The following is a 144,179-nucleotide window of genomic DNA, read 5'->3' as shown; positions in this document are numbered from 1 at the left end:
AGTAACCTCTGGCAAATGATCTGAAACATATCATTAAAAGTAACAGGAGGCAGAACCATCGACAGTCTGGATTCAGCAGATAGATGTTGAGTATCAAGCCTGAGATTAGTCTTCAGACTTTTCTTTTTTGTTTGGAAGAGCTTATAATTAAGCTTCAATAATATGCTTCAAATGTGACCCTGAGTCATGCTGCACCAGCGACCTCCAGCAGTACCCTGGGGGCTCATCAGAAATTGTGTAATAATAGTAGAAGGGGGGCCGGAATAGAGGCCAAAGTATGATGCTACACCCCTGAGCTTGCACAATGTGTTTTAAAAAGTGTTCCAGCCAACAGGCTAGATTATTAATAACAGCTCAAAATGTTGAAATTTATATCTTTGTTATAAATGTGAAATGTCTTATTTGATATTAATGGTGCAGACAGCTTTAAGAAAAATTTACAAGTCTCTTCATTTAGCACCCTAATGGAGTGTTTACGGCTTGTTTCAGACGAACAGTTCTGTGGGGGGAGGATGACAAAAGCCCAGGGAGAGATCAAGACACCCAACTGGCCCGACAAAAAATACGAACCAGGAACAAGCTGCTCCTGGCTGATCACTGTGGAGCCCAATATGGTCAGTGGCAAGCTGACTCGCAGTGTGCAGCCACTGTATAGTCCAAAGTTCCTTACTTTGATTAATTGAATCTTTATACTTGTGTCTCTTTGGATACCAGGTGATCCACGTGAATTTTGATAAGTTTGCCTTGGAGGATGACGCTTATTGTCGCTTTGACTATGTGGCATTCTTTAATGGCGGAGAGAGGGATGACTCACGTCTGATTGGAAAATACTGTGGCGATCAGGTCCCAGAGTGAGTGACAGAAATTTCTGAAGCCTTTAAAGTCGTTTTAAAATAGCCATTTCTAATTTTACACCTCATCCTTTTTCCTGTCTCGTTCCTAGACCTATTGTTACCAGCGGAAATGTGCTACTGGTCCAGTTTGTGTCAGACCTCAGTGTGACGTCTGATGGGTTCCTCGCCCACTTTACCAGCATCGCACGTGGTTCTCAGATACCAACAGTCAACTCAGGACAGACTACAAGATACAGTCCTCCAGTACCTTCTGTCAAACCTGCACATCCTTCTACCCCGATAGAAACAACCACCAAATATGTGCCAGCTCCTGTCCCTAGGTCCACTCCGAGCCCCAAACCAGTCAAGCCCACTAGAAACCGTAATGCAAAGCCAAATGGAAAGAGGCCTGGTAGGTAAATGTACAAAATAAAAATAAAAAAGTTAACAACTAGTATCACTAAAAACATATTATTTCTTTTTCACTATTTTCTTATTAGTGCCTCAAAATCCACTCTGTGCCAAAGCCTGTAAAAGAAATGGAACAATCAAGACTAGTTTCTGTGCCAGTGAATTTGGTAAGTTTCCTGCTGTTGACATATATACACACACATGCATTATCAATCAGATGTTGCGTTCTGACTGACCCCACCTTTTTTCCAGTATTAACCGGGAAGGTGACCTCTGTGGCCCCGAGGCCCCGAGGTGCTATTCAGATTACTGTGTCCCTCATCAAGGCCTACAAAGCAGGCCGGCTAACCATAACACAAGTTGGAGAGACCATGTCAGTTAAGCTGATGTCGCAGTGCAAGAAGTGCCCGCTGTTCCGCAAAGGTGGGTTGTTGCTTATTTTTTAATTCTTATTATCCAGGTGCCGGAGATCAGCAGTATCGTCTTTAACTCAACAAACATAACCTCATTTAATCTTAATGTTTGTGGGGTTTTTTGGGTTTCGTTTTTTTTTTCATTCTCACAGGTGTCAACTACATCATCATGGGTCAGGTGAATGAACAGGGACAAGGTACCCTGGAACCCGGTGCATTCACAGCTCTCTACAAAGCCCCACACCACAAATTGTTAATGAATATCAGCCAACAACCCTGTTAACCTCAAATACCCGTCCAGACCAGAAAATGGAAACACAAATCTAGACATTTTAATGTGAAATGCAGCTCTTTCAAAGCACTATATATATGTTATACAGGAATACATAACTTCAGTGTTGTACCGCAAAATAATTAAAAGGAAGGCAATTGTAATGTCTTATTCAAAACTCTGCCAAACCTTATGTTTGTAATTTATAACTGAATAAAGGTTTTATATCTCTTTCATTTTATCTGACTGGCTACTTTGTGTGTGTGTATCAACTGTGACACTTAATATTAGAATGATATCTCTGACTCCACCTTGTGGATTTAAAAAGTAAGAGCAACCTGCACATTATGAATCGGATAATCATGGCTCTAGATGAAGAAAATGTATTGTCATTCATAAACACAGAGACCAGTTTACCTTCATTTTTTTTTCAATATTTTTTTATTCGAAGATTCTGAAGCCAGGAATGACAAAGTCAATTTTCGAAAGATATATCAAGAAATTCCTCAATTTTATTAACAAAGGAAATGGAATTGCTCACTTTTTCTCTGCCATTTTTGTAGCTTGCAAAACCATCTGAACCACTGAATACTTCTAGGGCCAGGGTCTGGCAGACTGACCTTATATTTGAGATCCGTGGTTCCTATTAAAAATCTCAAGAGGTGATAAAGTCTAAAGTCTTTGGTCAAAGAGTCTAAATCAAGATGTCACGTTTTTCAAAAAGGTTTCTACAAATTCCTGTTCTGACCTCATATAACTAGAGTGCAACCAAAAAATGTTCTGTACTTTTAGTACGGAATTATAATTGGAAACCTTGCTTTTTTAATTATTACTGAAGTTTATTAGTATAAATGTGTTTCACACGGCTATACCAGGGCATCACAAGTTGTAGAAATAACAGAAAGAAAAATAACAGAGTACTCCTACCATCAGTCACACAGCAGGGATGTGGCTTTTTATGTCTAAGTGAGAAGTCCAGTGTAACAGACTCACCTGTGAAAAAGCTGACATCCCCATATGCCCTCTTTGCTTTCCAGCAGCTTGTTATGTGGGTTGTTGATGGCAGTTTGTCCATTAGATCTACTACCCAGTCTTCTCCTCATTCTTCAATTTTATCTTCAGTTTCATCCCTAGCATCCTCTTCTGCCACACCAACACTCTGCATGTCCTCCTTCACCATGTTCAGCATTTGGCCCACATTTGTAATTTTCTTTGGGCTACCTTTGGCTTTGACTAATGAGGCTGAGATGCAGTCTAGCTGCCTCAACTAAGCCACGGGTCTACCTTATGACCCCAGACACGTGCCGTATCCTAAGTCAGTCTCAGGTCATACCCTTTGAGCCACATCTGGCCCATGCTATATTTTATGTAGCTCGTGTCATGAGTTTTTCCTGCATCTGGCCAAAAGTATATGTCACTGAGTTAACTGAGCTATCAGGGCAGGTTTTCTTTTGTGTAAAAAAAAAAAAAAAGCTGAGTGACACTTTATTTTTTTAAAAAATAACTTTACTGTATAAAAGAAAAGAAAAGAAATTAAATACATTGAAACTGTATTCAAAACGCAATTGTGACTCTTAAACAATGAATATGAATGATTAAATGTGATGGATTTTTACAATGGCTACAGAAAAAGGACATATAAAAGTAGATTTCGTTATAAAGCAGGAAACTTGATAATATAATCATATATAATCCTCCTCTCCACTCCTCTCATCTACACCCAGATGCTACCCTTCCCCTGTCTCTCCATTGCATCCTGTTGACTAAAGCAGCTCCCCGGACCTTGCTTCTGATTGCGTTGGGTGGGCAGGTTCTTGTACACAGCCCGGCTGTAGGGGATGAAGCACAGGCCCAGCTGGAGGTGTCGGGCCAGACGGCAGTAAGCCGCCAGCGCCAAGACCAGCAGAGGGGTGAGCAGCAGAAAGCCCACCACCAGCAGGGCTATGCAGGCTGTGTCGTCCAGCAGGTCTGAACAGTATAGTGATGTTCCATGGGGCTGCACCTGAAGGAGAAGGGATGAGCAGCACATCATCAGCACTAACTCTAAGAAGTGTTTGTGTATTTAAGGTGCTCACACTAGTGATGTACAACACGGTCAGCATGCAGTGTGCTGTTTGTGAGGGCCTAAGTCTCACAGTGACCTAGAGCAGCTTAGTAAATGAGCTCTGGGAGGCTCCAGAAACAGCTGAGAAAACAGCGTCAAATCTCCGGAAATAAAGGAATTCCTTTCTTTTCTTTGGCATTCCAACATAAGAGTTTGATTAAAAATCGACATCAGGAGGTGCAACTCCAGTGGTTGGTTTGATAAACTGTGATTACCAGCAGAATCTAGTTTTAACCCCTTTCTTTCAATCTTTTAAAACAGCATTTTCTTTCATTAAATCCAAGATAATTATATAAATATATATATGTATTTACTGTGGAGTGGCAGAGAAAGCCGAATACGATCATGGTCAGCGCAGGGGTGAGGATGATGCCGAACAAGATGCTGGCCAGACTGAAATTGATCAGAGCGATGATCATATTCTGTGCAGTGACCAGCACGGAGCACGCCCAGCAGTCCAGAGAGCCCCTCAACTCCACAGGGGGGTCAGCGGCTTCGCTCCCTCTGTGAGAGTAAGGAGGCGGCACCACGACCCCTGACCCCAATCTGGAGGAGAACCGTGCTTCGGAGCGGGCTTGCTCAGACATTGTCTTCTCCAGCGTCCCGGTCCGTGAGAGGCTCATCTTCTTTGTGGTCTTTTCTGCATAAAAAAACCACACACGAGTCATTCATGCAGCTAGACAATCCACAAAACAACCTGGATCAGCATGACTTTGTTATCGATCTCATCTTGGGTCTTTGATTGTCTGTTAAAAACCTTCCCTCTCCCTGCATGCTCTGATTCTGATTCAGTCTGACCGCTACAAAGATGGAAAGTTACAGAATGTTAAACCATATTATGCAATAGGTCCCTGAAATATTATGGCGAAAGATATGGAAAGTCACCATGAGATAACTGCACAGTTGTAAGTGCAAGGAAATTAACTTCCCTGACTCCACCTCCAACCCCCTCCCAAAACAATGAGCCAGGAGCATCTGGAAAAGTTTGAAAAAATTCCACTACTCACCGAAGTGTCAGAACAATGTCACAATTTTATTCATGAAATGCTGGGTGTGAGCTTTTAATTCCTACATTTCAATTCATTCAAGTGTTTCCACGCGATAAAGAGGAGCACTAACACTACTTCCCTCTGATCTGTGCTGCACTGACAGCTGCTGGTATTCACCAGTGTGAAATCTTTCACTTTGGCATTTCAACCTCACCCTCCAATCGACTGTCCAGTTAGGTGTTAAGATCATTAAAAAATATCTCTTCTAAAACTAGATTATTGTGCATTATATGGAAGTCAAAGAGTACAACTTGAGTAACAACTATCACATAGATTAAAAGGGCTTTTTGAGTATTAAAAAAACATATTAACGGCTTACACAACATTTTAACAGTTCCTTCGATCTGGGATGGCCTTTTGGAGACACTGGAGAAAATAGGCTGTTTGCTTCCAGATCAAAATGAACCCTACTGAATGGCACTGATTTAGTGTGTACACATTCAAATAAAATGAGCTGTTTTGTTTATTTTTGAAAAAAAGAAAAAAGAAAGGAAAGCAAAAGTAAAGGATGGATCCTGTCATACTTACTTGCGTTATAAACCTGATGACCTTCCCCGGTGCAGCTCAGTAGTGGCACCAGCAGATGAAGAGAATTTCAAGAATTTCCTCCTGATGTGCGTCTTCTCCGACTAAAAATCCAGATTTCGAACGTATATCCAAGTAAAGGTGGAGTTTCTACCTCTCGGCTAAGTCTTCTTCTGTGCTCAGGGCTAATTATACAAGCTAATAATAATAATAATAAGAAGAAGAATCAGGAATCTGTCAGCAGTTTGGACTTTAGAGATGTCACAGAGGCGGGGAGAAAAAAGCTCTACAGGCTGGTGGCAAATTGTGCTTTCCTACTGGCTTCCTTCCCTGACATGCTTTTCCTTCCCTTTTTAAGATTTTCACTCTGACTCCAGTTTTGAGATCCGAGCCAGTGAGCCTGTATCCTGTGTTGCCTCGAATGCACAGAAAGAAGGCTGGGCTGTGTTAAAGGCTGATGTTAGGTTTGTTGGGCAGAGGTGCAGTGGAGGGGTTTATATATGATAACCCCTGAGAGGAAGGGGGAGGGAGGAAGAGTGTTTATTTGGATGGATTAGAGGAGTTATATGCAGCCCAGTCTGCAACACTTTACACCTTCACTGAGCTTTTTCTTCACTGTCAAGTCCCGATAAGGTCCTGTTCAAAATCCAAAACAGCTCATTTTGTATCGCTTTTCAAGCCAAAAGAGAAAAAATAAATAAATTTGAACCCATTCTGGGAGAAGTCAAACTGAGAGTCTGACAGAAGACTTGCTATATTTACATTTTCACTGAGAGCTCAATTCAACCACTTGGCAATATAGCCTGAAGTAAGATGTTTAAGGCACAGACAGACTTACATAAGGTTTCTTCCCAGTGCGGGAGTGACAGGGGTTTGGCCTTTGACCCTGTGATGAAAAACAGATCTGCTCTTTCAGAAAACATAAGGAAACGAGGAAGCGGGGGAACACTTGCTAATTTAGAGGTGGGGAAAGAGGCTATCATGGGACTGATAAGAAGCCAGAGGGGCTCAGATCAAAGGGTGAAATTAGTATTTTGATATGAAGTCTAATTTTATTATCTTTTTTTTAAAAAGCTCACCGTAGACATCTTTGTTTATTTCTTTTTTAACAAGGGGCAGATCTGTAAATTACCCAAAGAGAATGAGACTGATCAAAGAACTCTTGGCGTTTAATCTGTGGGTTTAAAATAGAAAGAGGGGATGAGGAACAGAGAAGGTGACGGGGGTCAACCAGTGTTTTTGCCATTAGCAGTGCCACAGTGTGTGTTGTTTGCATGTGCATGTGAGTGTATGAGAGGGCTGGTAGAGGAAGACCAGTCTTCCTGTCCTTGGATCCGGGATATCCGCTGCTGTGTCCACGCTCGACACTGTGATGTGCACAGGTCTGGCAATCTCATACCCGTGAGACAGAAAGAATGACACTCTCATTGCGTGTGGCGCCTGTTTTCAAACAGTTTCATGCAAGTCTACATCTGTTATATTATTTTGGTTCATTATCATTGTATAAGCAATATGTAGCGTTACTTCTTTTGGTCACTTTAGGCACTGACTTCATTGTTTTACTGTATGACTTAGTTGACTTATTGCTACATTTGAATTACTTTCCTGCTGAACTCGAGAGCAGCTGCAGCTTGTAGCTTTGACAAGATGGTATCAGGAAAGTGTTGGAGGGAAAAATAAACGAGCTGTGTGCTCGCCTCCCTCAGCATCAACTCTGAGGGAAGCACAGTGTCCAGTGGAGCCACTCAGTGGCCATAAGCAGACTGACAGAAGTGCAGCTGGCACATTTAAACGCTGGATCAGATCCTTCAGGACCACAAGACCTCATTGTTGCACAGATATGCCTTCAAAAGTGAAACAATTTTGTGAACTTGGAAAACTAAAATGAAAATAAAAAATATTATCCTTTGTTTCAGCATTTGTTAGTTTGGCTTGATAGCTAACACTTTTTAATTAATACTGAGTTTGACAGGAATGATAGTGGAATTTAGTAATTAATGGATAATGGATGGTGCATAGTGAGATTATTTGAATTTTTAGAAAATGGAAATTTTGATGTACTGGTTCTAGAAAAAAAGGGGGAATTGCATCACCAATAACACGAGGTTTTATTCTCCTGTAAAACTAATTTTTATTCAAATTAATAAAAGATTCAGACAGAAGCAAGTTGCATGCAGTTCAGTCTCACTTTCTTAGAAAACGATACCATATAAAATAAGTCGTGTTTTTAAATGCTTATAAACTTCTGTACCTCCACACTAGAATGGAGTTGGGTTGCAAAGCAGCTTGCCGAGCCATCTACAACTGTGGGCGGGCAAAGCTCTTTTTAAGATTTTCTCATAGAATGCAAATAGAGGCTGTAGCTTACCCATCAGGTAAAAGACATCCGCTCATATTGAGCTAATCTCAAAGAGAGCAGAGAGGGTTAGCCAGTTAAGACTGAAGAAGGTACTCGATGGGACTCCAAAAAAGAAATGAAACGTCGGAAAAAATCATTGTGGGATAATTTATCAAAACATTTTATTTTCTTGCACAACCATACAATATGTCACAGAAAAATCACAGAGGGATTTAAGACAGGTCTGGCTCAGGTTTTTTCTTCTATGTGAGTTCTTTTTCAAACAGTAAGTGCAGCATAAATCAAACAAGTCAAGAGGGGGAAAAAAGAAGCATTATTACACCCTCCAAATAATCCCAATAATGAAGACAAGACACGAAAAACCTCGACGCCATTAAAAGTCACATCCCTAAAAGTCTCTGCAAAAGTGTCAAGAGTTACAACTACTGCTAATGCTCATCATAAAATCACTAATGCCTCACAAGATTATGAATTTCATACAATGGAAAAAAAATGTTAAAAAAGATCTCGTATTTATCTGTTAGATACAGTACAAAGACATCATTCCATTTCTGTTACCAGTAAACTGTGTTGAAATGGTTCTGAGCACCAAATGGTTGGTTTGAGTTGTATCACTGACTTATGTTCATATATCATTATATGCTGTTTAATGAGGGGGCACTGAGGCAAGGAGGGGTCTAGCACCATGAAAATTAAACCACCCCCCTGATTGCACTTCCCCTATCAACACATTATGACCATACTACATTTTTAAAATACCTTGTAGCCCCTTGTCAAGTGACGTATCCTTTGATATGCAATAAATATATACGAAAACGACAATGTACAGTATAAATAATGTCACAATTTACAATTTTCCATTTTCTCTGTGATCCAAAAAACCGAAACTGACAACAAAAAAAAGAGGTATAAAAGCGGGAAAGATTTCCCATTGCAGTTATTTAAACTACAGTGAAACAAGATATTTTTAGGGTGTATTTTAATATAGCAACAACAGAAACAAATGACTAAGGTGGACAAGTCCGACCAAAGACGAGTTAAAATTTCTGATTGAGAACAAATCTACAGTCTTCTAGCAAACCTGAAAACAGATACATTATGTACATTGAATGGTGTGCACAGACTAATGAGGGGCAGAGGTATGATGTGGAAGATGTCATTCGTGGGCATTCTATTATAATGGTTATACGACAGTGAGGTTGAACCGCCATCCAAATTCATAAAAACAGACCCGAGCTTGTGGAGCGAGCACGAAAGACAACGGCAGGAAGAAAAGCTGCTGAATGTACTTGAAGCAGCGCTAGGCGCATACAGCATGGTAACCAGCCTCCCAGCGTCACACTACATTACAGAGCACGCGTGAGATTTTTAGCTTGTAGCTTAGAATTTTTTTTAAAAAAGTATCTGTGACAAAATTAGTTGTGTTTATAAACAAAAAACAACATCATCATAGATTGCATTAATATGTGACTTAAAATCTCAACATGTGAAGCTACATCAACTTTGGCACATTTTGTAGCCAAGTAAAAGTGAACGCAAAATAAAAGTAGGTCATATGAACAATAAATGCGCCATTACTAATATAAGCAATAAAATGAATTAATGACAATGAAAATCATTTGATGTGCTGTTAAACAAAGAAATCTGGGTCTTTCCTGTCATATTTACATTCAGCCGCTCTTGAACATGCAATACTGTTCAAAAGTTTTGGTGCACTTTTTTTTTTAGAATAAAAAAGTAATTTGTTTTTGGAAAAAAATTGAAATTACTTAGTAATCATTAGTTTAAATTAGACACATTGTAAATGATGATCAGTGACCACCGGAATCGTTAACTATACATCATTAGTAACTATTTTAATGGAGGGCTGTTTTCAGGAAGCATCGTGTGTTCCTGTGGTACACTGTTACCTGATACAAGTTTATTAAGTTAGAAGGCTAAGTGATCATGCTCGGAAGCTGCAGAATTGGCCTTTGTTTGACTGATTGCAGCTGCTTCATCAAGAAGGTTTATGTTCTAAATAATGAAGCTCTTCAAAAATATTTAATAAAACAGCGTATATGATAGCTTTCTCTGAACCAGCACAATCTGCTTATAACCAAGAGAAGTCGGAGGTCCTTGTGTGCAGCCAATAAAGTATCCAAGTACATCTGAGTCTCCAGTTTGAACAATAGATGCCACATGGCGTCTTCTCTGGCAGCTTCAACAGCGCCCATAAAATGCCTGTCTGAACATCTGCAGTAAAGAGGCGTCTAAGCAGTGTCACAAAGGAAAAAAGCCACAAGACGGGCAGAAGACCGAACAGCAAAATATGGCTTTTTCCTCACAACTTTGCTTGAAGACCAGAATCCTGGAGTCACCTCTTCACTGCCAACACTGAGACGGACGTTATGTAGCTGCTGTTCACTGAAGATGCCAGGTGAGGACCTGTGAGGTACCTGTTTCTCAAACCAGTCTTTAGTCAGTAATGGACTTTTCCTCTTCCTCAGCTGTGCACCAGCCTCTCCAAAATCTCTTTCCATCCTGATTAGAACTAGTTTGTCAATTTCTTTTTGGCTACAACTGAACGAGCCAAATTTACTGCTTCCGTTACTTCAAAAAACATTTTCACATGTACTCATTTAATTTACAAAAACACTCTTCTGACGACCACATAGCCTTTTAGCACGATAAAGCTGTAACAGGAAACACCGCAGAACACAGAAGTGATGGTTCTCTTCGAAGCAATGACGACTTTGTCCATTAATCAGAAATTGTTTTGTAGCATGTGGCATGTCTGATCAGCACTATGCCTCATTAGACAAAAAACAAATATGCTTCTATTTCAGAAACAAAAAATCTTCCGAAACCAACCCAAACTTCTGAGCAGCAGCGCACCGAGCTGGACCCTTCAGGACTGACGATACTGACGCGGCCTGCAGTCTGACCTCACTGGTTTTTGCATTATAACATGATTGTGTGTCCCTCCGGACGTTTCACTTCACGAGCACTTCACTGACATAAACCCGAACGGCGACCCCTGCTCTCTCGCACCCCATCTATGCACACCACTGCGTATCCTATAAATTTATTCACAATTTACAATTATTTATCTTCTCTGTCATCTAGAAACAAGAATATTGAAACAAAAGAGGTATAAAACTGGGACTGTTTGCCCATTCCAATAATGAAAAAAGAGAAAAGAAAAAGACATCACAATGCCTTTTTTCCTCCATGTGTCATAGAACCACACCTAACACCATTTAGACCTGTGAAGAAGCCAAAAACAAATAAGACAAGTTCGTTTTTCTTTCTGCACACTTCATTTTCAAATAAGAACAAAACTGTTTTAGTCCTCTGCTAAACCCGTATTTTAGAGACACTGATAAAAATTTGTGTTTTTTTCTTTTTAATGCTTACATAAAACCTTTGTGTGTGTTTAATCTTCTAATTATCTCTCCTCTAAAGTTCACAAGGCCAATGTGGTGTACTTCTAGGCTGGTAAAACTTTTTTTAAGCATCTAACGAGCATAAATAAGATTGGAATAGCACCTCAGAGAGTTTACAGACAGGAGTTACAAATGTCAGAGCTTTTACCTGAATATGAAAAAAAAACCAAAAAAAAACCCCAACAACAAATAACCAGAAACAGAAACCAGTACAATGCCAAATGTGACAATCAGCTACTTCTCTTATGAAGCGTTTCCCCTGCTGGTACATTAGAATCACAGCAAATTCATGGACACATAGAATAACTAGATTGGTGTAAAAAAGTTCTACTGAATTTGCATAAAAGTACCTGAATCAATACACAGAACTGGCTACTTGACGCTTTTGAATCACAGCAGTGTCCGTTGAAAATACATCACCTGATTTTCAGTGCTAGCAGTGCTCACATTGTGTTTTTTTTCTCCTGTCCTTATCTAAAATGCTTCTTGTGAAAAGTACCAGTCTAGTCATTCTATTTCAAAACACATGTCCAATCAGCAGCTGGTATGGGGAAGACGGTGAGCTATATAGTTGGACTGGCTGAGTATCCATACCTTACAGTGTGATGTAAACAATACTGAGTAAACGTGATTGGCTGATTGAGACAGTGTTTGCAGGAACAGATTGCCTTGAAGGCAACATTTGTGCTGCCATTAGAGTTTTGGTTATGGCTGAAAGACACTGTGGAGGAGTCCTCACTTTGAGAAGGGAGTTGGAGTCTGAAGGATGAGGGGAGAAAAAAAAGAGGAAGAGAGACAGTTCAGCTGGGGGTTTGGAAAGAGCTGTTATCAAATACTCACTGCATTACTGCGGACTATTTTTCAAAGCAGACAACTAGTATCTGCAATAAGGATGTTGTTTATTTAAAAGCACCAGGACAGGGAACCTAGCAGACTCCCTTACTGCAGCAAGAAATCATAATGTGAACCCCAATTTTACAAAATGGCCAAAAGTAATATAAATTTTAGCCAAATAACACATGACTTATTTGATATGTATAATGGTAGATGAGAGCAGTTCTAGGGAAGGTTAACCAAAGCCAATAAAAAACAAAAAAAAGAGAAATCGAGAGAAATAAACTCTCATTCACACATTTCTAAAGGGAGAAACTCTAAAGGCTGGATTAACATAATAGCGTCACATCAGCCACCAGTAAACAGCACTTCATCCAACCCAGTGTGCTTTTTGAGAATGATGACTATTCTCTGTTTAAATGACAAATACATGATTTGGAAGCAAGATGATATCACTTTGTAAAGTGAAGCAATGTAGCTGTTTGGAAAAAAATAAAAGTTACAGGGAAATTCTGATTTTCTTTTTTGGTTGTGAACTTCACAAATTTGCTAGCTCAGCCTGTTAAAAAGAAAACGTAGGAAGGTAATTTCGCTAAAACAACACCATGAAAAAGTATTTGACCCCTTCCTGATTTCTTAGCTTTTTGCATATTTGTCACACTTACATGATTCAGATCATCAAACAAATGGTAATACTAGACTAAGATAATCTGAGTAAATACAGAATTTTATCTAGACCTACCAAGTGAAAATGTGAAAAAGTAAACCTGGTAACTTCTTGTGTCATCCTTGGCAGCAAGAACTGCAATTAAGCATTTGTGATAATTGGAAGTGAGTCTTTCACATCGCTGTGGAGGAATTGTGGCTCACTCTTCTTTAGAGAATTTGTTTTAAGTGAGCCACATTGGAGGGTTTTGGGGGGATTTAAATCTGGACTTTGGGCACTCCAAAAACCTTAATTCTGTTTTTTTGAACCATTTAGAGGACTTGCTGATGTGTTTTGAATCACTGACCTGCTGCATAAGCAAAGTGTGCTTAAATTTAAGGGCATGAACTAACGGCAGGACATCCTCATTCAGGATTTTCTGGTAGAGAACAGAACTGATGGTTGTACCAATTATGACAAGTCGCTCAGACCCTGAAGCAGCAAAACAGCCCCAGACAATCACAGATCCACCACCATGTTTGACTGCTGGTGTGATGTTCTTTTTATGACATGCTCTGTTCCCGTTACATGATGCAAAAAAAATAAATAAATAATTATAAATCAACTTTTGTCCAGTTAGTCCACAGAATATTTTCTTGAGGATCATCGAGATGTTTTTTGGCAAACATGAGATGAGCCTTCGTCTCTTTCTTACTGTTGAATCATGAGTGGGTTCCTTAGATGTTGTTCTGGGTTCTTTTATAACCTACTGGATGAGTTGTTAAAAGCTTTATGGAGTAATTTTGGTAGGCCGGCCATTAAAGTTTTCTCCATTTGTGGATAATAGCTCACTGTGGTTTGCTGGAGTCCCAACGCCTTAGAAATGGCTTTATAACGCTTTCTTTCAGCGACTTTGTTTCTCAGTTGTTTCATGATAATGATGTGTTGCTTTTTCAGATCTTTTAGCCTGCTCCACTTTGTCAGACAGCTTTTTTAAAGTGGTTTCTTGATTAGACATGTGTTGCAGGCCTGCTCACAGTCCATGAAATTGAACTCATTTAAAAACTACAGTTTGTATTTACTTGGGTTATTTTTGTCAAATATTTTTATGATCTGAAACATGTAATTATGACAAATATGTGGGGAAAAAAAAATCAAGAACGGGGGAAATACTTGTTCACAGCACCGTAGCTCCAAATGCATGACAGAGATGCCATCAAAAACAAAAAACAGTCTGAATAAATAAATTTAATTCATTCCAGATGCCAGATTAAAAAGTCACCATTAGAGATTATAAAATCATACTAACCAGCACAAAACCGTCATAGATTTTCATCAGCTCCTCTGTCCGATACTGTTCCAGCACCACTACTCCTGTCAGCGACGGGCTCTTAGCTCTGGCACAGTCCTCACAGTGCACCACGTAGGTCGTCTTACTACTGTTCTCACTGGTCACAAACAGCAAGTTAAACACCTCCACCTGCACAAACACAGTGTAGTCAGCACCACTTTAGTCAAGCATTAGTTCATATTTAGTGGTATGACTCTGTTGGGGAACCTTCCAGACCCTTCTATATGCAGACATAGGGAGAGCCAAAGCAAAGCCCCAACACAGGACAAAGCAGGTATCAGCGACTGCAGATATAACATTGCTTATGCCATAAACAGCATGAAAAGGAGCAGCTACAGCAGAGGAGGGTTACAAAGCAGCTTGCAGGTATGCAGCACTGAGGGAAAGCTAAAGCAGCACAAACAGCATCTTCTAGGATGGATTTGCCAATTGGATGTGTAAAAGGGTGTCAGCTGAGCGACCTCATAGCCTGATTAAACTAACACCGCGCTCGACTTTTGAAAGTGGGACTCGTATCATGCTTTCACTTCTTTCACACAACAGAAGAGTCACTCACATCACACTCGTTGCAGTAGTAGGCTGGCTCGTCTTTCACGCGGCTCTGGTAACAGATTTTCTTCCCTGCAGCCACCAGCTGGTCTCTCAGAATCTGGATGTGCTTGATGGACTGCAACAGGCAGTGTCTGAGTGTTTGAGAGAGAGGGAGACAGAGAGGGAGGGGAAGACAGTGAAAGATGTAAACTAACGCCCCCTCACATACACACATGTATTCTGTAGATGCAAACACACATCTTACTTGATCATCTTGAAGGTATCCTGATCTGTGATTTTAATTGTGCGAGCCACATTCCAGGAAACGTGGATCATGGGAACGATTGACTTAACCTTCTTCACCTCGTTCCACTCAAAGCGCTCCAGGGCGAGTTGATATTGGTATGCTGGAGGAGTGAAAAAAAAGCAAACACAAAACAGTGGCTGACAAAAGGCAACAGCATATTTAAGTAGTAACTTTAGACAAAGAGGTTTGAAGCTGCTGCTTTTGGCTTATTTTATTTTTGTCCTTGTAACTCACAGTTGAGTGGTCCCACATTCCAGGCAATGTTGTTGCACCAGCCCACAGCTTGGACCCAGTGCACAGTCCCTGCATTAATCCACACCAGGTCGCCTGGCCTCTGGATGAAGCGGTACACAGGGATGTTGGAACTGTAGAGATCCTCTAGAACTGGCCACCAGGAGCCTGTAAGGTAGTCTACTCCATGCCTGAAGGAAAGACCAAAGCAATTCAGGCTACAGTAACATCTTTTGTATCATTTTTGTTTCAACTGAATAAGTTCTTAACTCACTTTTCACATAAATTATTAATAAGTTCCCAGTAGTGCTCATGGACTGCAAACCACTCGCAGTCACCAGGCCCGATGTTGATGTTAACTGAGCAGAAGTTGTTGTTCTCTTGATGACCTGATGAGAAACACAAGCAGTCCTTTTAATTTGAAAAGCAAAGTGTGTAAAGTGTGCATGTTAGTCCCCATAGGGAAATAGTTCCTCTGCATTTAACCCATTCACCCAGTGAAGCAGTGGGCAGCCGCCAGTGCAGCGCCCGGGGAGCAGTGTGTAGGGACGGTACCTTGCTCAGGGGTACCTCAAGGTAGCCGTTCAGTGGAGTCGAACCCCTGACCTTCCGATCATGGGGCTACCACTCTACCTACTGAGCTATCCCTCATTTGAAACATTAAAAAACACCCTCCTGAGTCAAGACACGCACTTACCTGGTGTACGGCTGCCCGGCACCTTCATGTAAAGCTGGACAGTGTTCATGCCCAGGATGGTGTGACCGACGTGACTCAGCATGTTGTTACTGGATTCCACTCGCATGAAAGCTGGCAGCTTCAGCAGCTCCTGCAGCTGGGGCTTCCACCTTGAAAAAAAAAAAAAGTCATAAAAAAAGAAGGTAATGTGAGAGATTGTGGATCCTCGATTAGGTAAGTTTAACATGATCTTACCTTTTAGGATCAGACAGATCTATGTTGGTCCCGAATTTAATGATCTTTCCAACAGGTTTTTGCTCTGAGCTGGGGAGAGACACAAGCCTAACATGAATATGCTTCGCTGTAATACTGTGACCTTTTACACGAACAGATCACAGTTTTTCACTAACCTCAGAGAGCTGTTGGCATGAGGAGGCTGAGCTTTGCTCAAGATGGATGCAGAACTGGCTTTTGAGGTATGATTGCCTTTACTGTTGGATAGTGTCAGAGCGGCTTTTGTGGCTGCCGATTGGTTTGGAGTCTGTTCCTCATCTTCCTCATTCTCACTCTCCTTCTCCTCCTATAATACATCTGCATGAGCTTAGCTTATAACTGATAACAAATGCATGATTACATAAATTCAAGGTTAGTTTTGGACAGAAACATCTGTGAAGTCAATCACGTTTTTGCCTGCATGTGTTGATTTCCTCACTTCAGACACTTAAATTGTTAAACACAAACTACTACACATCTGCTTACTAACCTACAACCTTCATTTAATGTATTTTATTCAAATAACCTTTGAACAAAATACCTTAAAATACTGTTAGTGTCCCCCTAATGCTTTAAACGATGGACAGACCTGCATCAAAAGTAAATACAAGTCTAAGAATATAAAACAATTCTGAATTATCATTCACAGTGGAACACATAACACATGTATGCTTATTTACAGAAGCATGGATTCTTTCTTGAAAAATATACATCTCACACATCTGAGATGACAAAAAAGAAGCTAATCTCCAGTTTGCAAAACATTAGTTTTCATACAACTTTAAAAATGTTTTTAACACACTGCAAATCACTGTTGTTTATTCAAGTAAACCAACATTTAAGTTCTAGTTCATGGACCCCACTTCAACCTAATTCCAGTCTATAGCATAGCGGTTAACACATTTGTCTAACACAGAAAAGATCACCACATTTTTTCATGATAAATAAGGTTCTCTTAACTACGGGACAGGACTTTTAGCTTTGAGATAGCTTTGCCTTTCTCAGACAGAAACATGAACTTTGCGATCCTTGGATGCTTTGTTTTATACTGTTATCAGATGAACACATTAATAACGTGCCTATAACTGCACCCAACAACCTTCTGTTTCATTCAGACATTTAAAAACAACACTCCCAAAATGTTCCCGCTTGTCTTATATTCAGACCTATGATTACATTCATTCATGACCTCTTTTTTTGTTTGTTTGGTTTTTTTCTGTGCTGATACATGGAAGAGCTAGCAGCCTTTATTCTTCAAGAAGCATAGCAGTAGGAAATGGACGGCTCAGATTTCTGTCCCTGGTAATATATGCAAGACGATCCAAAACACTGCCTTCATATTCAAATCACAGCTGTAATCTGTTTCTTTTTTTCAACACCAAAGATAGTGCTTATTTGTTTTGCATGTGTAGCTTCCTCCATATCGGTCACAAAACAGGTGTGGTAAGAAAGCCTGCATTGATGCGCACTTCTTGTTGGGAGGGATTTATAATGCACTCTGACTAAAAGCCAGTTGGTTTAAAATGGAGCTTAATGCAGTGGACTGTGCAAATGGGCAGACAGACTGTAATGATATAGGAGCCTTTTGGAACTGGGTCACATACTGTTGCCCATGTCCTCTACTGGTCAATCCCCTTTCCTCTTTAACAGACAGAAGAAATGACCTGAAGCCACCTGGCCATACACCCTATTTTGAACTTTTTTTGTTTGCTTTATTAAAATACCCTGGTCTAGCAAATGCTGCTGAACTTCCAACCTGAAGTGTCCGTTAAAAAATGATATTCAGGGGTGAAAAGACACCAGCAGGCAAACAACAAATTTAGCAATGTCAGCAATCACATTAGAACATGTGATACAATATTTCTTTAAAATCTATTTAGCCATGAGCTGAAATAAAAGCTGGTGCAACTCAATTATTCAGTCAGTTATTTCATTACCCAACATTAATTGCCATAAAAGTAACATGAGAGTATGCCTACCTGCAGGCTCTCCTGAAAGGTGGAGGCCTGGTACTGGGCGTATTTGGCAATGGTGGTGTGTGAGCGGCTGCTCTCGCAGGGCCATGTCTGACTCGCGCCACTTGCATCCCAGTTCTCATCAGCAGGCTGCTGAACCTGAGTCCTCACTTCCACTGCATGGTCCGAATTGGCCTCCACCAGAGATTTGGTTGAGAACAGACCAAGATCTGCGATGGAGAAAGAAACAGAGAAAGATAATTACCAGATAATTACAAAAACAAAATTTTTTTCCCCTGTTCAATTGCTGAGACCGGTGTTGCCATGCAAATGAATTCAAAGCGGCAATCATAGAAGAGTGGTTGCCAAGCCATCAATCGCAGTTGAGAATACATGTTTTGCATTTAAATGTGAAAGATGAAGCAGGAAGTGTTAGATTAGATTAGATTAGATAGAACTTTATTAATCCCTCGGGTGGGTTCCTCTGGGAAATTCGATTGTGTTATGTGGCTAACAAAATTTAAATGGGTTATATAGCAAGATACAGCACTATTAAAATATCCACTACTTCTATGACAAACCAGTTTTTTTTAATCTGAACAATCTGTGCCTAATTTGACCTTTCCTGCTTCTTGTGTGATGATTTGAACAAAACAATAAAGTAAAATTATTTTTTTTAACAGTAATTAAACTTACTAAGGCGGAGGGAGCCAGCGAGGCCTCTGATGACCGTAACAGCGTTTTTGGGATCAGTGCAGAACTGAAGCAGAACCGGAGAAAAGGCATCCCTCTTGCTCTCCAACTGTGAAAACAGCACGGGGTAAACCATGATGAGATCTGAATGCAGTGTTGGAGAACATTTCTCTGGAAACCAGGGGAAAAGTCCTCACAGTAGGTTTGAAATTTGCAGATTTCTCAAACAAGGTGTGTTAGGATAGCTCTCGCTTGCTAACCAATAAACAGGCCAAGAAATAGAACTGAGCTAAATGTTAACATGGGGATTTGTTGTATATCCATAAAAACTAATTGAACTGCAATCCATCCAGTTTTTTTTAAATTTCCAAGAGATTTCATTCTTAACCTTTCAAAAGTTGAGAATGGCTAAGCTAGGCTAGAAAGGTTAGCAGGTTTTTGAGTTTAGGCTAACTGACCAGCTTAGCCTGAGAACATGATCCGCAGAACCAGCCTGTTAGCGTGGCTAAAAACAAGATTACTTTTGAAGTCTGGTTACTTGAGCTCCATTAATTAGCACATACTCACATAGATGCTTGGTGTAGGAGGATTCAGCTTATCACGAGGAATGGGGGTCTCCACTGCAATGTTGGGTTTAACCGAGAATGCGGGAGGCAAGTACGACTCCTTGAATTTCCCTTTCAGACTTGCCCCCCTAGGAAAAAAAATGATACCAGAGCATTAATACTCATTAAGAGAGGTGAATAACACTCAGTGAGCTGGTAGCACATTTGTCAGCTTTATACTCACCTGCATGCTCTGATCACATCAGCGGCTGTGTTTGTGATGTTGATCTTGGAAAGTGGGATTGGGATTCTGGGCTCCTGCACTTCTGATATATTGAATGTCTGCCTTCCGCCGCTCTCCACTTTAACCAAGAGGATCTTCAGCTCCTTAGACAAGCCCATGGACAGCGCTTTCAGTTTCAGTGGGTCCACTTTACTTGCTGGTGCAGGACGGTCTAATTTGGTTGGACTTGTTGATACAGCTGATGTTGAATTTGAGGTGGTAACGTCTGTATTTCCGACTACACAGGCAGTCTCATTAACGAACCCTTTCTTCTCATCTGTTGTTGCATTTGAATTCCCAGTGTCCACTTTTTGTCTTTTGATATCTTTACCATTTGGGGTTTGATTTTCCTGAGGAGTCTGGCCCTTCATGCTGTCTTTGACCAGTCTGGCTGAGTATGAAATAACTGGCACTGAAGATAAAGCATTGCTGTCTTTTACATCGGGTACTCTACTTGTTTTAATTTTACAGCTGATGACCTTATTTTCTTCTCTCTTTATCTTAATCTTGATCGCTCCCTCTCTTTTCCCATCCTTTACCTTCTGTTTTCTCTTTTTCTCTTTGCCTGCACGTTCTGTCTTTGTGCCGTTTCCACTTTCTTCCTTGGTAGAGGGAGCTTGCTTTACCATCTTCATTACTGTATGTGTTGTGGTCAGAGTCAGCTCCGCACTCAGTGCCCCATCCAAAAGAGTCTTCGTCCTCTCCATCGGGTTTGCTGCATCCTTGTTGTCTTGTTTCATCACATCTTGTACATAACTCTCATTTCCCTCCTCTTTTTCCTGCACCATTGAGCTGGTGGCTGGCTTACTCACATCTGTCTGACTGCGGAATTCTTCAAGTGTGTCTGAGGTAATGTGAACTGGTGATTGATTACTGGGTTCGGAGGATTCTGTGGGATTTGATGTAGGGAAGAAGTCCTGGCTCTCGGGGCAGTGGATATCTGGGCCCAGTTCAAGAGAGGAAGAGTACTTCACTCCATTGGCATCACTAGCAGGAGGACCGCCGAATGGACCACCTCGGCATGCGACCCTCTGGCTGGCAAGTAAGGTGGCCAGGCTCTCAAAGACATCATCAAGACCTGCGTCATCATTGTGAAACTCATGAAGGGGAGAGCCAGACAGCTTCCTGCTGCTGTCCATCATCGCTTCTTTTTCTTCCTCCAGAACTTGTTCAATTGTACAAGGTAGATCAGAGAATTCAGACATGCTGCTGTGGGAATAATCTTCTGCACTCATATGATCAATGCTTTCACTCTCTACAGGAGGGGGTGAAAGACATTGAGTGGGGCTGAGCTGGAGGACAGGTCTGCTTAGTACACCTTTCTCTAGCTCCTCCTCCTCATCTCCAAGATCTGATACTGGAGATCCCTGCCAGCTAAGCACAGGAGGTGTGTTGGCAAGGTTGTCTCCCGTTTCCCTTAAATTTCCCATCACAGCCACAGGCTGAAGGTCTGGAGCATTGAGAACTCCTCCCTGCCCACCTTGCTGCTCTAAGCCAGCCGAGCACACTGTACTGAGAGGCGCTAAGGCTTTAAATAAGAGGGAAGGGAGTATGTCATCTGGCTTTGCTCTTGGCTCACCTTCCAGTTGGGTTGAGACGATGGTGGAACGCTTGCTGGCCTGGTGGTGGCTGGCTTTCTTAGGAAGAGGGGTTTCTGGGGCACTGCTGCTCTTTTTGAGCATTTTGTGATTTTCAGACTTTGAGGATGGCTGCTGTGAAGTGGGCCTGGGATGAAGGGTGTTTGTGGATGACCTATGCGTAGTCTTTTCTCCTTTTTCACTCCTGTCCCTGTGCTTGTGTTTGGGTGGTGACTGGGCCTGATTCTCTCTGTTCAAAGTCTGCATTTTACTTATCTTTGCCTCACTTAGACAGGTGGAAACAGAGATGGAAGAAAACATTTCCTGTTCTGTAACTTTCATTTTGAGGGCTAATTTCCGTTCCTTCTTAGATGCTTTATCGCGTTTCTTTTTCTTCTCGGCCAACCTTTTCTCCTCTTTTTTCTTCCGCCTTTTTCTGTCCTCACCCTTTCTGCCCATCTTTGGAACGTCACCCTTCTTCTCCTTTTTCAGCAGCTTATACTTTTGTTTGGATTCAGACTTTTTATCTTCTAACTCCCTCTCAGGCTTGTCCACTCTTGCTCTATCGTGGGGAGACTGCAGTGAGCAGAGGAGCTGTGAGGTCTTCCTGTACTTGAGGTCTGAAAGCCTAGATTTTGAACCAGCATGGGGTGTCGGAGATGTACTTGATCCCCGACTGGGTCTCGGGATGACACTGGGACTTTCTTGGAGCTTTAGCTGCCCACTGAGGCTGGGACAACGCGGCTGAATGACTGGTGAATCTTTTCTGCCATTGAGCATTTTGTCTGTAGAAGGACTGGAAGGAGCACCTGTACTGCTGAAAGTAAAACCTCCATTGTTCGGACCACAGAGTACAGATGAGTACTGAGGAGAGTTTACACCAGATTTCAAGAGGGAGGGGTCCCTTGAATTTGTCCGTTGATGAATGCGCTGATTCTCCTGCAGAATTAATTTTGCATCAGTAACTTTAAGCTGTATTGTACATTTAAGGCCTTTATACACCAGACATGTAAAATTGGTTAAGTGTTAAAAATATCTTTCAGACTCACTTATTCTTGGTGCACGTGACTGTGCAAGTGACCGTGTAATTTTACTGGACAAACTTGTCATGTACTTTTTGGGACCAAGCTGAATTTTTCTAAGTTTTCTGATGAAAAGAAACATTCTGACCAATCAGATCACTGAATCTGGCAAAAAGTGTGATTGTAGCTCAAAGCCAGTACTGAATAGAGATGGCACGATACCACTTTTTTATGTCCGATACCGATATCATAAATTTGGATATCTGCCGATACCGATATGAATCCAATATAGTGTTTTTTAATCAACAAAACTGTTTTTTTTTTTAAATATCTTGCTGCATTTTGTATAAGTTCATACTCAAGTTTAAAACAACAACTACACTAAAGCTATTCTGTTATACCTGTATGCAAAAAAGAAATGTTTCATAGTTCAGCAATACTGATCAATCTAATAAACTTAAACCTACACCATCCTCCCTATTCTGGTATTTTAAAGAGTACTTAGCGTAAATATTAAGCAACCTAACTAATAGGGTTCCAACTCCCAGCAACAAAAATAAATAAATAAAAAATAGGGAACCACCCCTCACGCTCCACCTCATGATGCTTAATCGATGTAATCAACCTTAATTTGATGCAGTGTGAAAAAAAAATGCACAGAAATCAATTATTTTTCAAGAAATATTAAATAGATTCAACATCTTTCTTCAACAAAATTGCAGACTGCACAGATGGTACCTTCCCAAAGGAAAAAGTACTATAGCTTACTAGGGTATATATATTAGACTTAATAGTCACTATATACAGTAATTGACTTCTATTCATTTTACATCAAATTAAAACTTTGGATGTCAGATAATTATTTATTAAAAGCTAGACATTTTAAATGAGAATAAGAAAGAAAAGTATGTCTTTGTGCCCCCTTTTCCCTGTTAATGCCCTATCGGCCCCCCTGGCTAAACTTTGCTAGATCCGCCCCTGCACAGTTACCAGCCGTCAGCTACGTAGAAAAAGATTCTCGAGTAGAAAGTAATATTAAATAAATTCTAACAACAGCTTATCAAGCTTAAACGTGCTGCTGTTGTTCAGCCGCTGGTTTCCTCTTTCTGGTGCAAAGTGGGCCAAAAACAAACAAGAGAGACGGACTCGCGACAGAAAAGCCGATCAGCTGATCATTAAGCAGTTTCATGATTGAAGTAGCAGCAAGAAGAGGCAGTCGCTTGTTAAGCTTAACGCAGGAATGCTTTACATTCAGAGATGGACTTACACACTTGCTTTACTTCTCTCGGGGATAACTTTGTCGGAGATGAAATGCCGGGTTGCTAGCGAAGCTCCAAATGCTATCCAGACCACCGACAGGTCCCGCATGCCACAGCCGCTCTATCACATGATGCATACTGCTCCGACGTGCTAACCTGAGGTGAGTTACAGCGTGTTGCAAGTTTTGTGAGGTGCTTTCGTGATATTTAATGGATCGGATTACATTTTTTATTTTTCTCCGATATCCGATCCAGTAATTTAGGTCAGTATCGGACCGATACCGATACGTAATATCGGATCGGTCCATCTCTAGTACTGAATATGCAATGATATGTAAATAGTAAAATTATACTGTTTTACCTGTTTACACACAGCTAAACACTAGGGGTGCAACGATATTCGTATCGATATTGAACCGTTCGATACAGTGCTTTCGGTTTGGTACGCATATGTATCGAACAATACAACATTTGTAATTTATTTTATCAACTTTCCTTCTGACGATGCTGTCTGTGTTGAGCGCTCAGTGAATCTGCGTTCGACTACTCCGCCTAGGCTGCACTGTCGAGCGCAGATCCACTGAGCGCTCAACACAGACAGCATAGTCAGAAGGAAGAGCGCAGGGCAAGCTAGCAAGACAGAAGTTAAGCTCTCCTTGCAACATGGACCTCCCCCACCCTCATTCAGATCTGGCGTTTGGAATTATTTTGGTTTTCATGTGACGTATGACCCTGAAGGTAAGCGAGTCATGGACTAAAGTAAAACAGTATGTTGGATGTGCCATGCAATGCTCAATTACATGGGTGGGAACTAGTGTGTTAGCGCAGTTAGCTCGTTAACGTGTTGGCCGTCTAGCCCCATGCACGGGGCGATCGGCGGTAGCTCGTTAACGGAGATTTGCCGTGTTGTGGCGTTAAGGTCATTTCAACGAGATTAACCTGAAAGCACTAGTGGGAACACAACGAATATGACTGCACATTTACGCCGACATCATCCTAGTGCAAAGACAAAAACAACAAGCATGCTACTAACTTTAGCCGAGTCATTTAGACAGCTGTTAGCACATGATTCTCCTTATGCTGCTGAGAATATAGCCCAGAAGAAGCGGATAGTATAGCTTTTATTTTGGAAAGAGACATTTCTCTGTAATAAACTCTCTTTTCCAAAGATGAGTGATTCCTCAATCAGATACATGGCTTGCAATATCGCTAGCCCGACGTCCTGGAGCTAGCGATTTTTTCAGTCGGGCTACCAAAATCTATCTCTTCCCTGCCCGTTGGGCTATTGTAGGAAGGAAAAATATATGTCAATGCTTTTGCATTCTTTCAGAAATGTAGCTGGGTAATTATGTCATTGGCATCGGTGAGCCACTGTCAATATGTGACATATTGATCGCGTTTGAATTTGCGCTTGTTTTTTGCTTTCACTTTGCAATCGTGCGAACTGTGTATAGAGAGCGACAGCACTGATCTGTGAGTGATGATAATTTGTGCACCAATTCCTCTGACATCGTCTTATTAATCGTTAGCTTACTATGCAAACATGACAAGTGAAATCTCACGCAGCAAGCTTAAACATGTGAGAGGTTGATCGCGCAGAGAATCGCTGAGCTTATGTGAGTGCGTGTGTAAAAGCAGCAGGATATATATTTTAGTTCTGCTGAGCCAAATAAGACAGGTCAGGGTGAAGAAGTGACAGCCAAAGAAAAGCTTACCACAAAACGGAGAAGTTATGACAAATCAGACTATAAGGCAAAAAGAAAGTGCAGCTTTATGGTTTCATGGACAAAATAATTTCTGTGGCTGCAATATGACGAGCTAAATAACCAGGGCTGCACATAAGTGGTCCGCAGGTGCGCATTCGCTGTCAAAATAAAAAACACGCACAAGGGTTAGGGTTAAATTTAAAAACTGTACCTTTGAGTTTAAATATATACATTTATAATTTTAATAAATGACAAATTAAAAAGGCATGAACATTTTTTTTGTATCGAAAAAATATCGAACCGTGACACCAAAGTATCGAACCGAACCGAACCGTGAATTTTGTGTATCGTTGCACCCCTACTAAACACTGTTCAATCTGCTCTCGGAAATTACTTCTCTGCCTCCTCAGATGTGGTCCAAACTCTGTCAACAAGAATTCCAACTACCCCACTGACATCCTGAAATATGTACGAAAGTGTTCGTGATACAGCTTGAACTCCTGGACCAAACCAAGAAATTCTCCCTGCTGCTGCCTTTATGTGAGAATTGGATGAGCTCAGAATCTCCTTTTCTTCCTTTTCTTCCTTTTCTTGTTTAGAAACATCAGGATCAGCTCATCATCGCTTCATGTCAACTTTTTTCACAGTGCGTTTTTTGAGAATTAATTTTCTGCTAAAATTCAGCGCTTCGACGAGCGGTCGACAAGTTTGCATCTGAAAAAATGTGGAATGTGTCACTTTTCCGCTAAGTACTCAGTGTGTAATGGTCTTTAGGTTCACAATAAAACTGGGGATGTGGAAGAAAACACAATTATACTGACACTAATCATTAATCATTATTAATCGATTTAACTATAGGGTACTGTAGCTAGGATATACAGATCCCAAACGCTCTGGAGGATCCTCAGGATGGGTGGAAAAAGACCAGGTTACTTTTTCTTTCTTGTACACAACAAATAACATCATGGTCACCAGAGCATGACCCCTTTAAAAACATACTGTCTCCTGTCAATTCTGAAGGTGATAAAGAGCAACATCTACCCACACTTTATGAGCATATGGCTTTGCAATAAAAACACTCTACCTGTTTACTATGTGTAAAATAGCATACTGAAATAAAAGTGTGATAGTAGTTTATCTCTTACTGTGCTTTGTTTGTGATAATGGTTCCAAGAGTCCTTATCCTCCAGAGGGTGTAGTGGGGCGTTGTGCTGAGGTGCTCTAGGCTGGCCTGTGTGCCGTTGATGGTTATAGTGATGGTGTTGGTGGCTGTAAGGCACACGGGTGTGGTCTGCTGGTGAAGATGAGATTTTCCGCTCGACCTTCCCTCTGCTTCCATAATGCGGTGGCCTCCTGCCGCAGCTCTGGTTGGATGGCACTGGGTCACTGAAGCCGTGTTTCCCAGCTCGCAGTTTAGAGGTTTCCTGCAAAAGTGAAAAACCAGATTTGGGAATCAATGGTTGTGCCAAATCTGAGGAATAATACATGTTGTACATGCTCACCTGTTGCTGTTTTGTTGAGGTCCTGTGTTCAGAGTGGTGGCATGGACCCGCCCTGTCACTTGGAGGCTTCCAGTCGTCCTGGTTGGAGCGCTGTTGGTGAGGTGGTGATGGGGCACGAACAAGTAAAGGTAATTGCCTGGATCCAGTATGACAAGCCTAAACAGATAAATATCCTTTCTTTTAAAACTGCATTACACCAATAGGTGGGGCTGTTACACAGAAATGAAATGCCATGTAGCATATAGATGTGTACATGTAAACATAGTGACAGCAGTGAAATTGGCACAGTAAGGTCAAATGAAATTATCTGACTAAGTTTAAGAAACGAAGGTTAATAGAAAAAAAACAATGTTGTATTCATAAATAAATATTGATTAGTGAGTAATTATGGCGTTAAACAAACTGATCCATTCACGTGAACTTAAAACGAATCCATTAAACATGCAGTGTTTGAGTGCCCGAGATGGACATCACCGACCTCGCAAATTGAGTTTCCTGTATGTGGCTAGAGACTAGCTACATATGTAATAGTCAAAGTCCTATGTTTTATGGCCTGAGAAGGCTTCCCCTTCAACAAGCTAAAACACAAGGGAAAGGGATAACACAGCATCTGTATAAAATACCATCCTCTTCTTCCTCACCTCAAGCCTCTGCTCCTGAACCGAAGTCAGGGCTCTAACACACAAAGATGTACATAAACTTTACTTCCAGTTTTTGAGCCACTTCAAAGAAAGTTTCACTAGAGCCAGCTAATAGTAGCCAACACGGTAAAAAACGCCGCTAACAGCAGCCAGAAACACAGAAAGCCTTTGGATATCCTCAACAACTTATCTCAGCATAACTGCCATTGAACAGAAGTTTTACAGTTTTACAGACGTGGATACATATTGCACTCACCATAGATGAATTGAGGCCAGAGGTTTTGAGGTGACTTACGGGGTAAAAAACGTAAAACACTTTCCTGATTTACTTTCCGTGTTATTCAAATATGTTAAAACAAAGCGTGTACAAAAATGCTTTTATACACAGATAGTAGAAAAAAAGTTGACCATAGCAGTTATGGGTTACTGTTTACATTGAATGCTTTTGATCTCTCTTGGCTGACCGACTGCAATCTCCTGACATCTAGCAGTGACATTTTACGCATTTTGCGTTTAAAAAATGAAATAAAGGTTGTGTCTCCAAATCAAACACATTTACCTGATCAGGTCCAAAGTCTCTTCTCCTCTTAGCTGGACACTCATCCCGGGGGGTTAATGGGTGCTCCGGGGTTGGACTGTGATGATGCGCTTGCTCCCGTCGCTGGTGGAGGGCTGGCCGTTTCCATGGTCCTGTTCTGTTGTTCACCATCCTGTCTGGGAAACTCCTGCGGGGGTCCGAGTGGGCCCATCTCTCTGGCGTGGTTCCCTGAAGCTCCCTGTTGTTGCGATGCAGGCGAGGAGCCCCGTTCTATTGGGAAAAGAAAAACAATACAGTCAAGATTCCTTAACTAATGACTTATCGGCAACACCTCACCACAAAGTTGCTGACATTGTTTTGCCAGTTTGCGTAGCGTTCCTCTGGTCCTGGCAGATAACCATTGTTGGTGCCATCTCGGATGTGGAACGAATGGATGGAGTTGTGATGCCAGTTCTGGACCTCAAACTGCACCTCTTTACCATCCCAAATTCGCAGCAGCTGGCTATGCCCCTTTGGGATACCTTTGTCCGGGACATGGTTGATTGTTCTGTCACCCCTGTGAAAACAACTAAACTCAGGACCACGCTGTGGACAGGCATTAATGGTAATTACACCACAGTACAACGGAAACTTTTCCGGTCAATACTCAGATTCATCAGGGCATCAAGAGTTGTACTGTTCAGTTTCTCAGTACGAGTGAAGCCAGCTTAGAGAAAATGACACTGACAAAAGCAGTTTCAGTCACAAATCACAGCACATAGCTCTGAAAGCTGGTCAACACAAACCCCTTTAAAGTGTGGTATGAACGATAAATACTTACCTGCTATAAATACGACTTGACAGAGAATGATATGGCTGTTTGCGCCCCTCTTGGAGCCTATAGTGGGGGACAAAAAAAATATTGTGTTGTCTTAATTCGTTTCAAAAGATGTGACGCTTTTACTCGTAGCCTGAAGTCAGATTAAAGCTAATTTCTCAAATGTTTTCTGCAAATAAATGTTAAATGTAGTTCACTGTTGCTCAAAGTTGCTCACAACTTTGGACATACTCAGAAATGAGGTTTCCCTTCACAGCGACTCTAATCCAGTTTTTTCCCTCATGCTAAACTTCACAGCTTGTTCATCAAAGGTCTCTGCAAGAATAATTTAATCCCACTGCTTCTAAAATTTCTCCTGGCATGCCTCCTCTTCAGAAAATGAAAATAGTTTACGGCCCACACCCCACAAGAAAATGTTTTCAAGGTGTTTTTTTTCTCTGTGAAATAAATGCTATCACCACAGCATTAGCAGAATTTTGTTTACTTATGTTAAATAAAGAACACTATATTTAGCTTTATGTTTTTACCTACAGCCCTGCAGTGGCTCTATGCTCCACCAGAGGGGCCTGATTAAGAAACACTAGTTTAACCACACACGGTAACCACCATGACTCAACCAAACTATTTAAACTTTAAGTGGTGGATGCGCATAATAAACACATCAAATACGTAGTGGAATAAGAGCATCAGCTTCATTTCTACATTACTTATTTAGATTACTGTTATCAGTTAGTTCAAACTGCTCTAAAACACTATATCCAGGCAGTATGTTTTTAAACTCTTGGCTTTGTATGATGTGAATAACAGCTGATCTCCCTTATATGGTCATCTCATGCACAGCGCTTTGTCTGCAAGAACACACTCTCTACCTACCTGCTGCTATGAGAAGCAGCCAATCAGAAGCTAAGTTTGCTTGAAGGTAGTGGAAAGAAAACTAAAATGACTTGTTTCAGACATTAGATGAACTTGGCTGCACCAAGGCTCCGTATAAAATGCATGAAGATTATTTTGATCTGCGAATCATGCAAAGCTACTGTAGCAGCTTTACCCTAGAAATAGGAAGAAAACTATGGAGCTGAAAACGAGCGCTTTCCTTTCACTTTTATTATCTATTTCTCTCCAAAAGCCGCGACTGCACATAGCTGCATGAGCTACAGTCGCATTCATCAGCGCGTACCCTCAACTGTTGCAGCTGAATAGCGAGACTTGAGTCTTGTGCCAACTGCAGCTGAAGATGCTGTAGTTTCATTCACCACAAGCCTGTCTGTTGAAACCGCACACGGGTTTATTCCCACAGCTGCACATGAAGTGAGAGCTTTTCATGAATATGCTCATCAGAGTTTCAGTTGATCAGTCAGCCACATAAAGTGGCTCTTATCTTGAGTCAGCCCAGACTACAAAAGGCTCAGGTCTCACGTGCTCAAGTGACCCTTGTTTGAGGAAGTTCGAGCATCGAGTTGTTCCACTACCAACGGCCGCAGTGAGCTTAAACCCAGAATCTTTTTTTAAAAGTCACACTGGCTTTCTTAACTGATGCAGCCTTAGTGGTTAATTTTTTTCATATCAATATGATCAGAGACATGAAAATAGAAACAAACGAATATAGTATGGTGAGGCACATGCATAGCACATGTTATCTGCTGCAGGTGAATCACATGTGTACCCCTTAAATGAAATACTGTCCTGCAAGTGTTGCGTTTGTGTGTGGGTTTGGGGACGGTGCTGCTGACCTCTGTGTGTGGCTCCAGGGGCGAGCATTTACAGGAGCCCATTGTCCTTTGTTAGGTCCTCCAGCTGAGTAGGAGTCCCATGTGTTACGGCCAGAGTAGAGCTCTGCTGGGTGATACATGCAGCCTGGAACACACACACAAACACACGCACAGAGTTTAATGTGTAAGTGAAAATGCTGAATACACAAATCAACCTGTAAATATTTAAATACCCTGACTTTATGAAATGCAATTTCAAAATGATGCTCCTTTAAACTTTTAACACAAATTTCAGCATGCACATCCCAGGTATATGAAATGCATATACTGCACACATGCTGTATACGGTATTCAGGGTCCACTGCAATGAATTGTGCAGTAATTTTCATTTGAAGTTAATTCCTACATTCATACCACGTATATAAAAAAGGGAGCTTTAGTTCCATGATACTTATACCTCAGGTCGATGTAGCTCTGGGTTGTAGTGCAGTAAGGACTTTGGGTGATAATAAACTCTGTACGGTAGCGCCAAATTGTGAAGTATGTCTGCTTTTAAATAGTCACGCACAAACACACCCACACACAGAGAGCACAGAGACAGACAAAAATATTTATGTGGTTACCAGTCTTGGTCTGTGTTTTGGAGGCCCTCCACTTCACACCTGAGAGCAAAAAAAGCAGTCTGTGGACAAAACACATGGTTAAGTGAAACGTTCCGTTCAAGGCATTTTTCCACAACACTTGCATTTCTTCTGGCGTTATAAGAAGCTTTATTTTTTTAATCATGTGGGTTTGTGACTGAACTGATGCCACACTATCACTCTGTGTGCTCCCGGTAGATTTAATTCTGCTCGCCGAATTTTCTGCTGCTGCACTGTATCTGCTCAGTGGTAATACCATCACTCAGCCAGAGCTGCACTGTGCACTCAGCTTCTCTCTAATCACAGCCACCACCGCCAGTGGTCACCCAGTGATGGGAAAAAAAAGCCCACTGCAGTGAGACCATGGGCCATGGCAACCTCACTTTGAAGACAAAGAAAGAAAAAAAAAAACCATGGTGGCCTGCTGCATTTATTTTATCACCATTCCCTTCAAGCCATAAGTCCCTAATTTACTGACAGAGCTGGTGGTAGATGTGGCTCAAATCAGCAGCAGACATCCACAGTAGGAGTTCATTCTAGCCAGCTTTATCAGTCGCTATTCCAGGAGCTCTGCGTTTCCCTATATTCCTCCTAAGCCACAATCTATATCAAGTCAGGAGCTTGCTGCACTGTATCTGTCTTTTACAGTGTCTTACAGCCTCAATTCTTATTTCCACTTTTGTGATTGCTTTCATTGCTTAAAACAGGAAAGTCACACGTACGTCTTTCATTAGCGTGGACCGAAAAGATCACTTACTGCCTCTAATGATGACACACTTTTCTTGCTGAAGAAAGCTTTGCTGTTACGGTGAGACATTGGCTTCATTTCTCACAATGAATGATGAACTGGCATGCAGCATTTCACCACTTCCCTCACTGTGCATTAATTCTACTATAAGTAGGGTTTTTTTGTTGTTTTTTTCATGGTTCTGTGCGTGGTGAGACTGTTGCAGCTGTGTTATATTAACTTTTCTGCGAGTGCTGAATGAGTGAAGGAAGCAGCCTCTTCAAGGGACCATTTCCAACCAGTTGCTAGAGCAACTGAGGCCAGACAGTTCCTAATGCTGTAGCTCTAGGCTTTTCAGACTCAACTGCATTTAGATGTATTTTTAGAGCACACTGAGAACACAACAGGTCTTTAAGCGTGCACACAGCGTTGCACTGCTAGCATGCATTACAACAACACTGCATGCTTTCACTTTCACATACAGAACCGGGTGACATCAGTCATCGCTGGGTTATGCTGTGCAGCAGATGCAACACATCTGGCGACATCCACCCCAGTCCTGCTAAAAATCTGCTGTTTCAAACGTCCGCAATTCCACTCTGCCTCTTTATCAGTAAAAGTCTCCTTAGCTGAGATATCGCTTGGTTCTGTTAATGTATTTTGAGTGTTTGTGACTGTCCCAAACAATTACTTGCATACAACAGTTTCCACTTTTTTCCTACTTTCACAACATTTGCGGACAAAGTGCTGCAGTTGCTGTGCTTGCAAGTGATGGGGCAACGGTATGCAGACCCATCTGGTATAGACCCTCCCTGCTTACAGTGTTGTAGGGGGAGCCGTCAGTCAGCACCAGCTTGCATTTGACTCCACACAACAACGGCTCTGTGGCTCCAATATTAAACCCATGTGTGCAGGAGTTAATTCAAGACATATGGGCTGTAGCTGCGAGGCCACATGATGTCATGTGCAGAATGGGTTAAGTTGCTGCAGGTTAAACTCCCTTCACAGCAAGGTAGCCCAAAAGAAAGCGCACACAATTCCAAAAGTGTAGTATGTAAGAGCTGACTTTATGAAATGCCAGGTGCATTCAATTACCACTGTACCTTTGGCCACTACAGTCCCCTCTTTGCTTTGGCAGTGTGTAACGTTTGTGCGCAGACAGGTAAAAAGCCTTCATTTGTTGACGCCTATTGTTCACTTAAACCCACCATCTCCTTTCTCTTTCCATGCCACCAAAGAAGGACAGCCATGTAAACCCACATCTGGCTATTTGAAACCAAATGTAGAACCCATGTGTGTGTTTGTGCATCTCTTACACAAGTCTTACCTTCAAAATAAATGCTGAGAGAACAGTGTTGTTGGTGGAGTTGGGGGTGAGTGGGAGTGGGGACTTTCTGGTCCAAATTAGATGATGCTGTCAGGCCGGAATAGAAAGACAGCAGACCCGCAGAGTCTCGGATCCCTCTAAATAGACATCCTCATCCTTGGCTAGCTGGTAAACACACACACACAGACAGACACACAGTAAAAAAGGACTGAGGAAATACCATCGCCAGTTGGTGCACAGATGTACAAGATAAGGAAGGTTTTGTTTGTTTGTTTGCTTTTTTAAGAAAAAGGGCACTTCCATCTCATCTGTCCCCTGGGTACACCTGCCCATTCTCTTTCTTTCTGTTCTTGTTTTTTTTTTGCAAAGATCTACATTGCTGCAAACCTGACCCCCTCTAAGACAAAGAGCTGTGAGCAAGAGAGGAGAGGAAGCATGGTTTGACAAGCTGGCAGGCATTCTTTCCTCCTGCCTTCCCCTCCTTGCTGGTCTGCCCTTTTGCCTTTGCTCTCTTCCTTACTTGTTTCAACAAGGCTCTTTTTTTTTTCCTTCTCCCTCCCTCTTGATATCCAATATCCCACCCTTTCTCTTCCAGGCAATCTGTACGGCTCTGCCCATGCCTCACCCTTCCTTTTCTCTGCACGCTGTGTCCTTGTATCCCTGGCAACCAATGATATCATTTAGTCCAGAGCTGGGAGGAAGGCCTCGAGCAAGGAGGGGAGTTTTTACATTTGTGTGTGAATTTTGACATGGAAATGGGGGGGGGGCGAGCAGTAGGATTTAATGGATCCTGCCACATTTCTCTGTTCGCTCTCTTCAGGCTTGGGTGTTGTTTACACAGCAGCTCTGTCAGCTCCTGAGATCTCCAGAGCTTCAGAAACAAGCTGTCAAATTCATGCAAATCTTCCACCACGCCGACTGCAGTGACCCCGCTGCAGATGTGCAGATCTTTTTTTCCACCGAGGCTCCATCATGTGCATGTGTGTGCGTGTGTGTATATGTAGCACAGCTCCTATACCATAAAAGGAACGATGGGCTGCCTCTGGTGGTCTCCTATTGCTAAGCTAACACAGAGCAGAGACGTGAGGAGAACAGATGGAGGAGAGCGGACGAGCAACAATGTACAGACGAGAAACAAGAGACTGGGCAGGCTCTCGTGCACATGCGTGATTTTATCGGACGCCGGCCTTAAATAGTGTCACCATCGCAGAGAAAGAACGTACAGTATGAGGCGAATATCAATCACATTTCTAAAAATAACCCCCAACACACACACGCATACACACACACACACCCCTTCTTGCTCTATCCCCCTTCTCCCTTTCTGTAACAGCAGCTTCTTCCCAGTGTATGCTCCATAAAGCACAGCTCTCCGAGGGGGTGCTGGAATGTACCAAGGCAAGGTCAAGAACAAGAAAGAGGGGTGCCTTTTGCAAACAATGCAAAAAAATGAAGCTTTTTTGTACAGCTTTCCCCCCTCTCTTTAACAAAAGACTGTGAAGCAGGAGTGAAGAAGACGCTGGATGCATGCATGAATGCGCGTGACAAACAGCTGGGTTTGTGGGAGAATGGTAACCTAGAAATGCACGTGCAGGTGGTTGCTTGCACTGATCCTTTCAGCTGAAAGCATACACCAGGTTCACATTACTGACAGTAACGTCAGACTGCTGCTTTTCCTTTCAAAATCACAAAAAGGGATCGCTTCTGTTATCAAACGTGACCCAGATATTTAGATGGAGTCAACGCATGGCCAAAGAACCACTGTGGGAAACATGTTGAGGGAAGTGAACTTTGAGAGGAGCCCAGCAAGTGACACAGTTCAGACCTGAGCTAAAGCCATAATTACAGCACTTGGTTGCACTGAAGAGCCTTACTACTGTACACCTCTTTCCCTCCCTCCACGCTCACACAAGAGGATATTCAACAGTTTAAATGTGCCGGAGAGCACCGATGTAGCCATAACAAGAGTGTAACTGCAACAGTTCCCCTATCTTCAACCTCCCCCTCCCATCACATTTCTGTTCTTGCGCATGCTGTGTGTCTGCACGTGAGCATGTATGTGTGCATGTATGTGTATGTGTGTGTGTGTGTGTGTGTGTGTGTGTATGTGAGAGAGAGAGAGAGAGAGAGAGAGAGAGAGAGAGAGAGAGAGGGAGCTTCATTCATGAACGTGCGGCAGTCTGCAGACACCACACACACTGCAGTATGCTCATCCAAGGCAGATCGTTCAGGCATAGTGACACAAATAACAGCAACAATGCAAGGGGACAGAAAACAGTTACACTTCTCCTTCCACAGTGCTGTACACAAAGCGACACATTTCCACTCAGACATAAATGCACATCCAGTCCCCCCCCCCCCGCCTCCCTCCTGCCCACCCGCCCGCGGTTCTCTCCTTTACCTTCTTTTTTTTTGTTGTTTTTGTTTTGGTTCTCTCTCGTCGCACGCCCCTCTGTTCCCCTTTTTCCTCCCTTTCAACTCCTGGCCACCTCGTCTCTCGCACGATCCTCTCCTTTCTTCCCTCTTCTCCTCCTCTTCCTGTTTCCACTCCACTCCGATGCTGGTTCTCGCTCTCGCAGCAGACCCATCCATGTGCACAGAAACGACGGGGGCGGGCCGGCCGACTGTCAATCACGCGGTGCGAGCGAATGAGGCGCGCGAGCTTCCTATCAAACACACTTTGCAGGGTATGCGAGAGGAGAGGGGAGGGGAGAACGGCAGACAGAGAGAGAAATAAAGAGCCCCTCTTTATTTCCCCTCCCCTGTGTGTATGTGTGTGTATAACCTGGAACACAGCCAGTACAGTAGAGGAGATATTTAAATCTCTCCACAGCTGTAAAATAATCTTCGGAAGCAGAGAAATTGGTTATACATGCGTATTTATGCATAAATAGACTGGCGACTATTACACCAGTATGACATATCTCATGTGTTCTTGTTACAACATTTTTCCTCCCCCAAAACACTGAAAAAAACCCCCGCAAAGGCTCACAGAAGCACAGTTTCAGTGTGTACCGTGTAAGGGCTCAATACCCGCGGTGTTGTCTTTCTGGGTGCGCTGGAAAGTGAAGCAGAGTGAAATGGTGACAGAGAGGCTAGCCAGCGTTGGCTGAGCTCAAATGTCAAGTGACAGGATAACTGAGGGGAGGTGGAGCTACAGCTTTTGGTTCATGAAGGGAGGGTCTTGTCTTTGTGGCTTTAACAATGCAAAGCCACCGCTCACTCCTCTCCGCTCGTTTCACCCGTCGGCGACCAATAACGAGCAGGCAGACCTCTCAGCTGCGAGTGAAAGTGAGAGGCAGAGATGAAGAGGACGAGCAGCCAGACAAATGTAAAGAGTGAAAAGGTGGAATCAGACTGCTGGAAGATTTTTTTTCTTCCTTTCCCCCCCTGAAGTGCCTTAGCAACAGTCCCTGATCAGCTCAAAGTCTATTGGTCAGGGCTCAACCCCATGTGGGTGTTTGGACCAATGAGCGGTCTTTGCTGCAGAACTAAGCGGGGAAAGTCTCACAGGCTAGCAATACCTGCTAAATTGTGCCCCCTGGCGGTTCAATGAAGGTCTACAATCTGTTCTCAAGTGGATGGGAGCATAAACTCTCAGTCCTGTAACTTTTTTTCTTCTTTGCAGTCTTGTCTGTCATCTTCAAAGTAGTTCGTGTAAATGTGGATGTAATTTAAACTTTGTGATGCATTAGTTTACCGTGACTATAACGGAGCAATAATACACTGATGCACAAAGTGGAGAAACAAAAGCAAAGACTGGAAATTAAAAACAGTTTGTCATCATATGACCATATATATAAACGTGATTTCATGCAGTTATCATGAGAGAGGGCACGAGGAAACAAAAGAGACGAGTCTGTAGTGCCTCCATGTGGCTAATATGCAGTATTACATAATGGCAAAACTGCTGTACGTTAGAGCAGTTTGATGCTATAAATGCATTATCACTAGTAAATATATGTGTGTCTATGTTTTATGGAATCACTCTTGTTTTTAATATGATTGTGCAAACATTTTTAACTACTTTATTTTTGTATTTTTTATGTTTGTTTAAAACAGGTCTGTCTTGTAAATGAGACATTGAGTCTCAGTGGGATTACCTGTATCATAAAGGTTAAATAAATCTGTATTTAAAAGTGTGTCATACATTGAATTGCTTTAATGTACTGCATTATATATTTATTCATCAATAATAAGCCATCATAAAGCACTTCATTTGTAATTAAATTACTCAACAGCCATACACAATCTTCCTGTATTCTGATCACATGTTCATTGCCTGTCTGAGCATCATTGAAACAGTGATGCTTCATGTTTGTAAAGAACTTTGTATGAAAAGTACTCTTGCCCTCTTTGATCCACCCCAAGAGACACACAGACATGCAGTCAGGCAGGCGGAAGGATGCCTGCTGGCTGAGATCTAGCACTGTTTCAAAAGCTTTTTTTTTTTTAACAGTATCATTTTTGGCTGATAAGATTCTCTGTTAAATGGGTTTCTCTGCTGAGCTAGAGCCTTGTTCAAAATTCACAATCTGACAGCACAGTTTCATCACACTGACCATTTTTCTATGAAGGGAACCAGACCGGTACTTTGGAGTTTCTGTTTCCCTCGAAGAGCAGCAGAGGGCAGTGGAGCCGGGACTACACACTTGGTCTGGATTTATAATTTTAATTGGTAAAAATGCTGACAGCTGAAAAATGTCCGTTCACATAACTGCATCATCAGCCCCGGCTACATAAGTTATGATTGTCATAACTCAAGATTAGATCAGAGAGGCAAGCTGGTCCCTCAATGAATAACAACACTCAGTCACTCAAATTGACTTATTAGGGCAGTGAAGGATTGTTGCTCCGGCTAATTTGACAGTTTCCATTTGCATAACACCGACTTTGGCAGAGGGCAGTATGGACAGCTCCACAAACTCCCGCCGCTGACGTGTAGCTCCTTTTATTTGCTTTGCATCGCACATTATTTACATGTGTGGTTCCCATCACGTCATATTGGACATACCCCGAAAGCCTAAGTGTGTTCATTTGAACTGATTTTAATGAGAGAGAAAAAATCAATACACTTGTCTATATTTAAAATATGAATATGAACGAACATTTTCCATGAATTGCTCTTTTTGTATGCTTTTGTATTGCTATAACAGAATCCGTCACCATCTAGCTCCTTGGACTGGTATTTTGAGATAATTCAAATTGTCATAAAAAAAGGCAGCTTACAGTAAATGTCAAAGCTTTTAGACGCCTCAGCTGCACATCCGTAACTTTGAGCTTTTCACACACTTTCCAGTTCTTTCCATCTGCAAAAGGTGGGTACAGGTAACCCTGAATCAAATGTTAATCTTTATCCTAGCATGGTTAATTAAAGCAAACAACCTCTGACGGGACACGTGGGCGGTGGCTTGATATGTTTATGAGGTGGAAAACAGGCTCAAGTGAGCTTGATAAGGAGAGCCTGTCATCAAATACTGGCTGACAACAAGTTGGATGAAGAAAAATATACAGTAAAAAATAAAGAATATGCAATATAGGTTCAAAAGCTGTTATTATAAGTGAGAGGACAAAGAGGAAAAAAAAAACTTTGGAAAAAGGACGCCGTCTTCAGATGGATTACTCGCTCTGTACACAGTGAGCTGCCAAAATAAGTGCCGAAGCCGTTTTGGCAGAACACTGAGCCATTTGCTAAGAAATACTTGCACTGTACTGCAAGGGAAGTTTCTTGAGTTGCTATGAAGTACTTTTGCTCCAGTGTCCTCACAAAACTTGCATTTCGAATTTTTTATTCTTGGCTATATGTATTAAAAACAATACCATCTTTGGTACCAAAGCTTATAGACACTCGATTATCCTTGTCCAAGTCATTATGCTCTAGTTTAACTATTGTTTTCAGCTATACAGGAGAATGACATAGTTACCAAGTGTCACTATGTAGCTGAATTTCCATCCTTTATCTGTTCATGCCTCTGGCTTATCCATGCTTCACGGTGAGTAGTACTTTACTGCGAAACGTGTATACGTAGTGCCTTTTTCTGGACTGTGAGCCTTTTGTTCATCGCCAACATAGATTAGATGGATTTGCATTTTAGGATTCCTCCAGTAGCATCTTCCTGAATACATTCCAGTGTCCTCTGTTTCATTATCGTTCAGCAGACCTCGGGCTTATGCGAGAGTGAATACCAATTACAGTTTTTCTTGGGAAAAATAAGTCATTGTGACATCCTAGCTATCCTCTTTGAATTTATTTGATTAGGCCATCAGTATGATATTGGCCTCTGTCTCAAAAATCAAGCCACGACTTCATTAAGAACATTAAAAAAGTTTTGATAGTTAGCTTAAAAGTCAATATAGCTGATGCACTTAACCTAACCACAACAGGTCCATAAGCTTTAAACACTGTATGTTTGACCTATACTGCAGCAAACCTGCATATCAATGCAACCATCCATTAGAAGGCCTGTCGTTGGCGCACACACTTCCTGCTTTGCCTATCTGCTGTGTTACATTTAAATCCTAACCGTACACCCTATGCTGTCATAGTTCTGCAGAGAGCACAGTGCGAGACATTGAAGAGACACGTTGACCATGGAGATCCTGCAGCTGCCTTTAGTTTGTGCTCTTATAATCAGTAGTCTCACATCAGCAACAGTTGTTCAAGATTTTAATCATGTGGAGAGATGCAAGGACTCCCTCTATATGGGGACTCCGCCGCGGGGTTTTGTCGACACCAAACTGAAGAAGATCTGCCAGCGATATGCTGACAAACCCCGTTATGTGACCTTGTACGATCCTTCTAAGAGGATCCCAGTTTACTCGGCTTATACCTTCAAGAAAACTGAGGGAGACAGACGTGTGGACTACCCCTGGATGTACGAGCCACAGGTTAGTGTTTCAAAAATACTTTTTTTTTCATTCATTAATCCTTGAATTTTAACCATTGCCTAATGAGATATTCCACACTTGTTAAAAAAGAAGCTTTCAAGGAAGCCAAAATTGGAAAGAAAAAGGGACATAAAGGCCTTGCATAAAGAACTTTTATTGGGTATCTTGTGCTATTTCTTGGCATGTTAAAGACTGCTTTAAGTTTTATTTCATTTCCCCAGCTGGCAGAGCTCGATGGCAATGGGAACATGTTGCCCTTCCCAACTGGCTACCTGCACATGAAGTTTGAGGACAGCCAGGCAGTGCTGGATGACTACTCTGATGTGGTTCTTTATGAAAGAGGTCACCTGAACCCAGACCAGCATCAGTCCAGTCCACACGACCGCGCTGCCACTTACACACTGACCAACGTGGTCCCAGAGATACGAGAGTTTAACATCGGGCCTTGGCGAGAGTACGAGGAGCGGATCCGGGTGCGCCTTAACAACTTCTGCCGTGGCACTGCCTACATTGTCACCGGAGTGACCACCAGGGGCAACATGATCCGTCGCAACAATCAGAACCGCGTGGCCATCCCCGAAGATGTGTGGTCTGCTTACTGCTGCACCGAGTATGACCGCAACGCGCCCCATGACGTTCGCGTTCTCTTCCCATCCCATGCAGCCCTAGCCAAAAACGCCAAAGAGGGCAACAGCATCCACGAGATGACAGTCCTGGAGCTTGAAATGTTTCTGAGAAATAACATCGAAGTCGACACCAACCTTCAGATCTTCTACGACAACTGTGTCTCTCCCTCACCCCTTCCTCTTTATCTGCAGCACACCATCTGAATGCTATCTCAGCTACATCCTCTGTGTGCATATGGGTTTATGTAGCCTAACAGCAGCCATTAACAATAATAAAAACAATGATAGCAGAAGTAAGGTAATTCAAATTTTGTCCTGCAAGATATTATCTAAGAAAGGAGTCCGTATCAGAATAAAATGAAATGTTCTTCATTCAATAAAAATGTTCTGGGTGATGGTTTTCAGGCTTTAGAGGAGGACTACTCTATTTAGAAAAGGATTGCAATACAGTTATGTAATCTTGTGTGGAAGGCTATGGGAATTGGCTCATTTAATAAATTGTCCTAATTTAATATCCCAAACTGAGTTTGTGTTGCTTTTGTGTAAAATACTAATCTTTGAACCCCACTTTCAAAAGTATATGGACACATTTGCGTAAAAAGTTTTCAATAAGGCTATCATTAACTTTGGCATTAATCCGGATGCAGATACATGAACTTTTCAAAAAGGATTCTTTACCCGAATCCTAACACTGAATACTGCATGTCATATCCAACTGCAATGAAAACAACTGGAATACATGATTTTGATGTTCTCAAGAATTATAACACAAATATCTGCTCCTGGACAGATCGCGGCACTCATTCATGGTGTAGAGGGAATTTTTCAGCTTTTGCAGAGGCATTCATTATCAGACTGCTCTTGTTTTAAAGCTGACAGCAAAAAGAATCAGAAATGTGCTTTCGGACATAAAGGCTCCTCTTACACTACAACAGCTGTCCACTGGAGTCATTTACTTGAAATTCTTGTAAAATGCCAAAGAAAGGGTGTTGTTAGATCAGAAATAGCCTCCCTGTGGTATATTGTGGAGCAAGTTTCATTGTCTGTCCAGATATAAAAACTGGATTTGACTTTTATGGGTGTCTGTTGGGTTTTAGTGTCTTTAATTGGTTAGTTAACCTACAAATAATAAAAGACTTTTGAATATATATATGTTTTTTTAAACCCACATTTGTAGTAAAGTTCTCAAATTGAAAACCAGAACTATAACAATCTAAATTTGATCATTCTGAGGACATTCAAAAAACAAGGCAATGCTCTGTCTTTGTGTTGGTAAAGATATCCTCGTACAAGATGCCCTTTAAAAAAAAGTTTTGATGTGTTCTCTATAATTTCTAGCTCAATGCTGCCATCTAGTGTAGAGAAAAAAAACTTAGGGTTCAGAAAACATCATCCAAGTGAGTATATTCAGAGAGCAAAAGACCTGACATTACATTAATGTGCATCTAAACAGCTGTGATATGTATTTATGAATTATACTAAACCTTGTGGGGTGTATTCATTAAAGCAGTTGTTAAAGTATAAATAAGGATGTGGTGTTTGAGATAAAAGAAATGATGAAGATGATGTTTAGTAAACCTGTTAAATATATTGTATACCAGTTTGAGTTCTCAGGCTTTTCATTATGGAATTCCTATATATTGATCTAAAACTGTTGAACACGGAAGCCTGTACACAGCTGCAGGAAGCATTATGCGCAACAATGATCTGTCCTTTTTGTTTGTCCACTGTAAAGATTTCGAGGTGTTTCACTTACAGTGCCAAAAGTGGAATTGGAAAAAAGATGATCAGTTGATTGGAGAATAAATCTGACGGGGGAGATGTAAAAATAGGAGCAACAAGTTCTTAAACCATTTACTGACCACTGATACCAAAGAAATTTACCTTTGGCAAAGGAGGTTTTATTTTCACATAAGGACCTGAATGAATGGAAAGCGTTCCGCTAGCTTTATCCAACTAAAGTAGTGCATTAGTCTGGTGTATTTGCTGTAATAACAAATTATTGTGTACCAGCAGCTGAATAAACAGATGAGAGGACAGTTCCTAGCATGAAACCCTCACTGCCAAGTTATGCCAGGCTTTGAAATTAGAATTATTTGGATGTGAATGAACTGAACCACAATCAGAGCTCAGTTTGTGTTCATTCCTGTTTATTTAACATAATGATGAGTAGCCTTATACTTTTAAGAAGAAGGTTTCATCAGCTATTGATGGCGTGGTGAGACTGGAAGCATTACTGCAAAAATGAACCAGAGTTTTTTTTTTCCTCCAAATGGCAGACTAACAGTAGGACATTTCCACGAGGATCCGAATATTACACAGAGCCATATCTCTGCTTGATGAGCATTCTGCAAAACCAAGTCAGCGAAAGGCAATGGTTTTTACACCATGTGTGCTGGATAAGCATTGGTTTATCTACCAGAATGCACAGAATTAGCTGGAGCTCTAATTTTGGTGCATGTGTGGCACGGCTTGGCAGTGTTGTGGCAGAGCTAAAACATGTCAAAGAATTGTGTTTTATTTTTTGACTCGGGTACTATGCTGCCACACACTGTAATCTATCATAATGAAAATCTTCTTTGCAACTAAGAAGTAATATGATGGTTATGATAGTCTCATCATCATTATGTTTGAATAAAGCAGAAATCAGGGTTGAAGAAGGTAGAGGCTGTGTGATGTAGTTGGGGAATGAGAAATGAGCAGGGAGGGAGACACTGAAGGTTGGTTTTAAGGTATATGACGAATAAAGAGTCCTTAAAGTTGGAGACACTCCATTCTATGTCCCCAAGGGATGGGAAAAAGCACATTACCCTCTGAGGTGAAGTTAAATCAAGGCATATTGAAATGGCTCTAGGCACTTATTTGAGCAGTTATTTTGAAGCACATTTTTAAATGAACTTTGTCACAAACTGGACCACACAGGCACAACAGAAAAGGAGATGCACACAAATGCCAATTAACAAACTGCTCCTTTGAAATTAAAGAAAAAATGAACGAACTTCAACCAACCATGGTGAGTGATGTCAATACTGGCAATGATGTGAGTAGACATTCTACATATATAGAATTACCTGTCAAATCTTTTTCGAAAAATGCTTTTAAAAAATTAGCAGACTTCATCCTCTTCCCCTATTTGGTTTTATCCAAGTCTTACTTATCTTACTATCTAAAATTCTAAAAAGTGCTACTACTTTTCAATTCTTCTGCAGATTTCAATTAAGAATTCTATGAGTGCAACATCTCTCTCCTGCAATACCCCTGGCCAAGATCACGAACACTACAGTGTAGAAAGAGGACATCAGCATTATCAGGTGCAGTGGAAAACAGGACTGTCGTCAGTATGTGTCACAAATGACTCACTGGAGAGGCAGCTGAATGACACCGAGGACAGTTACACCACAGAACTGGCCACCCTGCAAGTACAAAAACACGAGACAGGGAAACAGAGTTGTGTCCAAAGTCTTTAAATAAAATACTTATGTAACCTTGAAACACCCTAAAGAAACTCAAGTAGTTTCTTGGTACCAGAAACAGAAAGGAAACAATGAACCAGAGTTTACACTCTGAAAAATATAGCTAAAAGAAGACATAAAATGCTAGGTGACTACAGATGAAAAACTAGCCGTACGCTAAACCTGATACAGGGTCACGAATGGTAATATTCATGTCCAATATAGATATATCATAATACAAATAGAATCAGAAAATAATGCTTTGCATAGTCACTTTGATAAGTTTAAAGAATACAATCAAAATGTTGGACTGGAAGAAGTGAGAAGGCAAAAGATAATGTTTTTAAGCACATTCCTTACATTCAAATTCATCTTAGATGTAGCTTTCTTACCAAACATACATTTGTTTTCTCCTGATTGAGTCCGTTAAAGATAAAATTATATTTATCCACCCTGGTCTTGTAGACAGTTCTTAAAACCTACAAATGACTGCAGGACCCAGGTGAAGTTATAGGGCATGTTTGACCTGTTCTATTTTATTGTTCTAGTGGGACAATACATGCCTTCAAAAACACTAGCAACTAACTCTGTAATTTTTTCCTTTCTTTATTTTTCTTGCCTTCTTAACCCCTTTTTGAAGTTTTACATTAGTCAGATTCTTTCCATTGTCAAATTCTTTCGGCAGGAGTTCTGCATCTGTTAGCAAACATTAAGTACTGTAAGCTAGAAACTGAGCTAGCTAGCATGAAACTAAGCTAGCTTACTAAATAACTACTAGCTAAATAGCTTTTTTTGGTTTCTTGTTTTTTTTTTTTACCAGACCAGAGGTTCTTGGCAGTGACTAAATCTGAAATCCAGGAATTAATTTTTACTCACTCTAACCATAGATGATCTAAAACATGGACGGAACTTTGAAGCTTTAGTTCAAAATATGAAGGCAAAGAGGAAGTGCTTTAAATTCGCATTTTATCTGAAGGTCAGCAGGTGGCTGTGGCTGCAAAAAAAGCTTCTGGTCCTTTCTATCTTGACTACTATAAACACCTTCCGGGCAAATTTATTGGCTCATTCATTCATTTTGGGTCAAACCAAATTAAAAACAAACAAACAAACAAAACTGCTCATGGTCTACTAATTTGTAAATCATAAACTGGAAGCCAATGAGAATGCAGATTTACAGTTACACCTGCCTGTCCTTGCCACATCCAATTATTTTTACAACAGTGGAAACAATAGCAGACATGCTTCTCTCCAGACTTCAAAATGGACTTCGGAAACTTCACATCAGAGTAACTAACATCTTTTTTACACTAAGGCTAAAATGACGCCATGTTTTGTCTTTCTGTAAATTAGAATTTGCCTGCTAATGCGATACTTAAATACTAGGAAGCCAAGTTGTGTTCACATGCTGCAGAATTCCTCTGCCACCCAGTGGCCAAACCACAAACACCTTTTTAGCAGTACAAACCCAGCCATGTCATAAAAGCGATGGCACAGCATTTGTTTAAGAATGTCTTTTAATGTTTTCCAGTTCAGATACACAACATACAGTGTGTAATAGCCTCTATTTGAAATAGAAATATTAACTTTAATTCTTTCAACCCCTTCTGGTCATTATGCTCTCTCACAGTCTCTTGAGCCTCAAGCAGGTTTTACTGAATCAAATGAAACAGACAAACAGGTGCAAGCCTTCACTTTACCTTTCTGGCATTAAATCTTATATAAGAAGAAGAAGATATTTGGATCGGTGTAATACTTTCTCCCCTTACCTTAAGCCAACATCAAAACTGTAGTGTAAACATGTAAACTTGGTGAGTGTGCTTCCGTTATCTGTTGGCTCGTCCAAATCCCTTGTTTCCAAAAAAGAAGGAAAAAAGAAAGAAGGAAAGAAAGAAAAACACACATTTTCTTATGCTGTGGCTAACTTAAACTCACTAACAAACAGCTGGATCAATAATCCCCAAAATTCAATGTGCAGACAAGATTGCAAAAAGGTAGCAAAACAACCACCGTGGTTACTAGAGTTTGAAATTAGACTAAAAGAATACAAAGGATTTCACAACTTCCCAATTACAGGTTATACTGTATGACAATGCCCGAGACAATGTGAGACACTAACAAGTAAATTCAACAGCATCACAAAGAAAAATAAAAAAAATAAATCTTTTTTTTTTCTATTTTTGAGCATATTTAAAGAACTAACATGTTGTTTTTTCCAAGCCTCATTTCACAAATCTTCTCAATTTCCTCCTTTTTCGTGTGTTCTCCACAGCTGTTCTTTGGCTTTTCTTTTTTTTTTTTTAAACCAATGAAGGGATTCATTTCACTCAAAAGCTGCCTTCATGATTGATGGAATAGTGTCAGGCCTGTACGTCACATTTTAGGCAAGACTATTTTTATCACAATCTATGCGAACCTGAGCCGTAGACATTCCTTTTTCATGTTCATGCTGCCCTCAACCACGCTGTGCCCATACAACCTACTGGAACCTGACCTTGAGTTCAAGGAAACAAAGGAGAATCGAACATATTTGAAAACCATGTAAGTCACCAAAACTTGCACCTGTTGTCACAAAGAAAAGATCCGGCCAGTCAGTCAAACCAAACGACAAACATAATATTTACAAATTCCAGTTTTGTTCGCTTACACTTAAAAAAATGTACAGTTTGTTTTTATGTGTTGTTGGGTTCTTTTTTTCCTTTTTTTGTTTTTTTTTTGGGTGGGTTCTTTTTTTGTTGTTGTTGTTGTTCTTTTGTCCTCGCAGCTTGCTCCAGTCCAGCGTGAGGGATGGCAGTCTGGCTCCAGAGTGTGGTTATCCTAAGCAGACGGGACATGACAAGGAAGGAGGGGGACAAGAGAGGAAGAGGACGGGGGATCCTGCTCACCTTGCGTTCACGGTTTATGTTGTGTGAGTAATGTCTGTTAAACTGGGTTTTCAGAATGTATCCTCTGCGCACTGACGGATCGTACTGTCGCTATTTTCGTCATCGGCACTGTGTTTGTCCAGCGTTTGTCCTAATGTCACTGTTTCTGTTTAGTTTGCTTTGTTTTTTTTGTTTTGTTTTTTTCCTCCTCCTCCTCATTGTCCAGAGTGTGACCCGTGTCCGTGTTGGATTGTGCGAAAGATGTGAAACGCGCATACAAGGCTCTCTCACCTTTTTTTTTTTTGACCATAAATACATCTTATCCTTTCTCCTGCCTTTTGCAAAAGCCAGAAACATGGGACAACAAAAGAGCAGACGGAAAAAAGATAACTGTCGGGCAGTCCTCAAAGACTTTGAAGCAGGAGGGAGGTTAATGTCCAGTCACAGACAAAGACCTTATTTATACTCTTTGTGTAAAGTAGTCATTTCTTTTTTTCCCTAACTTAAAAAAAAAGTGCTATCTTCAGGTTGATTCAGAGACAGTGACTGTGCAAGCTCGACATTGCAAAAGATAAAGAGAAACAGCAAAAAAAAAAAAAAAAAAAAAGGGGGGAAAAAAAGGGGGTGGGGGTTATAAAGGCTTTCATCAGTCTTTCCTGTAGTTTTTGCAGCACAGCCTCGGTGTGTTAGGGAATGAAAAAAATAAAGAGGAAATATTTACTCTCTTTGTTATAATCATAGTTTTACACAATATTCATCTTTTAATACTTTAATACTTTCTGAAGTACCACAAAGTGCAGCTGATATTGAAACGGGATATTAAAAAGAAAAAAGAAAAGATTTTCAAAATAAAATAAATGGCAAATCATCAAAATGACAAGCTAACTTCTAGAAAAAAACCCAGAAAAAAAATCCAAACATGCAACAAATATCCCACACAGTAAAGTTGTTAATAAAACTCCTTAAAAAAAAGAAAAGAAAAAGAGGATATATTGAATCTGATTTCTCTTTAAAGAAGAGACCAGCCACAGTGCAACATTGAGTGGAATTAAAAAAAAAAGTTTTAAAAAAAGTGTGTGGTTCAAAACTAAAGATGAAGGGGTTGGCACTTTTTTTTATGGTAATTCCTTTTGTAAGATACAGTCAGGGTGGACCTCTCCAGGCGGTCCACTGGACGCCAGTAAAAGAGGAACTTTATCACAGTACTTGGCACCAAGAATGCTGGTAAAAACGAGATATCAGAATATCTTTTTTTTTTCATTCATATCCTTACAATTTATTAATAATACATCATTTACACTTGTGTTTTTGTATAAAAGACTCCAAAAGGAAAAAGAGAGTCTAGAAGTGATTGCAAGAAAGAGGAAAGGAATGCAGATGGATTATGTCGATGGTTTTAATAAAAAGAGCTACAAGGGCAGATGCAGAGCGAGAACGAGAGAAGCGGTTAAATGAGACAAAAGAGATTGTGGGTATGAAGATAAATAATGTAATGGATGTGATTAGAGTGTGTGTGGCTGAAATGCAGCGACTTCTAATGGGCAGCCTGGATTCCAGGTTGCATCCCACAAAGTGAGTGGGATTCAGTAATTTCCTGTACCGCCCCACAGTTGAGGCCTCAATCTGGAAATGTTTTGAAAGCAGCAGTGGTGAGTATGCACTTTTGTTTTTGGTTGGGTTTTTTTTTTTAAAGCGTGGGCAACTTAATCTCCATGGGATGCTTTATGTTATTCAGCTAGCATCACAACCAAAGAAAAAAAGAAAAAACTCAAACAAACAAACCAGTAAATATATGTCTAATTAATAAAATCGCATTTTAAAATTAAAAAGTCGTGATTCGCCATCCAGTGGATTCCACCCCTTTTCCTTCTAGGCCCGTCAAATACATTTCACGCTAAACAATAATCCCCAAAAATCACAAAGGAGGGACAGCTGTTGGGACAGAGTGCTAAACACAGGGTGCCAAATTTCACTTCCAGATTGGGCCTTTAAAGCTGCAATTTGTAAGTTTCAGGGAATCAACGCTTCATGACAGGCAGCTTGTCGGGACCTATGTTGCCTCAAACAAAGCTGCTCGCTACTGTTTTATCTTTTTTGCTAAATGAGTGAAAATGAATATTTGCATTCGGCGTTAAACATAGTTTTTACACTGACACAACAACACATGCGCAAAACAACGGAGCTACCACAATACATGTCTGACTGATTGTTGATGAGCCTGAGAACCCTCTGCGAGAGCTACAAGCTTAAAGCTGCGTGTTTGGTGGCTCTCCAAAGCACCAGATGTTGAAAGCGCGTTGACGGGGAAAAGCGGTATGCATCTAGTATGACGGTGTTTTGGCAAAGGACCTTTCTTAATCAAGTCCCCCCCCACCTTGAGTTACGGTTACAGTTTAGAGGTATTTCACTGCTTCGTATCTTACAAACTGCAGCTTTAGTTGAGGGCTTAATGAGAAAAGAGAAAAGTAGAGTAAAGAAGAAGAGAAGGTGGAGTTTGGATGGAGCAGTTTGTGTGGTGCATCTCTGTAAGCCCAGAGTGGGGTAGCAGAGCTTGTGCCTGGTCCTATACACGGGTGGTGGAGTGTTGGTGTGGCAGAGCATTGTTGCTGTGGCTGGGGACGGGTGTAGTAGACGGGGCTGGGACAGGGGGATAAGTGTTGAAGGGGTGAAGGGGCTGCATGCTGCTAATGGTGCTGGGGATCATGGTAATGGTGTTAGCTGTCATCAGTGGCACATCTTCGGGCGCTCGCCGCAGGGCCAGCGTGTAGTCAGGTGGGCACACGGGAGGCCGCAGCGGTTCCAGGTCGCCGTGGACACCGCGGGACGGTAAGGGGGTCCCATGCTCTAGCTCCACCCTCTGCTGTTTCATCTGCAGTGACATTAGCTCCTCCTCCTGACTCAGCGCTAGGTCGTTGTGCGGTGGGGCCCCTACGACTCCCATGCCAACACCCATTCCCATTGTCGTGCCGCGTTGCGGGGAAAGTCGGCGGTGGCGTCTCTGCATGAGTTCATGGCGCTTGTCCCGCTTATAGTAAAGTGCGGCAAAGGCCAGCACGTTCAAGAAAAGAAGCGAGGCGCCGACAGCTACCGTTACGCTCAGCTCGGTGGAGTAGTCCCTCGTCTCGCTGGGGAAGGGAGGATAGCGGGGCCTCTCTGAACTGTCAGGGTCAGGATCCGGCGGGTAGGTAGAGACCACAGGGTGCCGTGTTGAGCGAGTGCCAGGATGAGGGGCCTTCCAGCGGCTGGTGCCTCCAGGTGGCAGACGGGTGGTGATGGAGTTAATGATTTCCTCGTGAAGGCTGTGGAGGTGCGGTACCAGCTCCAGCCAAAAAGCCACCTTGTTAGCGCGGTAGTTATCTCTGACACGGGGCTTCAGGCCAATATGCAAGTACTGCTTGTCCTTGGAGCTGAACTTGGTCCAGATGACCTCCTCAAATCGGTTAGGCTTAGTGTGGATGAACGTGGTGTCCTGAGGAACTGGTAGGTTAGGGTCTCTGTAAGACACAAGACACAATTATTAGGCTATAAACCTAACCTTATATTTGCTTTGATAAAGTCAGTCAACCAAAAAAAAGGAACTGATATGACATTTGAGGGTAAAAGAGCAAAGAATAGCAAATTACTAGGCGCTCTATAACCTTCAAGTGCTTTACTGCAGGTGGTTTATGCTTGTTGTTGTCATCCTTGTGCTTTTGTGTTGTCATGTACCTCCTAAAGTTTATAACCTGCCATTTTAGCTGGGATGGAGGCACAAGTCAGCAAAGAACTTGGCCTCTACAGGCATCTCTCTGAATCAGTGCAGGAGCTTAGGGATTCCAAAATAGGCACACAGGCAGAAAAAGTTGGATAACATGATGTTCTGTAGAAAACTTGTTTTGACATCTTCCTTTTGGAGAGGTGAAGTCGTGATTGTAGATGGTATTCTTTTGGGGCATTAATGCATAATGTTTTTGGGGGGGTGGTGCCTGTGGTTATCGACATAACAGCAGCAGACTGGCATTTATATGGTGATCTAGTGATCGCTCTGAGCACTTTATGGTGCTGTTTTGTATATACTTCAAGCATTCTATCTACCTCACATTCATGGCCAGTTTAGAATCACCACAAAACCTATCATGCATGTCTTTGGAGAGTGGGAGGAAGCTGTAGCACATACAGGACCAAGAGACTACATACTAGAACCTTTTTTGCTGTGAGCCAACAATGCTAACCACTGGGCTGCCACAGTTTGCAAGAGCAGTGAACAAAGCATTGATTACCAGACCTCAAAAGGCTGCATCCTGGCTGCTTGGGCAAGATACTAACCCCATGTTTGCCTACTGGTGGTGGTCAGAGGGCCCGGTGGCGCCTGTGTCCGGCAGCCTCGCCTCTGTTAGTGCGCCCCAGGGCAGCTGTGGCTACAATGTAGCTTGCTATCGCCAGTGTGTGAATGTGTGTGTGAATGGGTGAATGACTGAATGTAGTGTGAAGCGCTTTGGGGTCCTATGGACTAGAAAAGCGCTATACAAATGCAGGCCATAATCAATTTCTTGCAGTGAAGTCCCCTAAACTCACTGCCATGTTTATAACAATGCGTCTGATTTGCCTTAGCTAACATTTGCATGTGAAACAGTCTTACCATAATGCTGGAAATAGCAATTAAAAGATGGTAAACTGTGGCTACATGGGCTCTCTATTGATTTTTTATTGTGACAGTAACTCCTTGTCCTTCTTGTTATGTGACAACGGTACTAACCAGTGCCCTCCCCACATACAGCAAAATATGATGCTTTTAACCAATTAAGAGCATTTGCAGCATTTCAGAGCTCAGCAACGCAATGTGGGGCCAAGTGTTTTCCCCTCCAGTGGGTGTGATTATGACATAGTGTTTCACATGGTCTGCAACAATACTCAGGCAGGATGTGGCATTCAAACCATAATTCATTCATAATTAATTCTTATGGTGTGCCAAAAAACATTCCCTGCACCACTGAACCACCAGCAGGCTGGACTGTTGACACAAGGCAGGGTCTATGGATTAATGCTGTCCTCAAGTGTCCTCAACTTCTGACCCTATCATTTAGAGAAAGCAACGATCAGTTTCCAATTTTCGGGTTTTGATGATCTTGTGCCCTCTGTTGCTTTAGATTTCTGTTCATGGCTCACAGAAATGGAAACCCAGTCTCTTCCACTGTGGGGGATTCCTCTGTGTCACTATAGGTTTTGTGACAACACCAATTCTCCTCCAAACTCTTTTAAGGTGAATTTCTGTGAGTTTCTAGAGATGGCTGTGTGTGAAAATTCCAGGACGGCAGTTTTAGAAATGTCATGTTCTATGTTAGTGTTTACTGAAACTCTTGTATGCTGTGTGTCTTTCAGAATCTCAACACAGAGGACTGATCCATAAAGCTTTATACACAAAAATGTTTCATCTGTAAAATCCCCAGAAATATCACTGGGCTTGTCTTTTAAAAGTCTGACTGAGTTAGTCATTGTGTTATATGTGACAAATATAATCAATACTTTATACACAATTCATAATTCACTTGAAATTAAGTGTTATACTGACCCTGACTTGGCAAAGTTGGTCCAATATGTCATCACAACAGCACTGAGCATTACGTCATTCTTGGAGAAGTTACAAGGAAACAAGTCAGTGGCCCCCACCATGGGAATCCCAAACACATAGGGGATCTCATCTCCATGGGCAGCATCTGCCCAGTCTGGCCTCGCCTCGGTCTGACAGTGGTGGTGGAAGGTATAGAAGTAGACAGGTGACTGGAACTCAGCGTGGAGTTTGGCAGTGGCGACAGCTGGGGCCACCCACTGGTGGTCTGTGAACAGAGCCAGGAGGGTCTTCCTGCGCATGTCGCTGTTGTCTCTGTCAGCCCAGTCTGTGTACATGAACTTTATGGTTTCCCTGAGGATATCTTTACCTTGGAAAAAACAGAAGTTAATGTGAGCATTTATGCCATGATAGAGTCCATGTTTGTCTGCGACATTATGTGGAAGCATGTAAGGCTGAAATCTTTTAGATTTTTTTGTCAAAACATGTTTTTTGCCACAGGAAGATTCCGAAACATAATTTACTGTGAATACTGTTGACCAGCCTGGCTTACGAAGGACTGTAGTCGCTATTCACAAGCAAATCGATGTCATTTTTATAAATGCTTAGTGCTGTTGACAACATTTAGAAAGAAACACATCGTAATAGTCTAGAAAAATAGGGATAGGATCTGACCATCGGGGTATCCATACAGATTGTCCACAAAGTTGGAGATAGTATAGTCAAATGAGGCAGCTGATATTCCATCTTCTCCTTCACTGTCATCCACAAACTTCAGGCCCTCTCCCTGGTTGACACCTAGCAGTATGTCGTAGTTGAGGAACTCGCCCTGGTGTCACGACAAACACACACAAAGCATGACATACAAAACAGAATGGAGCAGTAATGCTTGTCAGGAATGTATTTATATAGTATAGGTTAAATAATTATTTCATCCTCTGCTGAATTTGTAGGTTTGAATTTCTGATTTTATGTGATTTTCATTATAATGGAGAAAAATGAAATTGAAAAATCAAAGTCAAACTGTGGGAGCCAGAATTCTGTGTGGCGCAGCGGATCAAATACTTTTTGATATTCTGTCTCTCACAGTATCACACAGTGTACGGTAATTGAAGAATTCAAAGCCGACCTGCTGCATGAGGATCTCAGGGTCATCAGGTACCACGTCCCCATCTACCACAGGACCAAAGGCGATGTGGTATCGGGCAGGCTGGATGTCTTGGTCCACCAGCTCCCTGAAACTCTTCCTACGCAGACAGTCCACCAACTCTGCATTGTCCCCTGTGGTGCAGCCAACCTTCTTGGCCAGGATCTTGGTATAAATCTGCGGTCGGTAGTTCACCGACCAACTGGAGATGGCTGAGCCACTCTGAGCAATGGCCCTCTGGAACAGCCCTATACAAAAACACAGTCATATACACCAGATGTATTAAAACATACAAACACTTATTCTCCATCAGCTTAGCTGCCCCCCCCCGACACACTCTTGCTAGCAGCTGATGGTGTCTTCAAGGCCTTACGTTAGGCCTTGAAGACACCAAGGCCTTGAGAGCATGTTAAATAATGCATATGTTAGAGGAGGAGCAATTGTAGAGTATTACAGGGGCAAGATGAAGTAGATATCCTGCTGCACTTCTTAGCTGGAGAAAATCTTTATGAAGACCAGAGTAAAAAACATGAAGTGTTTCATTTACATGCAAAGAGAGACAGCAGCAAGAAAAATGGCGGCAAATCTGCGCACGGCTTGTTGGATAAAGTGAAAAGGACAGAAAGAGAAAGAAAACTGCTCGCACTGTTGCACCGCTGCACTGTTATGTAAAGTGGCTTGCTGTCCCTCTGTTTTATCTGCAGATTCTGTCATTAATAATTAAGCCCCCCCATATTCTGCGTGTGCCCCGCCCCCGCTCCTCTCCCTGTGAAATCAATTAAGAAGCCTCTCAGCTGCAACTCCAGCGCCTCATCTCATCTCTCCTCGGCATACGCACACACACACACACACACACATGCAGACACGCACACACTGTACCTTTAAAAGCTGTTCAGCCTCCAACTTTTTCTTGACTTTGCGTTGCTTCAGCCTGCTTTCAAAATGGAGTTGGGCTAATCTATGCAAAACAACCAGTTGTGTTTTTCTGATATTGCACCCACTATTAAACCTGCCATAACACTGACCTACAGTCGCGTTCTACAGAAGAAATTCTCAGCAATGCACAAAGCACATAAAGGAAAGTGTGATCAGTGTTGATGTAATATATGTGTTTTCAGTGGAAAAAGTATATAAAGTCTGTGAGCCTCAGTGTTCAACCTGGAAACCTGGACTATCAAAGTATCCATGCAATATGAGCTGGTATTATAGGAACCTTAAAAACTTAGCAAATGACCTCCTGACTTTTTTCCTGACTCAATCCCTTGCATCAACCGAGAATCTGCTTCCTACAGTATATGCAGTATTTTTATTTGTTTAATCCGTCCAAGATTAGTCTCTCTGCGTGAAGGTTAACAGTTTAGTAATATCATAATCTGAATTCTTGGTAAGTAATGAAACGCTATTTGACTTCTCAGCTCCACAGACCAAAATCATAGACAGTATTAATGACAGAACATCTGGCGAGAATTTAGAGATCCGCCATTCAAGAACTAAACGGTCCTTTTCTACTAATGAGGTGCAGATGCTAGTGCCTAATCCAGAACCTGTTATGTGGATGGTTACAGGTCCCACAGAATGATGAATCTAAATTTCAAGTTTCAGGCTCAAATCATTTTCATGGTTTGGGGCTGCATCTAGACACTTGTGTTGGGGGGCTTGTCAAAAGTGATAGAATCAGATTTTGATCCACCATCCTTCAGAAAGTGTGTACTGCATGGTACTGGCTTTAATTTTCAATATGAAAATGATCCCAAACAGCTAACCCTGGATAGAAAAACACCACGTGGAACACTATCAGTCATGGATTGGCCTCCCCAGATCCTGGACCTCAACATTATTAAAGCAGTGTTGGACGATCTTGACAGAGAATGGAGGGGGGGGGGGGGGGGGGGGGGGGGGAGGCAGCCAAGAGCCAAAGAAGAGCTTTAAATGTCCTTCAAGAAGCCTGGAGAACTATTTCTGAAGATGAATTAAAGAAATTACAGCAACATATAAAATAAAATGCTGGATGTCTTAAGCCTTATATAACATTAAAAGCACATTAAATAATAAAGTACACATTTATTACACAAAGCTTGCACACAGGTGCATCTTAGGCCATGCTTATGACCATGCTTCCTAGCAACCACCTATCAATGGGCTATGTTTGGGCTAGTTTATGCACCTATAACACATAGTAAAAGTTTAGATTCACAACTCTATATGTAACTCTGTAACATTTAAAAGCCCAATTTGACAGAAAAGTGATGAGAAGACGCACTCATTCATCTCAGTGCTTTTTCAGTGACTGTAGTTTCATGTGGAATGATGTTATTTGGAATTATTAAAGGGTTTTTGTCCCAAGGGGAGTAATGGTTTTTAGAGCAAAAACCTACTGTCTAAAACCATTTGTCAACTCCAGAACTCACAACCTTGTTTTCTTTCAAATTACTTGATCTTTGGAGTTTTGTCCTGCTTATTGAAATAATACCATAGTGCCCCAAACTGTAAGTGACTCATCTCTGAATCCCTTTCTTCGTGGGAATAATACTGCAGTGCATTTTTATCTGCTTTAGGCTTTTCACTGAAAAGCACCAACATGCTCTGTAAAGAAATACATTACCCACACACTGTCCTGAAATATTAATCCCCTTTGAGTGGAGTATGTGACTACTAATCGGTCAAGGACAGGAAAAGAACCTTACCCTCGGAGTGGTGGGAGAGGATGAGAAGGTTCACACAGGCGGCACCAGCTCCAGAGCCAAAGATTGTGATTCTCTCTGGGTCTCCTCCAAAGTGGCCGATGTTTTCATTGAGCCAACGCAAGGCTTGGATCTGGTCCAACAAACCATAGTTCCCCTTAGCAGACTGATCCCCGGTGCACAGAAACCCTGCAGGGCAAATTAGAACAAATACAGACAGGAAAAGAATGAAAAAACATAGATTTTCCCAAATGAAGGATCAGGGCCCGATTTAAAGAGACGGGATATGTGTATATCTTTTTCCGTGTCCCACACAAACAGAAGATGGCATCCTGTCATTGTCAGGAACTTCTAAGCCTCCAACTCACTTAAAGTCTGTGGAGATTTCACACAGAAAGCTTGCCAAATTACTCATTTTTAATACCCACGCTGAAAATACAACACAGTTAAGAGAACTTGTCAACAGAGAGAGGAGGAGAGCAACAGAAGGCATGTTTCACCTACTTCCAGGACACACATTTACACAGTTGGTGCACACCCACAACAAGATAAAATAAACTGAACAAAATGCCACACACAAACACACACACACGCACACACACACACACACACACACGCACACACACACACAAACACACACACACACACACACACACACACACAGCTCTGTTCTTATGAGAGTGAATTAAAGTACTTTACATGTGTTTCAAGCAGCTTCACTCCGTAACAAATGTAGCATTTCAAATTTTCCACTGTTTGGATGACTTCAATACCCGTGAAACAACTAAAAATTATTTCAGTTAACTGCACACTTCTCAGAGCCGTGGCTGTAGAGGTGGAAGATATACTGAAAAAGAAAATCGTGTTCAAGCATGTTCACCCGACTTTGATTTAGCCAAGTCTGCTTAGCAGTATTTACTCAGGCGCTTCCTGTGAATAAATACAATTTCCTATCCGGTCGTTAAGTCTGACGTCACTAGCCGTGTCTGGGCCTAAACTCCGCTGCAGGTCCATATATCAAACGATCACTATGGCATTACTGAGAGTTGAAAAACTGCCTAAAGTCTTTCATCTTTAATAAAATGATCAGCGTTCTGCTCTACCAGGTGTAACAATTGAGTTTAACATCCAGGCATCCATGAAAACGGAATTTATGACATTTAACGGAATTAGAAGTTAGCAGGAAGTTAGCTTGCAAGCTTCTATCTAAATACAATATAGCATGTCCTGACTGTGGGGTTTTGGAAACAAATTAAAACGTACAGCTCTGTTATCACTTCCAACATAAATGAAGACAGAAAACTAAACAGCAGTGACGTTTGATGTGCTACGTGACCGCTAGCGGCTCAGCTATGTTAGCATAATATAAACAAGCTAACTTTTTTTCCACTCGATAAAAGTTAACGTGAGTGTTCTCGGTGGTCAGGAACAAATGTAATCGCATGGCGGGATGCTGTAAAAGGACCAAACTTCAGCCAAGAGAACAATTGAGATAATCCATCCACAATACGAGGTTAGTCATTCATATACTGCACGGGCTGGGGTGTAGTTACATCCTAAGGTTTTAAAAACTGAGCTTAAATAAATGATTAGCGGTAATAAAAGCCAAGGGAGGTCAACAGTGATCACTGACTGTTTTAGGAGCTTTTTGAGATTAAATAGAAGAAAATACAAAACATTAAACATGTTAACAACACAAAAGCCATATTAAATGCAGACTACTTTAGGCCTGGAAGTAGGATTCGTCACGTCATCACTGAACGACCGGATTGTTGCCTATAACTAATACCAGGGGGCAAGATTTATGGAGACAGAGTTTTATTATGGCTTAGATCTAAGGGTCATATAAGGCACAAGGCTGTTTTGATCTCAATTATGTAAAATGGGGCTAATTTGGAGTGAATTTTTAGGGAAAAAAAGGACAAAAAATGGCTGACCGTGCAAGTCGGTAACCTGCGGCAAACAAAGATGCTCAGCTATCTCGTCATGCTAATGTGGTCGCTCTCTGTTCTGACTGTTTTCTCCACAACACTGTTAGCAAACAGTAAATTACCCTGTAGGATAATGTAGTTATTTGGTGCCACTGGTCACTCTGTGTCAGTGACTGTTATCACTGAAACATGGATCTCAGTTCAGGCTGAGTCTGGAAGCCAGCTTGCTAACTTATTACGGTAGTGTTAAAAGAAAATCCTGTTAGTGCAATGTTATAACTTTTTTAATAACACTTAAAAGCCACTTTGCTAAGACTTCATGATGCATGCAGACTGCACTGTTATGATACCTACTGTATTATATACTCAGTGTGAATACACTGACCTATCCACACTGAGCCTGGTACAGCATCACCACCTGCCCATGTGCACTGTGTTAACTTAGAGTCTGTAAACAAAGCCAATGACAGCTTAATGGGCTGAACATGGTTCCCTGTTGGCAGTGCCTTAGTAGACCGTAGGGAGCTATGGACAGCCCGTCTACCTGCAGTGAGCATCTGCTGCCAAATGGAAACAGTGTCCAAAGTTTGTGGTAAAACCAGCCTGTGGGCTACTCTTACTTGTGCTGTTCAAACATGTCAGGAGAAGAGCAAAGTCATAACATATGAAGAGCTGAAGTGAAACTGAGTGTTAAAAAACAATGAAAAGTGTCCACTGCAGCCATCATCTGTGCTCTGCTGTATTTTTAACTTGTTGTTAAAGATGTTTTGCTTTAAGCTTGTCCGATTACTGGTGAACTCCCTTCCCTGCTCCAGTCCAGCATCTCATCTACGTACAGCTGATCTATGAGGCGTTGAGCTTTTGGAGGCTTGCACGACACCATGTTTGCAAAGGTTGAAAACCCCTCACTCTGTAGGCAGTCTGAAGGCAAGCGCCTACGCAAGCAGACATGACAGCAGTACTATAAAACAAGAATAAGATAATTGTTCCACTGCATGCCCTGAGTCCTACCACAGGAGAATGCCACCATCACTACAAAATCACAATATGATGCATAAACATGTGTGAGATGCTTTGCATTGATGGTTTATATCTGAATGTGGGACATTTACTGGGCAAAATATGAAGCGGATCAGAGTGCGTACATTTCGAAGTGGATTGTAATACATCAAATATATCAAGGGAATACTGTTATTTTATTTTAATATACATTATGCCTATTTTGCAGATATCATTTTTGGCGTTCTGAACCCTGTGCTGCCTTTCTAACATAAGACGAGGTAAAACCAGCCAATAAGATGTAATGTTTAACCGGTAACAAGTTTTACAATACTTGCAATGTGGCAAATGTGTTGGCTTTGATATATTAGAATGATAATAACCCATTTTCAAGCTAGGACTGTTCATTCAAGAATTAAAACACCAGTCTTTGAAAACCAGGCCTGCCACATCAAAGCAAAGCCTTGCCCGGCTAAACTAATCAAAACGAGCAGGTCAATCATCTGGAGGCGGGATCTTTAGTGTCCACCACTTTAACATCAATTGTCAAGGAAAGAACTCAGAGGGACTAGCTGGACTCGGAGCATGAATGGGGCAGTAAAGCTCTCATGGCTCTAGGCTTTTCCGATTTCCAATTGCAAGGCTCAAATTGTCAAAACTTGCAACTTAAAATGCGAACGTGAAGACTGAGGAGGCTTTAAAAAAGACTTTTAGAGTAATCTTTCTAATTTGGCAACCCTCTAATATGTCAGATGTTCTCTGTCATTAAGAATGTATGTACCTCTGTTAGGTCATAGCCAGCTCAACACAGCCTTTTCTACAAGAAAGTGTATCCCTTCCAGATTCACTATTCAAATAGTTATAGTAAGAGTTATAACAATAATAATAGAGCTTTAAGGTATTGGCCCAAGGGCAGTTGGGGCACAAGCACTTGGGAAGGGACAAAAGTGTCAGAGGTCAGGGAGAGGTCAAGGAAAAGCTTTCAAAAGCTCCAGGGTGCTTTGTTCTAGTTAGACCTGGGGTTCAAAACATAAGGCCCAGGGGCCAAAATCCACCCAGCAAAGACTCCAACCCAGCTCCCTGGACTGGATGTCTTTCACTAAACAGAGCAGCATTTCTCTTCATTTCTGTAGAAAAACTGTAAAAAATAACTTATTTTTCTTATATTAGGATATCTAAAGATTAAAGTTCTTTCCACTGACAGAAAGGGCGGCTTTACTGGTTTGGCCCGCTTAAGATTAAAGTGGGCTCCATGTTTCCCACAATGTAAAATGAGTTTGTCATCCCTAAATTTGACTGAGAGAAAAATGAAGGCTAGCATAATACTAAAGGGTAGTCTAAATCAGGGGTGCCCAATCCCGGTCCATCCAAATGTCATACTTTCGTTTGGATGAAGCCAAGTGACCCAAAAACTCTGGGAACACATTTTAGTTCATTTAGACCAGGGCTGCCCAACCCCAGTCCTCGAGAGCTACTATCCTGCAGCTTTTAGATGCATCCCTACTCCAACACAGCTGAATCAAATGGTTTGATTACCTCTTCAGCATGCCATCATGTTTGGCAAAGGCCTGATAACAAGCCATTCATTTGATTCGGGTGTGTGGGGACAAGGATGCATCTAAAAGCTGCAGGACGGTAGCTCTCAAGGACTGGGATTGGGCAGCCCTGGTCTAAATGAACTAAAATGTGTTCCCAGAGTTTTTGGGTCACTTGGCTTCATCCAAACGAAAGTATGACATTTGATTTACGTTTTAAAATGGTATGACTTTGCTTACACATACAGCTAGTCATTGAATGTGGCTATCTTAAGCATTCAAGTATTCACACATCCACAGGAAATCTTTAAGGAAAATGGAGCTCTCTGCTTCTATCCGACAATAATTTGTGACTTCACCTGCTGGATTATACGAAAGCAACCATCAGACCTAAATAACCCCATCCGCTGGTTGGCTTTCCAGATTGGCGCTTGCTTTACACTCTGAGACAGTCCATATATAGTTCAATAAAGATGACTAGTTTATGACCACATGCTACTTTACATAATGCAGCCAAGTCTCAAATAGGTTTCTGAGCAACGTCATCAAAATGTACCAGGAGGCTGAACACAAATCAAGATGACTGGGAACTTCTGGCTACATGTAAAACCCTTTTTAGCGGTTTTAAACTGCACAAAGTGACCAGAGCAAAATACTGGCCACAATCCTGGACTTTGCACTGGAATTAGAGGAATATGTGCACCTTTCAAGTTAAGACAATGAACCTTGTTGGTATGGGTTTTTTTTCCAGGGGAACAGTACAAACATCGTTCTCTGTGATCAGTGTTTCAGTAAGCAGTCTGATGTGCAATGTCACTCCAGTCATCTTTAATAGAAGACAACAGTCTATCTGGCCTATTTTTGAGAAAAAAATCTTTTCACAGATGTCACGAACAACTAATGGCACAAATATGTAACCAGAATTTGGGCATCTGCGCACCATAACTTGCGCAGAAAAAGCTGTTATTACATATTGTTGCTTCCTGGCTTTTGCTCTGATTTAGGACAGAGCTCCAGATTTATTACTAATTCCAGGCCAAACATTGTTTGGTCTGTGATGCGGTGCTTCCAGCATCAAGTTTCAAATTATCTTGCCAAAAACCGACAGACAACTGTCAAAGGTGAAATGTAGTAAACCGTGAATTGCTTTGGATAAGCCACTGGTGACTGTCACACCCAAAACAACAATTATTTTTCTGGTTTCCAGCAACTGAACACTGAAAATAACCATTTTTGGTTTCATGACATTGCATTGGCATGTTTTCCACCTCCCTGCTGCACATGGATCCTAGATTGTTTGTACAGTATGTCACCTAAACGTGCATAGTGGCTGAATAAATGTTTACCGTCGCAGGGCAATGCACAGCATAACCTTGCGTATGCAACTATATACAAGGTCACAGCCACAGTGTGTTTACATAAACTGTGTTATAATACTTTCTCCTGAAGCAGTATTGTTTTGTGAACTAAATTCCCATTCTAGATGTTTTCTCGTGCGGACAAAAGAAACACACTGTATAAGAAACTGAGTTAAAGGGCAGTTTGTAAAAAAAAAAAGGTGGTATAGCTCAGTACAAAGGGACAGATGGTAGGAACAGACAAAGCACATTTTCAAGTGTGTTAAATAGCAAATTAAGTTTTATTGTTGATGATTATTAATGAAAGTGATGGCGATGCTGATGAAGGTAACAGCAGCCATGATGACAGTGGTGATGATAACCTGCCAAATTGACCTTTCTACTACAGTCAGTGTGACACAACACAACTCTCATTCCACACTCTTCACTGTACTTACACTACAGTCAACAAGCACTTGAAGCCTGGAGTGTCGTGTTGGGTTAACCTGGCTTAATTGTGATTCACATTACAGAGTGCACAGTTATTTTGCTGACTTTTGGGGGTTTTCTTTCAATATGACTGTTTGCCTTGGACAAAAAGTGCAAATTCCAGCCACGATGACAGCTGATGTGTCACTTTATCATAGCTTAAAAAAAGTAAAAATCTACGTTAACTTAAAGTCAACATTTGACTTGTAATGAGCATTAATTAAAAAGTTTTTTCATTCATTTTTATTTTGGAATTTAATCCTCAAATGCTGTGACAGGATATTTCACATTCAAAGAAAACACTGCAATCAGCAAAGTAAGCAAAGAATATGCAACCTCAAAGAGTGACCTCGTCTTGAGCAGGCAATAATGTTTGTTATGAAATGGCTGTAATGTGATAATGATTTTGAAAAGAAAAAAGTATGATTAAACTGTAATATAGAGATAATTGGATTACCAAATTTATAAGAAACCACAGCTGCTGCCTGTCTCTATAGTGCAGTGTTTAGTGTTGGATGGATTATTAAAAAACAGAAATCATGTCTCAGTGCTGTAGCAGAAATATTACTTTGAAAGGATTAACCCCACTAATCAAGATATCACATGTTACTATGTAATTGTATTATCCTTGCATCATCCCAGCAATTGACTGGTTCTTAGCCTTATGTGGCTCTGACCTGGTAACATATTACCACTGACCTGTGCCGCTTATCAAAACCATGTGCACGTGGAAGTGTCTCCTGCCCAGCCAAGTGCTGAGCTGCCTGCCACAGTTGCCTGGCAACTGTCTAGGACTTCAGGCAAAATGAAATGGACAGGCACTCACGAAGGCACTCGGATACCCACATTCAAGCACTTCCATATTCAAGTACGCAAACAGCAGCATGCAAATGCACGTGAACTCCAAAGTCAGTGCATGTACATGCAGGCAACTTCACAGTATGTGCTAGCATGCTAGCTCTAGTGCCGCTCTCTTTGAAAGGCCGACATGAAGGGAGGGAATTCGGTTTATCTTCCACCATTGAAGATAAGTCAAACAAGTTCCCTCCTCTCCTTTCTTTCTCTTTCAGTAAGTTTTCCTTCTGATCCACCACCCACACCCCTCCCATCTGCTGAGTTGGGTTTCCTACTGACTTTAGTGCTGAGAACAGCAGTTTATGAGGCTGAACTCATGCATATTCAACACTTGCTTGAGGTAGCAGCCAAGGAACTGTGAGGAGAGTCATCAACCTCTAAAGATACAGGTTGAAGACAGTGAAGTGAATGGATGAAAGAGAAACAGAGGAGGAGTGAGGAAACCATGGAGGGAAATTTAAAAACAAACTGTATGATAATAACTGGAGCTTCCAATACCTCTGGGATTGTTACCAAAAGCTCTTTCCACAATGCATCTACTCTTTCTCTAATGTATGCCAATGAGGAGAGTCATTATAAAAGCTATTATTCCCAATAGATATCGTATTGCGTCTACAATAGGATGAAATATTTGCATTAGCTGGACTTTTATTCATTTTGGGACAAGATACAAAAAAAAAAAAAGACCAACACAGAGATTGTTATTGGTATGTTGTGTCTTTACTCTAATTCTCTCTTAGTGAACTGCACCATTCAGAACATCCTCTGTTGTCACCCATATTTGTAAAAGTCATTCACACATTTTAGCCCTAAAACTACGCTCAGCCATATTATTGCTTTACAGAGATAGGAACATCTGCAGAGCAATTTACAGGACTGAACGGAATAACTGTAGTAGGTCACTGAACATATTTCTGTGAACAGAGAAGAAAGAACAATAGGAGAGGGAGGGGGGTGGAGTTGAGGGTGAAGGATTAAAAAAGGGAAAAAAAAGAAAGAAAGACATGAAACAGGTATTAAATCAAATATTGCCCAAAGCTACTGTCAGATGTTAACTGACAGACAGTAGAGAGGGATACAGTGAAGGACGAATTATATAATTTCATTGTGACGTCACGCAGGAGATGATCAGAGATGTCTACATTCAGAGGAAAGATGTAGATTTTATTTTATATACACAGGAAAGGTGATTGAAAAGAGGAAACAAAGCGTTCTTGTCTCTGTATATGTGAGTCACAAAATTAATGAAGCACAGGTAGAGGCATTATTATACAAAAAAAGGAGCGGGGAAAAAAACCCTTAGCAGATGGTGAATGTCTCTTGCACACTGAAGACTCTGTTTAGATGAGCAGAATAGAGTGGATTGGATCACTCAATACTGTGCACCGGAGTCGGGGATTATCTGCTATGTGTGTATATAACAGTAGATTAATATGACAGGAGAAAATCACAATAGAAAATTCTTTAACTCAGAGAGATGCTATTGTAGTTCACCTCTTGCACATTCTTGCTGGATTATCTTTTTTTTTCTTCTTTTTTTTTGGTTACACAAATCTGTTAAATCTCCTTGTCGGCACCAAGGGTTTGATTTGAAGACTAGCTGGCAGGTCCGTTTCAATTATGCATCATTCTGTATGTCAAGTATACCCAGAAATGAAATTATAATGCAATTGGGTTTCACTTCCACTGAACTAATGTTAGTCAGTAGGCCTCTGATGTCATTGTATTTATTACCTTACTTATCTCGTTCAATTTTTCCTCACAACTGTCCACTCAAATGGTACCGTGCCATGCAATAACACCAGGCTGCCATGCAAATTTGAAAAGCAGCGGTTCAAACATCATGTTGCCTCTCAAGACTTTTCAAAGCTTTTCAAAGTTCTGTTTCAGAAACGCCTTATTGCTCATGAAAACTGCAGCCTGCCTGAATAAAAAATCAAGTCAAATTAAATGAATTAAGAGTCTTGAAACAGAGCCTCGTCTGCAGTAGGGGACGCAATTTTAATCACAGGGCTAATATTTCAGACATGAAGCTATTTTAATTAATGATATGGTGTCATTAATCATACTTGTTACATGTATCCACTCAGCCTCTTAATATGGCAGTTCAGGTGCCCAAGTGATTGGCAAACATTTATGTAATTTTACATTTACTTACGCATAATGGTATTTAAATGTGGATATTTCACTTTAATCACTGCCTCCACTATTAGGTAACAGTCAGATTAAGGCTTTAGCACTGAGTAGATGACACAAATGAATGCTAACACCAATTATGGCACAAAACGGGGACAGATTCATCAAGCTGAATGAAAAATCTTGCCATCAACCGAGATCTATCTGTCATGTAAAGGGGCATTTAAATTATTTAAATAAATGAACCTTTTTTACATTTCGCTAGTATTAAAAATATCTCAGTTAGTTTTACAGTTAATTCTATCCTGAAATCACGAGTTAATACTGATAATAGACACTGGAGCAAAGTTTTATCTGAAATGTGTAAATCACCCTGAAAAGAAGAAAATGTGTGAATAATGTCTTTCACTGCCAGAAAATGTTCCTCCTTTCTTACTTGTTGAATTCCTCCAAGGGAGGAGAGACGCACAGTCTTGAAATCTCAGATTTAAATTCAGAACAACTGTGAGCAAAGACACAGCTTGAATATCTCTGATGTTATATCATAAACATCTACGGGATACAAACAGAGGAATAGATTTCAGTTGCATACACTGGAAAGCAGCGCACAACAGTGACTGCCCACTTTTTTAAGCGCTCCAGTTCTGTAAGTGAATTTTGTCCTCGTTTAAAAAACAAACAAACAAAAAAAAAACCACGTATAAATGTCTTGAACCAAGCCAATCAGCTACGAAGTGAATTATAACCATAAAAAGATTTGATTTGATTGTAAAATAAAATGTAAAAAAAAAAAAGAAAAAAAAGAAAAGGGCAAAAACACATCATTACGGTGTGATTGTAATACGTGTGAAAGAAATACTCATCCCAAAATACATTGCAGATGCAATGTAATACATTACACAGAAAACCACATTTGAGCTTCTGGAATTTAATCGTTTCTCATTATTGTAGTCCTGTAAAATAATATACTTGAATATATTTGGTAATATGTGTAGGGTACACCGCTCTTGTGGCTTCTAAAGTTTCACATTCACTATGTTTGCAGCAATCAGAGATGTAGCTGGATTCTGGGTAGATTAGTTCCGTAAAAGAAAAACAAGCTTGATGTCATACAGACCTGTGGTTTTTACAGAAGAACATGCCATTGTTTTACAGTGTTGTAGCTCATAGTTAGTCTACTTTGGATGGTTACAACATCACAATCAGTCATAATCGACTGAAATTTAGGTACTTGAGGCCTGGACAATTTAAGGTCCCTTATGTGTGGCATGTAGGTTGTAGAGCATCAAGTAAGGGGAGCTGCATAAATGATCCTTCTCTTATTTGATTGGTGCAGCTGTGTATTTGGCTACCAGCCTGCGACACAGATTGGTGTCAGTTTCAGTCAATATGCCTATAAGTCCTTAGGGTTCACTGAAAACTGTCTCTGGCTACTGATCCATGTGTCAAGAGCCTCATGCACGTTATAATACACATTATAAATAATGTCCGCAAAGCATTAAACACACTTTTGCAAGGAACAAAAATAACACGAAATGTGAAATATTTAGAAATATGTAATTTGTAGAGTGTAGATAGAGGATTTTATAGCTGAATCTACTCACAAACAGATAATGTTAGTTTTTGATTCTGTTATTACAGTGAATGCATCATCACTAGGCAAAAAGAAAAAAGAAAATGAGGGTTGTGAGAAGACTTTGTCTAGATGCAAAGAGTGGGAGGTGTGTTTTATTTGTATTTAGAGAGGAGCTGAGTGGTGAGAAGGCAGCAGGCTGAAGTTAATTGACAGCACTGGCTAAAAATACTGTTTATGTCATATTTAAAAGGATGTGTTTGAGAACAACAGGCAACACAATGTAAAGTGATTCCGAAGGCTGACTGAGCTATGCACTATTTATGGATGCACTGACACTGTTTGACTTGACTTTCACTAAAAATGTTTCAATGCACAAGATTTTAAAATAAAACATATTAAATAAAAGATAAAATGATAAAATTACAGGAGTGTCACAAACAGAGTACATGAGCACATCATTTTTAGATACGTCATTTTTACCTACCAGTCTCTAATTAATGAACAACTCAACTAAGCATAATACAGCGTAAGACATTATGAAGGCTTTTCTCTGCATTTTGTAATTATAAATACAAAGTAAGGACATTCTTTTCATTTCTGGGTAAGATTAGTAGAGCATTTTAAACAGTTAATTATACTGTTATCAATGGTCATGATAATTTGCTTACTAATGATCAAGGAACTGACCTCACAACCTATTTTATTAATAAAATAGGTTGTGAGGTCAGTTCCTTGATGAAGTGGGCTAGCTTCAGTCATTGTGCAAATGTACTATTTATAAAGTTGGGGAAACCTGCAGTCAGCTGAGACCGAAGAAGTCAGTCAGATGGGTGACAGTGTTTCTCCCACTGAAAATGCTATGTCCGGATGAACAGAATCAACCATTTGGGAGTTAATTAGAATTTTTTTTGTATTTAATACACATGCAATTCAAAAACGCAAGAGATAAAAACATTAGTAAAGACTTGCTAGCTTAAATTGTAAAATGACTGATTTGATGCTATACTACTGTGGTACCGTAAGTGGTTTCAGATATCTCTCTTTGAGCACTAGTGTTCAGTTCAGTGTCCATTTGTACGTGTTACCAATTAAATCTTTAACAAGCAACCTTTTCTGATCAATAAGCTAATGAACTGTAACTTTAAAATAGCAAACATTATACAAGCTAATGTAACTAGCTTGTAGTTTAAGCTAATGCTCGTACCAACTCAGCACCTGCTTTTACTTTTCAGTCTGTCTTCTGCCAAAAAAATATATTGCTAACATTTTAAAAAATGGTCTGACGCCACTGTGTCAAGAATTTGAAACAATTTTGTTATATAGAAGCTTGTGTTTAAGTACATAGGATTTTTTTTTTTTACTTTGGTATCAAACTAGCGTATTCAGAATCTGTGTATTTCTACAAGTACTACTAGAGACGCCTACATTTCTGCTATTGTGACAGCCCAAGCAATATGTTAAACTTATCTCAAATTGACATAAGTATATGATATATGATGAGTATATAAAAAACTTGAATGTTTTTTTGAGGCAGCACACATAAAACACAATTTTCAGGGAATTTACATCAAATTTACCATGTTTTCAAGCAACTTTAAATCATATACATACAACATTTTTATGCTGTGAACAAGATGATATTAAACATGGTGGAATTTACTCCTAAATAGGTTACTTGCTTACTTGCAAGTAAAGAGATGAAATTGGGAAGAGAAATGTTTCCAGAAGAAGCGTTTCATCTCTCTTCCTGCGGTGAAAAATGTTCTCACTCTCAGAGCCCACGATGGTGGGCCTTTCCCCAGAGTTCATTAATTAGTTAATTAGTTAATTAGTCTAAACAGATGGCTATGCAACACAAATCAGAAGGCTCTCTGGGCCTGGAGCAGGAGGAAGGTAGGAAAAGGTGAACTGAGCCGCGATCTCAAATCACAACTGTCACTGAACCTCTGAACCGGGCTGTGTGCTGCAGACATTTTCTTCTGGTTCACTTATTTTATTCCACCACAACGAGGCGCATGATAAATTAATATTACAAATCCATAAAGTATATCATTTGCTGGAAATTGACAGATGCACGTGTTGTACTATAATGAAACCATTAAGTCATGTGCAAGGCTGCTGCGGTCACAATGCAGGAGGGTTTGTTCGAATAAATACTTTGCATCACTGCATATTTAAAAAAGCATTTCTGAAGGTTTATTTTTAGACTGCTCCCATCTCCCCCCTTCTGTTTCCTTTTCCCTCACTGTCTCTCCATGATTCTCCCTCGCTCATCTGTCTCTGTTTCCTGCACTCTCTGCTTCCCCTATTTCTGACTCCCTATCACTCTTTTAAAGGCGCAGACATTGTATGAAATGAGGTTGGCATGTGTAAGCTCCTGTGAGTGTAAGTACGGGATAATACTTAAGACAAGAATGTAAAACTATTAAAATACCAAATGCCTGTGTTTCTCACTGTGACTCAAATGCACAGTGTCAGTGAGGAGTGCTATTAAAATTGCAGATGGATGGTGCATTATTTATATATATATTTTACGCATGGCACGCAACCAATTGCCTACACACACTCTATCACATGCAAAAGAAGGACTTTGTGTGCACACAGACAAAAATGCATACATGCTTGTGCCACACAGAACATGCAAAAAGACACACACACGCATACACACAAGGATTATCGCCTTAGTACAGTAACCCATTTAAAGCATATCTGAGAGTCAGAGTGAGAGAGCACACATTTGCCCACATACCAAAATTTTCAACAACATTAAAGGAATCGAGGACACTGCGTCATAATCACTCAGCAGGATCTATCTCCACCTCTCTCAATGTGCATCTTGCATACTTTAATGATTATATGTGGACGTTCTGTACAACACATGAGTGCACTCCACACATCTCTAATGTGGATCACAGCAAAAATGTCAATGTAAATCAAATACCTTTACGGTCCGGAGCCAAGGTCGAAGTGAGTGTAAGGAAAGCAAACGAGGATGCCAATGAAGAGCATTTGGAATAGCTTGTAATTTTATGCAACAATATCAGTTCCAAATTGTGAACTCAGTCTTTTGGCTCGGCTTTTTAATGATCGTGATTTGTCAGGCAGCTGCGAAGAAGAACACGCAGAAAGGTGAAACTGAGCCGTGTAAAGCAGCAGGTCCGGGCCCTCATTTCGCTAACTCTCAGTTTGTCCTTGTCCCTCTGCCTCTCCGCTGGCATTGTCAATAACAGTGTGGCTCACGTTACCCTCTGCTAATACTTGCAGAAACTCTTGGACTCCATCCTAAACTACTCCCATTTCTCTGTTTATCATTATCCTGATATGTTGAAACAGGCGTGATGCAATAAACAAGATCTGATTACCCAACCTGGCAGCCGCAATGAATGACACAGGGAGCCTGTGTGCAAACACCTCCAAAAGATGACACCAAATGTAAATACTTGACTCCACTGATATCCAGCAGCAAAAAGGGCTAGGCGTACACATGCACACAGCTCAGCCCACACTCACTGGCTCATGAGCTCTATAAAAATGAACAAACAGAATACCCCTTGATACAAAAATACAATGACAGCAACAGACGCAGTTCTGTTTTCTGTTGCTGAATGTTACACCAAAGGCGCTAAGTTGTTGTTTGTGTCTTTTGAAGTACAGAGACTGTGATCCTGGCTGTCGTCTTTACAGAAAGGCATGTTAATACAAAAATTAATGAATTACTCTAAAAAGGAAAAGCCAGGATGTGAGAAAACAGAAAATACACCTGTTTGTGTTTTAATACAAAGTGCCTGCTGCAGGAAGACATAGAGTCACTGGTGAAATGTGAGCAACAGTAGCCAAAATGATACCAAGATTAGCCAGAACGTTTCAAGACTTGTGGAAACACAATATGGCCGTTTAGGATTGATACACTTTGGATACACTTTGCTTAGGATAGTCTATAAGATTAGATTAGACATCTTTTTGTTCTGCTACGTGAACTGATACTTCATCAGAAACTGTGGATATGTTTGCATGAAGTTCTTTTAAGCTATAATCTGTCAAAAAATATCTCCGACATTTTTTCAGGCACAGTTTCCACATAGTGTAGGCACTGCATTGCTAATTCCATCATCTGCAATAGATGAAATTAGGCTTTAATGCTTGAGTTGGTTAAAGTTCCTAGATTTAGCAGTACCAGTGAGGCACAAGAGGGGGGGACACACAAAAATACTGCTGCTCATGTACCTGTCAGGATGATCCAGGTTAAACCTTAAAGACACTGGCATTTGAAGTAGTAACGCTGAACGCTTATGTCACGTCTCTGAGTTAGGACATGCTATTTAACTTTATTAGATTGTTTCCTGAGCCTGGTTCCTTCTGGATAAAAAACCCCTCCAGAATCCTCTTTCCTCTACATCCCCAAACATGGGCAAGCCCTCTACACCACACTACACCACAACTCAATTCAACTAATAAATGTATTAATTTGTAAACTGCAGTTTTATGAATAAGTTCCGTGGTCTAAAATTTGATTACACGTTTCAATTTGTTCTGAGGGCATAGTCGCGCATAAACAGAGCATGAAGTTGCTATTCAAGTCAAAACATCACTTTAATCTTATGAACCTTCCTAATCTTAAGAGGTGCTCTTAAAAATGGCCGTAGATTAATAAGTACCTCCTACACAAGAGCAGATGGCTCAGAGAATCTTAAAAGCTGCAGAACTTACTCAAACATGACTTGTATGACTGAAGCTTTTTGCCCTGTGTACTTATTTGCCTGCACTTTTTAAATAAGCGCTAATGGTTTCTATTAAGCATGAAAAAAAAGAGTTAAAGGGACAATAGGAGCTTTGTTTTTGTTTTTTAATTTGTGCTCAAAAGATGTTTTCTTTATCAATTAATTAAGAATAAAACATACTTACACTTTTAATTATACTTTTTGTAATTATGTGTTCTCATGTTTGGATTTTAGCCACATGTCTGTTTTACTCTTTTTATGTTTTTCATAATTTTTATATTTGTGTGTCTTCAGAAGAAAATACAAAAAAATATGGAAAAAACTGAATAAAATATAAAGACAGAGGAAGAAGTGTGCTATTTTACTTTTTATGGGACACTGTTGCTCCTTTGAGATAGTATTTATATTTATACCTGCCTCTTTTTCACACATGCTGCCATCATTTTCCCTGACATGTCTTTTCTACTGTGGCATGTCAACACTGCTAAAAGAAATAAAACTCAAATGGTATCTTTACAGTATATGACATGACTGGCATTAATAGAAATTCACACACCTTGTAATATTAACTCAGACCATGTAAGGACTTCTTTAGTGCACACAGGAGTACAGTAACAGGAGTTCTGATTTTTCAGTACTGGGCAAATGAGCCAACCCCCATGTCGTTATGTTTTCCTAGGAAAATGGCACATATGTGCAGGGATTTATTAAACATGTGCAAACACAAAAGGAAACATGGTATATAGTGCTAAAACAGAGTTCGCACAATTCTAACAAGCTTGAAAATTAGTATTTGTTATGACCAATTTTATTTTTCAACATACTCCATATCATCACTCCATAAGACCTGTTGCCATGGGTTTTTAGGCCTGTCACTTCTTTGGTCCTCTACTTGTCTAGTTTCCTTAAAAAATTTTTTTTAACAACATACTTTACACAATGCTGAGAAATGCCAAATGTTCAGTGAATAGCTCTTTGGGAATCATTTTGCTGGTGTAAAAATCTTATTTTATGCCTGTTAAACTATGTTATCTTTGGCAGTTCTCACATGTTTCAACAAAAAAATGGAAACTAAGTGTCTGCAGGTAAAGGAGACAATGAAATAACTTCTTTAGCACACACAAGACTACAATAGAAAGAGTTCTGATTTTCATTCATAGGTCAGTGTTGAGTTGCTTAACAAAAAAAAACCCTTCTGAAAATGGTCAAATACAATAACTGGACTGAAAATGAGTGAAAAAGCAAAGAAAAGACTGTCAGAAAGCCTGGAGAACTACTTGTTATGACTACTTTCACAGATTACAGTAAATTTTGGCTCATAGGAAGCAAAATATTTTTTAAAAATGGTGTGTAACTCAAGACGTTTACACAGTAAACTATAAAGAATTTCAGAATGTTATTTTTCATGCATGTGAATGCTGTCATTTTTAAATACAGTTTAACATGGCACACAAGGCCTGGTCTAGCTGAAATGAGGCAGACCAAAACAAAGGTTGCAAATGTATAAACAGTTACATCAAATATCTGACACATCAAACTTACCGAGCACGCCAAGCCGATAGTTCATAGTGACCACGATGACATTTCCATAGGCAGCAAGGACACTACCATCAAACATGTTCCCTGAGCCCTCCATGTAGGAGCCTCCATGGATGAAGAGCATCACAGGCTTCTTACGGCGATCCCGAATATCTGCATAGCACAGATCAATGCAGGTGTTTGTTAGTTTAGAGTTGATCCACTAACATATGTTAAAGAGTTGAAATTCAGCTCCATTAATCCCTGGCTATGGTTTGAAATTTTCTCCTGAAATAGCATCTCTAAAATCAGTCACTAAATGGAAGAATCAAATTGTCTATATATAAGAAACAAATCTAACCTAAAAACAAGTAACAAGGATAATTAAGTTCAATTACATTTTATTTATCGATGACAATTTAATTTAGTCACCTTAAGGCTCTTTATATTGGAAAGTAAAGATCTTACAATAATGGAGCGTAAACCGCAGCAATCATAAAACCACTTGGTGCAGTTCGTGATAGTGGGAAGGAAAAACTCCCTTTTAACAGGAAGAGACCTTCAGCAGAACCAAGCTGAGGGAGGGGCGGCCATCTGCCATGACTGGTTGGGGGTAAGGGGAGGAAAAGGTGTCCTTGTCCTTGTTATTAGTTCAGAGTGAACAAAGAACACTTCTTTTACCTCTGCCTTGTAACAGTAAAGTACAAATCCACTGATATTAAAGGATTTATCTGTTGTGGTTGTTCTAGTACTAGGTATTTAAGTTAAAAAAAAACCCCCAAAAAAACCATGCAAACTGTCTTAACCTCAGGCATCCTGTGATTGATGAAAGAAGAAGGTGAAAATACAAAGCACAAAACACTTGTGTCTGGGTTCATCTTCTATTTTTTATTCTGTGATGTTTGTTTCCCCTGTCCTGAGCCCTGATGGTACCTTCCCAAACTGCTATTCCCCTCCATGTTTGGAGCAAATGGTGCAGGCAGTTCTGTTGCCCTCACTGTTATTGGTGTCTTTGTGTCCATCAGTGTGTTGCTATGGTTCACTCTGTCAGCCTCTGTGCCTCGCCACCACCCCCTTCCTCGTCTATGGTACGGCCTGAGTGTCTGAGTGTGGATGAGGCTGAGGGAGCTGCCAGTGCAGCCCAGTTAGGCTGAGCGTCTGCACTGTGCAGGGCCTGTAGATAATTTGTATGAAAGCCAGACCAAGTGGAAACATAAATAACAGCCACAGCATCTGTTTACCCTGATGAGCTTCAGCACTCAGAGATGGAGGAGACGGGGAGATAAGAGGAGAGAAAGAGAGATAAAGGAGGGAAGGGGGGGGGGGGGGGGGGCAGGAAAGAGACAGAGGAAGGAGATGAAAATAGGGCAGCATGAGAGAACTGACGGGGGTAGAGAAATGCATGAGAGCTTCACACCAAGAAGAATAAATAAATAAATATGATTTGATAGCATAGATGGAAAAAAAAACTATGAAACGTTACAAAGCAAGTCATACACAGTGAGGTGCGTTAATGAACATTCACACAGGATTCACACAGACACACACAAGCACACATACACACACAAACTCTTGCATAGGCAGCTGCGATGTTGAGTCGCTATGGAAACTGCTTCTCGCTAATAGAACTGCACCAGCCATTCCATCGCACCGACTCACTGAATGCCTGTTGCCGTGGTAACAAATTCCACTCACGTATTTGCACACCCGCCTGCATCACCACCTGAATCTCAGGTTACACATGCACTTGGGTGCGTCACTCACAGTCGTGCGTGCAGACTCACACACACACATACATGCAGACAAGTGGATGTGGTAAAGCGGCACGTATGGCTTCAAACACGCAGGTATGTTTTATAGATAGCACGTACGACACAGGCAGGCTGGCTTTAAATTAAAAAAAAAACCAAAAAAACTTTGAGTTGCACACTCTGATGTGCTGCTCCTTTTCCCCTCTCTTCTCCGGTGTATTCAGAACCTTGGCTGATTTCCCAGAAGATACGTAAAAAAGTTCAATTATCTTGGCATCACCAGGACAGTAGAAAGGAGTGACGTTTCAGCCGGCATCACGAGCAGCGCTCACAGCCACACTCCGTATCTCTCAAGCAGAGAATACATGATTTATCTACATTTTTAAAGTCCCATTTAGCAGTGTTAAGTTTTTACAGCTTTCATATATGACTTTCAGACCCACAGTGGGATCAACCACCCGGGTTCTGAAAAATTAACCCAACCCAGAAATGCCAAAAACTGCAGTTTTTCACATGGCCACTTGAGGCGAGCTCCAAAAGTGATTTAGTCCCCTTAGACTGTCACAGTAAAATGAACAGCACAAAGAATTAGATTTATAGCCTTGTAGGAAAAATATATTTTGCCTGAATGGAGGCAAATTCATAACTCAAAGGTGAGTGTACATTTTCATAACTCACTGTAGTTATACTAGTAAGGCTTTAGGTTAGAGTCCATGGATGCTTTGATTGACAGGTGTGCTAACATAGGGACCTGTAGTTGACTGTTGTGTGTCTTAAGCCTCACCTCTGCCAATAAGTCACTAAACTGTATCTTTTGTTAATATACTTTGATATTGGTCCCTTTTTTTGCAATTTTTATGGCAAATATGCAACGGGATAAAACCCATCTAAGAAATCTGTGCTTTAGTTTTGATGATTGAAATTCTACTATTTTAGTTGTCTCTTACCTTAATCGCTGATTCTGATTAGCAGACATGTGCCTGTGCATCTTGTGCACACATGGTAACTTCTGTCAATGGTGTCATCCAATGTAATCGTGGCACCAGCTAATGTAGCCTAATGTAGCTTCGAGCAGAGGTGAAAACTGCAGAGGTCCGGTAAGCTCAGCTCTTTCTTACTACACACAATGCAGTTTTTAGCCTCAACAGACACCAAGTTTGTCTGTGTGTTAAAATGTTATTCAACATCTATCATTAATCCCTATTAAAGTTTTACTTTTCTCCCTGTACATAAAGCATGTTGCTCTATCTCTGTAGCTATATCAACTAAGATAAGATAAGATAACATCAAATTACATTTTTGGGGGTTGTGTAAGGACAGATTCTTTTCTTTCTACTTGTGTCACAGATTACATCTTTAATATTACATTTTTTTAATAGAAAAAAGGCTTAGGGATAGTTATGGGGCTTGGTAATTCAAAATACTGCAGTGGTACTTAAACCACAAAATAGATATATGTGGGGAGGTTGCAATGTTAAACCATAATAAATGAATATTGTTAGCATGATAACTGGAGCTACAGAATTCATAACAATACACACTAATGCGCAAGTATGAATCAGAGGAATTAAAAGGCAAAGTACTATAGCTGGTACTGCTAATCAAATGCACTTGATTAATTGCGTGAGCACAGTGTGAGGATTTTCATAAAAGGAGAAACATCCCAGTAAATTCACACCAAGGTCAGACAGTGCAATACTCCCCAAAACAGCAACAACAACCCCCCCCCCCCCCCCCCCCCCAAATAAAAAACAAGAGCTACATCTCAGACTCTATAGGCCTCAGTTAACATGTTAAATGTTCATGTTTATGAGAGTATAATTAGAAATAGACTCAAATATATCTTGTTGGGTTGCCAGGAGAAAACCTCCACTCTAAAAGGAACTGTAAAAAGAAGATGGCAGCGTGGCTTAGATTTGTGAAGCTGCATCTAAACAAACTACAAGACTTCTGGAACAACTTTCCTTTAGATAGATGAGACCAACGTAGCGATATTTGACCATAATGCACCACATAACAGCTCATACCAACTGTTAAGCATGGTGGTGGACGGATAATGATTTGGGCTTGTTCTGCAGCCTCAGGACCTGGGGCACCTTGCAGACATTGAGTTGACCATGAACTCCTCTGCGTACTAAAGTATTCTAGTCAAATTTAAGGCCACCTGTTTGAGAGCTTGAACACAATTGTGTCAAGCAACAGGACAATGATTCCAAGCACAGCAGAAAATCTACATAAGAAGGGCTGAAAAAAGAAAAGAATCAATGGCTAAGACCTCAACCCAGCTGAAATGCTGTGACAACCTTAAGGTCTCAATAAAGTGAAGCAACTATGTATAGAAGAGAGCTCCCAAATTCCTCCACGGTGATGTGACAAACTGATAAAGTCATACAGAAAATGATTAGGTCAAGTTATTGCTGCCAAAAGTGGCAGTCCTGTGAAAACCTTCTTTTTCACATGACTGTATAACTATTTTTGCCGATCTTATCTTGTTTTTCTAATAACAACAAAGGCGAGAAAATATTCACTATCCTAATAAAGCTAAAATTTTAAAAATAAAGATAACAATGAAAAAATCATTAATTTTGAATAAAAGATCATACGCGCATGCACAGTCACAATTAAAAGTGTGCGTTTGCATAATTTTGGGGGGGGGGGGGGGGGGTGTACAGGCATACAAATGCCTAGCTATGCATTCTCTGGAGATTTTGTCACACAATATTTCAGTTTTAAAAAGATGGAATATTTGAATGTGTTTAAGAGAGGGACGTGTCGGAACAATTGAAAGAAGCTCAACACAAATGCAAAAATGATGAGACGATGGAGGGTGATCCACTCAGTCCAAATTTGAGCCCATAAAGCCAATAAGGAGCTGGCTGTCTTCCCTTCCTCCCCCCATAACACTGGCACATTATTCGCTTCTCTCATTTCCACCTAACCTGATACTGTCCTACTCAATATCCACCTTTGTCCTGCACAGACATTCTCACATTAATGTCTTACTGTTTCCAACAGATACTGCCCACTTTCCACTTTTCCATTCCTCCGGTCCTCTCTCATTCATTCCCTTATGGAAATCTTCATTGATTTGGGTGTAAAAGTTTTCAGCCTGCCTCAGCACTTGAACAATTTTCGCACCCGGACCCACAGCCAAGACTCTACACTTTCACAGAAAAAACTTTCCAGCAACAAAGCGCTAATACTACTGTTTTACAACAATGTTTAAGAAACTCTGTCCAATCCATACCTAAACAATTAAGCGAGGAATTCAGCCATGCCCTAGCCCTCCTGATCCTGTCAGGATCCATCAGGTGTCGGCATAAATGTCAAGCTCTACCAGTCTCCTACTCATCCACCCTCTCACTCTCTCCTTCTCCACATCTCTCTCACTTTCAAAGCTCTATAAATGTCATTTCATAATGCACTTGTCTTCATTATGACTGTTTTTTCCCCCCTCCTCTCCCCCACCGCTGCCCTCGCCAGTGCTCTTGCGGTGTTCAGCTTTTTTCTTTTCTTTCATCTCTATTCAATCATTCTGCTCCTCTCCTTTACAATCCTGCATGGATCCTTATTTCTGTTTTCACCGTTAAGAAACCACACAATTGGATTAGCTACATCTGTCTCTTTTTAAAACACAGCAATTAGAAATGCAAGGAAGGGAGAATTCAATACTGAAATAGCACAGAGCCTGAAATACAAAACACACAAACACACACTGAGGCACAAACTGGAGCACACGCGCTCGTGTGTTGAGTTGCACATGCGCTGTGCTCAAGTAGACACACATGCACGCACACACACATGCACAAATGGAAATGTGGAGCACTGCATGTGTGTATAATACTATGCAATATACAGTAAGCCTGGGCACGTGTACAAAAACACACGCACTAATTGTCTGCACAGATTTTGGTGCACCAGTAAAGTGTAGTGCGAGCATCTCCCCTTGTCTGCAGTGATCTTGAAAATATACTACAGTGGCAGAAATATGCAGAAGTCCTTCACTTTTTCCCACTTTAAAAATGAAGGATTGGGTAGAGCCCAATAACATTATGAAGGACGATAATTTAGCCGAGCAATTCACGAGAACTTTAGTCCAAGAATAAAAGCGCAGGTGAAGAAGGACTGAATATCGATTTTCAGTGATGCGTCACGCTGGATAGCCAGAACATCAGAGTGTGGTTAATCAACCACACAGCAACCAAGCAAGGAAAGTTAATTAGCTCCCCGTGCAAGCACACAAAACGCAGCATTTGTGACAAGGGTGGAATAAAAAACAAATACTTTGTATGTGGCTTTTATACGACCAAAATGCGTGCCTGTGAGAAGGAGTGACAGATTTGTATGCTAATAAAGGCAGTTAACACAGGACAATGTAATGTGCACATAGGGTGATTACGCTCAGATGGTTATTAACACAGATGAAAACACCACAACCCCCATGGAGTTTGAAAAATAGAGCATGAGGGGAAAAAAACATGCAATTAAAATACCTTCATCCCTGGGTCTGTTCATTGAAGACTCATCGTGTTTTTTTGTGAGCGGACCTGAGGTTTAGAAAAAAGACAAAAGACAAAATTCAAAAAGGTTGCACTGGTACAAAAAAACAAAACAGAAAAAAAATTAAGAAAAGGATTAAAAGAGAGGGAAAAAATATGCTGTTTCTCGGTTTCATTTCAGTGGCTGTGTACGGATTACACACTGTTTCCTTTAAAAATATAACCCCCAAACTCATCTGTTTCATCTGCTTAGGATCTAGTCACGGACTGCCTTGTAAATGGCACTTCTCCTCAACCCTTCTCCCAATCAGTCTTGACACACTGCTGCTTTGTAAAGAAAAATCAATAAACAGAATCAAGCCATCACTCTTTTGGGTCAGAAAAAGCAAAGGAATGCCAAGATGCTGCGTGTCCTGCTCTGAGGACTCAAAACACAAGGTTCATCCCTTCACTCCTGTATAAATGTGACTGAATATATATTAGAAACACCAGCCTAAACCTAAAACATGACTTAAAAGTCTTGCCTACCTAATTTGCCAAGAGGAAGTTGGGGGTTTTTGACGGTTATGCCACCTGCATGGGTTTGTGACAGGATTGGCCTCATCAAGGTCAAAGAGGAGCTCTGCATTAAGCTTTAATGGTGACACCAGTTAAATGCACTATAGGGGAGAGCCAATAACGAGCATTTATCACCGTGACCAGCCAACGCCCTGGCATGTCAACCTCTGTAAGTCTTAACTGATAAGGATCCCATTAATTTGTTTTTTGTCTTGGCTTCTGTCAGTGGGGCTTTTTCATCAGCAAACACTTAATGCTGCATTTTGTGTCGTCTACAGCTGCCGCCTGCCCGTTTGGAAGAAAGTCACAAAATACACTAAAACACCTGCAGTCCCACACACATTTAAATCACACACCACGCAAGGAATGTTAACAGTTTACAATCAACTTGTGCTGTCGTCCTTGTACACACCCAGCAGCAAATTTCCCTCTTTCCAATGAAATATTGTTGCAGTCTTTTAAATTTGCTCTATACTCGATTGCCAAGAGGGTTATCACTCTGCTTCTGTGCTGCTGACATGCCTGTTTCTACCCTTTTGCTGAAAATCGTCTTGTAAAGTTATGGCATATATACCTTTCACAGTAGTTCTCATCTATTGACAAAGGAAACACCCAGCACTCCACCATTATAATGCAGCATTTTCACATCTCTATCTGTATGAATATGGTTTCCTGGTATAAAATGTTTATCTTCCATTAAAATGGGACAGGATCAATGCTGAATGGATTTGCTGCATCCCATGAACACCATCATCAGGCGCCTGATCCAGAGAGCACTTAGTGCCATAGCGGGAGATGGTATAGTCGTAGGTCCTGGACTACAGAGCAGGCAGGTAAGCAGACCAGTAATGGATAGAAGGGCACATTACTACCCTATCTTGTCGGCACTTCCTCACTACTTATCACCACTCTAAAACCACACCTTCCCGCTTAATGGATGGACTACTCGGATTTCAGTTCAAAGTCCTCATGCCTAATAAGACTTAAACTTTATGTGAAGATGAGCAGCACATCCACACTTTGTCATGGAGCAGATATCGCCCAAAGATATCCACAGTAAATTTGTTAAAAAACAGAAAAAACACTGAAGAATCTTTTCTTCTTTAGTATTATTTTCACTATGAAATAATCAGTTTAAAAGCCTAGCACAGCTAGCCAAAGCCCAGTGTAAAGGCTACAGCCATGCTAGCATTTCTGTAACGGCCCCTAAAGACTGACATTTCAGACATCCCGAGATGTCTGAAATGTCATTGAGAGTTCATTGAGAGCCACACTGTGATGGTTTGGTGTAAGATATCAAGTTTGATGCCCGGAGACTGTATGACTGATAATACCTCCTGAATCCCGGGGTATGATGCGCATCTATGAATCCTTTGCTACTTGCAAAGGACAGCTGGATAACAGCTGGATGTTGGACTACTGTTGTGGAGCCAAAACGGAAAATCATCCAAAGATGACCAGCACAATTCAATTGTGGTGGTCATCTTTCATCTGCACCAGCCCAAAATCACCTAAGTTGGCTTAATTGGTTTAAGCTACATGTCAACATGCTAGCACTGACAAGCCTAACCACAAAGCACAGTGCAGATGAGGTTGATGGGAATGCCACTGGTTTTGCAGGTGTTTATTCATAAACCAAATTACTTGAATAAAAAAACGAGTCACCAAAATGACTCAAGTCTGAACTTAACTTCACAACAATCCATCAAAGAGATGTTGAGACATTTATTATACACTACAAATTCCACAGTGGCTCTATGAGAAACATCACTAAATTATCTAAGTCACTGGATAAATCATTTTAGCATTGGTAGTGGTTTTATTGTGGCTATTTTCCATCATGGCTAAATGCTACAGTGGCTGCGCTTGTGTGTTTAATATACTGAATTTGCACTAAAATAACTGCTCATGGCAGTATCTAGGTCTTGCCCGACTTGACTAGGGTTTGAAGAAATACTACAATGGATTACACAAGACAAAAAGTAGGACCTAGCCAAAGGGAAAAACATACGCTTTTTGGGTCAAAAACATCCATTCCATCTGCTTCCCATCAGCAGAGAAGCCTGCCGGTAGGCTGAGTGCCACATGATGTAATGGGCCACTGGTCAGTGAAATGCTACGGCCTATGCAGGAACATTTAGCTTGGGTTGTCCCAGTACTGTTTGACCTAATGCAGCTCCATCTCTCAGTCGACAGCGTTTCTGTTCGGTTCAGTGAGCTAGTGGCCAGTACGCAAGCTGTCTCCCGTCCCTCTCCATTTCCTCAGTGCAGTAATCGGGATGAAGCTGCAGTATGTCATTGCTGTGGTGGCCTGTCTGCTTGACAAGGTGTCAGACACAGCTTCAGATCAACACCCCCACTTCCTGCAGCTTCTAGCACATGCAGTCCTATCCTTTTGCTCTCTATCTCTTCTACTGTGGCCCCAGCCCCCAGCTCCATTCTTGCCTCCGCTGTCCTGCCTCCTGAAATATGGTTTTTAATAAAGAGCACGGTAAATGCCTGCTCTAGCGGTAATAAAAATGAAGAATCTCAGGCTTTTGGCTGGGGAGTGTCTTGGGGAAATAGGAAATGCGATGAAACAGTGCTCTTGCCTGACAGCCTGACCAAATGCTAAGAGTTAGGGTGGAACACTAGAGAAGGTGGTAGAGAGCAAAAGAGAGATAAAGTGAGAGTACAAATCTCACTGTTCAATCGGGGAAAACATTTGTGCTATTTACATGGTACTACAAAGTTGAAGAAGTAGCAGGCTACATAGTGGCCTGTTGGGGAAGGGCACTGAGCTCATTTGCATTCAGAACAGTAACCCCTTCTACCGCCATCTGCATAAAGATGGAGGAGTGAGGAGAGCAGAGAGGAGAAGGGGTAGGGGATGGTTTTAGGGAGGAGAGAGAGCAGGACGGGTGAACGGATGCAGAAAGAAATAAAGCTTCTTCATGTCCAACCAATCACATGACGAACATGGTCAGAAAGAGTATTTCTGGGTATGAAATAAAAATCCCAGTCAGAAGGTGCATGACTAGAGGATACTACATAACACTGAACTCTAAAAGCTCTTTATGAATTTGTGCTGACAATTCATTTTGGCCCACCTACATCCGTTGTGCGTGGGAATGCAACTCCTCGTTGCCAAACACAGCACAATACAGCCCCAGCAGCCAACCTTTATACATGCTTGACCGTCACTTTAGAAAACAAACCTACTCCTGTAGATAAAAAGCTCAGTCTGGCTGAAACATCACTAAGAGTCTACAGGAACAGATGATCAGTGAGGCCAATGTGCTTCCACCAGTAAATCTTAAAACTTAGCTTTAAAATGCCTCTGGGCTCTTATTTGGGCATTTGTTTAGAGAAAAAACACAATCAAATTTAACTTTAATTTCTGTGGTTACCAGGATATAATACTGGATGCATATAATCACTAGTCACATCTGATAATTCTGACATTTCTTTGTTAATTTTGACCACAAATAACCTTTTGTTAGGCTTTTTTTAAACAATGGAATGGAATTATTTTAGTCTTTTCTGAAAAGACTTTCGGTCCTTTGAGCACGATGTCCCTCTGTTGTATTTACAAGTAGTATAAAAACGACAGCTGATGTCAATATAAACCAAATTATCATGGGAACAAAAAATCAGGGCCAAATAATAGCACAAAATTCTAAAGTGCAGTTCATCTTCATCCAAATCTAATGGCAATGAATCCTATTGTTCCAGAAATCCTATTCTAAACTATAAATGTAAATCCAGTGGAGGCCCCATGGGATCACTAATGAAATGGACATGCACTGTCTTGGAAACATGACAACAATTAATTTTACAGAGGTCGACCAATTATAAATGTCTAAAGGAAAACGTTTCATGACATCAGGATGGATGCTTTGTTTGTGGTTGATCTTTTTGTTTTAAAGTTTTTAAGTGAGTGATCCCAAAAAATTGATCTCAGATTATAATAATACTTTAAATGTCACAGTGAAACACTTAAAAAAAATCTGCTCCATCCGATAAAACCACCAGTTTAACATCATATAAGCAATTTGAGAGATTATGACAGCGGTAATATGTGAAAAATGTATCTGATTCCTGGGGCATATCACTCTCCTCCCGTCTCTATTTCTCTCTCTCACACACACAAGGCAAAACATATCCTTGGGGAAGGCATTGGCCTTGTGTAAGTGGTGACCCGTGACAATAAGTGACAGATTCTGACAAGCAGACAGGGTAAAATCTGTCTCACTCATTTGCACACCTTTCCCCATGGGAATAACACAGAAAAGTCTAAATAATCCTTTTTGTAAATATATGTATATAGCTTAGATATTCCACTAATTCTGTCCTTATGGCCAGAATATGCACACTTTCCGTCATGTTAAGAGGAATTTAAATCACTTGATAATCTCTGTCATCACTTTCTACTACGCTAACGCTCATTTTTTCCACTTGAAATTAACATTACCATCTTCTCTGGGAGGGCGGGGGGGCATGGGAGCACTCATCAATGATATATAAGTTTTCATTCCAGCTTCATTGTTGAAACAAGAATGTTTTACGCCACTCTAGACTAATCTTCGGGCTAGGCTTCATATATTTGCAGCAGCTGTAATGCATAAACATGTGTTTTGCTTGAATACTCTCAGGTAAGTCTCAGGTGAACCCATTAATCATAGGCTTTTTAACATTTTATCATTAGCCTTGCTCACTATCATCAGCAGCATATGCTTTGCCTCCGAAGTCAGACTTTGATCCTGTGTTCTCTTACCTGCCCATCTGCTTTCACAAACGCTCTCCGCTGGCTCATTAATGCAAGAACTACACCCAGGTAGCCCATGTGGAGTAAACAAGGTTATGCTTGGCAATGTATTGTATTTGTTATATATTTTAATAACCTAATAAAAAAATCACCATATTGGCAGCGCAACTTTGAGGAGACAGTTCCTATTACTGCATGAGACAGTATGAATGCCAATCTCAGAGCTCAATATTATACAGGCATATTTTTGACAATTATAAGTCAATCATATTGTCTTTATATGTAAACTCTTAACTGGAGCAACCTATAAAGTGATAGACAGCAAATGGGACATGAGCTAAAAGCTCAGTCATGCTAGAGTAAAAATATGGAACTAGCAAAAATCAGTGATTGTGTTGAATTTTTTCGCATTCAGCAATAAGATCCAAACAGTCACAGTGACCCAAATGTTCAGTATGAAACACCCTCAACCTCTGGGTGACCACTTTCGATGGCTTGCACAGGTTGCCTGGTGGAAGGCAATCTATTTCCAAACAGTTGTGGTTAGACTCAGACTGTCTGCAGTCGCTCTCAGGAAGGTTGTTAAAGGTTTCCAAATAACTGCCATCTAATAGATAAACGCAGACTGGTTGAGAACACGTTGCAATCATTCTGAGTTACTCTGCGCCGATGAGCGCAACTCATTTGTGTCTCTTTGCAACAGCGTACTCGGCTTGATCTGTGGGGTTGTAAACATATAAAATGCAAGGTCATTTTGCAGTTAAATTGTTATCCTGCAGTAATTATGTCACTATTCGTGTATTTCTGAATTTTTAATTCAAATTCATGAGGTTCTGGCATGTTACAAACTAAGAGCAGACTGACTCTGTCTTACTGATGTTTTATCACCATCTTAACACAGGTTGAGATGTGGCGGACCTGGTCCTTGTCTTTGAAATAACCATTTGAAAGCTAACAAGACTGCAAGTTCACTGCACATGGTTTCAACCACTGTGGAAATGGTTGCAACAGTGTCATTTGATGTGATGTGATGTCACATTATGTTATGTTGCAACCACACTGGGTGTGACTTTGATAAGTAGGAATTCATTATTGAAAAAGCACTGCTAACAGTATTGACAGTACTGTCATAGTCATAATTGCTGGTGAAGAGTTGGTAGAAGAAGAGAGTTACCTTCCTCTGAAAACACTTGAATGGTATAAAGTCATAGTGTGAAGGACAGCTGTGTGGCTACAGGGGATTCTTTGGTTTGATTCTCTTAGCAACATTGCTCTACACTTACAAGTTTGTCAAAAACTAAATGGAAAAAAAACAAACAAACGCTAAGTTTTCATAAAAGTTTTTAGACTGTAGAGTTTGTATGGTTTCCTTGTGCATAATGGGTTTCCTCCCACACTCCAAACACATGCATTTAGTTTAAGTGGTGAAGATATGAATCTGTCTGTTTGCGTTAGCCATGTGATGGACTGGTGAACACTCCAGGGTGATACCCTCCTCTCACCCCACGACAGCTGTGACCCTATGTTAAGAAAATGGCTGGAAACAAATGAGCACCAGTCAAGCTAAAGGATATTACAACACAGTGCTGTTAAAAATAGCATAATAAGCAGCTAAAATGTTTTTGCTTTCATTTTTAAAAGTCTAATGATATCCATCCATCCATGTTAAAATGAGTTGCACATGAGCAATAAAACTAAAACATATAACTTTGTTGCAGCATTAACATTTCTAAACAATTAGGCCCAATCAATAGTAATTTAAACAGACCTTCTTTGGAAATCTCCTGATTGTCTTTTGGCTTATCTTCCTCTGAATACGATCCAGATAAATTTATCAAACTGACACTATTTCATGGAGTACTTACACTCAGTATAAAATGTGAAAATGACAAGAAAAGTACAATCTGTTCTTTCTCTGTGATACAGTTGTGACACAAACTGGTGCAAATTATTAACGAGAATTCGCCGACAGAGACACTCAATGCAAGACTTTCCACTTGCATGTAATACAAGCTACGCCTCACATTACGGACTCACCATCTTCAGTGGGGACATAAATGTTGAGGTAAAGGCAGTCCTCACTCTGGTTCTGAACATAGGTGGCTGCAGCATCCAGGTTGTCTGTGAACCACACTGGTAACATGATCTCAGGAAGCACCCCGTGCACATTCTGAGGACACACAGGCGCAAAATGAGTGGCATTGCGAATCTCTTGCCAGGAACCTGGGGCTTCAGGAGGCTGGAAGCGCCTCTCGCCAATAGGTGCGGTGGCATATGGCACACCTAAATACTGTTCCACTGGGCCCAAGATTTCATTGTTGAGCTCTTTCCTGATACCACGGACCTTTCCGTAACTCGTGGATACTATGGGGTGTTTCAGGTCAACTCGTTGACACGAGGAAATCGTCAGGTGCAGCACTAGTCCCAAGAGCCACACCAGACAGTGATTAGCAACCTGCTGAGTAGAATAGTGATGCTTGCCGCCATAGCCCTGGTGGCTGGCAGCGCTGAATGGAAAAAACAACATGTCCAAAATAAAAGCTCTTGTACTCATATCAAAGGGACTTCAGCTGGGAGCAGAAAGGGATCACAAACTCAGTGGGATATGGGGGATGACAAAGGCAAAAAGAGGATTGGTGGAAGGGGGCAGGTTAACGGTGTTCCTAGAGCGCCATGGTGAGGTTGAGGGCCAGACAGCATTCTCCAGTAGACTCTGTGGTCTCATATGTCTTCCTCTTTGGAGCTCCTGAAGGGTCCAGAGCTGCAGCTGGGATACCAATTAAACCTGGAAGACACAGACAGGTCGCAGGTTTGAGTAAAGACATGTGAATAAAAGCTCTGTCAGGTCAGGCTGTTTTATAAAGCTGCAAGAGACACAGCAGGACAGAAGGATGCACTCTTGTGCTAACTATCTCACCGAACTTAAACCAGATATTATACAGTGCGTCATTTGTATTTAAGTCAGAGCTATTTAGCCAGTCTATGGTATCACAGTAATCAAGTATGTTTGCTATAATAACGACTGTATTTTCTACACATTAGCATGACTTAGCTCAACACACTGCTAGCAGCTAGCATGGCTATACAATTCATGTTCTGTATTAGAATAAGTGTTTATAAAATGTTATCATGCTAGCTCAACATTTAATAATTCTAGTCAGGATGAAAATCATTAAGCACCGAACGAAACTGTCATGTTAGTCACCTATTTAAACTTAATAAACATTTGGCTAACATCTATTTAAACCCTTTCCTTATATTTTAAGGCTGCATTTTTACCACTTTGCTAATAAGATTGGAGAATACTGTGTGTAGAGTGCACCTTATGTTGTGTCATCTGAATAGACTCTGAAAAGTCTCAGAATTATCTTGGCAGTTGCTACATGTTGTGCGATGGCTCCCTAATGGATTTAGGCTGTATTTAGAATTCTCTCAGGGTTTTCATCATGTTAAAAGGAAGTTTTCTCCTCACTGTTTCCAAGTGCTTGCTCAGTGGGAACTGCGAGGTTTTTGTCTGTCATATTCTAAAGTCTTTTGTTAACAGTATAAAGTGCAATGACATTCACCGTTGCGAATTTGTGTTACATAAATTAGCGGCACCTTTTCAAATTCTTCATTCTGTATTTGGTGGCGACTCGTTGACTCGTTCGGTGACCGTTAAGTTACGTGACTGTTAACATACGTTAGACAGGACATGTGAATCAAACGCAAATTGAGAAAGTAACATTATTTTTAGGATATTTACACAAGAGTTACACCCCTTTGCTGCTCTAGAAATATTTTAAACTTGAACTCTAAAATGCTATGAAACTCCGAACCTTGGGTTTTTGAAAACAGAAGTTTATAATGAGCATGTGAAGCCAGGGTTATTTCTGAGAATATTCAACCAACGTGGCTTCAAAAACATTTAAATTTCATACCAAAGGGAACATTTTCAATCACTATTGTGTAATGCTGCCACACTTTATGTTTTCATCTTCCCAATAATCACAGGACTTTGAAACCTAAAACTAATAATTGTATGATAAGCTAATAAATAACAAAAAAGTAAACACAGGCTAAAGCATGATTTTAAAGCATGAACAAACCCCACTGGCCCTCCACCCTTTTCAGCCATGTGTCAGAGTTAGCCTTTTTCTCACAAGTTCAGTTCCTTCTTGCTTCCACATCATTACAGATGAATGGGCAGTGCTTATCTCACTGTGGCTTTGGGAGACAGAGCCGTTTAGGTGTGATAAAGGCTTTATGTGGTGCTAACTGTTGGTTGAACGCCACCTCATCCCTCCGCCCACAACCTGACAGTATCCACACTCTACTGCCAGTCAGCAGGCACAGGGATTGATAGTTAAATATAGCACAGAGACAGGGTGCAATGTCATAGGATGTTTAAAGTTAGTAATGTACATAATGACAAAATAAGGAGAAGCTGTGTGGAAAAAATATCCACTTGATTAAAGCCTTATTACGGCATATCATGGAGGAGGTATGATTTGTAAGGACACCCTGAATCCTCATCAGAAAAGTTGGTGTGCAGACATAGTCAAGCTGAAAATCCAACTTAGAAAAAGATTAATGTGAATTATACACAGTACATGACTCTAAATTGTGCTGGAAAGACTCATTGTGATGGGGTAAGACTGCGTGGTTGGAGAAGCCACTAAAGTTGTGGAGTAACTGAGAAATGGATGAGACGTGTTCATTCCCCAAATTGCTCATCTCATTTTGGTATTAGCATTTTTGACTAAGCAAAGCACACTTAAAGGAACAGTGTATCATTTTATTTAGTCTTTTTTTTCTTATTTAGAGGATAAGGTTTGACACCGCACTTCTACCTGTCTCTTAGAGACGTGCCTGCCACTTCTAAAGCTAGCTGAACCCCCTTCATAATGGATAAAAAACTTTTTAAATATTCACAAACATCTGTCCTTTCTTTTTAGATGGAGAGATTACTATTGGCTAATAACTGCAGTGGTCATAACTGCTTTTCTTATTTTGCTAGGAGCTAGCTCAGTGGTTAGTTAGCAAGTTCTTACAAACAATTTCCATGCAAATTACAGGCGAAGGCAGAAATATGCCAGAGACTGAACAATGACAAAGAGATTTTAGGTGCAGAGCCCTTTTTGTGAATTATTTTACTTGCCAACCAGTTGTGGAATACTCATTTTTCCCTAGCAACCAGAAGTTGTCAGGAGGTTGCCAACTGGTCTCTAGTCCAGTGTGGCTGATGTCTTAGATGAGCAATGCTGGCAGTAAGTGAAGTAGTAAAGTCAATGCTGAAGCAGGGGTGAGGAACAGCCTTCTGAGGTTCAGTGAGTTCACCTCTTTCTAATTCTAAAACGCCACAATGTATATTTTAATATATGTAATCTTATTTCCAACTAACAGTAACTCGGTTGAGGCAAGCTGTCAGACTTCTGTGAAACTACAAATGGTTTAGAAGCTTTTTTGCACATATGTAGTTCTAGTCACTAAGACCTCAAAACAGACTTTGATGTACAAACCCAGTCGAGTTTTCCATTTAATTTGCTTTAAAACTGCAGGGAGATGCAAAAAGATGGCTTCAAACAAACAAATCAAGCTTCAGAAAACACAGAAACAAAAAGGAAATCCTGACAACTGGTCTCAAACTACTGTACAAATGATCAGTAATATCTGAAGTTAGTGAGACCAAGAGAATAAAACAAAATGCAGACAGAAACTGAAGTACTACACATACACTGGCTCACACAAATAAATATGTATGCACACTGTAAAGAACGCCTTTGTAAAGGTTGCAACTTTAAATAGGGTCTGATTACACAACAGATGCTGTCACTGCTCATTGCTTACATTTTCTATATTTGTCTACACATCTTGATTTTTGAACAGCCATCTGTGTTTGCATTCTGTCGGTAAATGTAACTTAACATATAGCACAAGCCCAAGGTCAGAGCACCTCTTAGTATGCCCAGCAAGGATGCACACAGAGGTATGTCCTTTCTGGCAAGGATTGCATAGGTGGGTCAAATGTTAGCAGCCCGCCAGATTGTTCTTTATATACTATCTTGCCTCTCTGCAGGTGCTAGTAATAATATGCACACATATGCACACAGATGTGTAAAATCCAATGAGGCATCAGATGTTGCATGCAAGAAGAGACTACTGTAAGTACATGTCTCACATGTGGCTTGGAAATGGTAGTACCCTAACATCTAACATCTGTTCGTGTCAACCATCCGTGAGCTGGAACGGCATCGACCGCGCATCTCCACGCATAAAATGAGATAAACTGACACACAAATCACCAGGCTGATGTAAGCTGTTTTCTCTTCTGTTTTATATAATAGGTAGTCCTGTCAGCTGAAGCTATTTGAGAAGGTAATGCCTCCCTGCCAGTGGGACTCTTTTATGGGTATGTTTTAACGAAATGGTCCGAGTGGTTTGTGAAAACTTTCGCTGAATGGTGGTGTTTGAGGAAAATGCTTGCCTTGGGATTTTTTATTGCTTTGTTTCCACTTTGACTGTTAAAACTACATACACTACTTCAGCTGTCAAGCTGCTCTGCTCTGCTAGTCAACATCTGTGGATGACAAGCAGCTTAGCAAGCCAGAAACAGAGTGCTGAGTTTTTGACTAAACTTTCTATTCTCTTATCTACTGTCTCTGTGCTTAGAAAATGAACCTCTGGTGGCTGTGTGTTGTCTTCACTTGCATCCAGCAATATGTAGATACAGCAATCTGTTGTCTTTTTTTTTTAAATGCACCATTATTTGATGAGAAAGAGAAGTCCTTTTTCGCAGAAGTGAGGCTTTTGTTTATTCCCTTCAACAGCATCTTTGCGAGTTAGCAGCATGCTACATATACCAGCTCTTTTCTTAGAGATTTTGGGAAACTGCTTTGGGAATTTAAGTGGTAATCTAGGCTTGAATAATCTACATTTGTAGTATTTAATTACTTGCTTGGTTCTACCAATATTAGATAGCTTACACAAAGCTGTTTTATTAATGCATGCATATTATTAAAATTTGGGACATAATGGTTGTATTGATGGATAGCAACTTGAAATGCTCCAAATATGCCACTACAGCATGTAATAATGTAAAGATAAGCTCTGGCAGACTTGGCTCTGTGCTTGGCTTTAAAGGGTTAAAGGAAGTAGAACTCGACTAAACCCAAGCTACAATGCTAAAGCCTGTGCACTTAAAGATCTTGCACATGTAACCCAAGAAAACCTTCACTGCGCTGGGAAAAAGATATACACAAAACTGTTTAAGTAATTACAAAGTATTTCTTATATAAGATATATCTTTATATCTTGGGAACTAGGTTTAAGTGGGATTGGCATGATGTAAGGTAAGAAAGCAGGTGACTCATGCATGCTGTCTGCCTCCCCATGGTTCTTGTTCTTTTCTGATAAAACCAGATGATTCGATTGCTTAATGTTGTCTTTAACCTTAAATTGACCGGGGAAGAATAAGTTGTCTTGTTGATGAATTGAGAGGCTAGAAGATTAGACTTGTCAGACTGCATATGTAGGTTCAGCCAAAGAGCCTTATCCCCTTTTCACATGCGGTCCTGAAGCTACCCCAAATCCACTCCAGTTCCTCTGTGTACAGCTTGCCAGGGTGCACAGGGTAATTCAGGGTAAATAGACTATGAGGGAAAAAAGAGTTGCAACTTCCTGGAAGTTGCAGCTCTCGCTCTTCCAGGACGTTCCAGCTCTCTCTTTTCTAATGGTGGCTTTTTAAAAGTCACCAGTAGAAAGATTCATTTGATTTGATAATTCATTACTGAAGATGTTAGTCCATTTTTTAAAGGTCATTACAGGTGAGTTTTATGCTGTTCTTGTCATCTACAATTACGTGTGATTCATCTGCTTAGAGACCCAACTATCAATCGATTTTCTTAACCGCTTATCCAATTTAAAGCCCTCTTGGTGCTGCAGTCTATCCCAGCTGAACTGAGCGGCAGGACAGGTTGACATTACATCACAGGGTTACCCCAGAGAGGCAGTCAACCACACACTCACATGCAAACTCTACACAGAAGGGTCATGCCCAGGCTGTTTTTGTTTTTTAAAAAACAGTTGGTGGTGAAATGCTTTAATTTAATGTATTAATCCTAAAATCTTCTTTTTCTCTTCATCTTCTTAAACGTATTAATATTTACAATGGTAATAGACAATATCCAGAATAATATTTTTAGATGTGCCAAATACCAAAATAGTATTGGTACACTTTCAATTTACCAGTTAACCTAGATTCCAACTCCGGTTAGTGACAGAAAGAAAGAATGAGCCACAGATCTCTTCAGGTTTGTTCTACAGAACCATCTATGAAGTTGGTCTTAGCAGCTGTTGTAAGATGAATCATGTTTCCACCCCTGCCTATCACAACTAACTTGAAATCATTATAAAGACTGCAAAAAAAGGAAAAACAAGCCTCACTCGGAGAAGCTTTGCAAGCTAGGAAGTTCTCGATGTAGCTAGCAGGCTCAATATTTAATGCCATCTCAGCAATGAAAATAAAAGACACTTGTAGCCACAGGCATTCACTTTCAAAAAGAATTTGGGCAACCAATAGTTGCAACACTTTTGGCAAGTATTTCCTGTAGGATGACCGTTGCTCTGAAGCAGGTGTGGATAGCTAGCTTGCTAGCAAGAAAACAACAAAGGTTGCTTTACTTTGCTGACTCTAAACTTCAGCAAACACATGTCCCTCTTCTGGATGGAGTGGTAAATGGACTGGTTCTTATATAGTACTTTGCTACTCTGTCTGAGCACTCAAAGCGCTTTATACAACTAACTCATTCACCCAATCACTTCTTATAAGCTCTTAAGTGCTCTATCTAACGTTCATACTCCGATAGATGCATCAGAGAGCAACATGGGGTTAGTATCTTGCCTAAGGATATTTGGCATGCAGACTGGAATAGCCTGGGATTGAACCACCACCCTTCTAGTTAGTGGCTGACCTGCTCTACCACCTGAACTACAGCCTTATCAGCCAATATGAAGATTTGAGCAAAGACAATTCAGCTGTATTTTTCAACTTCTATTTATATAGCATTGGTTCACAGAAAAAAGCCATCTCAATGCTCTTAATGATGCAAGGTAAAAACCCCAACGGTGGCATCCCATGAGCAAGCACCTGGCGATGATTAAGGAGCAGATCACACCAACTTTGCAACCGTGCCAATCCTGAGTATTCTCATGCTGCCAAGGGGATCAACCCTTCATTTTTAATAATCAGATGGCATTTCCTCAAGCAGAACCCTAAGAGAAAATGACATTGTAGCAACTTCTGAAAAAAGCACTTTGTTTTTGCGTTCATTACAGCAGGCACAAAATTTTTATAGTCAGTTGCTATAATGCCTTAGCATCACTGTCATTGACTGAAACATATGAACATAAGTGGGAAATAAATGCCATGTAAATTAATTTCCCCTTAAGCTTTTGTGCACATGTTTTCATAGAAAGTCTGCCATGATTTCAAACTAAATCACTCTGTAACAAATCTGGTCTAGAGAGCAAGATCCAAACAAAGGTTAATCTGTCAGAGAAATATTTTAGGTTGTAAGTTTTTGTCACGGTGTTAATTTTTATAGCGACCACATAATTGCGGAGAACTGCTGCATTGTTAGTGCTGATGGAGGCTTTGAACTTCATCCTAAAATTTATTCCATTTACCATAAGCTCTCCAGACTCCAACAGCAGCTCAATCAGATACCATGGCCGCTCCATCTGCCACTACACTCCCATCATCATCTCACTGCAGCCAGAAAAATCAGAGGGATATCCTCAAGGAAATATCACTTTACACTTATTGTAATCAAACCAAGCTGCAAGCATCCATTTCAAAAGGCAATAAGGCTTTCTGGACAAATCCTGACAGGCAAAGAACGGCCAAGCTCAATATAGCCCTTTAGATCACAAATTAAACACCTCTATTTTTCTTCATGGACTAATCCTGATAAATAATAGGAAAACACAGGTTAAGATGAAAGAAAATGTTGACAAATGATCAAGGAGAAGTCAATTAAAGGGGCCTTAATGATGCGGGTTATTAAAGCTGCGGTGAGGATCATCAAGCAGCAGGCAGTCGGAGCAGATAGGAGATAGGTAGACAACAGGCCCTCTGTCACCGCTGGACCAAAAAATCAATATGTTGCTGTTGGTAACAACAGTTTCTCTATCCGCTTAACACATGTGGATCACATGGAAATCCATTTATCTTACAGATCTACAAACACAACAAAATAAACAATCAAACAGAGAATGATATCTTGACATCAACTGGCAGCGTAACTTTAGAAATGTGTTATAGTAGAACGCTGTTGCCTCTAGGGGCTGTTACTTTTTATTTATCCGCTTTTTTTTTAAGTGTGTTTGGGGGAGAATGTGCCAAATTGAGGCCAAGTAGTGAGCACAATCTGGTGACACACTAATTAGCGATGATCTAGGTGAAATGCTAGCTGTGTTAGCATGTGTATAAGTGTCTGTGGGCGATACACACAGTTTGAAGAAGCAGTCTGACAGCTGCTTTGCCTCAGGCTTAAAGCTTATTCAAGAACAGAATGGCGAACTAAGTTAAATAGAGAAGGCCGCTTAACCATGTTAAAAATGACTGTCCGATCTTGCTGACACATGGTGCCTGGAGATGAGAAAGACGATCGTTTTCAAGCTCAGAAAAAAAAAATACAGTCGCAAGTTTGAAAACAGTGCAAAAGAAAATGTGTCTAGAGGGATCAAATTTACAAGATGTTCAGAATGAAATTGAATTAACTATCCTGCATTCCTCTGGGCATGCATGTTCAATGCTACCCCCCCCCCCCCTCCCCCCCCAAAAAAAAGAACAAAACAAAACAAAACAAAACAAATCTACAATCAGCTTTCGTCTTGATTCTACTGGAGCAAAGTAAGAAAACAACTTCAGAGTAGCAAAACAAGAAGCTCAAACTTTATCAAACTCTGAATGGGCCTGCAATTACTTTGACCAAATTAAAATGTGATCATTGAATGTTCATGTAATGTGTCAGCCTCTAGTTTATAGACCGACAAGCTACAACCCATTTTATTATTTCCCAAAGCATCTGACTCCCAATAAAAATGCTGCAAATGGTTGTCTCATGCTCTTGATGTGGGTGTGTTAAGAACATTTTACTGGCAACGTGCACGTCTGACTAATTCATCACCCTCTGTGACATCCACATCCAACTGACAGGCAAATCCCTTTCCTTTTATTTGGTGAATGTCTGGATGGAATGCGTAGCAAGTTGGTAAAACAAACTGCCATCAAAGCCCATACAAATCACTAATAATATAACAATTATAAAAATAACATTACATGAGAATAATATTCCAAACTCACTGTTTAATATTTTGAATACGTATTTATATTGTATCCAAATACATATTACATATTGTATCAATTGCACTTGATTCAATTTAATTCAATTTCCTTTGTATAGCACCAAATGACAACAACTGTCACCTTAAGGTGCTTTATATTGTAAGATAAAGACAATCTTATCTTACAATATAAAGCACAATGTTGGAGAGGAAAAACCCAGCAATCGGACAACCACTTTGAGCAAGCACTTGGTCACAGTGGAAAGGAAAAACTCCCTTTTAACAGGAAGAAACCTTCAGAAGAACCACACCGAGGAAGGAGCAGGCTTCTGAGCATGACCAGTTGGGGGGGAGGCAGTGTGGGCAGGACAAGAGACAAACTATAAAAAATAAATGTTAAATTTAAATTATTGGTAATGATTAAATGTAGTAGTTCTACATAAACACACAGGAAAAGAAAACAGATGAGTGAAGAAAAATCCTCAGTGCATCATGTAAAGCCAGGAAGGATTCAGTGTTACCTGATTGAGCCCTAACTATAAGCTTTGCTAAAAAGAAACTAAATCTCAATCTGCTGTGCGATATGGCCAAAATCTCATATCCCGATATAAGAATTCTATCGTCCCGATAACGATATAAATCACAAAAATGTAACATTTTCTGTAAATTCTGTGAATCTCGGGCAGCTCGACTTGCGGGAAGTGTTTCCAGCTGCGCGTCATGTAGCTGGAGTTGAGTGTTTTAACAGATGCATGAAACTATGTCACTTTTTAGACATAAGTTGTAACAGCCGCTGTTTTCTTTGTGAGTATTTATTACTCGGCGTGCTGCGGGGAAAAGCCTGTTCTAACGTTTGAGTCTAAGGTTTCTAACCCTAACCCCTAACCCATAGGTGTCAAACTCTGGCCTGCGGGCCAAGTTTGGCCTAATTACATTTGGCCTGCGAAGCCATATCAAATTACTATTAGAGCTGGCCTGCTGGTATTATACAGCTAATATATATATTGTTTAGTATTAAGCTTTGCTTGTTCCATATTCAGTTTTTCAGCTAAACTTGTTTGAGTCCATAAGAAAAGATTCATTCTTATATCTGGAGGAAGATTTTTTTTTTCAATAAATATTAATGTTAGCCCGCGACTTTGTTCCATTTTGAATTTTGGCCCACTGCGTATTTGAGTTTGACACCCCTGCCCTAACCCTTTAGCACCTGGCGGCTCTTTTTTACTTCTCATCTGTAAATAATCTGCTCTTTCACGTGATTCAGTTTATTTTGAAAAGTCTCAACAGGATCTTGAGCTTTATTGTGAAAGGTTGATGTGGAACATAAACAAGCGGACACGCGATGGTGTTACCGTCGTTGTTGCTCACCACAACGCATAAAAACAGGCGCTTGCCCGTCCGTAGTGTGGTTATATTAAATATAAGAGAAAGATAGAACTTTAAGAAATTAATATAGCCACTACAGCGACCATCAAAACAATGAAAAAATATTGCCGTAAACAGTTTATTTTGTGACACCACGAAACAAACGATAGCGTAAAATGAAACGATAGACGTTTTTACATCGTCATCCGATATATATCGTTATATCGAACAGCCCTACACTATCTTGTGAAACATTTCTTTTGTTCCTATGTTTTTGTTTTATATTCAACAAAGGATGTTGAATATATGAATATGAAAACAGATTAGTTTTCATATTCATATATTCAACATCCTTTGTCTAATATATTCATTATCCCTCCTGGACATGTCCAAACCATCTCAGGCTGCATTCAACCTGATACATCACAGCATGCCACTAACATCTCACTCTTGACCTTTCCACCTGTCGCCCTCTGATTCACAGACATGTAAGATTACATGGGAGTGTGGAGGTATGCACTGACATACCTCCAGACTTCCAGGTTCTCTTCTATCTGCTCCTTACTTGGTGTTAGCATTTCAAACCCGATACAGATAACTAGGACACTTCAGTCCTCCATAGTGTTTTCAATCGCACAGGCAAAAAATTACAAAAATGAAGAGGATTTAAAAGAAACAGAAGATTAAACAACACCATCAATAGCAACGCTATTTTGAAGTTGTCTGCAACAAACAATAATACAAAACAAAAAAAGGTTACAGGTGGGTACAGTTGGCTGATAACGTTGGCTGCCTGCATTGATATTATTGTTTTTTATAAAGCCACTGCCTCAGTGGTAACTTAAAAGAGGGATAATGTGGCTATCGAGTAAATTGCTAACAGTTAAACAGCTAACGCTTACATGTGTACTCCGCAGTTATGATAAATGTTTAGTACTTGTTCAGTGTTACTGAAATCAAAGTTTTACTGGCCTCTTGTTATGAAGGTCGATTACTTGGCAGCTAGTGAGGGGAGGGGCTATGTGTCTTGTTGTTGGCATCAATGGTCCAATATAAATTTTTTGTTTCAATTATTATTTCAATTAGTATCTGAGTGTCTATTTTTGGACAGCCCTACCGTCAAATAACACTTTTGTTTCGTACAATTTTACACAATTTCTGCTTGAAAAAAGGCAAAGGAGGGCAAAGTAAGAGAAACATAAGACCTCACTTAGCTTGTTCAGTCTATGATATATCACTAGTCATTAGTAAGAAAGGCCAGGTGATCCCATTTTCAAAGCTTTAGAAATACTCCTCAAATCTTGTCCCAACAATCAGCAGCTGTGCACCTCTAAGCGGTTCCCTCTCATACTTGAGATGGGAATGTGAAAACAAAATAGCACTGCATTTTTAGGAAGCTCTTCCCACTGAAGATTTATTAAGAAATAGAAGTTAACTGAAATAGGAAGTTGAGTTGGCTGCTCATTGGATTGCTAGAAAGGCAAATCAAAACCCCTATTTGGCTCAAAGAAGACCTTTAGGGAGGTTTAGCTGGCTCTGGAGTGGTGGTGCACTGTTCTACTGTGCAGCAACACCTGCACAAGCATGACCTTTATGGAACATTCATCAGTAGAAAACCATTCCTGCAGGAGAAGGAAGGGTGCAAAATGTCATGAAAAGAACAGCTCACCAAATGTTCCACACGGGAATGGATCGATCATGCTTTGGGCTTGTGTTGCAGCCAGTGAAACCAAGAACATTTCACTAGTAGACGGAAGCACAGGCTCAGTTAAATACCAAGCAAGTCAGTGTCTGTCAAAAGGCTGAATACACAACAACTCAAAATCCTAACTCAAAATCCACAACGGACTACCTAAAAAATACCAAATAAGTTGAAGGTTTTCCATGCGTATGACAACTGTGATTATAAATATGCACAAAGTCTCGGGAATATTAGCGTAAGTAGGTATAAAAGGGTGAACTGCAAGTCTCGCTACTGACAAGCGTAGTGCTTGCCAAAAGGATGGTACTAAATACTAACTTTGCAGGCTTCCCAGTTGTTTTTTAAAATAAAAATATATATATATATCAATTACAAAACTAATCTGAATTAAAATATTAAAGGTCTTATAGTTATTAGCTGTTTTTATCTTAAAAACATTGTTCACTGGATTAAGAGCATCAACTTAAATAAAATAATAAAAAACAATCTGTTCTTTCTTAAAGGGATTCCAGATGATGTGATAGTTTTTCTGCCAACAAAACGGAGAAAGGGAAATAATAATAATAGCACAAGAAAAATATCCCAAGGAATAAAGATGGAAAGAACAAGATATGAAGCCAAAGTTAGCACAAAGGGGAAGGCTTGGGAAATAATGTGAGGAGAATGGTGGAAAGGTAAAATCAGCCATGGCCACAATACAGGCAGGTGCTGGTAGTAAGGGTAGAGTGGTTTGCTGGCTGTCATGTTAGAGCTCTTCCTCCTGGTCTTAAATCACACTGATAGTTTATGAAGACAGCATGTCGAACCATAGCTATGAAAGAATTATACTCTTAGCATAGGTTGAATAGTTTCCGTCTGGTCTGGTTTCCTCTATTGTATCTAACCAAGGATTTACACATCTAAAACAGTGATACAAACCCTGTTGCTGTACAAACCTACTGGGGACCTCAAATGTCCCTAAAGCCAAAGGCCAGCACTTTTACATCACAGTCATTGCTTCATTTCACTTTACACATGGCGGTCTACCTTCATAACACGTCACTCGTCAGTACTTTTCTGCCTGCGCTGTTTATATTTTCAAATGGCCATTCTGCCATGAAGTTTCCCTCGCAGCTCATTTCAAACCAATTCAATTTCAGTAGTGTCAAAGGAGAAGTAGCATGGTTGTTAACTGTGATTTTATAAGCCATGGACGAAAAGAGAGAAAAATCTCTTTCTAGGAGGCAACAATCTTGACTTATCTGAACCAGAACAGTATGTTATTGCACATTTTTAAAATGTTCTTATTTACTTTAGAGCATTGGTCAGTTTAATATGCAAGTAAACTTAAATTTTTCTTGTAAGGACTAAGCGTTAATATTCAAATTTACCAAGCAGCCACAGTTCTGTTTGACTCTTAGATAGACTAGTCTGTAAAGTTTTAATGAGTTTTGAATATTATTTTAAAGAATTAATATCAAACTACAGAGAAGCCCATGTTGAAAAGAATGAAAGAAAATGTTTTTCACCGATCATAATTGTTTTCAGTCAATTAAACACAGCCCTGTATTAAGATGTTAAACATGTCACATCAACAGTGGTCTACTGTATGTGTGACAGCGGGATATGGGGATAACCTGGTAATAACACCAGCACTCCAGACACTAGTCATTTATGCTTTTGCTTAAACATGTTCTTTTTGTCAAGAGGGTTAGGAAGGATTTGACAAGAATTCCCTCATGGTGTGTTTGCAAGGCCGACAAAATGGAGCTGTAGTACCGAAAGCCCTCGTCTTTTTTGATTGAATGCTTTCAGGTAACCTTGCGAATAATGAGACCTCGCTCAAAGAAACAACAACAAGAAGTCAGGCCTGACATTTCTCGGTAATTCCTTGTCTATGTAAACTGTCCCCGGTCTAACTAAACATACCCCTGCTGGGTTAAATCACCTTAATGTGAACTGAGCGTATGCTTAATTGAACTATTACTGCAATCTGTGTTGTCCCAGTAACAAGCATGGCCTTGCCTTTTTACTATCATATAATCAAAGTCTAGCCACTTATGTTTTGAACATTACAACAAAAATGTGATTAGGTTTTTCTTTATTATGGATTTAAAATGATATTTTGTAATGGGTGTTACAATTTGAAATTTAGTTACACTCCCAAGGGGAAATAATACACATAAGGAGCATTAGGAGATTGTGCGGTTCTTACTTGTGTAAAACCATGTCAGTTAAAAAAAAAAAAGCTATGCTACAGAGATCACATATGCTGAGAATGCAGTGTGTATTTGGAGAGAACCAGAGGTGTATTGGAAGACATAACACGAAGTGCAACTGGAAAAGCAGGAAAATTGAGCTGTAATGCTAAGACGGGGTGATAAGTAGATGTAACGCTGTGCACAGAGGCTCCTGTTAAAGTGAGAATGAAAAGAAAAGACCACAACAGCAGACATAGTTTTATGAAGAAATGTTACCATGTCAAATTTAAACTTTGATTTAGCAAAATCTATTATTTTTTGTTTCAAATCTTTTTTTCCTTTTTTTCCTTTTTTTTTTTACCCGATTTGCTTTGGTTTCCACACAATGCTTGTTTAGGTTCAGGTACCAAAAGTACTTGATTAGCTTTAGGGATTTTTTTGACATTGTAAAGTACAGGTTAAAAAGCTCTTTTCTCTAGCTTACAATAGCATTCCCACAAACATCATACAACCACTATGTCTCCTTCATAATCTTTCATAAATTATTGATTACAATAGATGAGCAGATAACGTCTGGGCTTATTTATAGGTAATAGTGGGAGCCTGCTTACTTGTAATATGTATGTTGGGCCAACATCTGATAACAGCATTGTATTGCAACTGGGCGGATAACTTCTTAATAAAGTAGTGGTAAAGAGTTCAGCATGAGCAAGATTTTACTTACACACAACACAATTTATAATACTATAGGTGCAAAAACATATATTTTGAAATGGATAATACACGGTAATTTTGTAACCAATTCAAATCCAAAACCATGAGCATCAATAAACCTTTTGATTCAATACTGAATAAGTCTTTACACCAGCAAAGGTGCTTGTTTAGTTGCTCAGATGCTTTGAAACATTTGATGCAATTACACCAGCGTGTTACTGTCTCTCTGTTTGGAATTCAATGACTGTCTTGTGTTTTTAAGTACATGGCATTCATTCTGTTCGCATGTTCTTGTTTGTGTTGTTGGAGTCTTTCAGCGCTGCTGAAACCCATCTCCCTAACTGCTGTGGTAATGCACTGTAGTCCAGTTGTGTTCTGCACATCCAAACAAATGAATAATTAAAATGTTTTTTAAAACAAGGCTGGATTGGATAACCTGCGTAGCGTTTTCTCCTCTTTGGCAACGCGGCAGCCTTTTTCCTCTGAAAATTAAACCAGGCGAGCTCTATAAGTGTGAATGCAGCTACTCCTGCAATATCAGCAAGGGATCCCAAGAATAACAAATTGAGTCTTTCGGGTTGTTTTTTTCTTACCCTTTATTACACCGAAAAGGGAAAATGGCATTGAAAACCATAAATATCACCTTCCGCAGTAATACGTAGCATTTTCATACTCTTCAGAAAAGTCTGAAAAGTTAAAATACATACAATAAAATACATTTACCTCAAAGGAATTAAAAATACACTCATCTAATTGGATGAGTTGGCATGGAAACTGATATTAGGTGGACTGTGTATCTGCTAAATAAGGTTCTTGTATATTCTGATTGTTTGACTGATATAGGACTTTTAGGACGAACAACAGTACCGATATTTCCTGATAATTCCTTTTTCAGACACACAAAACATAAACACAACAAATCTGTGTTACATGTAGTTATTTAATTACTCATTTACACTAGGCTCTGCCCAACTGCTGTGTTTGTAGGAAACACTTGTTGCGAACAGTGAATTTGCATAGTGCCCTCTGGTGGACAAGCTATGCAATATTGACACTCATAACGTAGTTGAAAGATCTTCACTTTTTTAACCTTCATTTATCCACCCTTAGACTTAAATAAAAACTGAAATAACAATCATAGCTATGAAAGCTGTCTCTGCTTTTAACCAAGTGCTTTCACTGTATAAGGCTTAATGTAACTTAAGTAACTGAAAGGGAAAATGTTGTGAATTAAAAGAGCAAGCAAACAACTCACATAAGGATCCAAACAAAAATCTGCTTTTTATGATCAGGCACAATCACGATCTGCTTCCATACTGCACATGGCACAAGTAGGTTTTTTCACAGAACAGCAGGAGGTCACCTTGCCGAGGAGTTGAAAATGTACACCGGTCCTTAGCAGCTCCTCCTCAAACAACTAAATATAGAGCCAATGCTTCTGAGCCAAAATTAAAAACGATCTGAAGGGAAAGATCTCCCATTAATTACCATTATCTTGTTTAGCGGAGGGGTTTTTGGTGAAAGACTGCTGTCAAAGCTAAATTCATTAGTAAATATATTACTCCTGTGGCTTTGCTGCAATAAAAGTCACAGTGGGTTTTGCAAATTGCCCGCAAATCTTTTGCTGCCCTCAAAATAGCACCGTAACAATGACCAGACACTGAAAGATAAATCCAGATTGTGCAATCTGGACTTCAACATATTGAGGAATCATTATCAGTAATGCACAAGACCAATCGGTGACGGCTGCAAGAAATATGCTTTTCTTTTGATCTTCAGGAAGCCATTATCATATGTTTTACATCTATATTTCATGAAAACTTGCTGCCAGGGGAATCTGTAATACTGTCTGAGATGCAACACTGTAAAACAAGTGTTATTACACTCTGGCATAAATCGATGGATACCCAGAGCGCATCAATATTATAATAACTTGTCTACAGCCATTTTAAACTCATCCATTAAAGAGCAGCTATTATTTGGTAATGTAGATGTGCATCATATTGGAAATGTGACAGATTTTAAAATAGATTTACAATAGAAAACTAAAAAAAAAAAGCAAAAAAACATCACACGATATATGCGTGAGAGAGCAGGTGCATTATATCTGATCATCAGTGAGCACGATAATGGGCAGGACAATCGTCTATAAGTTGTGCAGCCGGTCCCACGGAGTTCAGCAGCATGGAAAGCGGGCCTGCTTCATCGTCTTACAATGGGGCATCATTCATAGTAAATACGCTCTGTGCTATTTAAGGTGACACGACGCAAAACAGCTACAGAAAGTTAAACACTGACTGTCACGTTCACTGGAAGGTGTACTCTTAACAGATGGGATGGCTGCAGTCATGATCTTCTGGGTTAGCTTACATAAAGCACTGAGACTTGCTGTATGTGATGTATTCTGCTGGAATGATTTGTATGCCCAAAAGTGTTGAGAGGTTTCCTGTACTCCAAAGGTACTGCTGTGAGGTCAGCTGAATAAAAGATGGGGGTAGGGGCAATCTGGGTTTCAATGCTGGTACTGACTTTAAAAATTAAAATAAAAATGAGGAGAATACGAGTAGTTAACTGGATGAAGATTGTTGTTTACTAAATTTGATCTGCTCTTGAGATTTTTCAGTTCTCTCCTTTCATAGTTTGCACACCAGAGACTCCGCCATGCCACTTGGCTTCACCATCATTAGCAGAATAACACACACAGTTCACGTGGACTGCTGTTTCTAATAAACTGCCCTGAATCCTTTGATGTAAGTATTTGACTGAACTACCTGACATACTGTAAGGGTGCATCTGAACTCCCTATGCTACCACAGTGGTCCTCGATGTTCAATCATTTCAAGTGTCCTGAGCCGTGTCTTGTTATTCTGTACTTTTGCTGAATTTATTTTCAGTTGTTGAGGAAGTCCTAAGATTAGTAATGCAAGCAGAATATTCCGTTCAACTGAAAATGATCGTCAAGGTCAGCCTTTGTTCTTCTGGTAAAACAATGGTCACAATGCAAGCGCCATAGAGGGTGGCTTGTAGAAAGCAGTAGCACGCTCTGGAGATACAGATGATCAGGTGAAAATATGGATGGTGTAATATGATGCAGATTTAGGTGTTTACATGAAGCTGAATTACCCATAAATCACTATGTACTGTAGAATTCCTAGCATGTGTAGCAAGTCAGCAGAGCAGCTTCTCCAACAGGTGACATGCTGAGGAACTGTATTTAGGAAACACTGAAATTTCATGTATAGCCACTGTAGATCCCTGGTGGTCTAGTGGTTGGGATTCGGCGCTCTCACTGCCACGGCCCGGGTTTGATTCCTGGTAAGGGAACGCCTTTTACTGAATATGCCGGGGGGAACCCACCCGAGGGATTAATAAAGTTTCATCTGATCTAATCGAATCTAGATATTCAGTAAAAACACACACAAAGTAACTCAAAGTGTAACAGAGTACATAAATAGAATTTTGGCTGTATTTTGCACATCCAACATGGGTTTTTACACCAAGTTGAGCAAGATACAGCATCTAGTGACTTAATGTATAATAAATAAAACACAACAAATCATCCTTGTGGGATGACAATTTTTACACAGGGCAGCAAGTTTAATGTTCAGTTATTTAAATGTTGTGTACAGTGCATGTTTTAGGTGAGAGACCAAGATTCAAAAGAAGACAAAATTTGAAAAAGCTCCAATTTTCACATTAAAGCTCGCCACTTAAAGTGATGCTTCAAAGCTTGCTCTTTTTATCAAATCCACACCCAGGGGTTCATATTTTTCAGCAATGAATGCAGAACGTCTGCAGCTTTTGTCCGAATTTTGAAAAACATTTTTAAACATCACTAGTATTCGGTATGCTGTTCAACGCTGGTCAGAGTTTGATGATTGCTGTTCTGTATTTTTAAATGAGAGCGTTTTACATTACCTAGCATCTTTCTGTTGGCCACGTTCTTACATTGTGCTTAGCTTTAAATATTGATTTGGTGATAGAGACAAAAAGGACAGTGGACACACAATGACTTCTTAATCACCGCATCAGTTTTCACTGACTTCCCAAATTATGACTTCACCTTTATTTGTTGGGCTCCTGTAAAGCAGTGATTGAACTGCCAAGCACCAGCTGACATGAATCACACACTCTTGTGTACTTTACACCGAGCAACAGTTCAATCCTGCAGCAGTGGCAGAAAGCAAGTGGTTATCTACAGTTCCTGCAGTTCTGCTGTATTTCACACTTGTCGTCAGTGTCCTTCAGCCGATGAGACTACCGTTCGCCAGTGTCATAAAGCAGATATCAAATCCCCATCTAAAAATGTAGATGCTGACATTTAAATAACAGCAAAATGGGCTGCCGCCCTAATAAAAAGTATCATGTCAAATGCGTCTCATTCATGTCAACACAGCCCACAGCTCCATAATAACCATGACAGGAATATTTATTATAATATTTTTTTAAGAATACATGTCATATTTCAATGCCAGCTGGAGTTTGTACACCACTGCAAAAACAAATAAATAAAATAAAATTAATCAAATATTACAGCTGCTTAATGGATCACGTGCGATGAATTTAAAAGGTGGATCTTTGTGTTTCAGGAAAGGTCATGTGTCCCTTTTTACTGGGCTTTTGCATGTGTCACTAATAAAAAGACGCATTAACTTAGTGCATATTTTAATGGGTTTTGCCGTGATATTCTTCTCGGAGCGCGCGAGACAGGATGGCCCTTATCCTGGCTTATCTTATGGATCACTCTTATGTGATGTTGTTTCAAAGGAGGTTGCACAAGATGGTTACCATGGCATTTGCACAGGCGTTTTCTCCAGCTTTACTTTGCTCACAGATAATGGGTCAGGTCAAGCTATTCTACAGCTTCTCCTCTCTGTGGTCGTGATATGACTGAGAGCTGGGTCATTTTAACCTCCCTTTCCTCTGACTCGACATCTTCGGGCAGAAATTAAAATCTCCGAGCCTCCATTACAGCAGCTACAGGTTTAAACCCAGCATACAGTCAATGTTTTATATCAAGAAAGGTTAAAGACACTTGGCTAAGGTACGGGATACGATGAGCGGATAGCAACAGCTCCCACAATTCAAATATAAACGAGCTGCAGATGGGTTTTAGTGCTGTTTTGTCCGGATTTTTATTGTTCAATTTTTTTAAAAACCCACCATTAGAGTGTTAAAGACTCCAAATTTAAGAAGTGATGTCCTATGTGCAGCTTTATGGACAGCTAGTCAGTGGTATTAAGTGTACTGCAGCAGTGACTATGGGTTACATCTAATCCCAAAGTTCAGAACAACAAAAATAACAGACTTGTGAAGAATGTTCTTGATAAATCTCTAAGGGCTCAGGTCAGTCCCACACAGTACAATTGTAAACGGCATGAGGGCTCTTTTGTGGAATTTTTGGACTCTTGATAAACACTTTCTCTAAGTGCACAACCCTGAAGACTCTCGTTGTGGAACTCACTCACAACTGAAAAAAAAAAGGACTGAGAGTCAAACCCAGGAAGTATCCATGGAAATATGAACATTAAAATAAGAGCATGTTAACTCTGCACAATTAAAATCAGTTTAAGTGCACTGGGTGTGCGTTACCCTAATGAAGGCTATTTTGTGTTGGGTATTTCTAACAGAAACAAACTCTAGTGTTCACACTAGTGATCAAACCTTCTCTGGATTAAAACACGATGCTGACTTTGCCATAACCTGAAAACATACTGTTTGTTTTGGAAGTGTAAATCTCTTCCACCTCTTCTTCAAGGTCAGCTTGGAGCACTTTGAACTGGATTATATGAGAACATAGAAAAACATTAGGAAATGTAATATTTTTGCACAATTCAAAGTATCTTATTTCAAAGTATCCCCTTATTAAGGCTTTTCCCCCAGTGTGTAATGTCTTTAGTTCTCTAGTTTATGTTTTTTTTTCTATTGTTAATCTAAAATACAATTTTGACACCAAAAATAATCTAAAGTGGCTCTAAAGTGAGAATTATAGTGTTGAGCATTCCAAGCAAATAATACAAAAGTAAACCCAGAAGGTATTTGAAGAAAATTATCTCATCCAAGGCTTAGTCCCTGATAGTTTTCCTTTTTTGTGTGTTTTCTCTGTCATCAAAGACAATCAAATGACAGTGATCACAAACGCCTGCCTTGTCTCTCACAGTGCAATAACACATGGAGTAACATGTAGGTTCAAACTGAAAAAAAAAAGAAATATAAATGCAGTTGGCTTTTGGTCTTGTGCAGCCAGATGAAAGCAATCTTGTGTGTGTGTGTGTGTGTGTGTGTGTGTGTGTGTGTGTGTGTGTGTGTGTGTGTGTGCCAATCTCAAACATGAAGTAACAAATGACACTTCATTTTACCATCGCTTATTACCTCAATCTTACAGTTATGAATCCATAAACCATAGAACAGCTTGCAAGGTCAGGATGCTAACGTGCATGAGCCTGTTCACCAGCTGCCATGTTCTACATGCTACCTGTTATTTCAAGACATGCAGTGACATCACTTAGCTGCAGTCACACAGGAAAGCACTGATGAGGAAATTCAGCTAAAAAAAAAAAAAAGACAATATCCTGAAAGTAATAGAGGTATGAAAAATAATAATTAAAATCATATTGCTTTAAAATTCTGGGCTATAATGATGGAAACAAGCACTGATATGCGACAAGGCTGCCTCATCCAAACAAACAAATACACCTATACAAACAACCCAACAGCTGTGCTGCTGCAAGAAAGCTCTGACTTTACGAGAGGAGAGAGAATATTAAAGTGAACACTTCTGAGCACTTCACCTTCCTCACCCAAACATACTTCATTAAACATTAAGACTTAACACGTTTTGTTCCAGATTGTAAGTCCCCCACCTTGTGTTCTCATTCAATCCATTAAGCGGCCGTTCTTTCCTTTTCGTCCCTTTTATCTTCACTTCTAGGCCATTTTCTCTCTAGAAACCAACTGACACCGAGCTTGCCACAGTATTAACTTTATTGGCCCTTAACTGTAGTTTATTGGACGTAGTGCTCTGGGAATGGTGGCAATCTCTGTATGTTCTTGAAGATTAAAAAAAAAATTAAAAAATCAGATGAAGCACACGTATTACCTGCGGTGTATATGAAGAAGAATGGTCATGCTACAATTCTGCCATACTGTAGCGTGCTATTTTTTTATTTTTAATTTTGTCTGATATGTAGTGAAACAAATTCCCACTAAAAGATGAAGCCCAGGCAAGGCTTCCCAGTCTTCAGCTCCATTCTGCTGTATTTGAGTAAGCCTCCTAAAATGCCAGCGCCGAGGCTGACGTTACGCCGGCCTAAGAAAAGCAATCACAGCTATTTGAACAGCACGCCAACAAGAGTAATACGAAATTCTTCAAAAGTCTACAAAACCACTTTATTGGTTTTCTGATGGATTTCTAATGTCACTTCTCCGTAGCTACAGGCCCCATATCTGTGTGTGTGTGTGTGTGTGTGTGTGTGTGAGAGAGAGAGAGAGAGAGGAAAAAAACAACACACATTCACTCCTTTAAAAATGAAAATATACCATTTCTCATGACCTGTCAGAACAGAGGTCCTGTTGTCTTCCATTAACTGAGCACTGCCCAACCACCGCTGAATATTAATGGAGCCTTCCCTGGATCATCAGCATGTGCATTTAATTCACAATCCTATCTGCATCTTCTAGGGCACAGGCTTTTTTGACTGCATGTGTGTGTGTGTGTGTGTGTGTGTGTGTGTGTGTGTGTGTGTGTGTGTGTCAGAGCTGTTGTGAATTTGTTGATTAGAGGAGACGTCTTCTGAGTTCAAGGCCTGTCACACACTGTGCTTGAGATGAGTTACGTTGCAGCACAGAGGCATAATTAAGCTGTCATCAATAAGTGTAATGAAAAAAAAAAGGGGGTCATCAGAAAATAATCAATATCTCCACAATCGAGCGGGATCGGTAGCCCCGGCTGAGAATAGCAAGCCGGTCTGATTGACGGTCCCCGTGCGTGATGAGCTGATCTCCAATTAAATCGCAGCCGTATCTCCCCGCTAGCCGCGCGGTTAAAACCACTTGGATACGCAAAGTGGACCGATCGCGTTAAGATGCCACAGCTTATCAACAGGCAAGGCCAATAGAAGGCTCCCACTGAAAGGAAGAAAATGTGTGCTATAGCAACAAAGTGGCTCGAGGATTTTACATGGGAATCTCATTCCTCAGTATTGACAGTGCGTCAGGACGGGCAACGTGCGCAATGTGCGAAGTCACCAAACATATTGCGCACACATGAAGCCCGCGGTAGACAGCAAATCTCCAGTCACGTTTGGGTGCTGGTGGTGAACATATGGCTTACCTAAAAGACGCGATGCAAGCACCGGAATTAAGATGAAGAAGAGGATGATGATGGTGATGATGGCCCGTCCATCTAAGCACGATTCTTCTTTTCTATCCTCCGTCGGCGTGTCGATGATCTCCTAACTAGGCCATTTCTCCCCGGCTCGCAATTATTTCTCAGGAGAGCAACGCAGTCGCAGGCTTCCGCACATCAGCACACCTTCTCGGTGTCCGTCTTTCTCCGGCTTTTCCAAAAAAAAGCACACCTCATACTGGCCCCCTCCTCCTCCTCCTCCTCCTCTCATCCCTCTCTGACAACACCCCTGCTATGTTTCCTTCTCCACGGAATATTTGACTTTTTCTTTTCTTCTTTTTTTTAATCAGGCGGAGACGCAGCAGCGAGTGCGACCCAAACACGGGAAGGAGAGAGGGAGAACGAGAGAGGGGGGAAAATGAACTCACAGGAAAATAAATGCGTAACGCTATAGCGTCAGGACTCGCGCGTCGCTTCAAAAGTCAACGCAGCGATCTGTCCTCTTTCTCTCCCCCCATTTGCCCGCGCTGATAATAATCCGCGGTGTGCGCCCCCGCTGTGCCGAACGGCCCCCTTTAAAGAAAAAAAAAAGATTACAGGTTGACTGACTTAAAACACGAAACAGCGCTTCAGCGAAGACACCCCACCGAAATCAGGTGTCCAATCTCTTCTTCGCGCGCTTGCGTGGTGCTCTCTCTCTCTCTCTCTCTCTCTCTCTCTCTCTCTCTCTCTTCACTTGGTCTCTGATGCTAAGGAGAGAAAGCTCGGAATGAGAAAACAGAGCCCGCACCTTCCGATCAGCCCGGTGCTTTTGGAACAACACCTGAAAGGCTGTGAATATCAGGATGATGCAGTGGTATTTATTTTTGAAGCCCGCACTGAAGGAGATCCCACTGCTTTTCAATCTCCCTCTCTCGCTCTCTCTCTGAGCGCAGTCTCATTGACTCTCGCGCAATATTTCAGTCTCACTGCTAGTTGTCATGACGAGGAGGCGAGACGCATAATTCGGCGGAAAAGGGCGCTCGATCTGCTGAAATACTCGCGTGGAAAAGCAAAACGCGTTTGCTTCCAGCGTTTATAGGTGATGATCTGTGCCAGGCTGACGCAGATTTTTGTTTTCTTCTTTTTAATTTTTTTAAATTTATTTTTGGTACTTTTTTGGTGGGTGAAATATGAAACACCGTAATATACGAATGCACGGGTTACATATAGAGCAATAATAATACAAATAACAGCAACAATAAATACTTACCTATAATTTCTGCTTCCTGGTTGAGTATATTATTTAAGGAAAATGAGCATGGATGCAGAGCTCAGCTGGTACACAGTAAAGACTACCTGCATTGATGTGACCACTAGGTGGCAGCACAAGCACAACATGCCAGCCAAAAGTGACCAGTTAGTGTCCCTAATAGCGTATTCAAATTAAATCGTTGGGGTTCGCCTCTATGCTGTGAATTGAACTGAGCTGAATCAGTTGTGTTGGCAATCAATTGTTTGATGAATCTTGCCACGATACTAACTTTCTATTAAGTTCTGTTTTGTTCTTCGCTCACCCTCGAGGGAAATATGTGGCCCTTCAGCTGCTAGATGCTTTCTCTGTTTGTCATTTGGTCCTCGACAGGTAGCATGAAGCAGGGGGCTTTAAAGCTGTTTTTGATCAAAGTAATTGCGGCTGCATCTGGAAGCGATGCCGATAGGAGCATTGAGGAGGGTAAATGGACTGCACTTACATATAGCACCTCTTTACCCTAGCTCTTTACAAAGAGCTTCAGCATTTTTTGTCTCTCATTTTAACCACGTAGACACCAAGACGACAGGAGGAAACTTGCTGAAATTTTGCCCAAGGACACAGTGGGCCCTAAAAGTAAAACAATGAAGACGGGTCCCAAAAAGAAAAGAGGTCAAGCAAGTCAAGTGATGATTGTTGGTCGATTCATGACTCATTAGTGAGTCTTCCCATACAATCTGTGAGGTGTATCATTGCACAGTGTCATGCAATTAATATATCCTTAGTGTTTATTTTCTTTATTATATTGTTTTATGTACTTTAATAATGAAGGTTTGTAAAGCAAAGCCACTTTTGACTCATAAACTAAGTTCAGACAGGTTGCCCTGGTAACGGACCTCAGAAAGGGGAAGTTATTGCAAGCTGCACAGGAAGTTTTAGTGCACAGGCATATTATTAAATCAGACAAATAAATCAGACACAGAAAAGAGGAACTGAGTAGAAGGAGTTTGTAATGAAACTGTGTGTGTCACGTGTGTGACATCTGAAGTACCGAAATAACACTATGTAAGACACATGTTCAGCTAAAAATGTTAGAGTTTCTGCAGCTGGCTTTTGGGGCTGTGCAGGGCTCTCTCTTCCAGAAGATGATTGAATAAAAAGAAATATAAATGTTTTGACCACTATGAGTCGGGTTTTCTCTGTTCTATCATGGGGACAAAAGAATCGGGGTTAATAACAGCAAATTTTGGGTGTTACCAAGCTGTGGTCAGAAGAAGCAGTGTGTGAAGATGACACTCAGTATGCTCGCTTTGAATCCACAGTTCAACGTTACAACCCTCATGATGGAATCTTTCTAGTCACAGGAAAAAATGAACCAAGACGTTCTGTAATTTACCCAAACAAGCTTCTTTCGCTGGATGACTGAGTTCTGAGTTTAGACTTTCAGACAGAGGTTGATGCGTCTTTACAGTCAGTGAGTCAGGTGAGGAATTCAGTCATTCGATATAGTTTGGAGCCCGGGATGACTTGTGCAAGGTCTTCGGGGTGACTGGACGTACAATCAGAACACACTAGAGGGATGAAGTATCCCATTTTGCCTTCAGAAGGCAGCTTGATGTCTCATGGAAAGAAAGATGCGGCTGGAAGTATGTCTGAGCCACTTACTAAATGCAGATAGGTGGCAGGAAATGGATAGATGGATGGACAGATAGATAAATGCACACTAGATTAGCCTTCAATTATGACAGCCATTAGTGCAGAGGAACTGCACCGTGATCCTGTAACTCACTTAAGCAAATGTTAGATGATCTTAGCAATATGTCTTTGCTATGTACAAAAATGATGACTGCTCAGTGCAGCGAAATGCAAAGAGCACTGGACTCTTTGAGTAGTTTAATTGTGAAGTGAAGAGGTCTAGCTAGTTTCACCTGATTTAGGATGCAAAACTGTGACTTCATTACTGTTAGTTTAAACTGACCCTGCGTTTTCAAAATCCCTTTTTCTGCTTTCATTTCTTAAATGTGTGTACAGTGTTTAATCATTCATTTCTAACCCCTGTGAAACAATACTGTCACTTAGAAGTGTTCTGAAGTATTCTGACATATGAAATAAAGGGGGCTGATATCAAAAGGGCACGATTTCCAAGGTCAAGATTTCGGTATGTTAAATGTGTCTTATAAAGACATAGAATGCACCAAGGAAGAGTAATCACAGACCGTTAGCAACGTCTTGTTGTCAATCTGGACAGAGAACCTAGAAAAGGGAGCTGATAAGCACTATTTCTTCTGGGCTGGTGCAGAGGGAAATCTTTTTTTTTTCACCATTCCTTGCGCAGAGGGCAGATCTCAGGTGTCTTGTTAAAACGAGAGGGGAGATACGGTAGGTACAAAGGTCCCCGAGGCTCTGGCCTCTCCTCATAGGTCAGGGAGGAGATTAAAGGGAGTCAACAGCTGCAAGAGTATCATCTGCTTACCAAATATTATTAACCGCAACAACAAAGCAGTATGTGACCAGACTGGGAGCTGGAGCCTTTGCTGTCAGAAACTGTGAGTGGGAGAGAGGTTTTTTTTCCTGGATTGCATCACAAGTGAGATTTTCAAGGGAGAATAGTGAAACTCTGCACTGCTGAATTAAACTGTCGACTGGCTTGGATTGCATTCAGCTGGGGTACAAGCCTATTGTAAATCAAGGCTGTGCATGCTGATCTCCCATCCATGGGTTGCAAAAGGTGGTATATGACTGGAAGAATTTGTAAATTGCCCTGATGTTGATTCAAAAAGGTACAAGAAAAGATAACTTTGTATCCAGCGGTCAGGACTGCTGCAAAGTACACGTTCTCTCTAAAATCCCATTTATAACCTGTAATCCTGTATTAAAACGCTGTCGTGCTCATTAAATAGACTCTGAGCTTCCCATGCTAACTGACTGAGCAGCATCAAACAAGCACACAAGAGAATTAGACAAGCTACGGGATCCAGTTTATGAGGAGACAGCGCATTTCCTGTATTCAGATGTTGTAGAACACCTCCCTCTGCTGGATAGCTGCTGTTATTGCATTTCAAGACAGTCAAAGGTCTATTTGAAGTGCTTAAAGTACTTCGAGGGTACACAATTCAACTCGGCACCCCCGTTTTGTACTTTAAAAAAACTACTAATGATCTTAAGTAAGTACATACACTCATAAAAGACTTGAAAAGCGCCAGTGTAGTAGGACGGCACTCCATCATCAGTGGAAACATTTTGTGAATACTTACATTTCAAAATGAGTTAAACAGTCTTAATCTAATTCACTTATTACAAAACCCCTCCATTCAATTAGTTTTTACAGTGTCTGCAGAGAGTAATCAGTAAAGGAAAGCAAGCCGTGTCCTTTGGCTAGCAAGATATGCTTTATAAAACTCTGGATGCGCTGTGAAAAGAAGAAGGTCATAAAACTGCATTGCTAAAATGTAGAGCCCACTCTCATTAAGTTAACGGCTGTACTGCTGCTATAAATGCACTGCTGTGGAGCTGAGGTCCTTATCCTGCTAGCTGTTTAAGAAACAGGGAGGAACATGTGATCAGCGACTGTGGTTGGAGTCAGAGCAGTCAGACAGAAACTCTGGAGCTTTAGGTTATAAATGGGAGTGAAAAATACTCATGACAGAGAGAAGGCTGAAGGATGGTGACTATAGTTTTACCATTTCCATGTCCATTTAGCATGTCATCAAGGATCTAAACACAGTATGTGTTAAATATCCAGGATGGATGTCTTCTCATTTACCAATCCATTATTCAGTGTGAAATATCCAGATGACCCTGTCATATAATAAAGGTAATCATGAATCATGTATAGTACTGTGAAGGTAATTGGGCTAATGTTAAAATAATGATAATGTAAAAATAATCTTACTATGATGATCGGAGCATGTGCCTTATCTCCTCCTTAATGGTTGGGACAATCTGAAAAAAAACTTTGCATGAATATGCATGAGCAAAATTCAATTCAATTCCATTTTACAGTTTTTTCTGAATGCTTAAACCCTAACTGTGATTCCTGTAGCACAATCTCTAAAACTATTCAGACTTATAGCAAAACCACTCACTGAGTTTGCAAAACTAAAAGCACAAAAACTGCTTTGCACTCAGTTTGCAATTTTGTAACACACACTTTGCAAAACTGTAGGCACAATTCACTGCACAACACTCAATTACCAAATTTCCAACACACTCCTAGCAAAAGTATACACATGTATGGCTATCATTAACACTAATTTGCCAACTGTCTGGCACACTTTCACATGTGAAAACCTTTTTAGATAATTAGTTCACTTTGCAATCAGCCTAAGCACTATAATACAGGTAAGCTGTGTGTGCGGAGTACAATGGAGGGAGCAGAAAGAGTGAGAAGTAGAGGAGGCCGAGGAAGAGGACGTGGAGGTGAAGAAGTAGGATGAAGAGGACGACAAGGACAAGGAGGAGCAAGAGGAAGACGAGGAGGGAGGAGAGGAAGATGAGGAGGGGTGAGAGGAAGGGTAGGAAGAGTAAGAAATAGAATCGCTGATGACATCAGAGCTACAATAGTGGACCATGTAATCAACCGTGGAATGACCCTGAGGGTAGCTGGCCAACGGGTCCAGCCTAAACTGAGCCGCTACACTGTAGCAAGTACCATAAGGACATCTTGAAATGAGAATCGGTGAGTATAGTCACTTCGCACAAAGATTTGTAGCACTGCCATATGCCAATGAGAAACACACCAATACCATTGATGTAAAAATACTGAAATTGTTACTTTACAGAATTGCTAGATGACCAGATGCTGGGGGCAGAGGAAGCATGTTCACTGCAGACCAAGTAACCCATATAGTCATTATGGCGGTTGCAAATAATCCTATACTTGGAAATAAACACTTGTGTTTGTTTTGATGTGTTTGAATAAACACCAGTACTTGAAGTTTGGATCCCTCTATGCTTATGGATCTATGACAGCAGTATGAGCTCAAACTGACATAGCCTACCTTGTGCACAGAGAAAGCAAAAGCCAGATGTGTTTTGTATTCATAACATCAGTGTGCAGTTGGCGCATTGTGTGCTTAGTAGATGATGGCTTGTGTGTACTGTTTGATACGGAAACACAATTTTTACGAAGGTGTGAAGAGTTAATCTAGCTGTGTTTGCTTTTGCAAGAGAACTACAATGTTTTGATTATTGGGTGACAGGTTTTCTTATTTGTGTGAAGAGTTTTGCAAAATTAGCCAATAGTTACAATAAATGTGCTTAAGCAATCAGAAAAAACTGTAATTCTATAACGCCACATCACAACATCAGTTGCCTCAAGGCGCTTAGCATGCATTTTCCGAATATGAGTGCACTTGCTGCCAAATGCAATGGTCAGATCTGTTTATTCGTTGAAAACTTGGAAAAATCGAGCTTGGTTGATTTAAAAAAATAAACGCTTCTGACTCATCAAATTATGAGAACGGTGTGAACAGCTTTGTTAAGAATAAGTGAATCCACAAAAGATTTTCGATGCATTAAACAGTACCACGCATTTTACACATCTAGTACTCTGAAGGTTAGTTTTCTGCTGTACCTCAGTATTTTTACTTTCTGTTGTTTTTTCCTTCTGTGAGAACGTCATCCCCATCCTACCTATCGTCACCTGTACCAATTACTTTCCTGTTGTTTAATGAGACAACTATCTGTTTGTATCACTTCTTGTGCCATCCTGTTCTTGGATTTAGTCCCTGGTTTCCAGACCTCACCCTTTTTTCTCTTGGGTTTCTATTCCTTTACTTTTTAGACTTTGTTGTTATTGGATTTTTTTGTTCACATCAGCCATCAAACCTCACTTTTTGCTGAAATATTCTGCCTCCTGCATCTAGGTCCTCACCTCTACAAGCCCTTAAAACAAGCCCTGCAGCAGTCTGAGGCTTACAAAAACTCTTGAGAACAAAAGTACAGGGCAAAGATTGAGGCTGGATGATGGGAATTAATAAACAAACTGCGTACAAACCAGTACTGCAGATTGACATTGCACAGGGAACACTGGCAAGAAGCAAAGTGTAGGAAACACGTGGACAAGAGAAGACAGATGGATGACCAATATTAAGAACCGAGGACTTTAAATCTAAAACGAGACAGATGTTACAGAGACCAATGACAGCAGCGCAGCTAAATACAGGAAGTAAGACCAAACAAAAACCCCAAAACATAAAATGACTAAAAACAGACATGCGCATGGAAACATGGAAGGAAAGACAAAAATAAACACAATATTAAAACAATTAAGAAGGCCAAAATACAAACCAGACCAAACCAGTGTTGGGTGTAATATGCTACTGAAATCACATTACATTTTTTATTAACGTAAAGTGGCGTGGATATGGACGTCACTTTTATGTTTTTACTGCATAAAAGAATAAAAGTGATGAAGATGAAACACAAACTACTTCTAGGAGAGAAACAATGGCATTTATGGTCTTTGCTAACATCTGCACAGATAGCATGCTAACACAAAGCTAGCAAAAAAAAAAAACTAGCAAAAAAAAAAAACCAGAGTTAAAAGCTGAGCGGCCCAGTAGCCAGAACCTGAACTTCAAGAGGTAATGAAGGCAGTGATGAGCATTTAGACTTTCAGCATTGTAGCCTCCATTTCTGCCTTTATACTTTTTTACATTAGAAGTAGTTTCAAGTTTCTTTGTGCTCATTCGGAGAGGGGCTTATGTTGGTGTGTGGCCCTGTAGGCTAATATTTACATTGTTAACTGGTAATTATGTAACAATGCGTTTCAAGTCATTTTACGCAGTAACGTGAAAGTAAAGTTTAATTAATTACTTTCTCCTGTGTGTAATTAAGTAACCTACTGCATTAGTTTGAAGAAAGTAACATGTCGTTATTAATAAATTACTTTTCTCTCTCTTTTTTTTTTTGAGTAACAACCTCAGCACTGCCCCAAACCATAACAGCATCACACAAATATCATATTGACTCAGGCTTTCTGTTTTTCTGTATAACAGTTTCTGACATTTAGCAGTTTAAACACACTAAAAAGGAGCTTAATTGTGTCATTAAGTTTTTCCTTCAGTGTGCAACACAAGTATTAACATGCTGTCCTTGCGCTCCTACATAGATGTCATTGTAACCCCCTAAAAAAGGGTTTAAAATAGTTCTTGAAAGTTTGCAGTACAGAAAAAATAAATAAATAAAAGCCACATTCTGACAAACTTTAACGGTAAGGGGGAAAGGCTATATTTAAATCACTATGTGAAGAAAAAGAAATTATATTTGAGGAGGGCAAATAATTAAAGGTCATCCAGTCAAATCTACAAGACATGATGCTGAGAACATTAGGAGCCGGATTGCAGATAGAGACAGGGCTGGAATGATGATTTGTTCCCTATATTTAACACCCATTTAATCTCTCTCCCTCTTACTTCCCTTTCACTCCTTCTCACTCAGTCCCCCTCCCGTCTGTACGTAACACATTACAGTCTCCATAGCCACAGCTATGTCTTTAATAGGATGAGCAAAATCATGTTAAAGGATTTAAAACCTCTGCAGTGAATCGCTGTAGCGTTGCCAAGCTCACTCTCTGTCGTTCAGCTCCTCATTTTGTCTCCCCTCAAACACTCTCCCTGCTCAGAATTACTTAGCACTGGCTCACACCGTTCACTCCCACAGACTCCAGACTAATGAGAGAGGGCCAGCAAGGACGCAGCAAAATAAAAAAAAAGAGAGAGCAATAGTAAGTGGTTGACTATTTGTGCCACCGTGTTTTTCACACTTTTATGTTCAGCGCAAGCCACATTAAAAGTTCAACATTTCAAAAAGAGCTCTGGTGCAAACGTCGTTTGCAGGATCTAAAAGAGTATTAAATACTGGCGAGAAAATGTTTCAGTATGAATGTTTGGAAAGGGGTGGGAAAGGGATGTCTGGTATCGAGGAGCACGACTTGAGGCTGCTGTTGGAATCAGAAATGTGAAACACAGAGGGTACAGCCTGTCCCAGTTTTCCCATCATTGTATCCAAATTTGCCAAGGATCTTTTAAATGAGTTGAAACCCATTCGGAGTGGATTAAATAGGGAAATCACATTACAATATGTAGCTGCTGGAAGTGCTATGTGTTATAGTTAATGGCTGTTTTAACACAACACTAATGGGACATAGGACATGTGGGTCATCCAACATCCCACATCCTGCTTAGCAAAGTAGATGAGACATTTGATTAAAATGTTTTGCCTTCCTTCATTACATGGTGCTAAAGTAAACCTTGCCTTTTTATAACAAAAAATTCTACAACGCACTTTTGGTCAGCAGCTGTGAGGTCTTAAATTCTTCATAAGTAACCATACTCACACTAAAAATGGTCCTGCAACATAATCGAATCTGTTAACTGTTTAAAGATAAGTCAGCTTGTGTCACTTCCAGTGTTCACCAGTCAGATGAGGATGTTTCGTAAGACTAAACAGGACGGCTAGGATTATAGTCACACAGATGTTCAGATCATTTGTTATTCGCAGTGGAAACCTTGACATAAAATCACCATAATTATACTGATTAAATATACCCCTCTTTTTAATGTCTTTTGCACATGAGCACAGGCATGCTGACATGTGCACTGAGCTTATTGGAAAAAAAAAAAGTGTTAGTGAATGAACAAAGCAGCCAGGGGAATGAGTGAAGACATGCCCTTGCTGTGTTTTTCAAGGATGCAGCAGACCTGTGATTCAGTTGCGTTTTGTGAACAGCAGGAGGTGCTGGCTGACTGCGCTTGGCTTTCCTCATCGGTCTCTAATCCCGTACCGGCTCTGTCAGGGGGAGATAGTCACGGTCTGCGAGTAAGAGCATCAAGAAGGAGAGGGAAACCGGGATCGAAAAAAGGAAGATGGGAGGATACACGGGGACCGGCAAGGCAAATGGTGCTTTAGTAAGGTGTTAAGATGAAAAGTGAGGGTATAGGTGGTGTGGGGGGGACAAAAGTGTTGTGAGTACATCCACAGATGCGTATTTGGAGTGTGTGCGCAGTGCTGGATGGGTGATCCTTAAAGACATGTTTTGGTTTAGCAGAACCACTCGGTGGCTGCCTCTCCTCTCCCTGTCCTCTTTCTCTGTCTTCCCTGACTGGCTTCAGACCAACACTTCTTCTAGTGTTACAGCCTCTCCCATGCCCCCTACATCCACCTTCTCTCCCTTTTTCATCCCTCCCTCTCGTTCTCTGTTTTCTTCTTATCACTCTGTGAAATACTTCCTTATCGGATTCTCTCCCTGAGGCCCTTTGTCTCTTGGAGTTGCAGGTGAAATTAGAGGGTATAATTTCCTACAATCAGCAGAATCTGGTCCACGGCACCCCACCCCCTCCCCACCTCTTCTGCCCTTCCGCCATACAACCACCCCCTTCTCACAATCCTCACCATGGCCAGGGGCAGAGGAACACCAGCAGACTCGGTGAGAAACCTCACTTCGTTCTGGGGTCACTTTTATCTTCTGATCGTGGGGAAAGCACAAACCGACACAAAGGAAAAGAGGCACTAATGAGCGTATTGGTCCGGTGTGTGTGAGTGTGTGTGCTGAGGTGGAGCGAATGAAGGTTAGAGTCAAACGCATGGAGGAAAGTGGAGGGAAATTAAAGACAAAGAAGAAGCAGTGACGAAGGAGAAGCAAAACATTTAATGCACAGACGTATCTTCACACATGGATGTGAACATCACACACTGAAGCAATCTGCCACACTTGAGGAGATTATGCCGCTGAGTTTCCTGGATTATTCTCTTCTGTAGCCGCCGAAACATCCACCTCCCATCCCCCACCCACACAAAATACTGCCTCTCTCCATCTTTCTGCACTGGTCTGGGGTCTAGACTCAAGCAAGGATGCCCCAGTCTTCCACTGCTTACATAAGCATGCCCCCATCCTCTCTTGTGTCCCCAAAGCTGTCCAGTGAACACATGATCCCATCACTCAAACACTGATTCCACTGCTCTGACACTGCTCAGCCTGCAGGAGAGCCTGTCTGCAGTCAATTAGCTTCATATAGCATCTCAGCCATTTGACACTGTCTTAGATGCCGAACAACCTGCTTTCGTTAACTATGAACAATGCAATTCCACAGGAATGTTTTTCCCTCCAGCTAATCGTGTTCCTTTCTCTAGTTTTACAGAACAAAGCTTTTTTTTACCCCCTTTGTACTGTATGTTGTGGTGCACTTCACCATGCGATGATCACTCCGCAACACTGAAAATGGACAGTAAACTGTAATTATCTGGGGAACAGCTTGCGTACAAAGGTGTTTTTCACCTCAGAACTTAGTGTATCCTTTCCCCAGACTAATGAAATCTATCCATCTTTCACTCTGTCCTTGATCGCACCCACTTCCAGCGGGCTGCTCTGTCTCCACCACCACTCATGATGCTTTTTCTCTTTTGCTCTTCTATGTCTGTTTGTTGCTCGTACCCATTAATCTCCATTAACACAGTAAGAGTATTAATAGTTTCAGGGAGAGGAATGAAAATGGGAAGCTATTGGGACTTTTGGGGAAAATTACACTGGTCATTAAATGACTGATTTACAGTTTGAGCACTTCCTTACTTTGTATGCATTCGTGACTGTCCTCATTCCTGTTCCATCCTTATCTTCATGCTTGTTATTAGAATTTGTTAATGCCACTAGTATACTGTATTGATGCAAATGTTTTGCACCAGTGACTTATGTGTTTGATTGGTACAGTTCTGTTAAAGCAGTTCTAATTGACCAAAATATGGAGAATACAAGAAAAGAAGGGGCAAAAAAACTTATAGAACAAACTACACAAAAATCTAGACCAACGTATCTGCAAGCTAATCTAATGAAATGTAATGAAATGCTGGGTATATCGATGTTAATGCTGTTTTCTGTGTTGCCACCAAAGGAAAGCAGGAAGTTTGCAGGATTAATGTTAAGTCAGCCATTTAATCATCCTCCACATGTCTACAAAATGAATATCACAATAAAATCTAACAATTCTTCTTCTTTCCTCTAGCTAATCAAGATATCGGTCTTTTTAATAATCAACTTTATTAAAGTTTTAAATGATTTGTTGCCTATCAAAGTCATCTCCCATTGTGGTGTCAAAACCCACAAGGTTGCCCTGTAGAGAGTCCAACAAGGACATACAAGAGAAATTCAGGTTACAAGTGTTGTCTATGTCAGCACAACTTTCATTGTGAAGCTATTTTTCAATCGTGACTTAAGGTCTAGAAAGGACGGGCGACTAATTGTTATACAGTGTTGAAATATTTTCTAAGTAGTTGCAACGTGGCAAAACTTGTCAGGGCAGATGGCTGCGCCTCTCTGCTAGAGGTTTCTTCCTGGTTTCTTCCTGTAAAAATTGAGTTTTTCCTTCCCGCTGTTGCCAAAGTGCTTGCTCACAGAAGGTCATATGATTGATGAGGTTTTCTCTGTTGTATTAATGTAGGGTCTACCTTACAATATTAAGCGCCACGGGGCAACTGTTGTTGTGATTTAGCGCTGTATAAATAAATTTATTGTGTGTAGACTAATATAAGTCTAATATAATGGCACCTGTTACCTTAGTAACCATAAACAAGATTTGTGCAAATTAGGCAACAGTCAAATTAAAAATGATATGATAAAAATGAGTAAAAATGGTAACTCTTTGCAGGGCATTTTGGAAATATGCTGGAGCTCTCCATTCTTTCCAGGGCTTATGTTGAACAGCACTTGTTCGGATTTAGTAACTAGCTGAAACAGTTTTTTGGCACTGACTTTACTTGATTAATTAGTATTCCCTTTGACATTTTTTTCTCAGGTTCGAAAAGGAACACTTGGATGCAACAAAATTGGCCGTGGCTCAAAACCTTTGAAGTAAAACTGCCTGGGTGAAGTCGACTATTGTAAACTGGATTAAGAGTCAAGGGGGTAATAAGTAATCAGTTTTTCATTCTTCAACAACTTCTGGTCTCCTGCTCTTCTCAGACATCCACTCTCCTTCTCCCTGCTTGCGTCATGTCTTTTACTCGGTCCTACTATTTGCTCAGCTCCAGCAGGAGACTACAGCAGTCTGTGGTGCAACATTTTTTCTCATTACTTTGTGAACTGAAGTGCACGACCAGAAACAAATTAATTCAGATAAACTTGGTGAGCTCCGCATCAGTTTTAGTTCATATAAGGATTTGCACCGTGACAGCTGCTATGGCACGATGATAAACGAAGAGGTGAGTCTCAAACGTTCATTAGCTCCTAATTAGTAGAATTGCTGTCTGAAAGATTACTACAACCCACAGACGCAGAAAAATGACACACACACAGATGATGACGCAAAGAAACACTTTGACGAGATGGAAAAAGAAAAAAAGCAGACTGCTAGGGGAGTGTGACAAATGATGCCTTAAGCCATGACGCACTAGATGGGCTGCAGTCCGAAAAACAATCAGAGAAAAAGGCCTCTCCCTCTTTCCACTCGCTATCCGGTAAGAGTAGCATACTTCTAAATGTGAATTTAGTCAGCGATACTCAGAAGAAGTAACTGAAGGCATATATGGGAGCAGAAATTTAACGAGCATTGCCATTGCATCAGCCAGTGTAAGAACAAGAGCACTGTATATGTCTGTGAAGGTTCTCAGTCATCCAGGTCATCGTAGTCAAAGGAGCTTGCAAAGAAAAGCGTCTGGACTTCTTTAAGTTACTGTGAGCGACCATCTTTGAACAGAGGCGGGGGTTTACGACACCAACTCTCTGCCATCTATAATCCAGTTTTGAGATCCCTTCCCAGACGCCTTAACGCCCACTCACATCCTGGGCCATCTGACCTCAGGAATTCGCATGATAAGGTGGGGCCAGGTTTCACAATGAACACACCCGAAACTCTGGCTGATTGGGACCCACACCCAGTTTCACACCTTGGCTCAGGCGATTAGAGGATCATCAGGGGGTCCTTTTGTCCCTCTGTGGGGGGATACTCCCACTAGGTTTATATCTGGGACTCTCCACCATTTGACCTTAGAACTGAAGAAGTTTCTCGGATGAGAGGTGAAACGTCTTCAAGCAACTTAAAGAAGTCCAGACGCTTTTCTTTGCAAGCTCCTTTGACTAAGAGCACTGTATGTTTATGGTGTGAATCCACTGCTAGTTTTAACCGACGCTGAACTTGCTGTCTTTAGGTCTGTAAAGTCCACTGTACGGTCTTCAGTGTGATGCATTTTATGGGTCCTCTCTCCAGTAAACTTGTGTCTTAAAATTCATCTCCGTTTAAAATCCTTATTGCCAAAAGCTTAGGCCGTCTGCTTTAAAGGCAGATACAGTGGCCTATTAAACCCCCACATTACCAGGATGTAAATTTTTACTACTCAATTTTTAAAGCAAGAGCTACAACATGTGCTGTCCTCAAATAACAGCATCTGTTTGGCACACGGAAGTGACAACATTTTAACATATTCGTCTTGGCTTTCCAAGGCTTATTGTGCCAAGCTCCTCGTGTGCCGCAGCACCTCAAGTTAGAATAATAATCGGTGAGTAGAAATCTCCGAGGAAAATGAAAGCTATTACTCATTATCATATGAACAGATATGTCAGTCCATTTTTCGGAGTCAGTATTAGCGTTATCAATCACAGTCAAGTAGCGAGATGGCATGTGGAGTTTGCAGGACTAAAAAGTTTCATGGTAGCTGTTTTTAGCCTTAAAGCAACATACAGTAAGAAGGTTTCTCTTCCAGTGTCTATGGTGGTGGCAGACATAAATCTATGCTGCTCTGTTGTTTGTTAATTTCCCCTTGGGGATAAAATTCTGATTCTGATAACACATGCTCTTCTGAGACTCCAGAAAGTAAATACAAAACAACATAGCTCCTGCGATCACTCAGGTATGCAAAGCCTTCCATGACTGTAAAGTGGCATGGCATCATGGAGAGGCTCATCCACACTTGTGTGTGTAGTGACGAAAAGAAGAATTTTGCAGATGTAAGCAGTAGAAATCAGCTTCCTCCTGAGGGTGCTGGACTCACTCTCAGAGCCAGGGTCACTCGCTTAGTCATATGGGAGGGGCTTATAGTAGAGAAGCTACTCCTGTGTATTAAAACGAGTCAGTCGAATTGTTTGGGCATCTGAGTAAGATGCTTGCTAGCTCAGGCTTTTCAGGCAAATGCAATGGAGATAACATGACAGGGTAGACCCAGGACATGCTGGAAGGTTGCGACTCTCAACTGGCTTCAACTGCTGTCCATCTTTCTCAGTCATGAGTCAAGGTCATGGTGGTCCAAGGAGCTTAGAAATAAAGCAACTGGACTTCTTTAAGTTTCTTGAAGATGTTTCAACTCTAATCCAATAAGCTTCTTCATTTATAAAACCAAAAGGTGGAGAGTCCGAGGTATTTAATCCTTAGTGGTTGTCCCTTACCAGGGTCATTGACCCACTATTGATCTTTATTTGATATACCTTTATTAGTCCCACAAGGGGAAATTTCATAAGGCTGCCGACCTGTTGCACGCAATGGCGGCGCCATCTTACCCTCCGACCATACATACATTACACAAAACATCACATGGGGAAGACAGGTCAGAGAGGTATAACAATGGAAAAATGCACCACATGAGAAAAGATAAGGAGAAAAAAATAACTCCCCCCAGACTGAGCTCCAACAGGGAGATCAGTTTGAGAACAGAAAAAAACACCTCTGCACATAGCACATGAAAAAATTCTTAACACACCAAAGAAACACATGACAAGCAACAGGGGTGGGTAAAGGGTGAGAGAGAGCCGATTTAGACAGTACATCCGGGCCTGCGTGGGCTGGTCTCCTTGATCCACCGTCAGCATCGGAAGGGAATAAGCGTCGAAGGCGTTTGGAAAGGGAGGGGGGATGAGTGTGTGCATATCAGTGTATATGTATGTGTGTGCGTGTCCAGAGTTCAGCTGAGACAGTGTCCTTCACCCTGCTAGGCTAAGTAAACAGTCTTCCAGCCAACCCAGGTGGCCTTGCATGGAATGGGAAGGACAGTCTAAACACAGTCGTTATCAGGATGTTTTTGTTCGGCTCCAGCCTTGAGACCGCAGCTGGCGCCGAGAGGGTATCCGCATGAAGTGATGGTGCTTTTTACTTTAGTGCGAACAGCTCATATGAATTTCAAAGCAGTTCTACAGTCCAACACTGGTCTCTCAATCTCCCGTTGGAGAGCAGTGAGCTTCGCCATACTTGCGTTCTGTGATGTTGTCATTCTTGTGCTCAAGGAGCCGATTTCTGAGAACTCACGGCAGTGTGCCCCCCCGAGATGTCATCCACTTTGCGCCCAGAGATGTTATTTCGAGCTAGCCCTTCCGAGATGTAATCCAGTCTGCAGTCAGAGATCTTATTCTGAGTATTCACAGCAGCCGTAGCCTCTCCAAGATCTTATCCATGCTGCACTCAATGAGCCCATTTTGAGAACCTCACGCCTCTTCCCATCATTTCAATCCCAGCGGGCAGCCTTGTGGGGGTTTGAACAGCCGGTTCCGCTTTCTTAATTCTTCGATAAGTCAGGGCCAAGCCAGCTCCGATCAGCCAGAACCCTGTTACCATGGTTCCGAATAGGTAGATATCTTCAGCACTCAGGCTCACCCAAGCCCAAACTTCTCGTTGAGAAAGGGGTGTCAATTGCATTTAGGGACCAGTTGATCCAATCCATAATTCCTCTTTTAGGTTTTAGAGAACAGACTGTGAGAGAATGTTCCAGGGAAAAGTAATACAAAAAACACAAGACTAGAATATCAAGGGAAGCTAAGGGAGAGGAGGAGAGGAGAAAAGTGCGACCGCCTTCGTCAAGAGCAAGAAGATCATGTGCCCAAGGTGTGAAAAAAGGCGTCGAGTGAAATCATTGTGAGACCTTGCTTCACCCTATCAAGTGAACCACTGAGATCACCTGACCCAAGATGTGAGTGGGGGCTGAGGTGGCTGGGAAGGGATCTTAAAACTTCACTGTAGGTGGAAGACAGTCGGTGTCGTAACCCAGCCTCTCTGTTCAATGATGGTTGTTCACAGTGGACGTAGATGGCCTCCATCTGTCTTCTCTGTCCAAAATGTGAAGAATTGGCATCCTCAAAAGTGTGACCTTTATCCTATAGATGCAAATGTACAGCTGAGTCTGTTGCTGTCGAGTTATTTTTTGCTAAACCCATGGTTCATGTGGCTAACAGTACATCCACACAGCATTTCAGCTATGTTTAGTGCAAGTCTGACACTTGCATTTTAATCTAGGTAAACCCACCCAGGTAAAGAGTTGATTTTTCACTTGCAATATAAACTCTTAAACTCAGCTCATTTTTACCATCTATGATAACGTCACTAATAGGTTTCTTACTACTTTCCAGATTCCTCCCACTTCACAGGATTGTCAAGTAAATTTTCTTAATACAGCCAAGTCTTACATTTCTTTAGTGTGGACATTGCTCAGCTGGTTGACACAGAGATAAATAAACATGGTGGATTTAAGTGTCAGTGAGAGTCAGTCAGGAGATTTACATCCACACATCAGTCTCATCTGATAAGCTGACATAAATATCCAGTACACTCATCACCCACTTGTGCCAGTGTGAGAGAGTAACATGTTTGGAGAACACTGCTGTGTGTCTAATAGCGTGAGTGAAAGGTATCATGTTAATATTTTAAACACAGGCAGTGTCAGTGCTGTTGAGAGACAGGCTTAATTTTGTGACAGATGAGGGGTTAGGGGTAAACAAGGCTTTGGCTGTCCTCCATGGGAACTGAGAGGACAGAGTTGGTGGATTAAATCTCAGTTTTGGCCGAGAAGCATCTTGCCTGTGGCGGCATGTATGCAAATCCATGAGCTGATTACCGAAGGCATTTGCATCAGGCACAATATGCTGGTTCACTGTGCAATCTCAGCAATGAAATTTCACATTTTAGCTCAGAAATACATGTATAATGTCTGATTAATCCAACAGGATTGGAGAGAAAATTCAGTTGTTGCCACAAAAGCGCGTTTTCCATCGGCAGGTTAAAGCACAGGTGTTAATTAGTCTGCATTTGAAACCGTTTGGAACACAACAGTGGGTCACTGACTTGCTCTGTTGCCTCGCAGCAAGCTGTTTCCTCAGAGGTGAGAATGTGACTGTGATGGTGTTAATCTGTTTTAGCCTTGTGATGGACAAGCATCCAGCCCAGGGCATGCTAGGATAAGCTGTTGCCCTCTGTGAGGTAAAGGTAAGGTAGGGTTTCAAAATTTTACAACGCAGCACTATAACTGATTTATCCAATTTTTTTTTTAAAAGGACCAGAATTGCACAAGTGGAAGTGGCACAAGCCTCCTATGAATTTATACATGTACAGTTGAGTTCAAATCATGCCCTGGCGTGTACCTCACTGCTTCTAAAGCCGGATTTAAATTTGGTTCACGTGAGATAAACAGCAGGCTCTGACCCCTTAAATTAAACTTATCAAGACTACTCCTGTGCAGTGCCCATTTCTGAACACAGCACATAGAGTAGAGCACATGAGGTCAGGCTGCTGAGAGTGCATTTTAAACTAAATAAAGTTGGCATGTATAATCATAAATACTTATCAAACCCAGCAAAATTAAGCACCACATAAAAAACCCTTACCTTATATGATGAATATATGCCCTTCCTCAAATTTGTTACTGGGCATTCAAAAAGAAATATCCATAAAAAACAATAGATGTTTTCTTTAACTTTTAAGCGTCCTCTTGTGTGTTAGTTAATTGTGCTACACAGGTGGGGCAGTGCTTGTTCACTGGCTTGCTTGGTGCAGCAAATAAAAAAAATGTTTTTCCCCGGTCTCTATGTGTGTGTGACGGTGCATGTGTGCTTGTCTTCATATCACAGCAGGTGATTAATTATCATATGCCGGAGGATTTCCATTAGAACTGTCATGCTTTTTGCACGTCTTGGTGTTAGATGTTAGATTTTCAGTTTTTCAAAGCCCAGTGGCAAAATTCATGGGGACGGATGATGGTAAAGAAGGGATAGATCCTATCTAGAACATCTTCTATCAAATAAGTAATTTGCTGTTAACTTACAAAAGTTGTAAAAGCCCATAGAAAGTGAAATACAGAAATCTACACCTCATTATTTATGGTCACTCTTGGCATGACCATGTCCTGCATCAGCCTTTTTTTTTTTTTTTTTTAAACAAATATAAGATCCCATGGCATTGCCTCTGGCTGGGGCATATGCGGGGCATGACTTGTGCTAAGTTGATAATAACAAAGATCTGCATGGTCTGCTCACAATAGTGCAAGCAAGCCCCCAGCAAGAGACTTGACTGCAATATCCATTAATCCACTGCAGTTTCCCACTGGTTCAAAGGCTGTCTTGCAGCGGAGCTCTACAACATCAAAGAGAGCTCTCTTATGAAGGGTAGCAGTAAAATGTGAAACTCAGCTATCTACCAAGCTGCAGAAGATTGTTTGGAATCCACCAAGAGATGCAATTACAGCTGGTTTTGATTGAAATGACCTCTGCATGCAAAGGGTGAAGATGCTTTCGTTCTGCTCATAGCCCTCTAATGATGTCAGCAGTAATTTCAGCATTAATTTAACGGTACAACTGCCTCTCATTGAATGTGACATACGGTTGGTGATTAGTCCGAAACAAGTCTTTATATTAAGGGCCATCAGTCAAACAATACTGTTTGGTCTGGGTCTAAACAGAGCGCGTTGTGTGTGACGTCTTCTTTTGCTCGTGCGGGCCGCTTTGAGGGCCGCGAACGGTTCACACTAGAGCGCGTTTGCTGTCACATTTTATTTGTAGTGTGAACAACCAGACAAAAAAATCGGATTTGATCAAAAAATCGAAACTGAGCATTAAGACCTGCAGTGTGAACGTAGCCTTACTGTAGATTATCTGGTTGTTGGGTTGTGTACCAAAGTCATCAACAGTGAACTTGCAGTGTGCCCTCTGGTGGACAAGCTATGCAGCGTCAGTATTCAGGTTTGAAGGGTGTTTTTCCTTTACTTTTGTTATTTCATTGATCTTTCATTATAAAAGCTCACACTGATAAATCGGCAAATAGCCAATATTGGCCGATAATACTAATCAAATTTAAAGCACAGCTGTTATCTCTAACAATATGATTGTTATCAAATAGCAAGACCATCCGCAGACACTTTTCTGTAAGGAAAACGTTAACTATTTCAGCTGGTCTGTCTGACATCCCTCACACTCAGCACATTGAGAATCATGCTTTAGTTGGTGTTTGTGTGAGCTTAAGCTTGGTGATAGGACACTGTGAAAATGCTATGCTTTTTTTTTTTTTTTTAACAGAGAGCAGTTTATAATTTGTTCTAATGACTCAACACAGCTGGAATTGTGTGCATTTAAGCCATAAATGTTCTCCACCTGTGAGTCATGCAGGCTCTTTCCACATCAGTGTTCTCCCCGATGATCCATACTCATATACCTTAAGAGAAATCTATCTGCAGTGTTTACTTTAAATAGCTTACATATCTTGCAATACATTATGTGGAGTATATGTTGCTGTCTTACTTTAATGTCTATTTGGCTATTGAGCAGAAATTAATTGATGTCTCAAACTTGAAATTGAACAAACATCATGATTCAATAATGATTTGTTTTATTCTCTACATTCATCTAATCTCTATCTCGAATCATTATCCTAAAAAAGTATGCAGTTTATGCTGACACCTTATAAATGTGGTGCTGTCAGTCTAATTTAGTACAGTTCATACTATCCATTTTTTAGATCATTCTTGTCTCTTTAACGATCAGACACAATCATTTTCCTCTTAGTTTTATCTCTTTCTATCATTGCAATGCCCTTAAACTGTTATCTGTACATCTGTAAAGGTCATGCTTGTTTCATGGATGTTTTTGACATTTCAAGCATTTTACAGCTTTGTTACTATATATATATATATATAGAAAAGCTTTTTGTACCGTGTTTGCTAAATATGGAATATAAATTGCTTTAACTTTGAAGATAGATGACGCTTGATAAAACGAAGTACTAACTTATTGAGAGATAGGGTACAGATAAGTGGGGAAAGTGAGAAAACACTGCTTACCTCCCCCACCTGCATTACCACGCTGAGGTAGCTTTTAGCTGTTCTCATCTGCTGCAATAAAGTTACTCACTGGTGAGCAGATAAGTCTAGCTGTGCTGGACAACCTCCAGGTGTAAAAGTGTGCAACTGCATGAGTGTGAGCGTTGTTGCTCTAAGAGATATGCAGGTATATAAAAGATTAAAAACTTAATAAGACATCTACTTTATGCCTCCACCTTGCATCGCTTTTCTCCACTCCACCCAAGGAATATCAAAAGTAGCACAAGAAATAATTACATCAGAATGGAAGGCTTTAAGTGGATTTGTTTGATGGCTGCTGTGACCACCGGATAAGTGTGACAGATGAGGCACACAGAGGCTGGAAATAGACTGTATCGTGACTCTAAACAGAAAGCTATACACCTTGGACAGAGATCAAGGTTGGAAAAGGAAACTCAGAGCAAGATTACACTGAAAAAGGCTGTGGCATGGTTAAGATAATGTATTAAAATAGGGTTCAGTGAAATAGCTCTTGTTGAAGGAAAATCTAACTTAGTTGGTGTCCGGGATTTTGTAAAGCTTTTCCTTTCTGTAATTTTAGCTTCTCAGAAGTTAAAATACTTACCTTCTTTCGCATATGGCATCGCATTTCATCATGTTACTGTCACAATTGGTTCAGACATCCCAAACCTTATAGAGCCATTGCAAAAAACATTTTCCCTGTGATTCTGTAGCAGGAGCTGAGAAAAAAAATCACAAAGCGGAAAAAGCTAAGAATAGGATTTTCGGAACTTCAGCAATGAGTGATACTGGTGCAATAATGGATGTGTAATGTTTTCCACTGTGTTTGAGCATATTAATACCGCATCTTTAGGGCCATTTGTGCAAGTGCAAAAAATCTCACACTGACATTAATACTTTCATTAATACTTTCAGGTTTACTAAGATGTGTGGAACTAATGTTAAGCCCAAAACCAGTGCATCTGTATTTGTAGGAATAAATACACAAAATGTAGGGAGGGGCGTTTTTAAATGAAACATAAAAACTGATTTACTTAAGTTTACTGTGTACTTCAAATTTCACTATTAATTAAAGCCCCTAAAATGTGTGACTTTTGCAACACTCCCAATGGCAACAAGAACAAGTAGTTGTTCTCGTTGCCATTGGGAGTGTTAAAATATGTGGAAGGTCAATGCAAGACGTTATCAGAGCAGCTCCTAAGTGGAACAAGGAACTGCTCAAAGGTCTGAATACAGGGCTTGATCTGTGGCTTTGTTTTACAAAAACATCAGGTGTTTAGTCCTCAATAGTGGTATTTTTTGTAACAAAGTAGAACTTAACAAGTACCAAAGGGAAAATATAAGATGCATACTTATTAAGATAACCTTTATTAGTCCCACACATGGGAAATTTGTTTTGTCACAGCAGGAAGTGGACAGTGCAAAAGTTATGTAGCAAAAATTAGAATATAATAAGAATAAATACCATATACAGTAGAATAAGATAGAATAAAATATACAATAGGATAAAAATAGAATACAAATTCTATATACAACTGAGTAAAAATACAACGATGCCAGAAAAAGAGTATTGCACTTAGTGTTATTGCACATGTGTGGATATGTGTGTTTGATCAGTTGGAGTCTTTGTTGTACAGTCTGACAGCAGTGGGGAGGAAAGACCTGCAGAATCTTTCACCGTGGGTGCCGCAGCCTGCCACTGAAGGAGCTGCTCAGTGCTGTCAGAGTTTCCTGCATGGGGTGGGAGATGTTGTCCAACAGGGATGACAGCTTAGCCACCATTCTCCTGTCACTCACCACCTCCACTGGGTCCAGAGGGCATCCTAGAACAGAGCTGGCCCTTCTGATCAGCCTGTTCAGTCTCTTCCTGTCACCAGCAGAGATGCTGCCACCCCAGCAGACCACACCGTAAAAGATAGTAGAAGCCACCACAGAGTCATAGAAGGTCTTCAAGAGTGGGCCCTCCACTCCAAATGACCTGAGTCTCCGCAGCAGGTACAGCCTGCTCTGCCCTTTCCTGTAGAGGGCGTCTGAATTATGAGTCCAGTCCAGTTTGTTGTTCAGATGAACACCAAGGTACCTTGGTGTCAGTGATGAGGCCGACTATTGCAGAGTCATCAGAGAACTTCTGCAGGAAGCACTGGGTGGAGTTGTGGGAGAAGTCTGCAGTGTAGATGGTGAAGAGGAACTGAGCCAGAACCGTTCCCTGTGGGGTCCCCGTACTGCAGATGACCCTGTCTGACACACAGCCCTGAGTTCTCACATACTGTGGTCGGTCGGTGAGGTAGTCCAAAATCCAGGTAGTGCGGTGATGGTCCACTCCTGAGTTCTCCAGCTTGTCCTTCAGGACCGTGGGAAGAATGGTGTTGAAGGCACCGGAGAAATCAAAGAACATGAGTTGAGATGTCAGAGATGTCAGATGTCGACCTGTAGCTGTTGAGATCCTTGGGGCGTGAAGTCTTTGGCACTGGTACAACACAGGAGGTTTTCCAGAGCTGTGGGACTCTCTCCAGCCTCAGGCTCAGGTTGAAGAGGTGCTCCATCACTCCACACAGTTGATCTGTGCAGGACCTGACGACCCTTGAGCTGATGCCATCTGGACCCGCTGTCTTCTTGGATTTAATCCTCCTCAGTTCCCTCCTAACCTGGGTGGTTGAGAGAGACAGGCTGGAGCCTTGTGTTGACCGTGTATTGGATGCTGTTGTTGGGGGTTGGGGAGGAGTGAGCAGGGTGAGTAGAGGAGGTGTGAAGTGTCTGAGGTGTCAGAGGTGGAACAGCAGCAGTGGGGGTGGGTGAGTCTGCAGCCGGTGTTGAAGACTGCCTCATGGATGAATCAAATCTGGTGAAGAAATGATTTAGTTCATTTGCCCACCTCACATCCCTCCCAGGCAGAGAGTTCTGATGTTTGTGGCCTGAGATGGTTCTGAGGCCTCTCCAGACTTTGCCAACATTGTTTTGCTGAAGCTGGTTCTCCATCTTCTGCCTGTAGCTGTCCTTCCCATTCCTTATCAGTCCCCTCAGCTCTCTCTGCACCCTTTTCAACTCCTCTTTGTCTTTGGATTTGAAGGCCCTCCTCTTCTGCTTGAGGACAGCTTTAATTTCTGGGGTAATCCAAGGTTTGTTGTTGGAGAAACACCGCACAGTCCTGGTAGGTATGGTGTTATCCACACAGAAATGAATATAGTCAGTAATGCATGTAGTAAGGCTGTCGATGTCCTCTCCATGGTCGTCACAGATCACCTCCCACACAGTCAACTCAAAACAATCCTTAAGAGCCTCCTCGCTCTCCTCAAACCATCTCTATACTGTGCGGGTGGCTGGTGGCTCCCTGCACACTAAGGGCTCATACACAGGGACAAGGTGCACCAGGTTGTGGTCAGATCTGCCCAGGGGAGGGAGAGGTGATGAACTGTATGCCTCTTCAGCATTGGCATACAGTAAGTCCAGTGTTCTATTGTCTCTGGTTGGGCATTCCACTTGGATGTATTACAAGTTATTTTTATAGTGAGAAGAGATTAGTCAATAATGAAAATGGCAGCGGGTACAGAATACTTCGTGTGTCTTTACCAGTGTTGGGTAAGTTACTTTAAAATAGTAACTTAGTTACATTACTAGTTACTTCTCTCAAAAGTAACTCAGTTACTTCAAGTTACTCGTTACTTTCAAAGTAACTAGTTACTAGGGAAAGTAACTTTGGTTTTACTCAGAATTCTCTTGTTAATGTGTTGCTTCCATAACTTTGCCAGTCTTCTAGCTTGCTTACTTGCCACAAGTGCACTGTGCCACCTACCAATAGAAAGGAAAAGATAATGTGCATATTTCCACGAGAGAAATCCCACGCCTGGACCGTCATTGACTGCTGCCATGATTCTAGCCTACGTCACAGCGTCATGTGCACCTTTTACATCCAACACAAAAACTGCAGTCGTGGTGCTTTCGATTGTACTCAGAACTCGGAAATTCTGCCTTCTGAATAGGAAGATGTAGGCAACACCAGACTGCAGATGAGCTGCATACAGGGCTGGACTGGGACAGAAAATTGGCCCGGGCATTTTGACTAGAGACTGGCCCACGATTATAGGAAAAATCATAAAGCCTTTGAATGAAAATAAACACTGTTGTGACAGTGATGTACACTGTTTTGATGGTATATATGCATCAATCTGTAATGGTCAGGAAGGCTCACAACCTCCTCACGTCGAGGTTCAACACTGTCGCGAAAGGCTAAAGGAGGTTCATAGTAGACACACTGTTCTTCAGACTCTGAGGACCAATCATCTTCACTCAGATGCTCCAAATTTTGTGTCTGACTTTCATCTTCACACCTTACTTGCTGTGCCCTGGTCCTTGGTCTCTTTGGTCGCGCTGTCTTTTCTGATGGAGCAGACATCCTGACCATGTAACCAATGGGCAGCAGGTGATCCCTATGCACGGTCCTCACAATACCAGTTCCTCTCTCTGGTTTTACACGATACACAGGGAGATTGGGTAACTTGGCGATCACTATGTAAGGTAGTGAGTTCCATCTGTCTTGTAGTTTGTGCTTTCCTGTGAGGCCCAGATTCCGAACCAGCACCCGATCACCTTCCTCAGGTGTCTGATTCCGAACTCTCGCATCATACAGTCTCTTGTTTCGTTCATTGTTCCTGGAAGCTGCATCAGCGGCTAGCTGGTAAGCTTTTTGAAGTTCTTTTCTCATGTTAGCCACATACTGGTGGTGCTTTAAGTCATTTTCTTCATCTGACCCCACACCAAAACACAGGTCAATGGGTAGTCGTGCCTCTCTTCCAAACATGAGGAAGTAGGGCGAGTATCCTGTGGCATCATTTCTAGTGGTGTTGTAAGCATGTACTAGCTGGCTTATACGCTGGCTCCACAATCTAACATCTAACACCACTTTTTAGCTGAATCCAGGGTGCCCAACATTGCCAGCAAAGTACGGTTGAAACGCTCAGGCTGCGGGTCACCCTGAGGGTGGTAAGGTGACGTTCGGGACTTACGAATGCCCAGCAGGGTCAATAGCTCCTTAATGAGCTTGCTCTCAAAATCTCTACCCTGGTCTGAGTGAATGCGAGCCGGCAATCCATAATGCACAAAGAACTTTTCAAAAAGGACTTTGGCGACAGTCAGTGCTTTCTGATCTTTTGTGGGAAATGCTTGAGCATACCTGGTGTAATGATCAGTGACAACCAGCACATTAGCTATGCCTTTAGAGTCTGGCTCAATAGAAAGAAAGTCTATGCAGACCAGGTCTAGAGGGCCATTACTGGTAATGGGGGAGCTTTCTGTGGGATGGACTTCCTAGCTACACACCTTCCACAGTTCTGTATGTATGTTGCAACTTCAGATGCCACTCTGGGCCAGTAAAACCGGTCTTTAATGAGTTCTGTAGTTCGTTCTGTGCCCAGGTGAACCAGCATCATCATGCACTGATTTTAGTACCATTGGCCGATACTTAGCAGGCAAGACGATCTGACTCACTTCTCGACCAGAGGGTCTTGTGGTGACTCTGTACAGAAGGCCACGCTTAACCTTTAACTTGGATTTTTCTCGCATCAGCAACACAACATCTGGGTTTGGATGCGTGGAAGCTGAAACACTTTGGTTTCTCTCAACCTGAGGTTTCACCACACCTATAACTGGATCAGACTCTTGGGCTTCTGACAGTTCTTTCAGGCTTTGCTGTTCCAGCGGGCCCACTTCTATCTGAGTGAAGTTTGCATATAAAGCTGGAATGGCGTCTGGCGAAACACCCAGCTGGTCAACAAATCTGGTGGTGTGTTCTTGAAAACCATCTGTAGTGATCCGACGACACAAAGCTTTTACCCCAGAAGGTGGGATATCCACCCATCCATCTGTTGTGTCTTGCGGACTCCTTCCAGTGAGTCACCGCACTCACTTTCTCAGGATCAGTGGCAACTCCAGAGGCAGAGACAATGTGTCCCAAGAACTTCACCTGGGGTTGGCAAAATTGGCATTTGTCAATGGAGACTTTGAGGCCACATTCCTCCAGCCGGTCCAGGACTTTAAGTAACCGTTCCTCGTGCTCCTCCAGTGTCCTGCCAAACACAATAAGGTCATCCAGATACACAAGGACTTGAATCAGGTTCATGTCTCCAACAGCTCTCTCCAGGGCAGCACGGTGGCACGGTGGTTAGCACTGTTGCCGCACAGCAAGAAGGTCCTGAGTTCAATTCCAACATCAGGCCGGGGTCTTTCTGTGTGGAGTTTGCATGTTCTCCCCGTGTTTGCGTGGGTTCTCTCCGGGTACTCTGGCTTCCTCCCACCGTCCAAAGACATGCAGCTTGTGGGGATAGGTTAATTGATTAATCCAAATTGTCACTAGGTGTGAATGTGCGAGTGAATGTGAGTGTGAATGGTTGTCTGTCCCTGTGTGTTAGCCCTGCGACAGACTGGCGACCTGTCCAGGGTGTACCCTGCCTCTCGCCCTATGACAGCTGGGATAGGCTCCAGCACCCCCCGCGACCCTGAAAAGGATAAGCGGAAGCGAATGGATGGACTTTGAGGCCACATTCCTCCAGCCGGTCCAGGACTTTAAGTAACCGTTCCTCGTGCTCCTCCAGTGTCCTGCCAAACACAATAAGGTCATCCAGATACACAAGGACTTGAATCAGGTTCATGTCTCCAACAGCTCTCTCCATTAACCTTTGAAAGGTTGCGGGTACGCCAGTGATGCCTTGAGGCATCCTCTCAAACTGGAAAAACCCAAGAGGACAGATAAAAGCTGTTTTCTCTTTATCAGCCTCAGACATCTCCACTTGGTAATATCCACTTCTCAGGTCCAGTACAGAAAACCACTTGCTTCCTGTCAGACAATCCAGTGCATCATCTATGCGTGGCATAGTGTACTGGTCTGGGATGGTTCTGGAGTTCAGTAGACGGTAATCAATACACATCCGCACCTTGCCATTCTTCTTCCTGACTTTGACAATCGGGGAAGCATACGGACTGCGTGACTCTTTGATTATGCCGGCTGCTAGCAGTTCTTGTAGATGGCGTCGGACATCTTCAATGTCAGCAGGTGCGATTCTGCGAGATCTCTCCCTGAATGGTCGAGGGTCTCTCAGCCTTATGTGGTGAGTGACACCTTTGGCTAAGCCGACGTCCCACTCCTCCAGGGAAAAAACATCCGCTCTGTTTGATAACTTTGCTGCTAACCTGGCTTTCCACTCTTCAGGGATAGGAGAATCTCCAAAGTCAAACAGTTCAGGGTTAATAGACCTTTCTTGGGCGGAGGTCTTTGTTAACTCAGTGACAGTGTCCATCAAGTACACCTGAGCTAGCACTGTACCAGTGGGGACAATAGTCTCTCTTTGGGACTCGTTTCTTAGCAGAAGTGTGAAACTGTTAGTGTCCATCTCAGAAGATGGTAGTACTACAGGTGGAACCAACACTCCAGCTGGGAGGTTTGTAGATTCGCCCACCTCCACCATTAGAATACTTTTGTCTAATGGCTGCTGTTGTTCCACCTTGCAAACTGCATACTGTACTGCACAAGGAGGGATAGTGATTGGCCCGGGGCCTTGCCACTTCACATGACCCACCACGCCTGCTTGTTGGCTAATGAGTGATGAGGGCAGTTCTGAGGAGAGACTATTTATCCTCAGTGAGTGAATCTCATCTTTCCCTCCTACCTCTTCACAATCTCTCAGCAGAGAATGCAGTTTCTGGGAGTTAGTGCCAATGATGACAGGAACCGGGTCTGGGCTCTTTGGATCTGGACACACCAAGGCCAAGACAGTGACTGTCTCTACAGCTTCCTTTGAGTTGGGGGGAAAACCCACCTCAACTGCCACATACCCCTTGTATGGGTAGTTGGAATCACTCAGTCCCCATATGGCGAGATCTTTTAAAGGAAGAATGGGCACATTGGGGATGAAACGGGAATACCAGCTCTCAAATATAATGGTGACTCGAGAGCCGCTGTCAAGGAGAGCTTTACATGGTTGTCCTTCTATGGTCACATCGGTCATCATGGACGGGCCAACCAATCCTTCTGGGAGTCCATCCTGTGAGGATGTGTGCACGGAACTTTTCCGGATGGAACCGACCTGTGTGGGCTCAGAAGCGCCACCTGTAGCTCCTTTTCCCCCTTTGCTCCTACGAAGGGCTCCGAGTAGCCTCTGAATTACTTTGGCAGTGTTTTCAGGAGCCATGCAGTGGGTGGCAATATGGCCATTCTCCCCACACCGGTAACAGAAGTAACTTTCTGAATCTTTTGCAGCATATGGTCTGTTTACCTTGCTTCGTCTGGCCCTCCCATCTCTCTTTGTTGAGTCAGTTTGGGTTGAACCCTGTGACACTGCCATAACAGTCAGCTGGTGTTGTAACTGTTGAACTTGCTGCTTTAACTGTTGGACTTCATTCTCCGCGCCAGTCTCAGCAACTTTCTTGGTTTGTTTCAACATTAGCTCGGCATCTGAGCGCTTGCTTGTTAACTCTTTAAGCTCAGAGCGTAACTCTTTGATCTCGGCTTTGAGCTCTTGAACCTCTGTCGATTTGGCTTTTGTCTCTTCACTAACTTTCACTTGTCTAACTGTGGTATTTGACTCATGCCTCACTCTTGCGTGGTCTTCTTCTTCTCGAATCTCACTGAGCAGCTTCAGGAAAGCGGGTGGCTCTTCCTTTCTTTCTCTGAGTCTTAGCTGCAGTAACATTATCTCTGACTCAGTTGCACCCCGTATAAGCTGGTCAATACGTGCACGGTCGACTCGATGGCTAGGGAGACCCCCTCTCTGCACTACTTTGGTCAGAGAGCGTTCCAATCTTCTCAGGAAGTCTGACAGCTTTTCTCCTCGCTGTTGACCCAGGCTCCTGAAGGCGAGGTACAAGTCTTCACCTGACTCCAGGGATCCAAATGCACTTTCTAGAGACTCTACATAGCTCTCCGGGCTAGCATCAGGGTTATCTCGTCGTACAGCTTGGATGATCTCCAATGCCGGTCCCTTTAGGCTCTCAACTACTCTCCTTCGCTTCTCTCTCTCAGAGCAGTCACACTCTTCAATCATCAGGCGAGCCTGCTCAACCCAGCTATCCAGGCTCTCTTCACCTGCTGGAGTGGGAGAGTGGCCAGAGAATATCCGCAGACGTCGAGATGCAGTATTCTCACCGGTAGGTCGCATAGTTTTCGCTAACAGGTCTCCGACTGCCCGAATGATGGATTCAGGGGAGTTTTCCTGTGGGGTTTCAGTAGACAGCAAGGCACTAACATCATCAATTGTTTTGCCTTCTTCTACCATTAGTTTCTTAAGCTTGGCTGAGAAGTCATCAACTGACCTCACAGATTCAGTGAGGAGGGAAATCTTCCAGACAGGACCTCCATTCAATGGCTGTACATGTGGTGGTATGCGGTCTGGCTGAGTAGCTTGACGGCATTCACACAGCACAAGGTTATTGCCTGTCTGGGTGTCTCTTAGTCTATCTCTCACTTTTACTCTTCCAAAAGCTTTCACTGACTGAGCTGTCTCTTCAGCAGCACTCACAGTCGTCCTTTCCACGTGCTCCCACGTGAACACATAACTTCAGCACACCAGCAGAAGGGACCTCTCTGACACGCCAGCAAGACGTCCGTCTCCTCCTACTGAATCACACAACTCCGCTAAATGCCAGTTCACATGCGATAACATTCAATCTTAGCATTAGCTTAAGAAATAAAAACAGAGCAGAACAAGAGCTTAGCGAATATGCTAGGCTACGCTAGCGGCTGTGTTAGCGCTAATCCGTTTTACACAATAACATTGGGTACAAGTGTCAGACAAAATCCACATTTACCTCACAGTAGGGTACAACAGTTCTCGACTCCAGTTAACTATCCGTCAACCCGAAAATGCGTCTGTCGCCCTTCTATGAACTCTGCGTTCACTCGACACTGTTCAGCTCTCGTCTCTCTCGCTTCCTGCAGAGTGCACACGGCTCCCCACTTACTCCCACCCCTCTACCTGAGACTACTTCAGGGTTCACTGGAGCTGTAGTACATATCAATACCATATCAAAAATAATGACATAAACCTCAAAATACAAATAAAAAGGTTGTGCATTTAACTGACACACATCACATACTTTGCAGGCATTTGTATACATTCTTGAACACATTAAAGATTTGCAATTAACTATCAATATTAATGAACAAATTGAAATAATGAGCTACTTATATAGCCAGGGCTACAAATCTATCAATCGTTTGTTGTAAGACTCAGATAATTATTTTTTTAAAAGTGAGACATTTTAAATGAGAATAAGAAAGAAAAGTATTTATTTGTGCCCCCCCTTTCCCTGTTAATGCCCTACATGCCCCCCTGGCAAAACTTCCCTAGATCCGCCCCTGCACAGTTACCAGCTGTCAGCTACCTAAAAAAGGATCCTGGTGTTATTTGTCTCTCAGAAACAGTTCATAACTTCCCTTCAACTCATTCATGTCACCTAAAAGTTAAACCTGTTTCTCCATCACCTGTTCAGCTCTGATGATCCAGTAAGGACATCTCCTGGTTTCATCTTCATGTTTCCCTCTCACCACATAACCAAACCATATCATGACCAGCAGCTTTTTTGCAGCTGTGGCTCCAGCAAACATCAGCTGATACTAGAAATTAATATTAAATAAATTCTAACAATAGCTGATCAAGCTTAAACGTGCTGCTGTTGTTTAGCGCGACATCCGCTGGTTTCCTCTTTCGGCGCAAAGTGGGCGATAAACAAACAAGAGAGCCGATCAGCTGATCATTGATCAGTTTTCATGATTGAAGTAGAAACGGGAGAGGGAGGGGGGAGAATGAAAGAAGAAGAGGCAGCTGTGCAGCGTAAAGACACAGAATAACTCCATCTTTGTGCCTTTTTCATTGTAGCTGAATTACGGGACAAACTGTTCCTTTTCACCTCAATAAGAAACGCGTAATATTTTCTCTGAATACCAGACGGGACGGTTGGCAACTCTAATAACTTATGAACAAAATAAAGTTCAACATCATTAACTTCATAGCACCACCCAGCTGTATAGAAACTCTGTCATGCTAGCTAGCACGCAGTACGGAAAAAGTCAGAATAACGAAAATAAACTCCACCTAAACTTGGTTCATATCTGACCCAGAGAGACTGCAGGTCATAACTTCTTACCTGAAGTTCAGTTCACACTTGGACCGGCGGCCGCCTCGGGTCTCTTTTCCTTCTGCGTCCCTTTTCCTTCATCCACCTGCTGGCCTCCACCACTTGCTAATGTTACTGAATCTGTGGAAGCTCCGCGATAGCCACCACACGAAGTAACGAGTAACGACCCTATCTAAATCCCAGTAACGACTAACGCGTTCCTGATTTTGGCATAATAACTAGTTACCGTGCTCGTTACCACAATAATAACGTAGTTACTGTAACGCGTTACTTAATAACGCATTAGTCCCAACACTGGTCTTTACTTAGCAGTAGAGATGGACCGATCCGATATTACGTATCGGTATCGGTCCGATACTGACCTAAATTACTGGATCGGATATCGGAGAAAAATAAAAAATGCAATCCGATCCATTAAATATCACGAAAGTACCTCACAAAACTTGCAACACGCCGTAACTCACCTCAGAACGTTAGCACGTCGGAGCAGTATGCATCACGTGATAGAGCGGCTGTGGCATGCGGGACCTGTCGGTGGTCTGGATAGCATTTGGAGCTTCGCTAGCAACCCGGCATTTCATCTCCGACAAAGTTATCCCCGAGAGAAGTAAAGCAAGTGTGTAAGTCCATCTCTGAATGTTTGTAAAGCATTCCTGCGTTAAGCTTAACAAGCGACTGCCTCTTCTTGCTGCTACTTCAATCATGAAACTGCTTAATGATCAGCTGATCGGCTTTTCTGTCACGAGTCCGTGTCTCTTGTTTGTTTTTGGCCCACTTTGCACCAGAAAGAGGAAACCAGCGGCTGAACAACAGCAGCACGTTTAAGCTTGATCAGCTGTTGTTAGAATTTATTTAATATTACTTTCTACTCGAGGATCTTTTTCTACGTAGCTGACGCTGGTAACTGTGCAGGGGCGGATCTAGCAAAGTTTAGCCAGGGGGGCTGATAGGGCATTAACAGGGAAAAGGGGGCACAAAGACATACTTTTCTTTCTTATTCTCATTTAAAATGTCTAGCTTTTAATAAATAATTATCCGAATCTTACACCCAAAGTTTTAATTTGATGTAAAATGAATAGAAGTCAATTACTGTATATAGTGACTATTAAGTCTAATATATATATACCCTAGTAAGCTATAGTACT

The 144,179-nt window shown here is 41.1% G+C and overlaps 5 protein-coding genes across 9 annotated transcripts in view; 2 read left to right on the top strand and 3 right to left on the bottom strand.

Annotated features, from left to right (window-relative positions):
• pcolcea (procollagen C-endopeptidase enhancer a) overlaps positions 1-2,169 on the top strand; it is a 5,652-nt gene extending 3,483 nt beyond the window's left edge. The window contains exons 4-9 of the mRNA XM_004557329.6: positions 490-614; positions 715-851; positions 944-1,245; positions 1,334-1,411; positions 1,497-1,667; positions 1,810-2,169. Of these exons, the coding sequence (XP_004557386.3) occupies positions 490-614; positions 715-851; positions 944-1,245; positions 1,334-1,411; positions 1,497-1,667; positions 1,810-1,940 (944 nt within the window). The 3' untranslated portion in view covers positions 1,941-2,169. The remainder of the gene's footprint in view (positions 1-489; positions 615-714; positions 852-943; positions 1,246-1,333; positions 1,412-1,496; positions 1,668-1,809) is intronic.
• A 297-nt stretch (positions 2,170-2,466) lies between these two features.
• tmem88a (transmembrane protein 88 a) lies at positions 2,467-6,059 on the bottom strand. The gene is made up of 3 exons (XM_004557330.3): positions 5,610-6,059; positions 4,347-4,672; positions 2,467-3,930 (listed from the first exon to the last, which is right to left on the bottom strand). The coding sequence occupies exons 2-3, from the start codon at positions 4,653-4,655 to the stop codon at positions 3,643-3,645; spliced, it is 597 nt and encodes a 198-aa protein (XP_004557387.1). The 5' UTR covers positions 4,656-4,672; positions 5,610-6,059; the 3' UTR covers positions 2,467-3,642.
• Positions 6,060-8,101: 2,042 nt separating this feature from the next.
• Positions 8,102-36,269, bottom strand: kdm6bb (lysine (K)-specific demethylase 6B, b). 4 transcript variants are annotated; one of them, XM_012920813.5, is made up of 22 exons: positions 35,586-36,265; positions 33,185-33,349; positions 31,113-31,171; positions 30,511-30,634; positions 28,784-28,840; positions 28,315-28,519; positions 27,985-28,233; positions 26,785-26,940; positions 26,428-26,706; positions 19,680-22,234; positions 19,458-19,584; positions 18,894-18,999; positions 18,222-18,427; positions 16,380-16,549; positions 16,225-16,293; positions 15,991-16,139; positions 15,568-15,682; positions 15,297-15,484; positions 15,021-15,162; positions 14,781-14,907; positions 14,183-14,353; positions 8,102-12,152 (listed from the first exon to the last, which is right to left on the bottom strand). In XM_012920813.5, exons 4-22 carry the CDS (start codon positions 30,627-30,629, stop codon positions 12,129-12,131), a joined length of 5,214 nt encoding a protein of 1,737 aa, XP_012776267.1. In that variant the 5' UTR covers positions 30,630-30,634; positions 31,113-31,171; positions 33,185-33,349; positions 35,586-36,265; the 3' UTR covers positions 8,102-12,128. The 4 variants fall into 4 exon arrangements, 3 of the variants coding, with proteins under 3 accessions (XP_012776267.1, XP_004557389.2, XP_076745130.1); XM_004557332.6 differs by having other exon boundaries at positions 26,428-26,940; XM_076889015.1 differs by having other exon boundaries at positions 26,428-26,940; positions 33,185-33,345.
• Positions 36,270-39,707: 3,438 nt separating this feature from the next.
• On the top strand, positions 39,708-41,211 carry LOC101475364 (endonuclease domain-containing 1 protein). Its single transcript, XM_004557333.3, has 2 exons — positions 39,708-40,072; positions 40,294-41,211. The coding sequence occupies exons 1-2, from the start codon at positions 39,776-39,778 to the stop codon at positions 40,900-40,902; spliced, it is 906 nt and encodes a 301-aa protein (XP_004557390.1). The 5' UTR covers positions 39,708-39,775; the 3' UTR covers positions 40,903-41,211.
• A 7,048-nt stretch (positions 41,212-48,259) lies between these two features.
• nlgn2b (neuroligin 2b) lies at positions 48,260-111,406 on the bottom strand. 2 transcript variants are annotated; one of them, XM_004557334.5, is made up of 9 exons: positions 110,655-111,406; positions 87,071-87,818; positions 79,723-79,776; positions 73,503-73,652; positions 56,388-56,573; positions 53,686-53,951; positions 53,232-53,385; positions 52,560-52,926; positions 48,260-50,505 (listed from the first exon to the last, which is right to left on the bottom strand). In XM_004557334.5, exons 2-9 carry the CDS (start codon positions 87,585-87,587, stop codon positions 49,575-49,577), a joined length of 2,625 nt encoding a protein of 874 aa, XP_004557391.1. In that variant the 5' UTR covers positions 87,588-87,818; positions 110,655-111,406; the 3' UTR covers positions 48,260-49,574. The 2 variants fall into 2 exon arrangements, with proteins under 2 accessions (XP_004557391.1, XP_004557392.1); XM_004557335.5 differs by having other exon boundaries at positions 52,560-52,920.
• Between the last annotated feature and the right edge of the window lie 32,773 nt (positions 111,407-144,179).

Source organism: Maylandia zebra, linkage group LG10, assembly GCF_041146795.1.
Source record: "Maylandia zebra isolate NMK-2024a linkage group LG10, Mzebra_GT3a, whole genome shotgun sequence".
NCBI lineage: Eukaryota > Metazoa > Chordata > Actinopteri > Cichliformes > Cichlidae > Maylandia > Maylandia zebra.
The sequence above is the reverse complement of the archived record's forward strand: the minus strand, read 5'-3'. Positions and strand labels throughout refer to the sequence as shown.

What these genes read in the sequence shown, in the direction of transcription:
- tmem88a (XM_004557330.3), bottom strand. Translation starts at nt 4,655, where the DNA reads ATGAGCCTCTCACGGACCGGGACGCTGGAGAAGACAATGTCTGAGCAA. An exon ending in GCTTTCTCTGCCACTCCACA is followed by an intron (nt 3,931 to 4,346) that starts GTAAATACATAT and finishes CTTCTCCTTCAG; the next exon opens with GTGCAGCCCCATGGAACATC.
- kdm6bb (XM_004557332.6), bottom strand. Translation starts at nt 30,629, where the DNA reads ATGTATCACCCAGCAGAGCTCTACTCTGGCCGTAACACATGGGACTCC. An exon ending in CGCTGGCTCCCTCCGCCTTA is followed by an intron (nt 18,428 to 18,893) that starts GTAAGTTTAATT and finishes TCTCCATCGCAG; the next exon opens with ATCTTGGTCTGTTCTCAACC. An exon ending in CCTTTCAGGAGAGCCTGCAG is followed by an intron (nt 16,550 to 18,221) that starts GTAGGCATACTC and finishes GATGTATTATAG; the next exon opens with GAGGAGAAGGAGAGTGAGAA.
- LOC101475364 (XM_004557333.3), top strand. Translation starts at nt 39,776, where the DNA reads ATGGAGATCCTGCAGCTGCCTTTAGTTTGTGCTCTTATAATCAGTAGT. An exon ending in CCTGGATGTACGAGCCACAG is followed by an intron (nt 40,073 to 40,293) that starts GTTAGTGTTTCA and finishes TCATTTCCCCAG; the next exon opens with CTGGCAGAGCTCGATGGCAA.
- nlgn2b (XM_004557334.5), bottom strand. Translation starts at nt 87,587, where the DNA reads ATGAGTACAAGAGCTTTTATTTTGGACATGTTGTTTTTTCCATTCAGC. An exon ending in GAACAGACCCAGGGATGAAG is followed by an intron (nt 73,653 to 79,722) that starts GTATTTTAATTG and finishes TGTGCTATGCAG; the next exon opens with ATATTCGGGATCGCCGTAAG. An exon ending in TCTGTATGGATACCCCGATG is followed by an intron (nt 52,927 to 53,231) that starts GTCAGATCCTAT and finishes GTTTTTTCCAAG; the next exon opens with GTAAAGATATCCTCAGGGAA.